This window comes from Eumetopias jubatus, unplaced genomic scaffold, assembly GCF_037043125.1.
Source record: "Eumetopias jubatus isolate StellerSeaLion01/CBP00866 unplaced genomic scaffold, mEumJub1_p1.0 scaffold_6, whole genome shotgun sequence".
Classification (NCBI taxonomy): domain Eukaryota; kingdom Metazoa; phylum Chordata; class Mammalia; order Carnivora; family Otariidae; genus Eumetopias; species Eumetopias jubatus.
In genome coordinates this window covers 61,156,665-61,300,843 of record NW_028274812.1, presented here as the reverse complement: position 1 = coordinate 61,300,843, position 144,179 = coordinate 61,156,665, and the positions used below count along the sequence as shown (strand labels likewise).

At 39.6% G+C, this 144,179-nt stretch overlaps 2 protein-coding genes across 3 annotated transcripts; one reads left to right on the top strand and one right to left on the bottom strand.

The window, feature by feature from the left end:
* Positions 1-8,733: 8,733 nt before the first annotated feature.
* Positions 8,734-10,065, top strand: POU3F2 (POU class 3 homeobox 2). The gene has a single exon (XM_028104279.2). It carries the CDS (start codon positions 8,734-8,736, stop codon positions 10,063-10,065), a length of 1,332 nt encoding a protein of 443 aa, XP_027960080.1.
* Positions 10,066-42,518: 32,453 nt separating this feature from the next.
* Positions 42,519-121,875, bottom strand: FBXL4 (F-box and leucine rich repeat protein 4). Of its 2 annotated transcripts, none has more exons than XM_028104184.2 (9): positions 121,752-121,875; positions 105,662-105,778; positions 104,424-105,007; positions 95,353-95,698; positions 86,860-87,104; positions 79,644-79,857; positions 57,803-57,874; positions 54,402-54,714; positions 42,519-43,030 (listed from the first exon to the last, which is right to left on the bottom strand). In XM_028104184.2, the coding sequence occupies exons 3-9, from the start codon at positions 104,933-104,935 to the stop codon at positions 42,867-42,869; spliced, it is 1,866 nt and encodes a 621-aa protein (XP_027959985.1). In that variant the 5' UTR covers positions 104,936-105,007; positions 105,662-105,778; positions 121,752-121,875; the 3' UTR covers positions 42,519-42,866. The 2 variants fall into 2 exon arrangements, with proteins under 2 accessions (XP_027959985.1, XP_087880039.1); XM_088023913.1 differs by lacking the exon at positions 121,752-121,875 and adding an exon at positions 112,593-112,688.
* Positions 121,876-144,179: the final 22,304 nt, after the last annotated feature.

Below are 144,179 nucleotides of genomic sequence, written 5' to 3'. Positions count from 1 at the left end.
AACCTTTAACTACTGCCTCTCCTCACCTTGCCCTGTTTTCCTGAAACCTGGAAATGAAAATGGAAATTGTTTGATATATGAGGAGACGTTATCTAATTAGGGCGTAAGAAATTTAATCTTTCCAGCATGCAGGTCATATAATTAATGTTAATTTAACGCTCAAATTCTCAGTCATTAATTTTTATTCTCTTAAATGCAGTTTGGCAGGGACCCCTGATCCATGGCAATGGATTTTACTGGATGTGAAAGCACACTTGGTCTTAGGAGTGACTCACCGCAGACCTTCCCATCCCAATAACAAGATCACATCATGTATGCATTATTAAGCCACATAATTGAACGGTCCATAGTTTGCATATCAGACTATTAAAATAATGTGTTTTGCTTTTCTCCGAACACGTATTGTTCAAGCCTCTGCGAGTATGTGGCGATTCTGATAATTATCACCAAATTACTGCAAATGTTCTCTTCATTAACATGATTTCTTTCAAGCATTTTTTAAAATGTGAATGTTATTATGAATTAAGGAACTTCTTACAAAGTTGTGTGAACTTTTTTTTTTTTAAGGGACTTGTCACTGGGAAGGAAAGGATATATTTTAAATGGAGGAGGGAGAAAAAAGCTCTTGACTATGCCTTTCAAATGGCTTCCTCTGGTCAAATAAAAGTTTCCTCTCTAGTTTTTCAGGCAGCTTCTAGGCAAGAGACAAACACAGAGAGAAGAGGGACAGAAAAAGAAATAAAAGAAAGAAGGAGAGAGAAGGGAGGGAGGAGGGAGAGAGAGAATTTAAAAGTCACAGGAGAGTAAGAGAATTAATTTTTTAAACTCCCTACTATCCTGTGCCCTTCTGGTATAGATAATTTGTCCCCACAAATAATAGCCTAACTTTTTACCTGACCTAGAGTAAACTAATATCTTCCATTTAAAAAAAAATTCTAAAGATAACATCTCACAATTACCTAAATACAGCTGTCTTCCCCTAGCTATTCTGAGCTATACTGTTGGGAGAAATTATAAGCCGTAAAGAGCCTTTATTGTAACCTTTCCTCCACACAGTTTTCAAAGTTGAATAGTAAGACATTAAAAAAAAAAAAAACCCCACACACACTACTGCAAAATAAAAGTCTTTTTTAAATGTGAAAATGTTCTCATCCACTCCCCCCCCCCTTCTAGTGAAATTTCCCTTTGACTGATTTTTAAACTTATGACAAACAGGTCTTTCTGCCTCTGGTATGGTCGCTCCTTCCCGCTACAGCGCCGTACCGCGCGCAGGTCGCTCTCCTCCGACGGCGCTCCCAGCGCCCAAACGCGGCCATCAGCCCCAGCCAAGAGGGGCTTTCACCCACTGGGAAAGTCCCACGAGTTTGAGGTTCTGAGGTTTTCCTAAATAAAAGACGTCACCTCGGGTGCAAGCGAGAGGTGAGGCGGGGGGAAGGAGTTGGGGGGGAAGAGAGAGAGAGAGAGTTGTGGCTGGTGCATTCCGCCCGCTCCAGCAGTAACCTGCTTGGCCGTTCCCTGCGGGGCTGAATACCCCCTCCCCTCGCTCGGTCCCCGGATCCTTCGGGCCCCTCTCCTGGAGCCTGCGGTCAGCTCTCCCGGGAAGGGGTGCCAGGCCCCGGGCGGCACTTTTATTTTGGCTGAGAGGAGAGAACGCTGCTCCCAGGCCCGCAGAAGGCGAACTGAGCCCTTCTGTTTGGATTTCCCTCCTTGCTATAGCAACCAGCAGCATCCGGACAAAAATGCGCCCTCCCTGGACAATGGCCCGGCCTCCCGCTTCTCGCCCTCGTCTTCCTCCACCGGATCGCAGCCAGAACCTGCCTAGGAGCTCAGTGGCTCAGTGGCAGGGAACGCCCCCACCCCCATCCCGCTCTGTTCCCTAGCAGTCCCTCCCGAGGTCAGGCCAGGGCGCGGGGACGCCGCAGCCCCTTCTCCCTACCAGGGCCGAGGCCGAGACGCAGAACCTCCTGGCAGAGATCGGGAGCTCCCACAGCGGAGTTCTCTGAGGGATTCTGTGAGTGTTTGGATGGTCCTGAGTAGCACAAACTCCAGCTTTTTTTCAGGGTTAAAAAACAATTATTAATATAATGCACAAAGCAAACTACTCCCTCCCTCCCCCACCCACCTGCACTCACTCACGTTCACGTAAATATAAGCATCCTAAACCAAGATCCTAGGCGTGATCTCTGACTTTCTTTCATTCTCCCAAGGTTAATTAGGTTCCCTTCCACGAACTGAGCTCTGCGCCTATTCATTATTCTCTCCCTCTGACCTGGGGCGTTAATATGATCAGGCCTGTGACTCGGCCGTGTCCTGTGTTCCTATTTTGCATTTAATGCTGGGACCCGGCTGCCCTAGATTACCATCGAAAACTCGAAGGAAAGACAGGAGGAGTGAGCTGTTCTCATTGCTCCAACCTGCCTAAAGCTTCCTCTTTCTGCGTCGTCTTCCGGACGATGCCACCCTTTACATCACCGGGACCCACATTCTGGAAAGCTGCCTTTAAAAAAAATAGTCATCCCTAACTTTGTTAAGTCCAGAGGTGCCTAAAATGACAGATTTAAAACTCAGAAACCTATGAGAAAGTCCTGGCCCACAGCTATTACCGCTGTGGTTAACTGCCCTTAAGAAAAACTTCGCTCCGGTGCATCATCCTTCCCTTGCTGGATGAGGTCCCCCGGGCACTAACAACACAATTGTCAAGTGCATTCGTACACTTTAGAAGGGATTTGCATTCCTGATCTGTGCAGCCAGAATAAAAAAACCGAAGCCCAACCTCAACCAAACGCCGCCTTGTTTCTCCCAGAGATCGAAACCCAGCCCTGGCGGTTGGACACCGCGCTAGTGAAATAGCTGAGGACGCCCTTCCCCTGCGCCGCAGCGCAGGTGTGGGTGGGTGCCCTCGCCCCTTGCCTTCCGCTTCTCAAATTACTCCAGAGCATAAGAAAGGGAACTGACTGCGGCAAGAGCTTCATTTTCAAATACTTAGAGCTAAGGAGGTTTGTGTTGAAATCCCTTTATCAAAGAGTTGTCATTCCGTCCTGGTAGGAACCATCCACCTGCTTTAAGGCAGGGGGGTTGGGGGATGGGATGCTTTAAGTGGGGGGGGGGGGAGTTGGCCACCCTCGGGCTCCATTGCTAGGAAGTCATCAGTTAGCCCTTTAAAAACAAAATTTCAGGAAGGGAACTAGGAGCCACCAATTGCCTCCTGTTCTGTTCCTGATATTCAATATAAACAAGCTGTATTAACTCCAAATAGAATTTATCTTGCACACTGATGGAATGTGTCCTTTATGCTTTCTCCCCTGTAAGGCCTCATATTCACCACTCAAAATTTAGCAGGCTTCCTTTGATAAATTACTCAAAGTAATCCCTGAAACAGCTAGACTGCCTGGGTGATGTGGTTTTAGAAGTCTTCAAACCGTGCCTGTCTATAAAATATTCACTTGCGGACTACAAAGGGGGGATCATTTTTAATGACAAGATTCAGAACTGGAAGTAAAGGGGGAAGAGATTAATATCCATGAACTCAAATAATTTCATTTCAAATACTGAACTTAGAATATTACATCTCACTGGTTTACACAGTAGTGAAGATAAAATAGAATCATCTGTATGTGAGGCATGGACAAACAGTTGCCAAGCATATGAAGAATGGAAGTTTCAACTTTCAGAAAACTTTTCCTTCTTCAAGACCATTTATGACATGGAGATAGATCCACATTCATGACATAGAGATAGATCCACAATACATGTATAGATAGTAATTTGTATAAATCTGTATGAGTTTTTTTTATTTGAGGAGACAGTGTGATGCTACATAATTAAAGATATTAATTTCTGTTGTTTTTTTAAGAAGTTAAATGTTTGTGTCTTTCATAAGAACTAGCAACTTGAAAATGCATTTTCCATGCTCCTTATAAATGCAACCCCAAGACTGCCATTCTTGAAGCTTTCAGGTTTTCATTAAAGCAGCCAGCTGCCTCTTTGTGTGGATTGGCTGTTTAGAGTTGCAGCTCTAAAGTGGGAGCCTCAGTTTTGACATTCTGTAGGCCCTTAGCAAAGAAGTTCCATTCAAATGTGGGGGAGCTATCCACCAAATCAAACATCATCTGGGGGCTAGCAGGAGAGTAGAATGGGCAGGAATGAATGACCGGGACATGGGAGGAGGAAAGGGGGGAGGAGAAGAGGTAGAGAAGAAGGGGGGGAAGAAGGAGGAGTGGGAAAAGAAGGGATTAAAACAATCCTCCTCCAAGGTGGATACACTATAAAGGAAACACCAGGAGACAATTTTACCCAAGTTTAAGCCAGTTGCCACCTCCTAAGAAATTTCCCTTTGTTTCCTGATTTCTATTATCATGGGACTACATAAATAAGAAATACATTAAGATCTATCAAATGAATACCATCTCATCCCTATTTTAATAACTGTGTCCTTTCAGCACAATGTATGGGAATGATTATGGTGGTTTTTCTGCCAAGTCCTGGTACATAGAAATAAATAAATGATAATTAACATATAGTGTGAGTGTGTTTAGTAGATGAATGAGTTAATAAATTATGTTCATGTTAGAGTGCATGGATTGATACCATTACTGTTATTCAGGTGAAGACTTTGGAGGCCATGGGTTAAGGTGCCAAGCCCTGCTCACTCTTTAGAGGAGTGTGACAATGTGGAGATAAAATGTGGGTCTCCCCGGTTTAGTTCGGATACGTTGAGTTGTTTCCTCTCTATGCAAGGCACCCAGACAGGAGGGAGAGTCCGCACCACTTCTTCAAATCAGTCCAGGTCAGGTTGCTGAAAGGGCGCAAGCTTTCCTGGGACCTAGGGGAAGGGCATGGGCTAGCGCCGTTGCCAGCATCTCTTCTTAAGGCGCCTTAAGCCTGTTGTCGCGGAAAGGGACCAGGGGACCCTGCAGCCGCCCCCAGGCAGCGAGGCCCGCCTGAACAGCCTGCTCAGCCATTGTCCTAGCGAGTGATCTCAGGGAGCTGTACTGGAGTGAGGGAGATATCAAGACACCTTGTCAGTTCAAAGCATTTTAGGGTTGTTTGAAATCCTCTCCACGTCAACGTAAGCAGCCTCTGTATTTGAACAGCTGCTTTGAACAGTGAAAGGGAATGAGCTGAATCAAAACCTGGAGGTGTCTCCCCGAGACACCTTCAACGTGCTTTTATGCGGGTTGGAGAAAGGCAGGCAGACCTGCAGACTCTGCCCTGGCGGGGTCAGCCTCAAAGAAAGGAACCCGAGACGGTGGGAGGGGGGAAGGAAGATGGAGAAGCCCCCATCTGGAGCTAAAACCCCCGAGAGTCCGGGTTCCCAGAGCCCCAGGGAGGAGTCGCGCCGGGGGGTGGGGGCAGACAGGAAGCTGAGGCTACTCAGGACCCGGCGTTCGCGCCAACCGGGCCTCCGGCGACAAGCAGGGAGGCGGGGGAAGCGCGGGGGGAGGTGGTACACGGAGCCCTAGTGCGCGCCCAGCCTTGCCCGCCCGGCGATTGGCCCGGCTCCGAGGTTGGGGGTGGGGTGCAGAGGCTAAGGCCCGGGGGTTGGGCACTGCTTTGTGTAGTCCCGGGGATTTATTGGGTGTATTAATCCGATAGAACTACCCGGCTTACCCTGTTGGGAACGTTTTGGAGCCAACGCCTGCCAGCGAAATGAGGTGGGGCGGGTGGGGTGGAATAGAGACCCGGAACCTCAACGTGGGATGGATCTCAGAGTGGTAATCGCCAGTGAAGTCCCGTCGCAGACAGGAAGTTTTGATGTACACGTGCAGCATGTTCTTGCCCGCATCCCCCCGCCCCCCGACCCAGCGCCCTTTGCCCGGGGTTGGAGTGGAGTGGGCAGAAGAAGAGGAAGGTGGGGATACTTTTAAACTGACTCGGAGCCCAGCCGCCTAGGTTCTCTCAGAGATGCGTCTGGAAACCCTTCTCTTCCCTCGAATGTATCACCCCAAGGGCTGCAAAGGGCTTTGTCCCTTGAGAAATGTGAAATCAAATCCAGAGAAAAGCAGACACCTGCCCTGGAAGGGGGAAAAGGGAGGGGGCGGTGAGCTGCTGAGTATCCTGACACGGCTCTTCCCGGCGGCTGCAGGATTCTTCCATCTGGGGACCTCTGAGTTCTCCGAGCAGAGGGGCGGGGGTGGGGTGGGGTGGGGCAGAGGGGAGAGGCAGGCCTGGACGGGACGCGGCTGGCACGCCGCCCGAGCGCTCCCAAAGCCCCAGGAGAGCCGCGCGCCCAGAGTGGGGAACTCCGGGCCGCCGTCGCGAGGAGGCGGTCCTGCCCGCCGCCCAGCCCCTCCGCTCCCAGTCGAGGAGCCTCAGGCGCCAGCCGCCGAGTCTGCGCGCTCCGAGGCTAGGACTTTTTCATTTTTCCCTAGCCGGGCAAAGTTACGGGATTCCTAGCAGCCCCCAAGCGCGCGGCCGGAGTGGCTCCGCGCTTGCGCTGGAACCGAGCGCCACTCCGTGTGTGTCCTCGCCTCGCCGCGCGGGTGCGCGCGTGGGGGGATGCAGGTCCGTCCGGTTGGCGGCCTGTGGGCTCGCCCCTCCCCTAACCATTTCTCTCTCTCCCACACACACACTCATAAACACAGGGCACGTGGAAATCCTCAGCCAAAGCGCCTTGCCCGGGCGGGTGCTCAACGTGGTGATTTATAAACAACTCAGCCACTCCCCGAAGAGCTCGTTCCTCGTTAGTCGTGATGAATTCTCTGGCCCGCTCCACTTTGCTGTCTAGATTAAGATGCTCGGAGGCCCCAAAGTGCTCCCCTTGAGCGTTGTTTTGGCTTCCTTCACAAACACAAGACCACCGGCAGCGCCAGCGCTACAACGCGCAGGGCCAAGGGTGAGAGGTGGGGACGCGATTCACTTTCCCTGGGGTTTTTTTTTTTTTCCTCTTCTTGGCAACAACTTTTGATTCTCTTCGCAGTATCCGCGCCCTTCACTTGGCCCTTCGTGGTGGTCCCGCTGCGCCAGCCTGGGTCCGCGCCTGGGTCTCTCCTACCCGGCTCACAGACACCTGCTCGGGGCGGCTAGGGAACTGACCGCGCAACGCGCTCGCGCTCGCGCTCGGTAGAGCGGCGCCGCCAGCGTACGGTCCCGCAGTCTTGCTCTGGAGTTCACGGCTGAAGGCTAAACGGGGAGCTTCGCTAGCAAGCACCTGAAAGCGGAGTTAGACCAGCCCCACCCGCTGGCGCCCGTAGAAGTTACTAATTAGAATGAATCCCCTAGCATCAGCCCTTCACACACCCTTCCTCCCTTTCGAAGCAGCTAACGGAAAAGTTGCATCGAAAAACGCCAGCCGCTCAGGGCAGCGCGCACGCAGCCCCGCGTCTCGGCTTCCCCGAGCGGCCCTCGGTGCCTCCACCGCACCCGGAGGCTGAGCACTTCTCGCCTGCACTCCTGTAGCCTTGCACAAGGCAAAGGTCCGCCCGCCCAGGCTCCTGGTTTTCTAAACCAAACCTGGGTGCGCGCCCCAGTGTGTGAATCTGACAGAGACTTTGTGAGTTTTGTTTTGTTTTCAGTCCAGGCCGCTGCGCTGTCAGAGCAGGCAGTTCCGCGCCTTTACAGGAGTTTCTCACTAGCGGACGAGCGTAGGCTGAGCCAGCCTCTCATGGGGTCCTCGCTCAGGGGCTGGGAGACAACTGGGCCTGGAACCTAAAGGGAAGAGAGCCTGCGCTAGCGGCGGGTTGGAGGGGAAGAAGAGGACCTTTATTTGGGGCAAAAGTGTCCGCATGCCTTGGAGCACGTGGACACTGAAATTCTAACCGTGGGGGGAAAGGAGACTTCAACAGAGGGACAAGTCTGGCTTCTGGCTCTAGGTTAAGAAAGCTGGTGTGTGTGTGTGTGTGTGTGTGTGTGTGTGTGTGTGTGTGTGTGTGTGTGTGTGTGTGTGTCCCAAGGTGAGTAAAAATGGGACTACCCCAGGCTCCGTGCGACTCAGCCTTTCTTTTTCTCTCCTTCACCCCCCACCCCAGCCCCAATAGGAAGAGAAGGTAGACCGACACACACACCCCCACCCCCCCACACCCAAGTCTTCCAAGTGGCTGTGGTCGAAAGAGGGCTGAGGCCGCCCCACCACCAACACCCCCGCCACGCCACAAACCCCCCGCCACTCCACCCCTCCGCGCCCAGCTTGTCTGCTAGGGAGACAGATGGGGGGCGGGGCCCATCCAAGAGGGGCGGAGGAGCCCCGGGGTTGGGGAGCTAGGGTGGTGAGAACTAAGAGAATCTGAATTGGGTGGAGAGGGGGGACTGGAGGAGGGCTGAGAGGACTCAGCGCCCGGGGGGAGGAGGAGGGGCACCTCTACGCCAATCAGTGGCGCCGGCCTGGGAGGTTGCTAGCGGTATCCACGTAAATCAAAGGGCGCGGAGCCAATGGGAGGGGGCGGAGGGGGCGGGGCCCAGGCGCGTGCCGCTGCGAGCTGGCGCTGCCAAGAGAGCGGGAGAGAGCTGGAGAGAGCAGGGAGAGGGGGGAGCGCGGAGCTAGTCAGAGAGTGAGCGAGAGCAAGAAGGAGGGAGAGGAGGAGAAAGAGAGCGAGGGCGGGCGGGAGGCGGCGGCGGCAGCAGCAGTAATAGCAGGAGCAGCAACAGAAGGCGTCGGAGCGGGCGTCGGAGCTGCCCGCTGGGGGAGAGAGAAAGGAGAGAGAAAGAGAGCGAGCGAGCAGAGGAGCCCGAGGCGAAAAAGTAACTGTCAAATGCGCGGCTCCTTTAACCGGAGCGCTCAGTCCGGCTCCGAGAGTCATGGCGACCGCAGCGTCTAACCACTACAGCCTGCTCACCTCCAGCGCCTCCATCGTGCACGCCGAACCGCCGGGCGGCATGCAGCAGGGCGCGGGGGGCTACCGCGAGGCTCAGAGCCTGGTGCAGGGCGACTACGGCGCGCTGCAGAGCAACGGGCACCCGCTCAGCCACGCTCACCAGTGGATCACCGCGCTGTCCCACGGCGGCGGCGGCGGGGGCGGTGGCGGCGGCGGCGGGGGCGGGGGCGGCGGCGGGGGCGGCGGCGACGGCTCCCCGTGGTCCACCAGCCCCCTGGGCCAGCCGGACATCAAGCCTTCGGTGGTGGTACAGCAGGGCGGCCGCGGCGACGAGCTGCACGGGCCAGGCGCCCTGCAGCAGCAGCACCAGCAGCAGCAACAGCAGCAGCAACAGCAGCAGCAGCAACAACAACAGCAGCAGCAACAGCCGCGGCCGCCGCATCTGGTGCACCACGCCGCCAACCATCACCCGGGGCCCGGGGCATGGCGGAGCGCCGCGGCTGCAGCGCACCTCCCGCCCTCCATGGGAGCGTCCAACGGCGGCTTGCTCTACTCGCAGCCCAGCTTCACGGTGAACGGCATGCTGGGCGCCGGCGGGCAGCCGGCGGGGCTGCACCACCATGGCCTGCGGGACGCGCACGACGAGCCGCACCACGCCGACCACCACCCTCACCCGCACTCGCACCCGCACCAGCAGCCGCCGCCGCCGCCGCCCCCGCAAGGCCCGCCGGGCCACCCCGGCGCGCACCACGACCCGCACTCCGACGAGGACACGCCGACCTCGGATGACCTGGAGCAGTTCGCCAAGCAGTTCAAGCAGCGCCGGATCAAACTGGGATTTACCCAAGCGGACGTGGGGCTGGCGCTGGGCACCCTGTACGGCAACGTGTTCTCGCAGACCACCATCTGCAGGTTTGAGGCCCTGCAGCTGAGCTTCAAGAACATGTGCAAGCTGAAGCCTTTGTTGAACAAGTGGTTGGAGGAGGCGGACTCGTCCTCGGGCAGCCCCACGAGCATAGACAAGATCGCAGCGCAGGGGCGCAAGAGGAAAAAGCGGACCTCCATCGAGGTGAGCGTCAAGGGGGCTCTGGAGAGCCATTTCCTCAAATGCCCCAAGCCCTCGGCCCAGGAGATCACCTCCCTCGCGGACAGCTTACAGCTGGAGAAGGAGGTGGTGAGAGTTTGGTTTTGTAACAGGAGACAGAAAGAGAAAAGGATGACCCCTCCCGGAGGGACTCTGCCGGGCGCCGAGGATGTGTACGGGGGGAGTAGGGACACGCCACCACACCACGGGGTGCAGACGCCCGTCCAGTGAACTCGAGCGGGGGGGAGGGGCAGAGCGCGGGGGCTCCCCCTCCTCTACGGTCCACGGCCCTTTCCCGGCCCCCTTGTTCCCTCTCTAACTTCTGATGTTCTTTTATTTTAATTATTATTTCCCCGTCCCTTAAAAAGAAAAAAAATAATAAGGAAAGCAACTAAGGCACTGGACTATCCTTTAAACGGTAGCAGGTGTAATGATGTGTTTTGACCTTTACAGGCTAGTACCCAGGCAATGGAGTGGAGTGTCTCAGAGAGAGAGTGAGGAGAGAGTGTGTAATAGAGAAAGAGAGATGGCAAGCACTGAGTTAAATACCTGGCAAAACTAAATAAATTACCAAAAAGAAAAAAAAATCCACCAAACCGTGATAAACACAAAACAGCTTCCTGATGCTCGGAGTTGGCACATGCCGCTGTGTTGGTTTAATGTGGATCCTCATCAGGAAAGAGGGAAAAATACACATGTTCTTTAATGTAGTCAAAATTTCACCACATAAATTTGCACTGCAAGAAAATTGAAGTTTACATGAACAAATTCATGAACGTATTTTTCTTTCTCCCACCGTTGATTTTGAAATTGCCGGGTTTTGTTTTGTTTTGTTTTGTTTTGTTTTATCAGCAGAGAGTTGAAGCCAGCTCTTGGCTACTCTCCATTTCCAACGTTCTCTTGTTGCCCCTTGTTCTTCTTACTGTTTGTGAACTTTGGTTACCTTCGGTCCCCCCGACCCCAACATTGGTGTAACATCTATTTGCTTCTTTTACCAAAGCAAAAATGATTGGCTTCGTACAAAATAAATCATTCTCTGCTTTCAGGAAACGTGCATGGTCTACCCGCTTTATCCAAGGCAAGAATCTGGTTTGGAATACAAAAATGAGTCAAGCATTGGTTTTTGTTACCAGCCACAAAGTAAACTTCATTTTCAGGCAGTGTTTCTGGGGGAGGTTGTGGAGGGGAGAAAAAGAAAAATCGATAGTGAGTGACTGATTGCTTCATTTTATCAGGCGGGCCCATTGTGAAAGAGCTCAGAGGAAATGTGGAGGTTAAATATATTTCCAGAGTTGTCCAACAGAAAGTGGCACTTTGAAGAGAACTAGGGAAATATATATCTTCAGAAACCCCTGTATAGTTCTCTGCCTTCAGTATTAATAACTTGATTATGAGGAATTATTTGTGCTGACAGCAGCAGTTAAACTTTGTTCCTCTAATAGCTTTTTTTTTAACATAAAGAAAATAATCTGGGAACTTAATGGTGTATGCATAGACTGTTTCTTACCACGCAAATACCCACATGCATACAGAGAATATCTCCACTCTAGACTGGTTTTGTCTTCACTAGCTCATTTGTTTATCAAATCGTATTTAAGGTCCCACACCCTCTTCTCTTATAATTTATTATGGAAAATACCAGTTTGACCTGGACAGCTTTTTCCCCCTCTTTCACTAAGGAAGCCAAATGAACTGGGAAAAAATGCTATTTTCTATCCTTCCTTTTCTCCCTTTGTTAATAGTTTTAAGTGTGTTTTTACCTTATCTTGATGGAAAATGGTTAACTCCCATAACAAAAGACTCTACTGGGAAGTGTAGGTGAAAAAACTTCTAACTGTATTGAAAATAAATACCATTAAACTGTGATCAGTTAAAATATTTAAAAATAATCAGCACAAAAGGGCGCTCAAAGGGAAAATACTTTTTATTAATCTTAAAAGTTTGGGGCTTTTTTTCTGGTTAAGTATTAGACAAATTTTTATTTTAAAAAATTAAATTCTCAATACCATAAAATTATGGTTCAGCATCAGATTAGCGTTGCACTCAGTAGTTAAGGTTTTAGGAAATATACTTTATATTGTCTTTTCAAACACCTGTGATGGTTTCATTTTCAATGTTTTTGCAAGATATATGATGACTTATAATGGGCATATTTATTTGCCTGTATTTCATTTCCCCCAACGAATGTCACAAGGAGATGGGCACGGAGCTGCTGCTTCGGGGTGCATCACGCTGCTTGTTCCTGAGGTGTGGGGACTGGCCTTTAGTGAAGCAATCCAGAGCAGGGCAAATAGCCAATGGTAAAGGGAGGAAATGAATTTTCAGATTCTTATTACCAAGTGGATAAGGTCAGATGTTGGAGTTCAGGGGACGTGTCTATAGCTCCTCTAACTCTCATAGGTTTACTAAGATGAAAGTTACCACTGAACCTTACCACTATGTATATATGTTTAATATCTGTCTTTTGAAATGCAGAAATAGTTTAAATGTTTCTTTGTCTATTTTTCTTTTTTTTAATGCTACCCAGGGAAATATTTTCATATCATTTTTAAGTGGCCTGCCTCAATGTATATTTATTTCTTTTAAAGCAAAAAGGTTCTGGAAACTGTTTTTCTGTAGCTTTAAATGAGTAGATGAGCAAAATCTATATGGGATGTAATTTTTTTGTTCAGTCTCTTTAAGAATATTTTGTTTTGGTACATTTGGTTGTGCTTGTGGGGAAAATAAAAACGCAGAGATCCTTATATATTTATGTTAAAGTAATATTTTATTATCTACATAAAACAGAAATGCACAATACCTTCATAGTTTGTTCTAATTATTGAAATATCTTTATTTTATTTTTAAAGATAGTGCCAAGTTTTAAGGGGGGAGAAAACCCTAGACCTTATACTGACTGAGTTGAGTTGTGTGTAAAATACTTCCCTTCCTTTATACTTCATAAAGTTTTGGAATAAATTTTATGCGCATACTGCCAGGTTTCATGTTTATAACTTTCAGAGCTTTTTTTTTTTTTTAAGAGAGACTACTGTTCTGATTCTAATTCACTTTTCTTTGCAAAAAACTATCAGTTCCAGACCTTTCAGTCACTACACCTATAGCATTAAATTGAAATGGTCATTGGGTTTGAGCTTCCATTTGTTTGCCATTTCATGGTCTGACAAAGAGATGTTTGTCGCCTTTAAATAAATGCAGATATCCCTACATCTTCTTTCTAGGTTACCTTTACCTTAACTGATTGTGCTTTTTTTTTTTTTAAGAGCATCAGTGGAACTAGGTGGACTTTAATCTTTACCCACATGTCCTCACATAATTTGGGATCTAAAAAAGCAAAGCTTAGTTAAGGGTGTTATTCTTTTTAATAATTAACAAATATCTTTCAACTAAGAGTAACTGACAATATGCAAGATGTGTGTTTACCAAGTGATTATTGGTAGGTCCCATGTATTATTCCTGTTAGGTTTACAGGGAAAAAAATGGATTTTGCAATGGTTTATACAATAGTGTGTGTTTCTCTTCAGGCAAGCAAACAGGCTCTCACACAGGGCAAGAAAAAAAAAGGAAAGAATGTATGGAAGACACTCAAGGCTGTGATGCTAATCACAGACTGTTTCAGATATTCTTAGAGGGAACATTATACTCACCAAAATCAGTGTAAGGTTAGTGCAACATCCAAGCAGTGTTGAGTTAGTTTACAAGTTTGCTGTTGTATTTAAAGTCCTCCTTGGAACACTGGTTTAAGTATAAATGTCCATTTTGAAAGGCAGTTTCTGGGCTTATTACATCTGATCATCTTTTCTAACTCCTAGTCAATATTACACAGGTCCCAAACAGATTCAGCCAAATGATCTTATCAATAGTCTGAACAAGAAGTGACAGAAAGAAGAAGTGTTTTGTGACCGCAGACATGCTGATGGGTAAAATGTTTAAGCTGGGTATAGATTTGAGTTCTGGGTCAATATCCTCCTCCATTGTAGGCAGAAAACAAGCAGCATCTGCCCTCTGCAGGGCATTTTAGTGGACCTTGAGAAGGTGGTTTTTGTTCTTAGCCACAGGGGCTACTGACTGGAAACCATCACGTGTTAAACGGACACGCCATGGTTTTGACCCATGCTTGCTGTTCAGATTCTAAAGCTACTCAGGCAGTTTCAGTGCCGGTTTGGGGAATGTATGACATGCTAAAGTGAAAAACTCCATCACTGCCCCTGGGAGAAATTTGTGGGGAAGTCATCCCTAAGATGTTGGCCAGCCACAATAACAAACCTTTCCCCCAAAGACAATAATGCAGAATGCGGCCATCCTGCAAAAGCTCCTGTTGTTTCCTCAAAATATGTCACTTTTTAAAATTTATGGTATAAGATGGGGGAGAAACGATCATGTGGGAGAGTTACGTGAAGGTCAGATAGAGGGAATGGCCACAGATATTATGCTTGGCACTTGTAGACATTCTCGGTTCCCATGAAGTTACCTCCTGTATATTTGAGATGGCAGCCACAAAAGCACTCTTCTTCACCTCCTGCTCCTACCAGTGTAAGCCACACACTGGTTGGCAAGATTTTCTGATGAAATGGCTTTAATAAAGGCACTCATCTCTTTTACCTTCTTATTTCTCCAAGAGCAGCTAATAAAGAGATGCAACAGCAACAATGGGGGGAAATGGCATGTGAGTGCTTTGGTACCTGTGCATGTATGTCTCTATGCTGCCTTCTTTTGCCTTTCACTTGCCTTACTGTGGAAACAGCTTGGGTAATGCTGGGTTGCTGGGTGAGAGAAATTATCATTTTGTCACTGGCTTCTGTGATTTGTCTTTGTTGATTTTTCAATCAGTTTATAGAACTGTGTTCTAGATTCTATTGAATTCCTAGACAAGTTAAAGAATGAGATAAAGAACAGAGCTTTTAACCGAAAAAGAAAGACGGATGGTGAAGGGAGGGTCAAAGGTAAAAGTGTTTCTTTGGATCTGCTTGTATATTTCAGTGAGGTAAAAGGGACAGTGTCTATTTAAAATGAAAAATGCATCTTGGAGGTACTAGCAATGAATCTTGACAATAGGACTAAATGGGATGTTCAGCTAAATTTTATACCAACGTTATCCCTATTGAGGAAAGTTTACTTTTTTCAGTGACGCATAATATCTTAACAGGGGGCAGATGGTGGTAGGAGAGGACCAGGGCTCCTGGTACCTATTCTCACCACTTGATTCAGTACAGGAAATAATGCAAAAGTGGCAGGGGCATGCCACTTAGCTGGAAAATCAAGGAATAAACTTACCCACCTTGGTAGAACTTGGGCCAGAGTTATTTCAATGCTTCCTTATCTAGAGGTGGGTACAGGAGTGCCAGAAAATGGCTTTTTAGTTTTCTTAAAGGCTTCGCTTGGTTATGGAGATAAACAATCAGAATATTTTCACATTGTTCTTATGTTTTGTGGGAAGCTAGGAAATTTGTTTCCTTCTTTATTTTTTAAGGAAAAAAAAGTTAATTAACTTTACCACGTAGTACTTTCCCTTTACCTTAATAACAACTCTGCTTGGCTTAGCTGTTAGAGGTTTTAGAAACAATATCATATCCCATCAAAACAACCCTGGCCTCTTATTGTTAGAATTCTGGTTGTTGATAACATGAAGATGTATTTCTTTAAAAAAAAAATGTCTGAAATGTTATTTAATACACCAGTAAAAGTGCATCTATATCTTAAAGTTTATTCCTTTCACGTCTTTCTGAGTTTTTATAGCTCTTTGTCTGGGATTTGGGGGGAGGGGGGCAAAAACTTCCATATGCGATTCGTCCGTGAAGAGCCTGGGCTCTGCAGTGGGCTGTAGCTGGCGGCAAAGAGCTCTCTGCTCTCCGAATGGGGAGCTGTCATCTAGCAAAAGAAGGAAATAAATGCCCCACAAAGACTCACTTGTCACTGATTTTAGAAAGACAGGGGAGCACTAGGACCCCATCTGAGCAATATGGAGGGGATTTTGATTGTTATAAATTGTATAGGATTAACTCTCGGTGTGCAGAACGACAGCAGTACGAAACCTCGCTGTGGAGTACATTTGAATCTGCATCCTTTTTGATTTGGGGCATCTATTTTTCCTCCCACCAGTGTTTCCTCTGGGTTTGTTGTTTAAAGGCGGGGCGGGGGGGAGCCACACACACAAAAATATGGCCAGAGTTTGGCAGGAGAGTGGAAAGAAAGAAAAAGTTTCTTGCGGGGGTTTGTAACACAAATTAGCCGTTGTAAATCACTGGGCTTTAAGGTTCAGGCAAATGCTCGTGCAAAGGGTTGGGAGTTCTTTCCCTCTTCCTGTTCAGAAATCTCTATTCCGTCCGAAGAATTTTTACGTTCCACAGCACACGATTCTGGAGACAATGATTTGACATCAATAACTTTTTGTTTGTTTGCTCCCTTAACAAAATATTCCTTCAAAGTTGTTACAGCGCCTGGCCAAGGCTGGCGAGGGTGCTGCGGGGCCGGCTGCTACTGGGCGCTCGGACGCAGAGGAGGCGCCCCAGACCCGCCGTGAACCCTCACCTCGGGGAAGGCCAGGCCGCTGAAAAGAAGGCCCACACTGCCCAGCTTGTGGGCGGAGGGAGGAGAGGGGCCCGTGGAGCCGGGCGGTCCCTGTCTCCAACCCCGGGCCTCGCTCCGGGACACTGAACAGCCCCACAGTGTCTGCTAGGAACCCGGGGACTCTGCGGCTCCAGCGGTTCCGACGTCCGAATCTTTACGGGGAGGGTCGCCAGCCCCGACGTCGCGGGCTAGTCCATCACTCTCACTCTCCAGGGACACCCTGGGGGGGGGGCAGTCAACGATTGGTGGGTTCGCCCACCCGAGGCTGAGGATAGAGGTTGTGGCTAGGGGGAGGAGGGCAGAAGCCTTGGGTACAGCTGCCGCCCCTGGGAAAGTTGGTTACAGTCGCAGCGAGTCGGCGGGTCCTCTCTGGGGGCGCGTGAGGCCGGGGCAGAGATGCGCTGGGGCGCAGAGGTGACTGAGGGTCCAGGGTCCAGGGGCGAGTGAATCTCCGAGCTTTCTGCCTGCGCGGCTTTTCCGCTTGAGTCTGCCAAGTTGGGCCCAGGACTTCGCTTCCTGCGTGAGGGAGGCAAGCGTGGGAGAAGGTGACCCGAGAGAAGAGGGCGGAGGAGCCCACTGCAGGAAAACTGGGGAGAAGAGAGGGAAGTAAAGTAATTTGGCCTTTTCTGGTGTATTTGTTTGTTTGGGGGCGACTGGGAGAGGGGCAAGGAGTGGAGCAAGGGAGCCGAGAGCGGGCAAGCGAAGTTCTGAAGCACGTTCCCTTCAGCCCACACCTCTCAAACTTCTGGCTGCTCCTGACCTCAGCTCCGGGCCTCCAGTGAGGAAGAGCCTGCCCACCAAGTGCTGAAGCCAGGAAGAAAGCGAACCTCTAAACCCCTCGGAAACCGACCGCTCCCTGCTGGGGCCTAAAATCGCTTTTTTATCTACACAGGAGGAATATCAGCTCCCCAGCGAAGGGAACCGGGGAGCCCCACTGGGTACCCCAGCCTCCCAAGTCAGAGATGAGGGCAGCGAGCGGGGAGGGGCCGCGCCCCACGACCGGAGGCCTGGGGTCCTGCAGTCTGGGTTTTTACAGCACGGGCGAACGACCGCCACCTCACCGCTCCCCCCCCCCCCCCGCCCTTAGCCCTCCAAGGCGCCTGGGAGGAGTCGCCTAGTGGGAGGAAATCACTCAATTCTTAAAATCCCCGTAGTCGGGCCCTAGGAGTTCTAAAACGGCCTTTTGCCTCTGGAGGAGATGAGGCCTGTTGGGGAACAGGGGCTCTGGGGGGTTGGGGGAGCGGCGGGGCCCTGGGGGCGGGCAGCTGTCTGAGGAGGGGTGGGAAGGCCGCCAGGGACGGAAGCAGGGGCTCCGGCCGGGCGCAGGTCGGTGTTGGCGCCTGGCCCGGCCTCTGCCCGGCGCGCGGGGCCTCCTGCTCGCTCCCGCCGCGCCAGTCCGCGGCCACTCACCGGGCCCCGCGGCCAGCCCGGGCGGGGAAGCACGCAAACAAGGATGCTTCTATTTACTCGCCTCTGCCTGTGGATTTCTAAGACATTCAGCAGGCACAATCATTAAACTAATTTGTATTTGATTGTTTGGGCGGACGGAGGGTAGTTTTATTGCGCTAAGCATTCAAGCAGGCACGCATCGCTGATTACCAGTATACATTAAATAAAGTTGTTTGTACACATTGTCTTACCACATATAGGCAGAGGCTTATTATTCTAATTACTCTAATTAGTGCATTGAAATGTTTTCTACTTGATTTGAGGAGACAGTGATTAGTTCTATTACTTCTTTTAACTCGTATTTTATGGAAAACTGTTGGTGCATGTTCAAATTACTTTATTTGCCCCTGGAATATAACGCTGACCCAAACGCAGTGAACTGCACGGCCCTTGCGGGGCCCCAACTTTGATGTGGGCCTCAGCTTGGAAGACGCGTTTGTTCTTTATTATTTCCCTCCCACCCGCGCGGCCGCGTCTCCAAGGCCCGCCGCCCCCGCCCCAGCCTGAGCCCCAGATGCGCGCCCCGCACTGGCCGAGTCCAAGCAGACGGGGATCCGAAACCCGCTTCTACGCCGCCTCGCTGGCCTCCTGCCCCGCTAGTTGCCTGGGTGCGATTACTTTTAAAAGACGCCCTTAAGCATATTTTCCGTGAATCTGTTTCTTGAGCTTTAATGTTACTATTAATTGATAAGATCAGCTCATCAAACATACTATTTCGATAGGGAATTGTAATTAAAACCTTAATCCTGTTTGAGACTTTTTTTCTTTTAAATTCCTTTTTCTTATGGAAGGGGTGCAAAGTTCACTATAAAAGTATTATAACAGGGAGATTAATTCGTTATCTAAATAACAATCTTTGCTATTGATCCAACGTACTTTCCTCCACCTTTTGTGTTGGTCGAGGAGACCCTTAGAAAAGAGACTATGACAAAGCAGAAGATTTGGACCGAGTTCCGCAGACTCGGATCGACTTGGCAAAACAAGGGGTCCGCGGCCCTCCTCCCTTAAACACAATCTGAAGAAGCTTCCGAGGTGGAGGTGGGTCTCGGCCCGCCCGGCGACACCGCGGGGAAGCGCCGCTCCAGAGCCGCGGGACGGGGAGCCGGGCCTCCTCCGCGCTCCTCTCCCTTGGCAAAAGGAGATCTGCTCAGTTTCTAGGTAAATATTCCACCGGTTCTGCTTTTACTGTTAATATTTAAACTCGGATTATCCCGTCTCGAAATGCGCGTTCCTAACCTTTGCCGGTGGCTGGGATGTAATAAACCCAGGCGGGGCCGGGCGGTTCAGCCTCTCCGGGTCTCGGCCGCAGCCTCCCGCCCCCCGCCCCCACCCCGCCCCGCCAGCCCCCGCCCTCCGCCCCTCGCCGCCCGCCGCCCGCGGCGAAAGCCGCGCGGGAATGAAATCAGCGCCTCCCGGCAGCTGACGGCTGAGCATCCAGGACGCTCGCAGGCTGAGGGAGGCCGCCCTTTATCCCGGCTGAAGAGTCCTCGGGGGCTGCAGGCGGAGTTGGGCAACCCCGCAGCGCCCTGGGAGGAGAGAGAGCCCCGGTTCCCGGTGGCGGCAGCCCCCAAATAGGGGTGGGGGGGCGAGGAAGTTGGGCGGGGTAGCCGGTTTGTTTGTGGGGAGCAGATCCACTCCTAATCTATCTCCCTCGTCACACGCCCCTTTAAAAGAGGTCGTGGCCCCAGTTTGAGAAGAAGCCCAAGAATTTCTGAAGCGAAGAGGAGCGTCTGCGTTCCTTATCCGTCAGCTCAGTGGTCTGAGATTGTCTTCTTTTCTAAGAGCTTTCCCCCATTCACACCCTCCTTCTTTCCTTCCAACAAAGTCTTCTTCCACCACGCACAGACTTGTTATGTAACAAAGTCTCCCCGGCGAGTTTAACTGGAGAATAAAGGACACCCCAGCCCCACCCCTCCTTTCCTCTCCCTTCCCTCCTTCCTCCCTCTTTTCTTCCCCCAGTGCATCTGTTCTCCAGGACTTCAGTCCTCGCACCTTGCACAACACGGCCGCAGGCCTTAGCCGAGTAGAACTTTGGCGCCCCACAGTGGAATCAGCTCGGAATTACTCTCGATTTTACAGCCTCCTGATCTGCTCAAATGTTTTGTTTCAGATCCAATTGTCTTCCCCTCCTCTTCCTCTCCCTCCTTGCTCTACATTCTTTCCCTCAACTCCCAGCCAAATACTTATGAAGGTGCCTTTATACATATGACTCATACAAAGGTTTCTAAACATCCGGTTCTAGGTAGTTCCTGAGTAGGGATTTGAAACACTTCATCTGGAAAGATCATACATTTTATAACAGAAAGCCTCCCCCCCAAAAGATAAGAAAGAATTGCTCCCCAACCCTTGGCCCAGATATGTCTGGACTTTGGCAAGTCTTCAGTTTCTCAGAGAAGCCCTGGCCCTTTAGGAGCATCAAGACCAGAATACCAGGTTAGAAGCAATGGTTAATAATAAATAGGATACTTCGTCAGGAAAAAGGGTGCTCAGTAAATGCTATTTTAATTCAGCCCAGGTTACACCTGTGGCTTCTTTCTATACAGTAGGTTTGTTCAGTCTTAGGTTTCAAAAAGTGAGTTTCTAGCTAGCTGTTGCTTGAACAGAGACCTATCCATGGAAGAGCTTTCCAGAATAGGGACCCCCCACCCCAAAGAAATACCTACTAAAAGCATCAATTCAGCATATGGAGCTGAATTTTGCTTCCTTCAGAGCCCAGGGGATTAGTCCTTCTCCCACACGATAGGCCATTCTCACCACGAACGGTGATTTCTCCCTCTGCTTTTATCCCAAGTATCAGGATGAGAAGGGAGAAGGGAACAAGGACCCCCGACAGCTCGCAGCAGTGCTCATGGAGCTGGAAATGGGCCTGCAGTCAGAACACCTGCGTTCGTGGACCCGCTCTGCACTTACGTGTGAGCAACCAAGGAGAAGTCAGTAGACACCTCCAAATCTCAGTTGTTCTCTTTTGCAGAATGTGGATAATACCACTTCTTTCTTTCCAACAGGATTTAAGTAAGGCTCAAATGAAATAATGTACCCAAAAGCCTATAAAGTGCAAGACCAATATGAAGTTCCGTTGTCACCAGCTCCCCTGTAGGCCTCTGCTGTGACTGTCCAGCAAAAGATGCTTTTAGCTTAAAAATAATGACGCAGCCTTGTGTCTATCAGCATGGAGAAAGAAAAAAAAATGCAGGAGTACCCATCTGAATTGCATTATCGAGGAAAGGACCCAGTGATTCTGATTAGCTTTAAATCGGGCTACGACGGCACCGGGTTTTTGTTGTTGTTGTATTTAGGATGTTCAGGCTCGGGCTTGTGGTGAAAGCCATCATTAGGCCTCCAGTGCCCCACAACAGTAATCCCAGCGCTTGTAGCTCCGCTGTGATGCCAGGACCAGCCCAGTACTCCAGCAAACCACTGCCCCCCTCCCCGTTTTTGTTTTTTGTTTTTTGTTTTTTAACATCTTACAACCTCTTGACATTTATAGCGTCCTTCTCTGGGTGTCATTTATAGCAGCCTGCATTAGTCAAGAAGAGAAGACTGGGACCATATACTTAAAACCGGTCACACATACACATAAAGCAGCCACAGCAACTAGAGCACCAACCACCAGCACGTTCTCTTGAATAGATACAGGCCTCCCACCTGTGGAGAGTTCCAGTGGTCGCGGGCCACATCCAGTCACTGAACTTGGAAAATAAAGACAGTTTGGATCCGAAAGGCTCTCTGCTATACCCGGGAGTTCCCCGGAGGGGCGCTGTGGCGGAAGCCGGTCCTGCACTCTGGGGTACCCTTCGCCACTCAGACGATCCCAGCCCACAGGAAGCGTCCTTCCACCGCCCCGAAGTTCCTTCCGCCGCCGGTCCGGGGTCCCTCGACCACTTAGGCGTAGGAGGAGTGGCCCCGGCCAGTCCCTCACTTTGCCCGCGTCCGGAGGCCTTCTTGGGGCGCCCAGCCGGCCCGGGGTAGAGGGAGAGGTTCTGGGCGTTTTCCCGCCCGCGCGGAAGCCTCGGGCCCGGGTGTCCCTGCGGGGGGCAAGGGGGGGGGTCCCTGAGCTGGCGACCCGAAGGCGCGGGAGCGCTCCGGGCGTCCGAAGTACCGGCGGAGCAAGGGTTTCGCCCCGGGCCGCTTCTGGGCTGCCGCCCGCCTTTTCTTCTTGTTGACAACGCGGCGCAGCCGGGGCGTGCCAGGGCCAAGTTTTACACTGTCTCTCAGGAGTTGTGGGGAAGCAGGAGGAGGTCGCTGGCCTGCGGGGTGACCATCGGGTCTCCCCCGGGACCCGGCAAAGACACCTCGCGAAGACGAGGACGTGGCCCGGCCGGGAAACGACCTGCGCCTTACGTCCTCCGCCCTGTGGCCCCAGCAGTGCTCCCAGGGCTCTCCCCTCGATGGTTACCTTCTGAACGCCTGGAGGCCCCTGAGGCGTCCCCTGTCCCGGCTCACGGGGGTGGGGAGAGAGAGGCGGCCGAGGCTGCCCAAGGCCCCGGAGGGCAGCGGGCTTTGCCGGCGAAGAAGGGAAGTGAGGCGGCACCAAGACGACCCGGATCCTGCCTATCCGGCCTGAGCCAAAGACTGAACCCTGGGTGCACCTTCACCTGGTTGTCGGAAGAGCCAAACCACTAGCCCAAGAACAGCAGGACTTCTTCCAAATGCGTGGAGTCCCTGAGCCAAGATGTGTTCTGGCACTGCTCCCTGCAACAAGGCGTTGATCATGCAGGCACATGAAAACACACGCATTTCCAAAAGGATAGACCCATGTTCAATCCACTACGATTCTTAGAATAATCGAAGTTGGAGGGGAAAGGTAATTTAGCAATCTTTTTTTTTTCTTTTCTTTTTCTTTTCTTTCTTTCTTTTTTTTTTTTTTTTTTTTTTTTTTGAGAGAGGGTGCTTTGGCAGAAAGAAGAAGGAAGTGGAGTGGGCACTCTAGGTAAGGAGGCGGCCGGCACAGGGCGAGGCCGGGGAAGCAGGAAAAGGCAGAGGGTGCGCAGGTTTGGTCGGCGGGGCCTGAGAACAGGAGCCCGCGCCACCGCGAGCAGGCTGCTAAAGGGGCCTGCGTACAGAGTTAATTGGTAGAGGATCTTGAAGAAGTTTTAATTAGATTCAAAAGGCAATTAAGAGCCATTGTAGAGGAGTGATCCGATGAAAATAATGCTTCAGAAAGGAAGAGAGTTGGCGCGGTGCATCAGATAGATGGGAGAGGATGAAAAGCAGAGAGGTTAGCGAGGGGGCTGCGGGGGGTAGTCCGGACTCCAAGTTGTCGCGGAAGGCGGAGACCGACAGGCAGATGATGGGGCTGACATGGCTGTGGGCACTGAAAGGAGAGAGAAAGAAATTGCCAGCCCATGATTACATTCTTGGGGAATCAGATGGACAAGAAGAGAGAGCCGGGAACAAAGAAATTGTGTTCAGTTTGAGATGTACTACTTTCGCTAGTCTCTCTCTCTCTCTCCTCTCTCTCCTCTCTCTCTCTCTCTCACACACACACACAGTATCACAAAGTCATCAGGGTAGCAGGTTTTTCAGCAACACTTATCTATTTGTTGAACCTACCTCTAAGGCTAAGCTGGTTAAACAAACTTAATTTCAATAAAGGACATTTTTATTAAGCACCTATCAGATGCGAAACCCTTTCCTAAATGACGTCTCTGTAACTGAGCTGGAAAGAATAGGAAGGGAGAGAAAACGAACATATATCAGAGGTCACAAATTTTTCATACACAGAAGGTGCCAAGCATATGGAGAAACCTTTATAGACCGGGTTCCTGTAACTTCCCGGAGCAAGGCCTGTGAAAGCCATGTCGCTTCCTTTTTTTCATGTATTTTCTATCACATATTTTCATCCAAATCTTAACTTGCTTCCACGGGAGTTAAAGAAAGAAGTCTTCTTTTGAAAAAATTTAGTTACACGTGAAATGTTCCTTATTTAAAATGTCAAGTGTCTAAATCAGTGAGGGGTTAGATTGGGGGATACTATCTTTGTTTATATTTAATGCTACTTTACAATAAAAGTGCTCAAACCTCTCTCCAAGATTTCCTAGCCTTCAAAAAACTAGGAATGGTATACTGGATCACTATGAGTTCGGAAGAAAGGAAGGCAATTTGAATAGAGGGCACCCTTGAATGTGGTGTAAAGTCACTGAGAGGGCCTGCTTTAAAAGACAGAGTGTGAACTGACTTCATATAATTTCTTTTACTCTTTCGTATACCATAGACAGTCAACCTACATTGCTTTTACTTTCCACTTCCCGTGTAAATCAAGCTCACCAGATGTCCTTGATTTTTTTCCTTGGACGCTCCATTTCTCAGAAAAGAACTTTTCACCTGAAAGTGTTTGTTATTAATGAATATTTGGGGGAATCCTAGGAAAAAAATGAGAAACTATTTTCTGCCATATTTGTCAGAATAAGATTTAATCCTAATTTGTTAAGGGAATTAAAGTTTCTAGAGTCCTTCCCCAAGCATTTCTTCAGACGTAAACGTTCTACCCCCAGCCCACACCACCCTCTGAAACATACTGCAAAATGCATCCTGTAAAAATCTCTCAGGGGCAATGAAGTGGACAGGTTCTGAATTAGAGGATGTGCGTGTCGAGTAGAAGAGCTGCCCGTGCTGCCTGCCTTTCTTCTCTGTCTGTCATCAGCACAGCTAATTTGGAAAGAAGAGAAAGAGCTACTTTAAAATAGTACAGCATGGGGGCTGAGTTATCAGAGTTATCTGTATAGTAAAGCAACGTTTTAGAAACCAATTAAACAAGTATTTCTGAGTCTCAGGTGGCGTAGATTTGAATGGCATCTTAATCAGATGATATAGAATTCTCTTCATAATTTTGCAGTATTTTATGTAGAAAGATCAAAGAAATGTATCACAAATACCCGTATACCTACCGCACTCTTTGAGAAAGTGAACATTGTCAGTACGTTACTTACTCCTCAGATATGGCTCCCTCGTAGCTTCCCTCTCTTCTCCACCAGAGGTAACTACTATCCTGAATTTAGTGTTTTCCACCCATTAATTTCTTTATATTTTTATGCATATATATTTTATTCTTTTTAAGATTTTATTTTTAAGTAATCTCTATACCCAGTGTGGGGCTCAAACTCATGACCTCAAGATCAAGAGTCATGTGCTCCACCAACTGAGCCAACCACATGCCCCAACATATATTTTTATTCTTAAAGAGTTTTTCATGTTTTAAAATTTTATATAAATGATTTAAAACTTTTGAATAAACCACTTTGTAGAAAAAATGTTAAAGATCTCAAATGCAAAAGACGGGCATCTTTGGATGCACTGCTATCCTTTTCAGACTTACATAATGCAATATATTGGTTCAAAGGCCTGTAGGGCTATTCTAAACCAGTTATGCTTTCAAAAATTGAAGCTCTATAGGACATTGTAAAAGGCAGAATGGATAGCAATTACAATATTTATGTTTTGCCTTTTTCAATAAGCAAAACCTATATATTTTACAAATAATCAGCTTAGTTGTATATATAAGCCAAATACTACCATATGTGTGTACTTAGAAATACTTGTATATCTAATACTTGCCACCTCAGAAATATTTATTTCCCAATGGAAGCATTATTTTTTCACTTTGAGTACTTTTATAAGTATCAAATGGTTCAAGAAGGATTCCACTTACATGTATCAAGAGAATTTGGATGTGAAAAGGTAGTTTTTTTCTCCAATTATGAATAAAAATGACAGGTTGTTTCCAGAGATAGTCCCAACACTAGCCCCCATCCCGCACACCTTCTGCCATGAGGTTTTGCCATTCTCTCATCGCATGGTGGAGTTAGACCACCTACCGCAAGTCCTATCTAAGCTGGGCTGGCCCTGGCTTTGATTAAGAAAATGTGGCCATGGAATCGACTCTACATGGCTTGCAAAACCAAGATTTAAGAGTCCATGTCACTTCTATTTTTGAACTCTTGGAACCCCCGAGGGGACAGGAGAGATGAGGCACTTCAGCCAACAACCTGGCTGAACCCAAGCCCAGCCAGTCAGCTAGCTGAATGCAGCCACAGGTGACTACAGGCAAGAACAGAAGGATTGGCCAAACAATCCAGAGCCATGAGAAATAATAAATCATTATTGTTTCAAGTGCTACATTTTGAGGGAACTACAATGAAGCAATAAATAATTGAAAGAAAGAGTAATATGAGAATGGGCTTGTGCTATAGGTCTAGCATATTTGCACTGTAAGGTGAAGTCACAAAAAAATGCTCACAAAAGGAAGTCTTACCAGTTCTGCATCTTAGTGCAACTAAATATCTAAAAATTCTTAGGGTGCCGTTTCTGCCCAACTCACAGTCCTCTGAGGCGTGTCAATTGTGAGCAAAAGAGACTTTACCCTAGATGAAAATTTTCAAATAACCAGTCCAAATGGCACTGCACGTATGGCCAAGTGTGTGGGGAACCCTGAACTCCTCTGCTGGTGTCAGTAGGATTTATAATTGCTGCAAGGAGTTTATAAACTGAGTACACAAATCCATACCAATTTCCAGGACAACAGAAGCATCTGAATTTTATGTGTAAACTGACTCAGACTTAGTTGGAGGAGAATCCAAAGGTAAGAAGAGTAATACAAGAAAACAATTTAGCAGAGTTTAAGACGAGCAGATGTGATCTGACAGAAGAAGTGGGCTGATACTTTATAGAGGGAACAACCGGAAAAGGCAAAGGAAACTTGCCCTTTAGAGGAAATGGGTGGGAGGAGTGGTCTCTTGAAAGAATATTTTTTTCAGAATGCTAGTATTTGGCTATTAGAACTCTTCCATTTGCAAGTCATTGAAACTAAATAAAGCAGGCTTAACCACCCCCACAAAAAAAATACAATAAAACAAAACAAAAAGAAAACAAGGAATTTATTAGATCATGCAACATAAAACTTCTGAAATGACTTGACGCGGAGGGACAAATGACATCAGCAGGTCTGAGTCGGGCTCTCTACATCTCCTGGCAGGTGAACTCACTCTGGTGACCAAACCTGCTGGCTTGATGATCAAAGTTAGGTTTGTATTCTGTACTACAAAGAGCCTAATCTTGAAGACGCCAAGAATTAGTCTTATTACTCATTCTTTTAAAACAGGCAGTGTGTGGTGTGCGCACTTGCGGGCGCGTGCGTGTTAAAAGAGCTGCAATGCTCTGATTGGTTAGTCCAGAGTTCACATGCCAACTTCTAAAACTAAGGAACCAACTCAATCTAAACCATATATCCCTAGTCTGAGAGGGGTGTTTTCCCAAAGAAAGTCAGGGTGGTGGTGCAAGAAAGGTTAAAATGTAGCATGAACAGGAAAAATAGGAATGAAGAAAAATAAAGTGTCTACTATAATCAATGTACTTTTAATACAGTAATGCTTATATTTTAAACATCTCTAGGCTAAGACCTAAAAGTAAGGGTACTTGCAGAACTCTTTTCTATCTTGACTTAGCTACTTAAAAAAATGGGTTATATCATTATTTAAGTGAGTTACAAAAGTGAATGTTATCAGTCTCTTAACCTACAGTTTCCCTATTTCTTACTGTAGAGGTAATAGATTTTTCTAGGAAGCTACTCTTAGAAGATTAAAAGATTTCATCTAAAAATATGTTCTTATTTGAAATTCCACAACATTCTTAACGAAAAAATATTATCTGCATAATTACATTAAATGGCTTCTGGAATACATTACCACTAATGATGCTAATAGAGTTAGTCCAGATGCAAACTATAAAAACATCCATTATCTTTTGTCCTTGAAGGAACTTCAAAAATTGCTTTTTTTCTTGTAGCAAGTCTACTAATGCTATAGTCTAATTTCTTGTATGTTGTTTTGTAAACTGTTCTACAGACTCTCGATATCTCACAGAAGCTTCTGAAATGATTCAGAAAATATAGCCCATAATTTTTTACTTTTTTTCTGTCGTTCAATTTCATATGTAATTGATTTAAAGAATGTAGTAGCCAACATATTTAAATCTGATTCTTATTTGTCTTCTTAGTTTGTATTCAGCCTACAGATATTAGGTAGGACCATACACAACAAAAACATTTTCTACTATTTTATAAGAAAAAAATTAAGTTACCATTATTGGTAATACATAAAGTTGAAAATAGATTTCATTGTGCACCAGTGTTAACTTATAGAATTTACAAAAAAAAATGTCTGTGGGGATAAAGTAACCGAAATATTCTGGGTCTTAAGTTCATAAAAAAGTAAAAGTCATACAAAAATGATGCTTATGTAAAAAATACTTATTTGTGAGATAGGCAAGTGCATAGTGATAGAAAAACCTATACATTTAAAGCTCAGTGAATGACTAGATCTCTCCAATAAAGTATATATATTACAAACTGCTGCTAGCTTTAAATGATCATATGACATGGTCATTACTATGTATACAATGCTTTGAATCCAGTTAATAAAATGTCTTTATTTTCTCCTGTATAATTAGTAGGTCACAAGCTCTTTTGGCCTTGTTGGGAAGTGTACTAGTCAGAGTCCTACGGAGAAATGGAACCAACAGGATATGTATATATGTATGTATATATGTATAAATATTTATACAATAGTAAAAGGAGTTGGCTCATGGAATTATTGAGGTTGGCAAATCCAAAATCTGCAGGGAATGCTGACAAGGTAAGAGACCCAAGAGAACCAGTGTTCTAGTCTGAGTCCAAAGACAGTTTGCTGTAGAACCAGGAAAAGCTAATGTTGCAGAGAAAGCCCAAAGGCAGCATGCTGGAGAAATTCTCTCTTGCTTGGGGGAGGCCAAGATTTTTGTTCTATTCAGGCCTTCAACTGACTAGATAAGGCCCACTTCCATTATAGAGGGCATTTGGCTTTACTCGAAGTCCACTAATTTAAATGTTAATCTCATCCAAACACAAAGAATACACCCAGAATGTTTGATCAAATATCTGGGCACCTGGTGGTGCCAAGTTGACACATAAAATTAGCCATCACACGTGTACCCCTTCTAACCTTGGCATCCATACACATGTTCTGAAACTGTACTTAATCTCCAAATAAAAAAATAAGGTCACAATTCCACCTAACATGATACAATTATCCTGCATTCAACCAAAAACCCACTAACGTTTTCCCCAGAAGAAAACGCGTAGTCCTTAGATGATGTTTACTTTTCTTGATATCTTGTAATATAAATGCTATGATGTAAAATTAACAATACTTAGATACTATGATATAAAGTCAATACATCTTATATTAAATGATAAGGAGATGAGAGAGAGACAAAAACAGTTACTCTCTATAAATATGCACGCAAACATATTCATAATGAAAGAGCAAGTACTCATGACAGTTACAGTCCTTACTTCTGTAACTGGTCGTGTGGTCATAGACGGTATTCATGACTACCTCCCTCCACTACCCATTGGTATTCCCTTAGCCTTTAGCAAGCACCTCTGCTGGTCTTGGTTATTCAGGTGGTGAGGTGACTCAAACCTTCATTCCTGACAGTGTTCTGGCACATAGGGCATTTCTAGGCACCAGACCAGGCACTAAGTAACAATTAGGGAAATCTAGACCAGGGAGGGGAAAATGTCCAAATAAGTGGACTGCTTTAATGTGGTCTAATCGTTTCTTTTTTTAAAAAGATTTTATTTATTTGAGAGAGAGAGAGAGTGTGTACACAAGTGGGGGGAGGGGCAGAAGGGGAGGGAGAGGGAGAGAGAATCTCTCAAGTAGACTCCACATTGAGTGTGGAGCCCGATGCAGGGCTGGATCTCATGACGCCGGGGTCATGACCTGAGCTGAAATCAAGTTGGATGCTTAACCGACTGAGCCACCCAAGCGCCCCTGGTCTAATCTTATTTTACTAAAAATGTTGTAAACATTGCAACAGCTATTTTTTTTCTTCAGTTTTCAAAGTGCTTTGGGCTGATTGTCTCAATAATCTCAGTTCTCTCCCAGTCAGGCTTTTATCTTTATTTTTATTTATTTTATTTATTTTATTTATTTTAAAGTAAGTTCTATGCCCAGTGTGGGGCTAGAACTCAAAACCCTGAGATCAAGAGTCACACACTCTGTGGACTGAGCCAGCCAGGCACCCTAGTCAGGCATATTTTTATGGCATAAATTCTTCCACCAATAGATATGTTGGTTTTAGAGGGCATGTATCAGAGGATGCTGAGAAATAAATTCTCTCTTTAGTTTGTTTTTTAATCAAGAAGATTTCGAGTCTTCCGAGGAAAGTGTGAATGCTATTACACATTCATTTATCTATCCCATATATGTATCACATGAAGATAAGTGCTCAGTTTTATGAGAGTGTAAATCTGGGGCCTTTCACCAGCATCGAATTCATAGTTGGAGTTTCCTATTTCAATTAAGTAATTAAAACTTGCTGAAGTGAAATATCATCTTTAAATTGCCATAATTCAAAATAAAGTATCACACATAATTAAAAAATAGACTAGAAAAAGATGGAAAGAAGAGACTTTGCAAAAGGGATGATAAATCTAAAAGTAATAAATTAAAATGACTTTCAAAATAGATGGGAAATTAAGAGAAAATAAAACTGCCTTTAAAAACATTGCCTATTTTATAAAACTTGGGTCTTAATAGTCTTGCCTTAAACTGGAGACAGGCCAAGCTGTGTATAATCCCCAAAATTTGGGGATTCAACCAATACTTACTGAGTCCCTACTCTGTGCCAGGTATTAGTCTCATTCCCAGGACACAGAGCAGTGAACAAAACAAGGCCCTTGTTCTTATTGAGATAAAAATTATAGAGGGGTGGATACCAATCGACACATAGTCTGTCAAATAGTCATAGGTGTTCCAAACAAAAATGTAGGGTACAAAGCCTAGTGACTGATGGGTGGGGGAGAATATGCTGCTCTATCAGATTGTCAAATAAGGGGCTCTGTGCGCAGGCAGTATCGGAGCGGAGCCCGGAGGAAAGCGAGCTCCGGAGCGGGGAAGAGGCTCAGGGAAGAGCCTTGCAGCAAGGAGCAGGTGCAAAGGCGAGGGCGGCAGTTGCGGAGAGAAGAGCGTAAAGGATAAGGGTTTGGGTTTTTATTCTGGAGAGTTTTAAGCAGAGAAATGACATATGTGAGTATGTTTTAAAAGCAGTTTGTGGGGGCACCTGGGTGGCTCAGTCGTTAAGCGTCTGCCTTCGGGTCCTGGGATCGAGCCCCGCATCGGGCTCCCTGCTCCGCCGGAAGCCTGCTTCTCCCTCTCCCACTCCCCCTGCTTGTGTTCCCTCTCTCGCCGTCTCTCTCTGTCAAATAAATAAAATCTTAAAAAAAAATAAAAATAAAAGCAGTTTGTGAACGTGGAGATGAGATTGTGAGGAAACAAGGGGAGAAGCAGGGAGACTGGATGTCACCAGTTAACAGTAGTTGTAATTTTGTAGTATTTCAATCTGAGGCAGATCTACCCTGTGGATTTGGAGAATCTAATACTAATCAAAGCACGTTCACTTCAAAGGAATATTAAGACATTTGGTTTCCACGTTTCTAAAATTTACATATGAACATAATTCCATCACTTACAGAGGTCCAATATACTAAGCATGGTTTTTTAAAAAAGATAAATTTACGAAGACAAAATACAACCACCAAATAAGGAATGTGTAATTGAGAAGCATGGTATTAACTATTTTAAATTATTATAGCATATAGTATCCCAGCATATGGGGGCTTATCAATATCATTATTATTATTATCAATATAATTTATAGAGTCTGTACTGCTTAGACTACTTTGGACACCTGGAGTGTTTGTTAGAAATGTGGTTTTCTGGGTTCTGTCTAGGCTTGTTATCTCCAGGGGCTTGGGGGCTGGAAATTTACATTTTAAACAAGCACCCAGATGATTCTTACATATAATGATGTTTAAACTGGCAAATCTCAGAGTAATGGAAGAATATCAGTTTGAATATTAAGATTAAAAACAAGGAGAGTGGGGGGCCTGGGTGGCTCAGTTGGTTAAGCGACTGCCTTCGGCTCAGGTCATGATCCCGGAGTCCCAGGATCGAGTCCCGCATCGGGCTCCCTGCTCAGCAGGGAGTCTGCTTCTCCCTCTGACCCTCTTCCCTCTCGTGCTCTCTATCTCTCATTCTCTCTCTCTCAAATAAATAAATAAAATCTTAAAAAAAAAAAAACAAGGAGAGTTGTCCTTTGCTACTTCATCTCAAATCCTTTTTTTAATAGGGTAGGATATGAATAGAAGAAAATTAAGATTCTATTGCTCTGCCATAATTCTAGGAAAAACGAGTTAAACTATAATAAAAATTGCAGAAGGATATGCTTTGTTAATTAGATGACAATAAAAAAACATTAGAATGAGAGCTTTATAGTAAGAATGACCTCAGGAAGCTTGTGGAACAACTTTCTTATTTTACACATGAGGAAATTGAGAGGCAGAAGAGTTAAATAACAGCCACAAAGTAGCACAGTCCAGACTGTGGATTCCTCAGGACTCCTGCTTTCTTTCCATTGTTTCCATGACTACACCATCAATTAGCTAGGGCCACTTCAATGAGTTTATCATATTTTTTATTTCCTACAGAATTAGGGGATAGTGATATTTGGGGAAATCTTTTCATTTTCCAAAGGATGAAATACAAAGAATGAGGATCCTTCTAAAAATTCTGAACCTAAACCAATGTATCATACCTTCCTTTTTTAAAAAATTATTTCCTTTTATACTATTTTGACATACTTTGGCTACTTATAGTGAGCTCAATTATTTGTGGGAAATTGTGGTACCTGGGGTATTATTGTTCAGAATTAGTTGTTTCCAATACCTTTGGCTATGACTTATCATGGCTCCCTGGAAGAAGAGTGGTCTTGTTGCCTGATGACTGGGCTTGGCCACATGCCTTGCTTTGGCCAACAGAATGTGAGCAGATGTAATGCTTAGTATATCCAGCTGGACACTATGAGATGTGTTTCACATCGCTGCCAGTTCTCTTCCATCAATGCCCTTTGCCACTAGAAGGGCATATCCCGGTTAGGGTCTTCTCTTTCAGTCTGGGTCCTGGATGGAGCCGCCCTGCGCCTGAACCACGTCTTGGAGGACAGCTATGGCAACCAACCCACGGTAGCTAACGTGTCACATGAGTGAGAAATAGATGTTATTGGAAGCCACTGATACTTTTGAGGTTGTTATTCACTGTAGCCTGATAAAGGCTAGTACATATATGCTTCCAAATCTGGACCAACAATCCGGTTCCTGAGGCAGAAAGATATCAAAAGTAAAAATTCTGAGGTTCCAAGAATCTCTGTGATAAAAAAGTGTACATATCTTATCGATGTGCCTGCATATACATTAGTGATAGAATGTTTTTATGCAGTTTAGAGTTCAGTATGTGATAGGTACATATTTGAGTTATGGTCATTTGTGTTTGGAAAATAGGTGTAATGAATCTCCATGACAATTTCATAATGTAAAATTGCACCAACATGCAGAAAGGAAATGTCATAATTTATCTGGGGATATAATTTTCAAAGTCCATGGAAATATGGGGGAATGTTTTTTTAAAAATTATAATCCCACAAACACACAATGCTCTATCAATTTACATGACTGATGTCAGATTTACATCAGTAAAAATAATTTGCTTCTCATAATTTTGCAAAGTTTTTCTTCTTAGTATTCTTAATTCTTCTCCTAGTAACCATTTGATAATAGCTTAGGAACATTTATTTTAACTTTATTCTTTCAATGTAGTCAGTGGCAAGGAAGAATTTCATTGATTTTGAAGGACCGCTTGACCACAGATAATACCACCTCTGCGGGAAAACCAGCGATAGCTTCTGATGCCTGTTTTTCATCTGGCAGCAGTGAGCTGTGGCCGGTTCACAACAACTCAAAAGAACAGTGTGTGCATCTCATCCCAACTCAGCATTGAGTGACTTCACCTTGAAAGCTTGAAATCAGTCACAATGGGAGTATTTATATGACAAAAATTGGAAAGCACTACAGATCAGGGCTTTTCTCCCCCACCAGAGAGTCGGTGGTTAAACATTTATCAAAAGGCTTAAAAAGTCACCTTCTTTAACATTTGGTACTTTAATGTTCAGAACATCAAAAAAATAGATGGCCTAGTTTGATTTCTGAGGGAGGATTTACAGCTACTGAGTTAAAACCGAAGCTAGTGGCTGGTGACAGAGGTTTAGGACTGTCGGTGCCAAGGAATCAGGCCTAATGATGCTCCGGGAATGCCCTTGCACTCAGACTCTGGGCCATGGTCAAAATGGTGAACCGAGAGTAGGACATGACCCCTGACTTTGGTGAGGAGTGTCTATAGAAAGGGGATCAGAAGATATTTTGAAAGACAGAAGCAGAACAGTTGTCGAATCGTCTAATATTTTTTCTCTTTTCTGTGTAGCTACACATGGTCAGACACACTGCTGACAGATGCTAAGGAAACATATGCTGGAAACACACATTTTCAGATCTTGCCATTTTACGAATATTTCTGATTATAAGGACTTATGAATATTTATTTTAGGTTTTACTGGGTGGAATTATTTTTAGGACTTTTAAGCAAAGGAAACAGGGCTTCAACACTATCAATTCTTTATTTGGGGTATCTGTCAGCAAAAACATCTCAAATAAAAACAATGGTGTGCCGGAATCTGTGTTGGTATTAGTACTTCTCGAGCTTTTGTGGTTGTAATCTTAGCAGCAATTTACAAATATTCTATAGAAAGCACTGCAGAAGCATAACTTCTCACTAAAAAAAAATTAACAAAATTAAACACATACTTACTTGAGACTGAAATGTGTATGTGTTTATTTTTTTTTCTAAGATTTTATTTATTTGAGATAGTGAGAGAGAGAGAGATCACAAGTGGGGGGGGTGGGGAAGGTAGAGGGAGAGGCAGAAGCAGGCTCCCCACTGAGCAGGGAGCCCGATGCGGGGCTCCATCCCAGGACCCTGGGACCATGACCTGAACCGAAGGCAGACGCTTAACCGACTGAGCCACCCAGGCGCCCCTGTAGTGAATTTTTTTTTTTAAGATTTTATTTATTTTGAGAGAGAGAAAGCACGCAAGTCAGGGGAGGGGCAGAGAGAGAGAGGGAGAGAGAATGTCAAGCCGACACCCCATTGAGCACGGAGCTTCATGCTGGGCTCCCTCCCACAACCCTGAGATCATGACCTGAGCTGGAATCAAGAGTGGGGCACTTAACCGACTGGGCCACCCAGGCGCCCCTGTGGTGAATACTTTTTATAAGACACCATATAATACTGCTTAGTAGCACTTTCTTTTTATTTTATTTTATTTTATTATTTTATGTTAGGAACCATTCATTACATCATTAGCTTTTGATGTAGTGTTCCATGATTCATTGTTTGCTTAGTAGCACTTTCTTAAACTGTGCCCTGAGAAACTATAGTTTCCAAGAAATGTTGACAGAAAAGTATTCCACAGAAAAGTGGGAAACACCACAAGCCTTACCTCATCTCACCTTCCAGTAGATATTAAAGGTTCTGAAGTAAAGAAAGGTCCAGTAGTAAAGAAATCTCCCTAACTGTGCTGAATCCATGGTACCCCATGCTTAGCTCACCATTGATTTTTTTTTCTTGGCACATAACCACTTTTTAAAATTGCTCTGTGATTATTTATATGCATTCTGTAAACCTGGTCCCCCCCACCCTAATATGTGCCTAGCACAAAGATCTCCACATATATTTGTTGTCCATATACATTATCAATTAAGTAGATGGATGAATGGGTCTTATCTTGTGTTATTCTTTCTATTCTAGCTCACCAAAAATAGTTTGGGCACAACAAGAACTATAGAACCTGAGAACTAATTAGTAATGAAGGGATTGGCTTTTACAGAAACCAAATGCCACAGTACATGATACCTTATAAGTAAACTCTGTGTCAAACTCTGGTTTAAGTAACAAACCAAACAAACTTTGAGTAAATAAATCTGAATTGGGGGAATTACTGAGAAAGGAGAGAAAAGTAAATAACAGCGTGAATGCAGTCTGCAGTTTAATTGAAGACCCGTGTAATTTTAGAGTTTAAAAGGAGCTGATGTCATTTCATAACATGAGGATGGATTGTGAGCGGTTAGCACATAGATGATGGTTCATCTACCAGGCTTATTCTCGTCTAATTTCATAGAGGCTGTGACACAAACCTATTTACCCAAATCTTCCATTATATTCAGCAGTGTCCTGAAATGATCAATTTTGAAAGTGAGCTAATGAGATACTCAAGTTATCGTATTATTCTGAAGTACAGGATAATACAAACAATAAAAATCATTAGACATTGAATAGCATTTTTATACAAATAAAATTTAAAACATCTCCGTTATTGTCTGCACAGATTCTCATTTGTAACAGAAAGAGCTGTTTTATCTTTGGTGTAATCTACTCAATTTATCTGATCATATGACTGCTTTGCTTTTAAATTTTTCCTTAAAAATTTTATAGCTAAGATTGCACCAATTTACTTCGCCAAATACACTGATAAAAATCTTCCTTCCTCTGAAAATGTTAATTTCAACATAATTACCTTTTCCCTTTCAAAATGTAATAAACCATTAATAGTATTCCTATGTACAAAAATTTAAGCCCAAAATTCAGACCTATAGGCAAAAATCTTAAATACACTTTCTGCTGTACCAAAGGAAAAATCTTGGCTTCTATCCACATTTATAAAATATATATAGTAAATCATGATCTCTGATTAATTTATCTTTTACCTTTTGACTGGTTGCTATTGCTGTCAATCATCATCTCATTTGCTTATTGACATTAATGTACTGCTAGAGAACGAGGCTGCAAGGATAAAAATCACAGCTGCTAGAATAGTTTTTTAGCAATAGCTAACATTCTGTTAAGGGTCACTGACAAAATTTTCAGAATAGCTGAAAAGAAAAGTTCTTCTGAAGTATTAATTTAGTATTAAATGTGCTAAGAGAGGAGGAAACTAGATATAACACTGAAAAACGTGTGATAAATGGCTTTGAAGATGAAAGTTACTGTGTCAGAAATAGGTGTCCTTTAATACCGTAAAGTAAAAAATGAAAAGTCAAATATTCATTATTAATTTACATGATAACCAAATGAAATTTATATTTGGTTTTATATCTCTGTTAGTATTACTATACTTGTAAATATGAGTTTCCAGTCTTTAGTTAATTTCTGGGAAACACCAAAAAAAAAAAAAAACCACTTCTTTAAAGAAATCACTTTTTCTTTGCTACATACTGGCCCCAAATTAATCAACCCACAAGAAAGGAAGAAGAATATTAGCTGTCTAAATGTTTTTCCATATTTTGTGTATTTTTAGGGTCTTATTTCAGGGCAGTTTAAATTAAGAGGTTCCTTTACTTAATGCTCACAGATTTAGAGATGTATTTTAATGTTACTAGTCACTGGGAAGATAATTTATCTTACCAAAATGCTAATAAATATTTAAAAACTTAAGCCAGTTGACAATATTAATAATGATGGGCCATTTGGCTTCAAATTTTAATGGATAGTCTACATATTTTCTCGTGTTAAGGGAACCCTTATACACTGCTGGTGGGAATGTAAGTTGGTACAGCCATTATGAAAAAAATATGGAGGTTTCTCAAAAACTTAAAAATATGATCAGCAATCATATGATCATATGATCCAGCATATGATCCAGCAATCCCACTGCTGGGTATATATCCCAAGAAAATGAAATCAGGATCTCAAAGAGATATCTGCACTCCCACAATCATTTCCATATTATTCATAATAGCCAAGCTATGGAAACAACGTAAATATCTGTCAACAGATGAATGGATAAAGAAAATGTGGGATGTGTGTCTTTATATATATATGATAGATGATATATATATATGATATATGATTTATATCATAACATATATAACACACACATAATATGGAATAGTATTCAGCCTTGAAAAGAAGGAAATACTGCCATTTGCAACAACATGGAAGCACCTGGAGGACACTCTGCTGAGTAAAACAAACCAGACACAGAAAGATAAATACTGCATGATCTCACTTATGTGTGGGATCTAAAATAAACAAATTCATAGAAGTAGAGTATAATGGTTACCAGGGACTGGGGGAAGGGGAAATGGTACAAGGTTTTGGTTATGCAAGATGAATAGGTTCTGAAGATCTAATGTACAAAATGTGAATATGGTTGACAATACTTACTGTGTACTTGAAATGTGCTCAATTGTCACCACCAAAAAAAAAAAAAAAAGGTGGTAACTATCTAAAGAGAGACATTATTTAGCTTGACTATGGTAATGACTTCACAATGTATATCAAATAATCACACTGTACACCTTCAATATATACAACTCTTAGTTGCCAAATATACCTTAATAAAAAAGAAAAAATCCAAAATTCTCTCGTTACGGTAAAAATTTTTGTTTTTTCTAAGTCAATAAAAACTGTTCTTCATATTAAAATCTAAATGGTAAAGTGAGAAAGATAAAGGCTGAGAACAGGTTTGAGTGGTGTATAAAATTAGGAATGGGCAAACCTGAGCTTAGTAATGATTTGGGAATATCCAAGAACAAGGGTCAAAGATTTGGTCCACTAGCCAAATTCAGACCGCACTTGAAAATGGCTTTAACATTTTCTCATGGTAAAAACAAAAATTAATCAAAGGAAGAAGGGTATTTTTTGACACATGAAAATTACATGAAACAAAACTTCCAGTGTCCATAAGCAAATAGAGTTTTATTGGAATGAGGCCACATTTGTGTGCTACGGTTGCTTCCACACCCCAGTGGAAGGGGTGAGTGGCCACGGCGGAGACCTACGGTGCTCTCAGTGTACACATTACAAATGGCAGGGATGCAGTTATAACTCTCCGCATTCTGAATGCCACATATATTGCCATATCGCAATGTTTTCTTATTACCAGTGGACACCCATGATGCCAGAACAAAAAGGAAAAGGAAAAAAAGAAATGTGGACTCCAAGTTTCCTGTGTTTAAGGCACAGGTGCAGTATGGATAATTTGGTTACCACAGTAGATGGCAAAGCGTTGTGTTTAACATGGAATGACACTGTAGCTGTTCTGGAAGAATACTATACATACAATGGAATTATCAGATGAAGTACTCATCACAGTGGCCAGAAAAATCAGGAATTTTGAAACAATCTCATTACTCATTACAGAATTTCTTTCAATAAAAAAAATGAAAATAAAGCTGCAGCCAAAGTAAGCTTCTGAGTGGTTCATTCATTAGCCCTGCAAGGAAAGCCTTTTACCAATGGTGAGTTAATTAAATTGTTTTTGATTCATCAGCTACAGAGAAGTGTCCAAAGTAAACTTGCTTAAACTATTTAATTAGGCTTTTGGCAAGAACAGTGGCTTGAAGAATTGAGAACATTGGGAACAGCATCAACAGTCAGTAAAAAAATGAGGCACATGATTCGGAGTGGTTTTCCCTGGCTCTTGCTGAGTCAACAGATGTTACTGCTACGGCGTCATTCTTCTTGTTTATCGGATACGTCAGTGCTGAGGTTGAAGTGACTGGAGAGTGAGTTTCTATGAATAGTCTGCGTGGAGCAACTACAGACAAGAGTATTTTCTCAGAAGTTAAGAAAATAGGACTTCGGGGCAACCTGAGGTAGAATCTGCTAAGATGTGTCATATTTGATGGTCAAAATATGTGGGGAGCAAAAAAAGGCTTAGTTGGTCAAATTTAGAAAATTTGTGAAAATGTAAAGTGTTCAAAACATATACAAATAACTGGTTATTTACTGTTATTATTTATGGCAGCTATTTGTGGAATACATGTGACTTGACCTTGTGTTAATGACCTTGCCCTCAGCAGTGAATGTCACTGAACCATCCTCAGCTGTCATCTGTCAGCTACAGAAGCTGAATATCCTGATCTGTCCTACCACACTGCAGTCTGTTGACTTAACAGTGGTAGTTTTATCCTGAGTTTTTGAGTTCAGAGCGGTTATTGCAATTTTTCTGGACCAGAAGAAATACCCTGAACCACTAGTACAGAACACTGAATGGCTTTGGACTGTAGCTTTTGTTGCAGACTTGATCCTATTTTGTAATGAATTCGAGCTAAAACTGAAACACGGCAAAACAACAGGAACGGTTATTCCCACTGTAGGTGGGATTCAGGAAAAGGCTTCTCCAGATTTAAAGAGCACTCTGGGGAGTAGTGCTTTTCAAAAGGTGGCCCTCAGACCAGCAGCATCAGTGACTGCTCATTAAAATGCAAATTCTACTGAATCAGAAGCTCTGGAGGTAAAGCCAGCAAAACAGTGTTCATATGTGAAACATACACTAAAGTAATTTTGATGACAACTAATGTAATCTGAATCACAAAGTAACCCCAAGCAGCTTTATATATTTCCTGTGCTATCAAAAGTTAAGACATGAAGCAGACTCTCCATTTTCACACGGAACTGCAGCATACATTTTCTGAGCTGAAACCACAGGTCCAGCAGTGGGTTTTTTTGGACCCTGATGCAAATATAAAGGAAATTTCCATTTTTCAAATCCATTCAATTGTGCAATTGAGCTCCACCCAACCTTCAACTGGAAGTGATTAATCTGCAAGGTAATAGCATGCTAAAAGGAAAATACCAAGAGAAGAAATAATCTAATAGAATTCTATCAATGCCTTCCAAGGGATAAATATGCCCAGTGAAAATATTCTCATGGATTAACATATGTACTTGGCAATACTTATCTGTATGAAAAGATATTCTCAAAGACAAAATATGTAAAATCATACTAGAGAGCAACATTAACAGATGAATACTTAAAATCAATTTTGATGACAGGAAATAGTAACTTTGAATCCCCACTAAGTGAAATATTATCCTCCCCAAGAGTATTTCATTCCTCCTGTTGGTAGAAAACCGTATCACAAAAAAATGGTTCTCAATTACTACGTTTTGAATTCTGGCAATAAAAATTTTGTGGAAATTCATGTCTCTATCATTTTATAATACCCATACGATTTTGCCTCAGAGTCCATTACAGGAAATATGTGCGGACCCATGCACCACTAGGGATCACCCTAGACACTTACAACACGGGTTGAAAGCACTGTCCCTAAAGCCAGATGTCCGAGGCTGTATAATGGCGCTGCCACTAGCAGTGATGTGGACATGCATACATTCTTCCATCTTTCTTTGCCTCAGTTTCCTCAACCGTAAGTGGGAGTGAGTAATGGTATCTATCTTACAGCATTGTGGTGAAGATGCAGTGGCTTAGGAAACACAGAGCACACAGAGCGTCTGGCACAAAGTAAGCACTAACTCCATGCCAGTTGCTAATTCAAGATAAAAGTACTACTTCACCCAGTTGGTAATTTATAAATCTCATCCTCCTAAAAGTTTCACCAGATAAAACATTTAAAATGTCTACATATATTTGTGAGTGAAAAGAAAATCCGAGTGCTTGAAGGTAACAAGGTAGGTCAACCCAGCCCTTTCCCAACGCCCCTTGTTTCCACCATGAAACGGAAGATAGAATGGGTCATACACATGACAGCAATCCTCATACCGATGGTTTCTTACATGGAGGAGACTGTATTACGATTTTAATATTTCAAATGTCACAATATTACATTCTTTATATTCTATAAAAGAATAAGCACAGTACTACTAGTAGTAATAATTTATAACCGTTATATTTTTAAAGTTTGACATATTATATGGCCTAACTCAGTAATATATTCTTACTCATTCAATAAATATTTATTGAATGCCTAATATTTGTCATATGTATAAATTCACTAGCTTAACTACTTTGAGGGGGAAAATGCTTTCATATATATATTGTTGAGAATACCCTCAAAAATTGCCTAGAGTCATATATTAATCATGTTAATTTTTTTAGCTGAATGTGTTTCTTCTTAAATGACTACAAGAAATTCTAGAGTAATGCTGTCTGATATAACCACTAGCTTCAGGAGACTACTGAACACTGGAGATATGGCTAACACAACTGAGGTACTGAATTTTTAATTACATTTCAGTTAACTACAATTAAATAAAATAGCCACACATGGTTAGTGGCTGCCATATTGGACAGCAGAGTTCTACAGGATTATTCTAGGATGTGCAGAAGTTGGAATTTAACATTTTGCTCTATGTGGGAAAATAAATTTTGTTACACCATATACTTAGTATTAGTTTGCTACTCAAAACAGCCTTGTCTTTTCATGCCACAGAATATTGTTTACTTTTTTAGCAGCAGAATTAAATCAATTCACTATTTAACAAAACAATGTTGTTTGTTTTTCCTCCACTGTAACAGATTTCTAATTATTTAAGGTGCTAGGGCACAGAAAAAAAAAATATATATACACATAAATGAAATCCACATATATTTCATAAGTCTTAAACCTCTCCCTATGGCAAATTTTTAAGGCATCTGCTTAACAGTTGAAAAGCTATTTTCTTTAGCAGTTTACCTCTGTTCTTGATCATGCTCGTATTTTAGGTATGATCCACTAGTAAAATAGATAAGTATGTCAGAGTAAAAATGGAAAAACTAAAATTTTCAAGTCAAAGAGTTAATGAATCAGCTTAAAAAATAACCACAGCATGATTAGTTTCTCCAACTAACTCTGGAAATTCTGTATATACCCAAACAAAACACTGGCCAGGTCATAAGGCTTATTAATAAGACATCCTTACATGGAGGTGTGAAAAATTAATTTTATTTTTAAATATCACGATACTTTCTGGTTCAACATGTTCCTTTAAAAATGTTAAAAGGTTTCCATATTACTCTTTTATTACACATGTAATTACTGACTGAAGAATAATATTACTGATTAACATAAGGCAAAAATAATGCGAGCCACTCACATACTCTTCAAGGAAAGTGCTTGCAATATTTTATGAAAACACTTGTTTACATTTTTACTTGATTTAATGGACAATTTCATATTTTTCTTCAAAATCTACAAATGCCTTAATGGAACATTAAGACATTCCCACCATTGTAAGAACTAAACAAAACCAACCCTAAAATAAAACCCTACAAAAGCACATTGATTTTATTACAGAACACATATTAAGTCACTGCGTAAAGCTCTTTTTTATGAACACTTTTGGAAAGCTCACATTAAGTTCCAGCACAGCTCTATTATCAATCTGTGAACAGAAGGACACATCAAGCAAGGAAAGATCTTTACAAGATTCCAGAAGTTTTCTTAAGGATGCTGGACTTACCATTCTTGTTCCTGTTAAAGCAAAACAAAACACCGTAAATCTCATATTTATATAATGTCCTGATAAAAAGTCCCTTTACTATTTATTGTTTAAAATGCACTTAAAATAAATTGCCTTTTAAAAGGAAAAAGCATTTCTTTAAACTGAAGACATACTGCAATAATCCTGTAAAAAAATACAAACTGAATTTTCCTAGCCAATTTGGCATCTAGGACCTGGATTTTGTCAATACTCTACCCACTATCTTCATTTCTACCTCCAACTCCTTCTGGTCAGCTCCTCCAGACCTTCCTATTTCTGTCACCCAAGTTTTTCTCAACCCGTGGGTCAAATCAGACAGCAATGCTTATAGTGATCCCCCCTCATATTCCATGCAATGCAATTACTGAGCAACCACCCTTGGAGAAACTTCTGTGTCAGGCACTAGAGATGCAAAGGTGAGTAAGACATGTGTCTGCCGTAAGGAGCTCACTGACCAAAGTTGCAAACAAGTAACTACAATACAATTGGTAAGTTTGACAGTAAGTGGTGGGTACAAAATGGCATGACTGGAAGTCAGACCATGGATGCTGGATACTGTGTAGCCCACGTTAAATGTGAAGACACTACAGGACGTTCAGATAGAAGCTCAATTACATACATTATGAAAAGCACTTGCTACCTAGTATTTGATATAAATACCAAATATCATTAGGCTTTAGGACATCATCTGTTGTAAAACAAACCTTGCTTTAACTACAGGTTTTCTAGGGAGAAAAAAAAAAATCACAATCCTATCACGTATACACTCCTACTGTTAGGGGGACCGAAGTATCTGCAAAGTTAACCTAATGCCTTTTTCCCTGAGAAATCCTTTTGACTCCCTTCCCTGCCACGGGCCCCAGAGGTAGCAGCTATACTGCCACATTGACTTTGGCTGCCCCCCAGATTCTCCTGGGAATTCAGAATGGGGATTCAGTACAACCTTCAGTGTCCATAAATCTCTCTCGAACTAAAGACACGAAAAACTGATTGGGGCTGTTAGATTTAGCCATGTGTACCTAGAGAGACAGAGATGGCCAGCATGACAAGAAAAGAACAAGGCAAAGCCAAAGGGAGAAGCATACATAAGAGTATCTGTGAGTTTACAGGGGCAGAGGGGGGAGGCGGCTGGTGCCTGAGCATGAAGGACAGGAAAAGAAAGAAAAAAGAAAAAACAGCTTTCTTGCCTTTTGATGGTTTTCTAGTCTCTCCTGAGGTCTGACCATAGCTAGCTCCTACCTATGGATCTCAGAGAGACACCTCTATCTTCATCATCATTTTCTTTCCCCTATATATACGTTAGCTTGAGTGGTTTCTGTTACACAAGCTCAGAGAACCTCAGCTGAGACACCCAGCTATGTGGTGTTTTTCACCTATGCATTTTCTATTTGGTCATTAGAGTATGAGTTTCCTGATAAATTAGAAGTTCCTGAAAGCCTAAGAGAATGTCAGGGAAGGCAGTCGGGAGATTGAAAATTGACCTAGGCTAGGGCGCCCTGTCTTATGCTTGCAGACGCCATGTGCTTTTGTTTTTTTATCCACTTATGACACAGCTATGTTCTCAAGCTCGCTCCTTCAGGGCTGGGGCAGCATCTACCTTGTTCAGTGACCCAGCTCCAGTGTTGGCAACAATGCCTGACACAGTATATGTTCAATAAGTGTGTAATAAATGAAAGAATGAAGGCTGGTGTTCAATTTCCCAATACCATCACCCGGGTTTAGACCCTTATTAGATGGACTACCGCAGCTAATCTCCCTGATTTTGATCTCCTCCAATTCACCTACCACTTGTTTCTAGATTAATATCCCTAAAAAGCTCTAAATATATCACTCATCCCCTGAGTTAAAACCTGATAATAGCTCTTCCTTGTTTAATTCTGTGCAGATTCCTCATCCCAGTGTTCAAAACTCTCCATGAAAGCCTCCATTATACTAATGTTCTAAGTCAAATTAGATTGTCTATCCTCTGAAGATACTCTGTATTTTTAACTCTGATGCTTTTGTTTCATGCTATTCATTCTGCTTAAAATGCTCTCCTCCCCCTATTTCCTATTCACTTTTCAAGGATACTTTTCAAATACCTATTAACCTTTTTAATTAAACTTTTTCTTATTTTTCTAATCATATGTACTCTCTTTTCTTTGAGCCCCAAAATGGACTTGCTTCTGGCTTGCATTTAAGTTCTTTATATCCTGTTTTACTTTTTTTCTTTTTTTGGTCACGTTATAAACTCTCTGAAGGTAGGGACTGTACCTTGCTCAGCTTTGTACTGATCAGTAAGCATTTTCGGTATGAAGAAGGTATGCCACCTAACGTTCATACATGCCAATCACAGAATGACAAAATAATCACTGTCAGCTTGGGGTTTAACTAAGAATTTTTTTTTTTCTTTTAGTGGATTCAAACACTTAAGGATAAAAGGAAACCATAAAACAACAATAAAAATGAAAATATAGCATTAGTGGTTTAGGAGCATAGACTGATTCAAATTCAAATTTCCTTACTAGCCATGAGATCCTGGGCAAATCACACAATTTGTTTCAGCCTGTTTCCACTTCTGTGGCTATAATATACCTCATAGAGTTGTTGTGAGGGTTAAATCGGTTAATATAGGCTCACAACAGTATAAAGCACACAGTAACATTGCTGCTAACATTATTATTATCAATATTTGTACTGTGTTCTTCATATTTGAAATAAGATGTTCTAATAAATACATAGGCATGTATGGCCCTGTTTCACCTCTTAATTTGTCTTGGCCTAATAATGATACTACCTTGCTCTTCTTTTCTGAGTGTAGCTGACACACAATGTTACATTAACGTCAGGTATACAAGGTAGTGATTCAACAAGTTTATACGTTACGCTACATTCACCACAACCGTAGCTCCCAACTGTTGCCATGCAATGCTACAATAGCAATGACTAGATCCTTCTATGGTGCCTTTTAGTCCCATGACTTACTCATTCCATAACCGGAAGCCTGTGTCTCCCACTCCCCTTCACACATTCTGCCCATCCCTCCACCACCCTTTCCTCTGGCAACCATTAGTTTGTTCTCTATAGGTCCGATTCTTTTTGTTTGTTTATTCATTTGTTGCTGTTGTTGTTTTAAGATTTCACTTATGAGTGAAATAATGTTATTTATCTTTCTCAGTGTGACATGTCACTTAGCATAATACCCTCCATGTTGTCATAAGTGGCACAATCGCATCCTTTTTTATGGCTGTGTAATATTCCATTGCATATCTATGTACCATATTTTCCTCATCCATTTTTACTGATAGACACTTAGGTTGCTTCCATGTCTTGGCTACTATAAATAATGCTACAATGAACATAGGGGTGCATATATCTTTTCGAATTTGTGGTGGTTTTTTTTTAATAAACACCCAATAGTGGAATTACTGGAACATACAGTAATTTTATTTTTAATTTTCTGAGCCACTTCCATACTGTTTTCCCCAGTGGTTGTACCAATTTACATTCCCACCACGAGGGTTCCTTTATCTCCACATCCTCACCAACATTTATTTCTCGTGTTTTTTATTTTAGCCATTCTAGTAAGTGTAAGGTGGTATCTCATTGTGGTTTTGATTTGCATTTCCCTGATGATTAGTGATGTTGAACACTTTTCATGTGTCTGTTGGCTATCTGCATGTCTGAACACTTTTCATGTGTCTGTTGGCTATCTGCATGTCTTCTTCGAAAAAATGTCTATTCAGGTCCCCTACCCTTTTTTTAATCATATTGTTTCCTTGGTATTTTTAAGTTCTTTATGTAGTTTGGATATTAAGCCCTTACAGGATATATTTGAAAGTATCTTCTCCCATTCAGTAGGTTGTCTTTTTGCTTTGTTGATGGCTTATTTTGCTGTGCAAAAGCTTTTTATCTTGATCTAGTCCCAATAGTTTATTTTTGTTTTTGTTTCCCTTGCCTTAGGAGACATATCTAGAAAAATCTTGCTACAGCTGATGTTAGAGAAATTCCTGCCTGTGGTCTCTTCTAGGATTTTTGTGATTTCAGGTTTCACATTTAGGTCTTTTTTTTTACTTTAAATTTTTTTATTGTTATGTTAATCACCATACATTACATCATTAGTTTTTGATGTAGTGTTCCAGGATTCATTGTTTATGCATAACACCCAGTGCTCCACGCAGAATGTGCCCTCTTTAATACCCATCACCAGGCTAACCCATCCCCCCACCCCCCTCCCCTCTAGAACCCTCAGTTTGTTTCTCAGAGTCCATCGTCTCTCATGGTCTTTAATCCATTTGGGTTTATTTTTGTGTAGGGTATTAAAAGGTGGTCTGGTTTTATTATTTCACATGTAGCTGTCCAGTTTTCCCAGCACCATTTGTTGAAGAGACTGTCTTTTCCCATTGTATAATCTTGCCTCTTTTGTTATAAATTAATTGACTATATAGTCGTGTGTTTATTTCTGGGCTCTCTATTCTGTTCCATTGATCTATGTGTTTATTTTTGTGCCAGTAACATACTGTTTTGATTACCACAGCTTTGTAGTATATCTTGAAATCTAGAATTTTGATACCTCCAGCTTTGTTCTTTCTCAAGATTGCTTTAGCTATTTGAGGGTTTTTGTGATTCCATACAAATTTTAATACTATTTGTTCTAGTTTTGTGAAAAATGCCGTTTGTATTTTGAAGGGGATTGCACTGAATCTGTAGATTGACTTGGGAAATATGGACATTGTAATTATACTAATTCTTCCAATTCATGAGCATGGAGTATCTTTCCATTTATTTGTGTCATCTTCAATTTCTTTCATCAGTGCTTTATAGTTTTCAAGTACAGTTTTTTCACCATTTTTGTTAAGTTTATTCCTAGGTGTTTTATTCGTTTTGGTGCAACTGTCAATGGTGTTGTTTCTTAATTTGTCTTTCTGCTACTTCATTATTGGTATATGGAAATGCTACTCATTTCTGGGTACTAATTTTATATCCTACAACTTTACTGAATTCATGTATTACTTCTAATAGTTTTTTGGTGGAATCTTTAGGATTTTCTATGTATAGGATCATGTCATCTGCAAATAGTGAGGGTTTAACTTCTTCACTAATATCAGTTCCTGTTATTTCTTATCTGATTGCTATGCCCAGGACTTCCAGTACTATGTTGAATAAACGTGGTGAGAGTGGACATCCTGGTCTTCTTCCTGGTCTCAGAGGAAAATCTCCAGTTTTTTAATTATTGAGTATGATGTTGGCTGTGGGTTTTTCATATTGGCTTTTATTACACTGAGGTATGGTCCCCTCTTAATTATTACTATTATGTTGAGGTAAGTTCATTCCACTTTGTTGTTTTTATCATAAATGGATGTTGAATTTTGTCAAATGCTTTTTCTGCATCTACTGAGATAATCAGATGATTTTTATCCATTTCTTCTAGGTGGTTCAGTTTGTTGGCATATAAGTTTTCACGGTATTCTCTTATAATCTTTTTATTTCTGTTGTGTCAGTTGTTACTTCTCTTTATTTCTGATTTTATTTCTCTTCTATTTTTGATAAGTCTGGCTATGGGTTCATTGATTTATCTCAAAGAATCAGCTCTTGGTTTCAGTTTTTTTTTTTTTTTTTTAGTTTCTATATCATTTATTTCTGCTCTGACCTTTCTTCTATTTCTTCTACTCACCTTGGGCTTTGTTTTCTAGTTCCTTTAGGTGTAAGGTTAGATTATTTGAGATTTCTCTTGTTTCTTGAAGTAGGCCTGTATCACTAAAATTTCCCTTAGAACTGCTTTTGCTGCATCCCAAAGATTTTGGACCATTAGGTTTTCATTTTCATTTATCTCCATTTTTTTTTATTTCTTTTGATTGCTTCAGTGACCCATTCATTGGTTGTTTAGTATCACGCTGTTTAGTCTTCAGGTGACTGCATCTTTTCTGTTTTTTTTTTCTTGTGATTTATTTCTAGTTTCATACCGTTGTGATTGGAAAAGATGGAAAAGATGTATGGTATGACTTTAATCTTCTCAAATTTATTGAGGCTTGTTTTGTGGCCTAATATGTGATCTGTTCTGGAGAATGTTCCATGTGCAATAAATATATATATTGTTTTTTTCAGATGGAATGTTCTCTATATATCTGTTATGTCCAGCTAGTCCAATGTGTCATTCAAAGACATTATTTCCTTGTTGATTTTCTGCCTGGATGATCTATCCATTGATATAAGTGGAATGTTAAAGGCTGCTACTATTACTGTATTACCACCAATTTCTCTCTTTATGTCCACTGATATTTGCTCTATGTATTTAGGTGCTCCAGTGTTGGGTGCATAGATATTTACAAGTGTTACATCTTCTTGTTGGATCGATCCCTTTCTCATTATGTGATGCCCTGTCTCTTGTTATAGTCGTTGTTTTAAAGTCTGTCTTGTCTGATATAAGTATTGCTACCCTTTCCTTTTTTTTTTTTTTTTTCCACTTCCATTTGCATGGTGAATGTTTCTCCATCCCATCACTTTCAGTGTATGTGTCTTTAGGTCTGAGGTGAGTCTGTTGTAGTCAGCATAAAGATGAGTCTGGTTTTTTTTTGTTTGTTTGTTTTTTGTTTTTTACCCATTCTCCCTCCATTGGAGGTTTTGGCCATTTATGTTTACATTTAAAGTAATTATTGATAGGCATGCACTTATTGCCATATTATTATTTGTTTTCTGGTTGTTTTTGTAGTTCTTCTCTGTTCCTTTCTTCCTTTGCTCTCTTTCCTTATGATTGATGAGTTTCTACAGTGTTATGTTTGGTTTTCTTTCTCTTTATTTTTTGTGTATCTATTATAGGTTTGGATTTGTGGTTACCATGAGGTTCATGTATAGCATCCTAAGTATATAGCAGTCTATATTAATTTCATGATCTTTAAGTTCACATTCTAAAAACAAAACAGAAAAATAAAAAAAAACCTTTTTCTTTTTCCTCCTTCTGTTTTATGAATATGTTGTCCTATTTTACAACTTTTTACTCATAACTTTCTTATGTCTAATTATGGCCATTTCTTTTCCACCAAAGAAGTCCCTTTAACATTTCTTGAAAATCTGGCTTAGTGGTAATAAACTCCTTTATTTTTTTGTTTGTCTGGGAAACTCTATCTCTCCTTCAAATACGAATGACAACCTTTCTGAGTATTCTTGGTTATAGGTGTCTTCCTTGCAGCACTTTGAATGTATCATGTCATACCCTTCTGGCCTGCAAAGTTTCTGCTGAATTAATCAGCTGATAGTCTTGTAGGTTTTCCCTTGTAGGCAACTTTTTGTCTCTCTTTTGCTTTTAAGATTCTCTCCTTATTATTAACCTTTGACATTTTAATTATTATGTGTTGTAGTGTGGACCTCCTTGGATTCATCTTGTTTGGAACTCTATTCGATGTGGATGTCTGCTTCCTTCCCTAGGTTAGGGAAGTTTTCAGCTATTATTTCTTCAAATAAGTTTTTTACCCCTTTCTCTCTCTTCTTCTGGGACCCCTATAAGCAAATGTTTTTTGCTTGATGTGGTCCAAGAGATCTCTTAATCTATCCTCATTTTTAAAAAAATTCTTTTCTCTTTTCAATGTCCATTTTGGGTGCTTTCCATTACCCTGTCTTCCAGATCTCTGATAAATTCTTCTGCATCTGCTAATCTATTGATTCCCTCTAGCGTGTTTTTTACTTCAGTTATTGGATTCTTCAACCCTGACTGGTTGTTTATATTTTGTATCTCTTTATTGAAGGTCTCACTGGGTTTTTCCACTCTTCTTTCCAGCCTAGTTATCTTTATGATTATTACTTTACATTCTTTTTCAGGCCTACTGTTTATTCCTGTTTCACTTAGTTCTTTTCCTGAGTTTTTTTTTTTTTCCTCTTTCTTTTGGAACATATTCCTCTGTCTCCCTATTTTGCTTGACTTTCTGTGTTTGTTTCTACAGATTAGGCTGAAGAGCTGCTTCTCCTAAATTTGAAGGAATGGTCTTGTGTTTGGTCATTCCCTATGTAGACTGTGCTTCACTTTTGCTGGCTGGCTGGAGCTGCAGCTGGCATAGGCTGGGGGGTCCTGGTACTTTCCACATAGTGAGTGCTCTGTCAGGATAGTTAAACTTAAGTGGATGCAGACCAGGGTGCCCAAAGGTTCTATGCACTGAGGGCACCCTAGCAGGACAGCTGAAGCTGAAATGGGTGCAAGCCAGGGTGTCCCAGGGTGCTCTATGCAGGGGGTGCCCTGGCTAAGTGCCTGAAACTGATGCGGTGTGCGGGTCAGGAGGTCCCTGAGCTCTCTGCACAGAGGGTACCCTAGCAGGATAGCTGAAACTAAAGTGGGTGCAAGCCAGGGGGATGTGGGGCTCCACACATAGAGGGCACCTTGGAAGGAGAGCTGAAGCAGAAATGGATATAAACTAGGGGTGTTCCTGGATTCTTCACACACAGGGTGCTCTGAATGGTGGCTGTAGTTGAGATGGAGTGTAGGCTGGGAGGTCCTGTGGCATTCCACGGAGGGGGCATCTTGGCAGGACAACTAAAACTAAAATGTGGTCCCTGGGCCCTCCACACAAAACATGCTCTGGCAGGACAGCTGAAACTGAATTGGGTGCAAGTTGGGTTGTCTCATGGTGTTCCATGAGGCAGGTGCCCCGGTGGGTGGTTGGAGCTGAGGCTGGCAAGGGTGGAAGTGTTCCGGGGTGCTCCACATAGGGGGCGTCCTGGGATGAAATCAATGCAGGCATGGGCCTAGAGTACCCAGGGTGCTCCACACAGGAAGCACCCTGGCAGGGTGGCTGGATCTGAAGCAGACGTCAGCCAAAATGGTCTGAAGTACTCTGCCCTGGTGGTGTCCTAGAAGTCATCTGAAGCCAAAGCAGCGTGGGCCTGGCGTGTTTTGGAGTGTTTTGCACCTGAGTCACCTTGGTGTGAAGGTTGGGGCCGTAGTGAGAACTAACCAGGGGTGTCCTGGTGTGCACCACTTTGTGACCACCTTGGTAGGACAGCTGGGGCTGGTGTGGACTAAGGGCCCAGGGCTCACTGAGGCACCAGGCCAGTTAGGGTGCCCAGACTATGCAGTGGTCTGTGCTTTCAAGGTGGAGGGGGAGTGCGGACCATGTCCATCAGCCCTGCCCACTCTGAGAGCATCCTAGCAGCGCCCCCTCCCCACTGTTTGGTGGAGTTCTAGCGCCAACTCTTTTATATACTAGTTGTTCTTTTAGACCACAGCTTTCTAGAGAAAGAAAATAATAATAAAAATAAAAATAAATGAGAAAAGAAAAAAACATAAAAATGAAAACAAAAACAGAAACAAACAAGACAAAAAAAAAAAGAAAAAAAAAAACACACAGCTTATTTTCTATGCCCCAGCACCACCGCCCCCAAGGTGTGGGCTTGTGGACCCTGGTCTCACTGAGGTCGCCAGTTCACTGTGATGACCAGAATCACTGGTGTCCAGATTCTGCTGGGGTCTAGGCTTTTAAGGTGGGGTTAGAACATAAACCGTGTTGTTCTCCAGTCCCTCCGACCCAGAGAGTAAGCCCTCAGCTCCAGCGCAGTTTGACAGGGTTCGTGTTGTCTCTTTTATATGCCAGTTGCTCTTCTACACTGAGGCTTTCTCTGTCCAAGGACAGAGAGACCTGTTCCCGTCCCTCAGTACTCCCCCTCCCCACTGCTGTTGGCATTGTTGGGGGGGCAGGGGAGGGTTCCTTCTGTTACTGTGTTTCAGTTGTTCTTGCTGTTCTATCTCTGGCCTTGCAGAAGCTGTTCAGTCAACCCTCAGTTCTTCAGGATGAACTGTTCTATAAATAGGTATTAACTGCTGTGTTCCATGGAGGTAAGTTGAGGGTCTTCCTATGTTGCCATCTTGGACTGGAGCTGTCCATATATCCTTGCTCTTATGTTTAGGAAAGTCACAAATGTCTTCAAAAAGAAGCCATTATACTTCTTACCTATTTTTCTTTTATGTCTCTGTCAAGTAATTCATACATTTGTTGGCCACAGTTAGGCCACCTGACCACCAAACCCATTGTTCACCACAATTGTGCTTTTGTTTTAGATCAGTGTTACCGACTCTTTGCGGTTCTGTAGCATCTCTTTCAGATGCTGGCTACTCTTCATCTCTACTGTATGAGGTTTTGAGGGGGAGAGTTGTAATACAGGTATTAACCAACAATACCACCAATCCTCTGAAGCGAAGCCTAGTGCAATTAGTGATCTAGTTTTAAAGGCCCTGGCCACCTTTCCTCATTCGTTCTCATTTTCTTGAACTTCCCCAAATATTTCTCTTATAAAAGGTCTAGACTAATTCAAGGTGGAAGGTGGGTAGGATGGAAAAGAAATAAGCAAGAAAAGCAGTTGTGATGGGATGGAAAGGCAGTACTCACTATGCTGGGGCCCCAAACCTGGCATTGAACCACCTTCTGCCATATGCTAATTGCTGGGCTCCAGTCCTCCTTCTATGAAAGACAATGATATCCAATTCCCTGAGCTATGAAGAATGAAGAAAATACAACATAGATGAAGTAGCTAGCCCAAAGTATACATGCAACAGGCAAGAATTCCTCCCTCAGTTTTTAGGCAAGAATTTCTGCCTAAAAGGAGCTTGAACAAGTAACATGCAACCATATAAGCAACAACCACAAATGTATCATAAATCTGGACTGTGCATTTTCAAGGAAACCACAAACTCAGATGCTGAAAATCTTCAGGCTTTCCTGTTGTTGAATGTTTAATTAACAGGAAAGGATATAATTAGCACTTTATGAGCTAACCTACTAACACTCATAGATTAACAGAGAACACAGTCCAAGTGTTATGTGAGTTCACAAAGTACCAACCGTATGGGCAGTTATAACTCTGGTGTTGCCAGCAACACCTCACAGGGCTCCCAGTTGATGGACTGCAGTATGGACACAAGGAATCCCAGAACTGGGAAGGATTTTCAATAGATCTGCCTTGGGGTAGAACTATTCCTAAAATCCAGAATTATCAGGGATGAAGATTTGGCAATATTCCTTAATCACGAGTTTAACATCAAGAAGCTTTATGTATATATGTGTGTGTGTGTGTGTGTGTGTGTAATTCATTATACAAATGGATTTCTTTTCTGTCTTTAATAAAAATGGAGAACATAGCTCATATAAATTCTCACTCTTCTTACTAGACCAAGAATTAGTGTTTATTTATAAGAGCTTTCTGATAGGTTCAACTACAAAATTCTGTTATTATCCTTATTATTCTCTGTGTCAATTGGCCTATCTTGCACTTCCTCAAACCAAGCAGTCTTATCAGGACAAAATTTTATTGTATCCAAGAAGTGTTTTTTTTTTTTCCTTGCAACAAGTCTGAGATTCGCTTCCACATCAAGGCTTTAAAACAAATTTATATACTGGGCCTTACCTAGTATGTCCAGTTGCCGTAACCTGGTACAATTACATGCCAGTTCTTCAATGTCCGTGTCACACACAGACCTGTTAGCTGTGAGGAAGAGTTTTTGCAAGTTGGGGAGCTGGCGTGCCAGTCTGGCGAAACACCCGGTACCACTCTGCAGTGTAGGGCACCAGCCAAGGTCGAGTTCCTCCAGTAGCGGGCAGCCAGAAGCCAGTTCCGCAATCCCGTTCTCAGTAATATTCTTGCATCTCCACAGATCCAGAGTGCGGAGTTTTTTACACTTGGCTCCTATCATGCTGGCTATCACATCATAGTCTTCAATCTGGAAATCAAATCATTCCAGTCACTTACATATTACACTCAGAAATACAAACTGTGTAGAACAAGTTAAAAAGTTCCTTTTATTTAAGTTAAAACATTCTTAATCATCTCCTATTGTTTGATTCCACGTAAACAGACCCACATTCTTGTTAATACAAATCTACCCACTTGTCTTACGGATCTGCCACTGTTTCATAAAACCGCAAGAATAATCACTTACTTAAAAATGCATTTAACAGAACTCCAGACAGAGGACTTCGTGAATTAAATCCCAAAGCAGTATGAAATCCTCAGTCCCTCATAAAGAATGTGAGGATTCTGTGTTGTTCTTGTATGCCTTCCATTTTGACCTTCCTCTGCTACTTGTTGACAGGGCCTAGTTTCTTCTATTTTATATATAATTCATCAACTTTGGTGGGTATAGAAGATCTCCCTGACAAAGATGTGCACTTCACCGGGCTCTAAAATAGTATGTGAATATGCTGAGAGTACTAATAATGATACTGGTCTGGAGTGAAATGAGGCACTTGGGGACTGAATATACAACACGAAAATAACTTAGATCATGATATGTTAGTGCCAGTTACTGCACTGTCCACAGTTTACTTCCTGATCACAGGATAATCCCCCACCAGACAAGAATTAAACATTTCAGTTCATGGGCTTTGAAATGCTTTCATAATGTTTCTTTGAACAGCTTTCTTTTAAGAGTTTCATTGGTTTTATAATCAGGTGCCAAAATGATCACCAGAAGTCAAAAGGAAACGAAAGAGCTAACACTTCCAATCATTATTTCCTTTTGTTCATTTGTTTCTTCGTATTTTCAACTACTGTGTGCCAGCACCACTCCAGAGGCTAGGAGCAACAGTGAACCAAAACACAAAGACTTTGTTCACATTTTTGGAAAAGACATACAAATGAGCAAAATAAATTTAGAGAGTGATAAGTGGTATGAAAATAATAAAACAGGGTGCTCAGAGTGTCAGGTGTTGTGGAACTGGGGGGAAGGAGGGAGGGAGGGAGGGAGGGAGTGGTGATTGCTGGGATTTCCAGGAATGAACCTGGTGCATTCAAGGAACAGAAATAGGACTGGATGTGGCCCAAGGGGAGTGAGGAGCCTCAAGGGGTGTAAGGAGAGAGGCGGTGAGGGCCAGGCCATGAAATCAATGGAGGGTTTAAAACAAATATGATCTACATTAAAACAAAAACCCCTCTGGTTTCTGTCTGGAGGATGGTCTATGGTGGGTAAGAATAGAGAGAGGAAGCCCATCGAAGAGGCCTGCATGAGCTTGGTGTAGAGAGACAAAGGCTTGGATCAAGTTTGCAGCAGTGGAACTGGAGAAATGGACAGATTTGGGGCTATATTTTGAGTCAGAACTAAGGCCTCATGGTTTAGATGTAGTCGTGATGATTTCTAAGGTTCTGGTCTTCAGGAACTGTGTGTGGGAGAATCACGCAGGAGACCATGAGAAACAGATCTGGGGGGAATATAACTACTTAAGTGAGTATACCCCAACTATACAAACCTGTAGCTTTGAAAATTAGTGCAGCCAATTAACTTCTTTACAAAGAAGTACTGTTAAAAACTTTCACAAACCCATGATTCTGATTGCTATTATTTTGATAGTCAAAACTAAAATCAAGGGGCGCCTGGGTGGCTCAGGCGGTTAAGCGTCTGCCTTCGGCTCAGGTCATGATCCCGGGGTCCTGGGATCGAGACCCGCAATGGGCTCCCCGCTCTGCGGGAAGCCTGCTTCTCCCTCTCCCACTCCCCCTAGCTTGTGTTCCCTCTCTTGCTGTCTCTCTCTGTCAAATAAATAAATAAAATCTTTAAAAAAAAAAACAACTAAAATCAAATGAATCATCCTGCCCTCTGGTCAACTGACAGAAAAGCAACTGAAATAAACATGGTATTAAAGTGTCAACAAAGATCTGTCTGTGTTACTGTTCCAGTGAACCCTGAATCTGCTGTGAAATGTGAGCAGTATTTCTATGACAGGTGCGGAATGTTCTGGCCACAACGTTCGTAACGGGATCAGCAATATTAGTATGTTTGAACTTCAGTGTCAAGTCCTTAAAACTTAATTTCCTGGCAAACAAATATCAATAGCAACCACATTTTACTGATAACTACATACTTTAATTTAAAAATAGCCTACTGGGGTGCCTAGGTGGTGCAGTCGGTTAAGCGTCTGACTCTTGGTTTCACCTCAGGTCATGATCTCAGGGTCGTGGGATCAAGCCCCATGTCGGGCTCCACGCTGAGCATGGAGTCTGCTAAAGTTGTTTCTCCCTCTCCCTCTGCCTTTCCCAGCATTGCTGGCTCTCTCCCTCTCCCTCTCAAACAAATAAATAAATCTCTAAAAAATAAAACAAATAGATAAAAATAGCCTATTTATCTTAATGCTTAAGAAAAGTCATGCTTAAGTAGCATTTTCTACAGTATTTCATATATTAATAGAAGTACTATGGAACCATCGGTTTCGTAGTCAGGTAAAGCTGGAAAACACTGGCTTACACAAGGCACAGTTTCTTTGTTGCAGGACATACCACTGAAAACTCCAGGAGGAAGATAGAGTAGCATCATTTCCTAATTTTGACCAGGAATCCCTACGTCACTGTCCCCCAATACACATCCTTCCTTAATTGAGTATCTTTTAGGACTAATATTCCATGGGTCAACTTGAAAATGCTGACCTAAGATACAGGAAATAATTTCACAACTTAAAAACTACAATTAGCTTTGTGACAACCTTACAGCACTACTGGCATGTGGGTATGACTGATCTCTTATTTTGTAAAGAAATCCAGAGCAGTAAATAGCTTGTCTGAAATAACATCTGGCTTGAGGCAGAACCAAACTCTTTGCCACGCACACTTCCTTCCTTGCTCTCACAGATAAATAATGTCGATGTTTCAAAGACATTCTCTCCAATTTAAGAAAAATGTTTGAAAGCGGGGGACACAGTAGTTCACCGTAAACCTGAAGAGCTGCGGGTGAGTGTGGAGTGGGCAGGTCAGGCTAACATTCCCCCACGGGAAGAAAAAGAGAACAAGCGATGGAGCAGAAAGAATTTTCAAATACTTACCATTACACAACTGCCCAAACTCAGGTGCTGAAGCTCTGAACAGAAGTTCAAAACACTGAGCAGCGCTGTTTGCTGCCATCGGGGACCACATTGGCGGCAAATATGGAAAGTGAAAGAGAAGAGGTCAATTAGACATTAGAGGCTGTCACTGCTTTTCCTGAAAGAGAGCTCAAAACCCAGGTTACAGACACCACAAATGCCATTTAATGAGTCCCCAGGTGCTCCCACCATTGATTGGCTTGAAGTCAAGGTAATCATTACTAGTTTCCATGTGAGTCGCTGCTTGGTATTCAGTTTTGCATGCCCTACCGATACCTATGTTCCCTGTGACCTCTCAGCCCATCTCCCAAAGGTATGCAATTTGAAAGTCTGGTTAAGACTGAACAATAAGAAAAGCTAAACAGCCCCTCCCTCAAAAAAAAAAAAGAAAGGAAAAAAAAAAAAAGCCAAAACCCAGAGAGGGCTGGTGACACTCTAAAGAACAGCGGCAGCTCTGACATTCACTGATCAGCTGCCGCCTGATGGAGCTGCCAATAGAGTCACCCTAAATCAGGATCGAGCTGGTGACTTTAATGTCAAAGGATTCTCTCTGCTGACAACGATACCAACAACCATTGAGCACCTGTCACTAGCAACATGCTGACTGGAACATATATAATGTGCACTTTCTAGTCATGTTCCTGCCATTTAAGTCCATCTATTCTGTGCAATGAAAATGGTCTCACCACTAAAGAAACCCAAAGGATGCTGGACTGCTACATAATCATGGGACCTAAAAATCTCTCTAGTCCTAATTGCCTTTGATGAAATGCCTGCCATGAAACATTGTAAGAAACAAACAATGCAAAGCATTTAAATTTCATTAGAAATTTAATTTTTTTTGATTCCATAAATTGAGAAAAAAAACCTACTCAAATTTATGTGGCAAAATTTCTTTCTAAACATTTTAACTCAATCCTATCTAATTAAATGACAATGAGACTGGACCACCTCTGTTTAATTTGTTCCAAGTGTTCAGAAACTGAAAAATGTCAGTTGGGGAAAGGATGAAGAATGTGTCAATGACAATACAAAACATGAGTTCAAACCCAGATAAGATTCTCATTGAGAAAATAATGAACTATTTCAGATAAAATAAACTTAGATAAGGCAAAAATAAAATAATAGGCCCAGAACAAAACTAGACTTAAGGTTAACTGTTTCACTGTTGGGTATTTCTTTAAATTTAAGCAAAAAAATAAAAGTTTATATTGGTTTTATGATTTTATGCTTAAGTTTCAACACCACTTATCACATTTATAAGACAATCCCATGTAGCTCTCAGAATGTTGGCATTAAGAAGAGACCTATGAGGATTATTTAATTTTCAGATTCTCTATAATACTCAGCTATTTTAACTTATTAATAGATGGGAAAACAACATTAGGTTTGTTTTATTAAAATGCCAGATCCTTATGACAAAGTTGTTTGATAAGATTTTCCCATGAGCAAGATCAGAACATATTAGAGAATTTTTACAGATAAATCCACATATTTTTGTGGATTACGAATCATAAAAAAAAATACACATACTTCACTGAAGGAACTTGCTGGTAATTTATTTTTAAACTATTTACAATGGTAAATATCAAGTATACAGACAAGTACAGAATCCAATATAATGAATACCCATGTAGCTGCAACTCAGATTTATTAAATCTTAACATTTTGCTTTCTTTGCTTACTCTTCTCTATTTGTGAATCCCTCCAACCATTCACATACTTCCTTAGAGGTAACCTTTATCATGACTTGGTGTTTAAAAACCTGCTTAAAAATTATACAATTTTATTATAAATTACAGATCTATAAATAGAATATTGTTCTACATGGTTTCTATACAAAGGATATTATATAAATATACATAGACTTTTGCATCTTCCTCAGACGTGTTTGTGAGGAATTTGGTCATGTTGATACAGCTTTAGTTCACTGAGTTTTTAACTGCTGTATACTATTCCATTATGCAAATATATTACAAAATACACTGTCATTTGATGAATATTTAGTTGGTTTATAAGTTTTACCATAACAAAGAATGTTAAAATAACCATTCTTATATGTGCTTCCTTGTACATTTTATTGAAGAGTATTTCTCTAGCGCACATACCAGAGGAAGAATGTCTAGATTTTTAGTATGCTTTGACTGTATTCGATTTTGCAAAATAGCTTTCCCGAGCACCTGCATCCATTCATGCTCCCACCAGCAATGCAAGAGTGCTGGGTCCCCATGTCTTTGCCAACAGAGTCTTTTCATCCTTTTTAACGTCTGCTATCTGATGAGCATGGAATGGTATACTATGCATTAGTGTGATTACTAGTCAGGTTGAAGATCTTTCTGTATGTTTATGGGCCACTCATATTTCTTGCCCCATAAATTGCTTAATCATATCCTTTGCTGATTTTTTCCATTAGGTAATTTCTTCTTTCTTGACTTGTAGGAATTTTTTTTCTATGCTGGATACCAATCTTTGTTAGCTGTAGCCATTACAAATACCTTCTCTAAATGTGAGATTTGTCCTCTGCTTTGTTTATAGAAGCTTCTGAGACATGAAATTTAAAATCTCATATAGTCACATCAATCTTTTTCCTTTATGTTTGTATTCTGCTGTCATTTCTAAAAAGTCCCTCTTTATCCAAGGAAGAATATTCTTCTTTTTAAATGACAGCATTAAAGTTTTTCTTTACACTTAGGTTTTTAACCCAACTGTAATGGATTTTTATACATGGCAGGATATCAAATTTCATTTTTTTCCTTAAGAATAACCACTTTTCCCGGTTCAACTTATTGAAGATTCTACCATATTTACCTATTTGCGGTGTCTTCTGTTATATTTCAAGTTCCGTATATGTATGAATCTACTCCTGGGTCATTTTGTTCCTCTTGTCTATTTGCCTCTCCCTGCATCAACACTTCAGTCTTAATTATGATACCCTGTAATAAGTCTATAAAGGTGGTAAGGCAAACACCTTTTCCTCATTCTTCAAAATTCTTAACTGTTCCTGGTCCTTTGCTCTTTCATATGAATTTTTGAATCACCTTAAAGATTTTAGTTTACCTTTTTAAAAGTAATACAGAAAGATTAGTTTTTCTTTCTTCCCCCGTGGTCATTACAGTTGATCCTTAAAGAAAATCAGAGTTAGGGGTGCTGACTTCTATACAGTAAAAAACCCATGAGTATAATTTTTGACTTCCTCAAGTCTTAACTATTACTAGCCTACAGTTACCTGGAAGCCTTACCAAAAACTTAAGTCAGTTAAACACACATTTTGTATGCTGTATTATATATTGTATTTTTACAATAAAGCAAGCTAGATACAGGAAAATGTTATTAACAAAATCACAAGGAAGAGAAAATGCATGTAGAGTACTATATTTATTGAAAAATACAGTACCATATTTATTGAAAAACACATAGAACTGTATTTATTGAAAAACATCAGCTCATAAGTCGACCCAAGTTCTTCAAGGGTCAACTGTATTTAATTTATTGGCATTTTTATCAATTTCTGTGTCATAACTGTTGACTTTATCTGATACCTTCTCACTGAATTTTTCTTCTTGTTGAAGAATATTAATAGTTCTTTTAGTGAGTGTGAGTGTAGTTATGAACATGGCAGGTACTGCTATAAATTATACATATTAATCCACACGACAACCCTATTGTTTATGTTTAGTCCTCACAACAACCCTACACACTCATTTACTCATTTAATAAATATTTATTGAATGTCTACTCTGTGTTAGGCACTGTATAGACACTTGGGATATATCAGTAAACACAGTAGATAATAAACCTATAAGGTAGATATTATTATTTCCATTTATTTATTTATTTATACAGATTTTATTTATTTGAGAGAAAGAGAGAGAGAGCAAGCACGAGCAGGGGAAGAGGGACAAGCAGAGTCCCCGCTGAGCAGGGAGCCCAACTCGAGGTTTGATCCCAGGACCCTGAGATCATGACCGGAGCCAAAGTCAGATGCTTAACTGACTGAGCCACCCAGGCGCTCCTATTCCCATTTATTTATAGATAAGGAACTTACAGACAAGGAATGTGAGTCACAGAAAGTTAAATACCTTATTTAGTCTTTATATTTTCCTTCAATCTTGAATGAAAATTTAGCCAGGTTTAAAATTTTAGGATGACAGTTACTTTATTTCATCACTTTGAAAGTGTTACTACATTACCTATTAGCCTCTATTATTTTGATAAGGAGTCTACTGTCAGTCTAATTGTCTTCCTCTGTAGGTAATATGTCTTTTCTCTCCAGTAGCTCTTATTCCTTTATCTCATATTCTGCAATTTCATCACAATGTACCTAAAGATTTATTTTCACTTACGCTGTTTGGTTTCCTGAGTGAACATCTGATTCAAAGACTTGCATCTTTCATTATGAAAGATGAAGATTGTTAACAATTTTCTCTTCAAATACTGCTTCTCTGTCATTTGTTCCTTTTTTTTTTTTTCCTTCTGGAACACCTACTAATGAACACTGGAGTCTCCCAAGACCAGTGCCTATAGCAGTTTAAAAAATATGTCCACAAACTATTCTATACTTCTTCCTTCCAGGGATGGAGCTTAGTTCTTCTCCTTTAAAAGGGGGCTGGACTCAGTGACTTACTTCCAACAAAAAGAACATAGCAGAAGTGATGGTATGTTAGGTTTTTGTGATGGTTAATTTACATTAATCAACTTGACTGGGCCACAAGGTACCCAGATATTTGGTTAAAAATTATTCTGGGCATTTCTGAGAGGGCGGTTTTGGATGAGATTAATATTCAAATCAGTAGACCAAAAGCAGTTCACTCGTAATGTGGGTGGGCCTATCATCAAAGATCTAAATAGAACAAAAGGCTGACTCTCCTCAAAGTTAAGAAAATTCTTTTTTTTTTAAAGACTTTATTTATTTATTTGACAGAGAGACAGCGAGAGAGGGAATACAAGCAGGGGGAGTGGGAGAGGGAGAAGCAGGCTTCCCACTGAGCAGAGAGCCCAATGCGGGGCTCAATCCACGACCTGAGCTGAAGGCAGACGCTTAACGACTGAGCCACCCAGGCGCCCCAGTTAAGAGAATTCTTCCTGATGGCCTTCAACCTGGGGCATCAGCTTATTCCTGACTTCAGACTGACACTGAAACATCAACTCTTCCTGGGTCTCAAGTTTGCCAGCTTTCAGGCTGGAAACATTGGTTCTCCTGGTTTTCAGGCCATTGGACTTGGACTGAACTATACCACTGGCTCTCCTGGGTCTCCAGCTTGCTGACTCACCCTGTGGGCCTTCTGACTTGGCAGCCTCCATAATTATCCCTCTCCCGCTGCTCACTCGGGAAAAGCCAGCTGCCATGTCATAAGGATACTCAGAAAGCCTAAGGAGAAGCCCATGTAGAGAGCAACAGAGGACTCTGGCCAACAACTAACAAGGAAGTCTGCTGATGGCCATGTGTATAAGTCTGGAAGCTGGTCCTCCAGCTGCAGTCAAGCTCTAAGACTGCAACCTTGTTAGAGACCCTGGGCCAAAACTCTTCAGCCAAATAGCTCCCAGATTCCCGACCTACAAAAGCTGTGCGACAACATGAATGTCAGCTATTTTAAGTCACTCAGTTTGGGGGTAATCTATGTACAATAACAAATAAATAACATAGTGACTGGCATATAGAATAGACACAATATATATTTATTAAATCAATGAATAGGATTACTATGAGGATTAACTGAGGGGTGTGTGTGTGTGTGTATTTTATACTACGAACTACATGTAGTGGTGCCTGGCATTCAAACCTTTTACAAGTTTAAGTGCATTCCTCAGACCTCTTCTTCTAATTTAGTAATTCTATCTTTGTGTCCAATATAGAATTTAATCAATTTTTATTACAATAACTATTGTTTCTTTCCTAGATTTCCAACTAGTTCTTTTCCACAACTACTTGTTCTTGCTGTTTCAGTGTGTGTTCCATAATTTCTTGTTTCATTTTAAAAGATGCTTTCATTTACTTCTTTGAACTCCCATTCCCTGACCTCACTCTTTTTATTCTTCCATGGCTAATGGTCTTCCTGACTGCCCCCATCCAGAACCAGGACTTCTACTGAAAGTGCAGTGGGCCTGCTCTGCAGCGGTCCTGGGGATACTGCAGAATCAGGAGAGGCTTGGCTCAGTTCTGATCACAAGGTCCAGCCGATGCCAGGTCACTAGATACTTTTTGGTATATGTGCCCAGACCCAAATCCCTCCTTTCTCTAAGATTTCCATCCAATCCCTGGGGTGGCTTGGACAGCCATCTAACATGGTCACTTAGCTCTGACTACTCCCATGTTGGGACAGTAAGATTTTCTTGATAAAGTCTGAGATGAATTCCTGTTAAATCAGTTCTTCTAATTAAAATTAAGAGTAAGGCAAAAAAATTATTGCAAAGAGCACCATATTAACCTGTCTGGACTGTTCCTCAGAGGAGCCGTATCTATTGCTTACTGTCCAGCTTAAAGATTGTAACTTTGAGGCACAGACAACACACTTTTGAATTAAAATTCTCATAATTATATATCTAGAAAACATTTTATGTAAGGGTAGATGCATTCTGGAGGAATTTCAAGCCACAGAAGAGGAATTCATGGCATACTGTACCTACTCATGCAAATATTTTACAATAACTTACATAGACTGCACATTAAACTGGGAATTAAAAATTCATTTAATAGTAGAGAGAACTATTATTTTCATTCCCGCCTTAAAGAAGGAACACAGAATAAAAGAGATTCATGTCAAATGATATCACACAACTTCGCTAAATAAGAGATGGGAGATGAAACGCTGAGACCGCCATACAAGGGAATGGAGGTGATGGCTACGGGAGACAAGGATGACCTTGGGAGAGATGCTGCGAGGAATGCAACTAGGAGTCAAACAGAGATACATGAAAGGGCTGACAGGTAGCACTGAGGTGAACAGGTACAAGTTTACAGTTTCATGACTTTCTCCAGCAGAGCTCATGAGAAGCCAGAGACTGTGGGAGTACCCAGGTTTAGAGAAGACAACAACAGTTTACAATCTCTCTAAGTCCAATTAACCAATTTCCTCCTAGAATATCTTTAGGATATTCTTCCTCTATGCTGTTAGTGTTCAGAATTAAAGTACTGCTAGTGATGCTGAAGCAAAGAGGAGACACTAAAGAGAAATGAACTCTTTGTTTCCAGATATAAAAGGGCCTGATTTGGTGGGGAACCACAGACTCAATGATTTAGAGGAGTTGACAAACTATTGCCCACAGGCCAAATCCAGCCTACTGCCTGCTTTTGTAAATGAAGTTTTATTGGAACAAAGGCACACCCAATCAGTTCTGTATTGTCTATAGCTGTTTTTACACTATAACAGCAGGGTTGAGTAGTTGTGACAGAGATCATATGGCCTACAAGACCTAACGTATTTACTATCGGGGCCTTCACGAAAAAAGTCTGCCCATCCCTACCTACTTAAGAGAACAATTCTACCATAATGAGTACTTGTGCCAATTCTACATGTCTAGAACACACAAATGGATGGATTAAACCTACATTATCAAACGTGCTATGCAAAAGGAATTCAGAAATAAAAAGTGAAAAATTATATGACTCTCTTATTTAAGATTTAAGATATTATTAGGTCTCAAGTCCACAAATTCTGCTGGTTAGTTCTGTAAAATTCAATAGAAGCAGAAGAGTAGCTCTATAAAATTAAAATAGAATTTAAATAGTTATCAGCTTTAATAATGCAAGACAGAAGATTCATTTTCAATTGAGTTTGTAATTTTTAAACCAAGGTCCAACCTTATTTAAATCACCATGGAAAGGAATTCACTAAGGAGTGACTAGATCCATGTTAATTTCTCCTACAGAATTACCAAAACATCTCCTAGGTGAATGCTGGCCTCTGGTAGTACAATATATGCTCCTAAAGAAAGAATCCTTTTGCATTCCACCTAAAATCTGCCTACTAACCTGTTCAACAGCTTCAAAATCCAATGATAACTATACGTAACAGAGAATTATTAATGCCTCTCCTTGTTATAAGGACATTTATTAAGAGGTAAAAGGAGGGCGCCTGGGTGGCTCAGATGGTTAAGCGTCTACCTTCGGCTCAGGTCATGATCCCAGGGTCCTGGGATCGAGTCCTGCATCGGGCTCCCTGCTCCTTGGGAGCCTGCTTCTCCCTCTGCCTCTCTTTCTCTCTCTCTGTCTCTCATGAATAAATAAATAAAATCTTAAAAAAAAAAGAGGTAAAAGAAGGAAATTCAAATTTTCATTCACAGTTTTTTTAAGAAATGCTACCCATAAACTACATAACCTTCCATCCTCCAGACTTCTAAAGTGCTAAGCAAAAATACTTAATAAGATGATAACTGATGTTTATTATACTCACATATAAGTTTTAGACAGTCCAGATTTATGGCTTAAAAGAATCATATTTATGCATACCATGTACATTTTATAATACAGTAAGACATTGTTTAATCAGTGTGTGCAGTACTGTGGTCACCTTTTATATTAATACAGGTTTATAGTTATTTTAACTAGTTTATGACCTTTGTTGGTCAGCTAAAATTAGTTGTTTATTTTTAATAAAGAATGCAATCCTTAAATACAACATTCTTAATAAAGGAAGGTAGGATTTCAAATCAGTATTCTCTACTCTAAAAAATGATTCTTAGAAAACATTCTAAAGGAACATTATAAGTTTATATATTACAGCCATATATTAGCTAAAATATAGACTAGTGACATCACCTGATCACAAATGTACTTTCACTTATCATTATATTTCAAATACATCAGAATAATATCTATAACTAAAGAGATGGGATTTTCAAAAGTATATCCACAATGTGAAAATTCATAAATTTACATAACAAACAGCACCAAAGAAATCCCAAGAACACAATCAATCAGCAGAATTTAAAATACATCTATATGTATGGGGGCACCTGGCTGGTTCAGCTGATAGAACATGTGACTCTTGATCTCTGGGTAATGAGTTCGAGCCCCACGCTGGGCATGGAGATTACTTAAAAAAAAAAATACACATATATGTATGAATCACTCTTTCTCTAATTTTAATTTTTTTTTTTTTTTGCCCCAGTGCTCCAATCTCAATAAATTTGAGGAAGGGGAATATAGAATAAAAGAAGAATTTTGTGGGATGCCTGGGTGGCTCAGTCTGTTAAGCGTCTGCCATCAGCTCGGGTCATGATCCCAGTGTCCTGGGATCAAGTCCCACATCAGGCTCCTTGCTCAGTGAGGAGTCTGCTTCTCCCTCTACCTGCCGCTCACCCTGCTTGTGCTCTCTCTCTCTCTCTCTGACAAATAAATAAATAAATAAATCTTAAAAAAAAAAAAGAAGTATTTTGAGAACTGTTTAAAGCACTTGCAACTAACTATATGTAGAAACAACCATCATTCTAGAATATTTCAATTCAATTACTTTACAGAGATTTGCTATGAACCATCTACTACAAAGTGTTATCTTTTATACAGTTTAGATATACAATATGGTATAGGTTATATAATCTGATAATCACAACTGAATATCAGAATATGGTTCCAATAATTTGTTAAATTCCCAAAGTGCAAGTGTGTGACAGAACAAAATCTTAGACTAAATCACACATGTTGACCCTGCCCTCGAGCCTCATTCAGAAGATATTTTTACCACTGTAGTGGATCTTTTCTATAATCAGTTGACTACAGCTTTGCTCACTGATGACTAAACTGACCAATTTCCATTATCAACCCATCATGGGTGATGGCAGAGATCTGCAGTCACAAAGTCATGGCAGTTCCCACACCAGCTGGACTTGACAATAGCCTTACTGACTACATAAAAAAAGAATGTTTCAGTCAGAGGGGTAAGGGTTGGACTGTCAAAGAAGCACATAAGAAGAGCCTGAGGCATATGCTGGTTGACACTGTTTGTTTAAAGAGAGCACATTAGTCCAAAGACTTTATCTATCTTCTTTCCTGTTAAGATGAAAGTGTCCACCTGTTCTGTGCTGATGCCTTTAATCATTTAAGTCACATAACTAACTCTCAGTGTTCTCACTCTGAACTCACCAAATAAGTCTAATAACTATAATTTGGTTTCCCCTGTGATATGCCAACAGTGAGAGAATGTGCTAATCAGCTACCTCTAACGAATGACATCCTTGCCAGGTAGGTTGCTTACACCTGACTTACTGGTGGATGATAATGAGTCTGATCCCCAAGAGATGACGCTGACCCCACATCCCACCTCACTGAACTGACAAGTCAGGCTTCTTGGCCCTAAATGAACCCTGACCCTGAACGAACCACAGACACATACACTCAACCCCAACGGAAGCCTCATATTCCCACTGGAACTTCTTTAAAGCCTATCACGATAAAAAGAAGTATAGACATATCCTTGCCTGGAGACATATAGGAAAGACTTCAAAAGCTGTTAACTTTTAGTATATGATAGTAAGTTAAATATATTAAAAGTTATTAAAATTCTTAACTCTTAATTCTGTTTAAGAACAGGGGTGCCTGGGTGGCTCAGTCGGTTAAGCATCTGTCTTTGGCTTGGGTCGTGATCTCGGGGTCCTGGGATCGAGCCCTGCGTTGGGCTCCCTGCTCAGCGGGGACTTTGTCCATCTTCCTCTGCCCCTCACCCCCGCTCATGCTCTCTCTCTCTCTCTCAAATAAATATTTTTTAAAACTCTGTTTAAGAACAAAGTATTAATATCTTTTCATTTTATGTGTTATCTAGCCAAATTAATCTGTCTGAAGTGGACTGCATTTAAATGGCAGTTAGCCAATGACCGCCTGCATTAGTCAATGTAGGTGACCAAAGTAGGTTTTTCCTGTATCAATTTCTCCTCTTGTTCTCGGTTACCACTCTGGCTCTGTTAAGTGAGTGGCCATCCCTTTCATTTGAGTCTGTTAGCTGCACTGACTCCATCAAAGGAAAGGCCATCCCTGCTTCTACTCACTAGTATAAAATAATGTGTTCTTTAACTCAAATAAGAATGCAGTGAGACCACCATTATCTCTGTTTCAGAAAGCAAATTCATGACATTAACTCAAATCATACTGTTTTCAAAAGACAGTTTATGTATCCTTTGTGGGACAGCTGAGGCACAGGGTGGTATGCATTTTTACTTATATATCTCCTCGCTGCCAAATAAACTGGCACAGAAAAAAGAAAATATGAGGAGAGTGCTGATATCCAACAGAAGTAAAGATCGACTACTTTTGTTGTCTTCTAGTTGATGAAGATGAAGGCAGCGGGGTCCTTGAAACTGTCGTCTCTGCCCTGGTAGGCCAAGTAAACAGCTGCTGAACCATACTTGCGGATTACTGTCATATACTAGTCCCCCACAATACCTATAATCAGTTTTTTCACTTCTTCAGATTCTTTCAATTTATGCTCTATCATTCTTGAAGTGAGGCAATCAAAATTGGATGCAGGTGTTCCATTTATAACTCCAACTTTTAAAAAACACACTTGGTTTTCTTGTCTGCTGCTAAGCAACAGAATGACATTCTTACTGAGCTACTATCATGCCCCATCTCCCACCCATTCCAGATTTATATATATATATATTTTTACAAACAAAGAAAAAGTAAACAGGCTCAAACTTCTAACACTAATGCGGATTGTTTTAGTAAATGCACAGGACTGCTCTTAAAGACACTTTATATGCAAAGTTATTGTTATGCCATCCTCTACAAGTTGTATTAGTTGGGTTATATCTGCTATAACAATATCCCAGAGACTAGGTGGTTTAAACAACAGAAATTTATTTTTGCACACAATTCTGGAGGCTAGAAGTCTGAAATCAAGGTGGCAGCAGAGTTAGTTTCTGCCTCATTTCTTGGCTTGAAACTGGCCGTATTCTTCCCCTGTCTTCACATGCCCTTCCTTCTGTGTGTGTATCTGTGTCCTAATCTCTTCTTCTTTTTTTTAAGATTTTTATTTATTTTTGACACAGAGAGAGTGTACAAGCAGGGGAAGCAGCAGGCAGAGGGAGAGGGAGAAGCAGGCTCCCCACTCAGCAGGGAGCCCGACATGGGGCTCAATCCCAGGACCCTAGGATCACCTGAGCCAAAGGCAGACACTTAACAGTCTGAGCCACCTAGGCGACCCCTAATCTCCTCTTCTTATAGGGACACAAGTCATACTGGATCAGGGCCCACCCTGATGACCTCATTTAACCCTAATTACCTCTTGAAAGACCCTTTCTCCAAATACAGTCACATTATGAGCTACTGGGGATAGGACTTCAACACATGAATTTGGGGGAGACACAATTCAGCTCATAACACAAGTATTTAAGAGTCGGCTGCAGATATATGCCCCTTTAGAAGCAAAGAACTGTATCTTCCACTTATTTCCAAATGGTTCAGGAAAAAAAAATTATGCATATGGTAGGGGAATGTATTTTTTATTCCACTTTTCTTTAAGTCTAAAATCATTTCAAAATAAAAGGTTTCCTTTTAAGTATTTAAAAGTCTATTTAATGAGTTAAATTTTTACAGCCCTCCTCTCATGAAAATACATCATCATGTATGATGGAAGAAATGCTTGTAATCAGTGCTTATCATACATAGTAAGAATCTTGTGAACAGAGAAGAAAAGGACCAATCGGACTGAAACAAAGTCCTTCCTATCATTATATCTCTAACTCTATTATAATTACCTCTTCGTCATGAATGGCAGAAGATCCTAGTTCAACAAGGTTCTTTCCTGTCTGCTCTAAGTTCCCATCTTTTGCCTAAAATGTTGTCTATACAACCTAAAAGATCCACCAAATTCATTAAAAAGAAAGTTACTCTATTTACCAACCCATTTCACTAGTTACTCTGGGATCATGTAGTAAACAAGGCCCAAGTCCTGGCTCAAGGGCCATTTCTTCTCAAAAAGGTTGCCCAACATGGACTCCTCTCCGACTAAGCACAAGCTGGTGACATTCTTAGTATGCATCTGGGCTTACTGCACACCAGTCCACTTTGCCTCTCTTTATCGCAATACTATCTTGTTCTTTACAAGGCATATGTTTACTGCTTTGTGTCCACTGAAATTCAACAAATGTATACTACTAACTCTGCAAATAGCTTATTCAGTGATTTTTTTTTTGGTTGAGTTATAAGAAGACATTTGTTATTTCTCTGATGAAACAATTTTTCATCTCAAGCCTAAACATCTAAAAAATGAAAGAAGAGCTCATGAAATAAATGAACAAAACAAGTTGAACTATATTTCACTATCTTTTAGAGCTAAGAATTCTGAACAGATACAGTTCAAATATTTTCTTACAAGTTTTTCAAGTTCAGATCTAACCATCCATCTGCTTAATACATGTGTTTATCTGATAATGAAAAAAAATGAATTGATAAGAGCTAACTATTATTCATGCAACACAAGTTTACTGAATACCTACTACATATACGCATTATAGTGAACACCAGACACTGTTCTATGTACTACTCGTGAAGAAGTATACAGTCAAACATGGTCCTTCCAATTATGGAGTTCGCAAATTAGGAATGAACATTCCTTTCACCAGAAATAAATCGAAAGGGTGAAAGAGATAATTCAGCCTAAATCTCCCTTAGCACATGATGGGAAAGATACTCCTATTTAGGAAGATCTATAAGAATACTTCCCAGAGGTGGAAATATTTGTGTAGGATCATGCTGAGTAAATCTGCCCTACCATTTTCACATTTACACAAGTTCATCTGATTTATAAAGTGTGTGGTTCTTTTAAACATATAACCTAATTTGGTCTTCTCAATAGCCTATGTGATAGGGTAAGCTTGTTGTTTTTTTTTTTTTTAATAGACAAATAAACGTTTAGCTTAGTACAAGTGACTTCCCCAAGCACATAAATCTTTTAAGTGGAAAAACCAAGATAAGGACTAAGTTATATGACTTAGGTCCATGATACAGACTAAACAACAAACATCTTCCCAGTTTTTAAATTATCAAATAGTGTGTGAATCAGATACCTGAACCCTACTGCTAAGCAAAAGTTTTAATCACAGCTAAAGTCTCAACAAGATCCTACTGCTGCTTTCTCTCACTGTAAGTACCAGCTACAGTATTAGCCAAAGCAGTGGAGCTGGGCAGAAAAAAAAATTTTTTTTTTATTTGATAAATTTGATGTGTGGCACTCTGTAAATTTAAGGTGTATAGCATGATACTTTAATACCTTTATATACTGTAATATGATTGCGATTGAAGCAATCAATAAATTATATCATTACAGTGTAATATTATTGTCTATATTCCTTACACTGTGCATTAGGTCTCTTTGGCTTATTTATTACACGGTACACATTTGTACCCTTAAATACTATTCATCTTATCCTCCCCCTACCCCTTATCCCCTGGAAGCCACCAATTTACTTTGTTTTTTTTCTTTTTATAGGTTTGACTTTTTAAATGAACTAGGCCAGATAAAAAGCTGGGTTCAAAAACTGGTGACAATGACAACTAGGACTTATTTTAAAGTTGCTCTCATTTTAGTTTATTACCAAAGCAGCAATCAGGCAGTACAAAGGATATGCACCAGGATACAACCCCAGCTCCCAACAAGGTTACGCATGAGGCTCGGTGGTCAATGCAGCAGCCCTAATGGTAAAATCTGTCAGGGAGAGAGAAGCCCACTGCCCTGTGCTCACTGCCTGTTTCACCACTGGCTCAGGAAGGGGCCCCATCAGCATGCCTGGATCTACCTACCAGCATAAAAGGCAATTCTCACGCTATTATGCTTTCATTCTCCCAGGTTCTCAGTCTTCTTGAGTAATCAGACCTGCAACACGCCTGGCTATGCCTAACCACTGAAGAACATACCACTAGACATCAACAGCATATCATTTTACATGCCAATATTATTTGTGGGATTATCTATCCCAATGCTACTCTCCATTACAGTATAATATTGAGAATTGGCCTATATAAACTATTTGCTTAAAGCAGTTTATTACATATTGATTCCACAAACTATTACTTAAATGTAATTTGAATATATATAAGTTAAATAACTTATTTATAAGTGCAGAACAACTAAGACTTCAAAGTAAGTTTGTTCATAATAAAAATAAAACATCGGGGTGCACATACCCCTTCGGATCCCTACATTTGTATCTTTGGGGTAAATACCCAGTAGTACAATGGCTGGATCATAGGGTAGCTCTATTTTCAACTTTTTGAGGAACCTCCATACTGTTTTCCAGAGTGGCTGCACCAGCTGGCATTCCCACCAACAGTGTAGGAGGGTTCCCCCTTCTCCGCATCCCCGCCAACATCTGTCGTTTCCTGACTTGTTAATTTTAGCCATTCTGACTGGTGTGAGGTGATATCTCATTGAGGTTTTGATTTGGATTTCCCTGATGCCGAGCGATGTTGAGCACTAGCAGCACTGTCCACAATAGCCAAACTGTGGAAAGAGCCAAGATGTCCATCGACAGATGAATGGATAAAGAAGATGTGGTATATATACACAATGGAATATTATGCAGCCATCAAAAGGAATGAGATCTTGCCATTTGCAATGACGTGGATGGAACTGGAGGGTGTTATGCTGAGTGAAATAAGTCAATCAGAGAAAGACATGTATCATATGACCTCACTGATATGAGGAATTCTTAATCTCAGGAAACAAACTGAGGGTTGCTGGAGTGGGGGTGGGGTGGGAGGGATGGGGTGGCTGGGTGATAGACATTGGGGAGGGTATGTGCTATGGTGAGCGCTGTGAATTGTGCAAGACTGTTGAATCACAGATCTGTACCTCTGAAACAAATAATGCAATATATGTTAAGAAAAAAAAAAGAAGAAGATAGCAGGAGGGGAAGAATGAAAGGGGGGAAATCGGAGGGGAGCCGAACCATGGGAGACGATGGACTCTGAAAAACAAACTGAGGGTTCTAGAGGGGAGGGGGGTAAGGGGATGGGTTAGCCTGGTGATGGGTATTAAAGAGGGCACGTTCTGCGTGGAGCCACTGGGTGTTATGCACAAACAATGAATCATGGAACAGTACATCAAAAACTAATGATGTAATGTATGGTGATTAACATAACAATAAAAAAATTTAAAGAAAAAAACCATAATAAAAATAAAAGACAAAACTTCCACTTCCCTGTAGTAGTTTCAACTAGAAAATATTTATATAATATAACTTAGTAGTTCATATATTACACTGGATTGTGATGTTGTGTGTGCTAGTTACAACGTCATACTTCCTTACCAGTTGCAAACTAGAAAAGGAATAGGTAGTAAGGAAAAATCTCTGGTTTAAATAGAGACAGCCAAGTTATTAGAATAACCACCATTCTATGCTTTTATATATCTTATAATTTTAATTATAACACTAAGACCACCAAAGCCAGGTTCAAAACCTGACTCTAACTTATTGCTCTGTGCCCCTAGGAAAGTTACTAATCTTTGGGACCTCCATTTGATCATATGTAAGATGAGAGTGACACCACTTTCACTGGACTAGTGTAAAGAATTAAATTAAATGCAAAATGTCTAGGACAGCAAACACAATATATTCAGGAAGCTTTCCCAAACTTTGGGACTAAAACCCAGGTCTCCAATATCGCCTAAAGCTTTGTTCACTATGCACACAGACTTACTTAAGTCTTATAAAATGGCACAGATGTATTATGTTTATTAGTGGAAATTATATATAGACACATAAAGTGTAACTCTACTAAATCATAAATCTAACCTCTGTGAAGTTAAATGCTATAACAGACTCAACATTTTATAATATTCATTTTTGCTTATTTTAGAACTTTGTAGAATTTAGAAAAATGGGTAAAAGTGGCACTGGATAATTTGTATTCCTTGTTTAAAAAAAAAAACTCTCCCAAGAAGTTCAAATTTGTATATTCTTTTTCTTCTACATATTTCCTTAGAGCAAACAGAGGCGTTTAAGATTTAACTGCTGTTCCTTCTTTTCAAAACAGTTTATAACATCAGAATGTACTGCCAATGATTACATGGAAGGCTTAGAGAGAAGCCAGGCCCCTAGATCGTGTCTTCTTATTCTGTTTGCTCTTCCTCCACCAACACCACTGAGTGCAGGATAGGAAATGTACATGCATGGAAGAAAGAAGGGGTGACGTAATGCTTTGCTTAAGCGAAGAGGGAAGTGTTTGCAGATTGGTATGTATACCAGTGTTACAGCTTCTGCTTGTTAATAGAGACCAGCTGATCATGCTGCCTTCTCCCTTTATTCCTGTGAGCTGCTTAGTACCCACGTCAGTGTCTGAGATAGAGCCCAAGGATGAGAGGACGGTAGAAGTGAGTACAGGTAAAGAGCACTGAATATAGACTTGAGAAGCAATGAACGTAAATACTGCCTGTGTTTTTCCCAATTTTGGATTTTCCCTTTTATATAACTGAAATGGCATTATTTTTTATTTTATTGTATGTCAACTGTAAATCATTAAAATTTAATTTTATGAACTTTTTTACATATTCGATGTCAGAAAAATTATATAAAACAAAGTTATAGATTATTTTTATAATATTTTAGCAGATGTACTAATAAAAATAAACTTTAAGAGGTAGTAACATAGGGTACAATACATATTTTATTTAATGGATTCATAGAATAATTTTACATCTATATTGAAGTAACTGAAACAAGCTGGAGCTGATGCTATCTAGACTTAGATACATATGTATAGATCTCCACTCTCGAAATAGGAATCAAACTTTTTAAAAAATATACTCTTATGTGGAATTTAAGAAACAAAACAAAGGAAAAAAGAGACAAAAAACCACTCTTAAATAAAAAGAACAACTAGGTGGTTGCCAGAGGGATGGTGAACGGGAGGGTGGGTAAAAGGGGATCAACAGTACACTTAACACAATGAGTACTAACATACAGAATTGTTGAATCATTATATTGTATACCTGAAATTAATAAAAAATAAAAGAAAATGATTTCAGAAATATATAGTCATATTCTATCAGTTTCTTAAGGTAAATTAAAGAAAACTGGATCGTTTAATGATTTCCTAACATCTAGATCATGTTAATACAGAACATTTCAAAAGCATCCCATGGGATATTTCTTTTTAAGATTTTATTTATTTATTTGAGAGAGAGAGAGCACAAGCAGGCGGAGGGGCAGAAAGAGAGGGAGAAGCAGGCTCCCCGCTGAGCAGGGAGCCCAATGCGGGACTCGATCCCAGGACTCTGGGATCATGACCTGAGCGGAAGGCAGAAGCTCAACAGACTGAGCCACCCAGGCACCAACCATGGGATATTTTTTTAAAAAATCATCACAGATGTAAGATACCTAGCAGGTTAATATAATTTCTTGGTTCTTACCCTATTTTTCTTCCCGATGATTTATTCAATAATTAACTGCTATATTTCTTCTTAAAGTTAAATTTAACCAGAAAATTTTTGAAGGAGGCATTATCTTGCTCAAAGGATCTCAGAGTTTATAGTACATAGACCAATGAAGTAGTAAAAATACCAATAAAAAAAAGATATGGTATAATTTAAGAATGGACAGACCTACCCAAGAAAAGATAGCTGACGATTTTATACTCACAAATGGTTAAGTCATTTCACGACAGAATGAAAACAGGGGCTAATATTATCTTTAAACTGGCATTCAGGGACAATAGCCCTTTCATATTACAAAGAAATCTGGGAATTTGAGACTATGTGACTCACCCTAGATCATTAAGCTTGTCACTGGGCCAGAACTAGAATCAGTCTCCTTTCTAACATACTAGGTCACCAGTTAAACTCTAGCTAAACATTTTGCCCCAAATTGAAAATAATTGTATTAAACAGAAGCTCTTATACTCACATACTCAGGCTTCCATAGATTAGAAAAAAAAACCATGTCTGTAAAAAGGTATATACTCTGATCTACCAATAAAAAAGGCTATATACCGAGATGGTTTTATAGGTAAATTCTATAACAGGTAATTTCCATCTATTCAAGTTATGCCAGATCAAAGAGAAAAACAGGAGCTTCCCAAATCATTTTGCTATGCAGTCACAATCCTAGCCCCAAACCTGATAAAATAGCATGAAAAGGAAAACCACAACTCAATCTCACTTATTATAGACACTGTTATAGACACTGCATGTACATTAAAGCATTTAAGCCTCACAACAACTCTTTGTGATGCATACTATTATTATCTCCATTTGGGTCAAGAAACTTCCTCAAGGTAACAATTCATAAGTGATAAGGCTAGAATTCAAATTCAGGCAATTCAGCTCCAAAATATTAGGAAACTAACCTAGTTTTCTATTAAATTAAAAACATGGAGGGATGCAAGGACTATTCAACATAAGTCATTATACTCTTAAGTAAAATAATAAAAAAGATGAATGCAGTAATGGAGGCTTAAAAATAATATAATTTTTAATAAAATATTCTTAATCAAACAAGAATGATAAAAACTACTTAGCAGAAAGCAACATCAAACAACATATAAAATTAGTAAGCTGCATTAGAAGCTGTCTGTTTAATTCGATACTAAAGTTCCAGTGCCTAAAACAGTGCCTGGCACATAATAGGTAGTCAAATATTTGTTGTATAGATATTTTTGAAATGAAATAATAACATATCCCCACTATATTAAAAATAAGACTGGTGTATCTGTTATGATTCTATTATTCCACACTACTTATTAAGTTCTATCTAATGAAGCAACACTTCAAATACTGAAAAAGAAAGAAAAAGTGTATTAATTTTTTGAGGTTATATAATTGTATCATTAGAAAATCCAAAAAACATAAGTAAAAAGTTATTAGAACAATTATGAGCATTCAACAAGCTGAGCAGATACAAGATATATATAGAAAAAACAATAAACTCTAAACTAACAATAGTCAATCAAAATTAAATAGAAGAAACAGTATCTGAGACTATAAAAGGCAAAAGATAAATCTTCTAACCAGGATATAAGACCTAAGTGAAGAAAACTATAACATGCTCTTGGATGTAAAACAAGGCCTACATGAATGATAGGAAGCCTTATTAAAGAGCAAAATGAAATATAATGTACTTCTAATAAAATCCTTGCTGAAAGATACAACCAGAAGAAGAATATACAAGGATTAACAAAAATTTTTAAAAAGAATAGAGATGAGATTTTCCCTACCATAGAGTAAAACATACTACAAAACTGCCATGATGATATTATTAGCACTAACATTTATTTATTGAGAGTTTACTATGTTCTAGGTACCTTCTAGGCACTTTACATGTAATTTGCACTTTACATGTAATTTAATTCTCACAATGACCCTGAGATATGTATTTTTATTCTCTCCATTTTAGAGAAAAGAAAACTGAAATACCAGAGGTTAAATACAAAAATTCAAGATAGTCAAGGGTTCACTATAGCGGGAAAGCATCTGGTATACCATTTTGGAAAAGTAATTTGGTTATCTTATTCATTCACTTAATAAATATTTATCAAATGACCAATCTTACCAAGTACCATTCTAGACATTGGAAATATGGCAATGAAAAAGATGTACAAGGCTCCTACCTTCATGACATTTATATCCCAGTATAAGGAGACAGATATCAGGAAGAAAACAAAATCACTTCAGATGCTAAGAAGGAAATAAAACTGTATGATATGAAAGAAACAAACCAGAAAGTGGGGGGGCTACCTTTTTATCAATGTCCAAAAAGTGATCTCTGAAGAAAAAAAATACTTGAACACTGAGCTAAGAAAAGGGCAGCCACATAATAAGCTGGAAGAATATTCTAGACAGGCAGAAAAGCAAGAGCCATGAGCTGGGACCAGGTCAGAATGTTCAAGTAACAGAAAGGTCAACATGACTGGAGTAGAGGAAAGGAGTATATGACAATAAGTGGGTGTTTACTACAGGGGCCCAGGCACATCCTCTTTGATCCAGCAATACCACTTACAGGACTCTATCCTACAGCAATAACAGCATGTATATCAAAACTCTGCACAAAAGAATGTTATTGCTAGATAATTTGTAAAAGGAAAACAACTGGAAAAACCTGAAGGCTGATCACTTGGGGAATGGATGAATAGATTATGGTATAACCTATACTACACAGTTAATGAAAAGAGTCAAATGCTCTATGTAGTGATCTGGAAAGAAGTCCTAGAGATACTATGTGAAAAAAAGCAAGTAGATCAATATAAATGACAAGATTCCATTTTTCATTAATGAGACTCCTAAACTATGGTATGGAAAAAAAATTTTTTTAAGATTTTATTTATTTATTTGAGAGGGAGAGAGAGGGAGAGAGAGAGAGCGCAAGAGCAGGGAGAGGAAGAAGCAGACTCCCCGATGAGCAGGGAGACTGGCTCAGGGTTCGATTTCAGGACACTGGGATCATGACCTGAGCCTAAGGCAGATGTTTAACCAACTGAGCCACCCAGGCGCCCCATGGTACTGAGAACTTTAACTTCTAAGTCTAGCCCTGGATAAATTCCACTTTGCTTCCTCCTCATTCTACCTCCTTCTCTAATTCATTCCCTGCCAGCATTTCAGCTCCCCTCAACCCATTGCTTATTTTTTTACCTAGAAACATGAACAACCTTACAAAAATTTTAAAACACAGAGAAGAACGTTTTCCTATAATTATACAAACAATACAATAGACTAAATAATTTTGAAACGACTGAATCAGCTCTATTAATTTTAGAATAGTCAAGTGGCATCAAAATCTATTTAAAAATCAGAAAGCATATTATCATGAGCAATTACAGGCAACTAAATATTCAGCTGGCTATCACACTAGCAAAGATGTAAATGATGATTATTCTTACCTCTACTTTTGTTCTATAGAGAACAAGTCGTCTAAGACCGCATAACTTGGCAATGTGGTTGAAAGCTTGAGGTGGTAGTTTATCACAGGATGAGAGATTTAAGTCCTGTAGATTTGGACACATCTCAGAAATAATCTCCAAGCAAGTTTCATTAAGAAAGTGGCTGCAAGATAATTCAAGGCGCACTAATTCAGATCCACAAACCTTCAGAAACCTGTAAAAACAATGTTCCGTGTGAATTTTGTAAAACTAAAAGATACTTTTGCAAGTACATTGGAATTACCTCAACTCTTAGTAGATACCTTCAGAAGAATGGATTTCTATTACAGAAAATGTAAAACTTGTTTCCCTTAAATTCTCATTTACTACTTACCAAAATAGGCATGATTAGGCTAAAATAATTCAACCTGATATGATAAGATGTATTCATATCATATAAAAAGTCAGCTAACGCGAAGTGAAAAATTAAGAAAGTAGAGAATGTATTTTCTCCTATCTAAAATTCACATCTGAATTGGTAGAGCCCAAAAACCAAAAACATAACATAACTCTTAGAAGTATTTCCCCCTAAACAATACCCATACAGTACTGGATAATTTATTTTGAATGTGGCACACAAGGTGAAAGCTTTAATTAAATGACCTCAAAATAAATCAGACTAGCCTCCTCTCAACTAAGGAAATGTCTGAACTGGTTTAACTGTCCTATTGTAATGTTCCTTAAAACTGTTACTATTTACTAGACTGATGTTGAAATTATTACAAGATATTCAATTACAGCTTCACATAAATACACAGAAATAATTCAACATGGCAGACATAAAACTCTGTATCAGAGTGGTAATAACAATATTTATTGTAGTTGCATTACAGATGGGGGAGGACAGTCCTGTCTATAATCATCATCTGAAAATCATATAAAAGTAAATGTGAGTCTAGGAATATTTGAATCCATGAAACTTCATCAACTAAGCAAACTGAACCCTTAAGTGCACCAATTACCCCTGTCCAGGTCTCTTGACATTTTCTTGCCTAACACAGTGCCACGGTGCATCAGTAACATACTGTTAGTTTATTTATGCCACGTCTTTTTTCCTGAATGGATTAATTAGCTTCCAAATAGACATATAAAGGAAAATTAACTAAATCAATCCCTTATGAAAATAAAAGAAGTAACACTGGACTTCTAAGTCAAACGATTAATTTCTTGCCCTGTTCCACTTCCTGGCATGTGACCTTGGAAAAGGCATTTACCCAAGTCTCAGCACTTTCTCAGCTGTAAAAGGCAGACTAGAATTACATAACAGCACTCACCAAACTGCCTCATGGTTTTGAACATCAAACAATATGTGAAAGCAGTTGGTAAAGGTCAAAGCACCCCACAAACATGAAAATACAAGTTGAATCTTGGCCAACTCACATTCAAACAACAATAAAAAATTCAATTGCTACAAATTTATTTTAAATGTTGAAAATAACTATTGCCCACATATCTTATTTATACCTGAACACCCATTTATTCTTACTCCATTGCAATATGTGTTTTGCTCTCCCTAAATTTGCCCTTTCCTTTTAAATGCCAAACTCAATGCCCTTTCTTTTCAGTGCTTGAATTACTTGACTTATTGTGGCATTTCACACAACTGCCCACCCCTTCCTTAAAATTCCCTGACACTCCTCAAGCTACTCCCTCTCCCAGATTTCTTCCAACATGTCTCACTACTGTTACCTTTGCTAAATTGAATTAGCTAAACTGCGGTTTACACCAAGCATGTTCACTTATTCATTCAACAAATATTTACTGAGCTCCTATTATGATCCAGGCATTACTCTAGGCCCTGGGGAGTTAGCAGTGGACAAAACAAATTCCTGGCTCTCATGGAGCTTACTGATATTTTAGTAGGAGAGGTAGGCTATAAACAAGTAAATGAGTAAAACAAATAGTATTAGAAAGTGAAAAGTGTGGAGGAGGAAATAAAAGCAGGGAAGGGCAATAGGAAGTATCAAGGGTAGGTAGGGTTGTCAGAGATGCCTCACCAAGAAGATGAGTCAAGACCCAAGACCCAAAGGAAGTACGGCAGTAAGCAAAGCAGGTATCTGGGAGAGAACATTCCAGGCCGAGGGAAGGGCAAGCACAACGGCTCTGGGGCAGGATACCACGTAGAGTGAGGAAGCGTAAAGAGACTAATGTAGGAGGTACAAAGTGAGGGAGAGATGAGGAGCAGGTCAGAGAGGTTAAGAGGCAGTTCATATAATGTGTGTCCCATAAACACTTCGGCTTTGAGGGAGATGGCATTCTCAATCATGAGAGGGCTTTGAGCATAAGAGTGACACAAGCTCCTTGTGTCTCAGCAGGATCACTCTGGTTTCTGTGTACAGCATAGACTGAAGGGGAAGAGGAGTAAAAATAAGGGGACAGTCAAGACACCACTAAAATACTCAGGAAAGAGAAGATGGTGCACTGGATCCAGATGGTAGCACTGAATGTGGTGCTCAATATTCAGATTCTGGATCTATTTCAAAAGTGGGCAATGTATACTAAATTATGACACACCTTCTCTACACTGAACTGAACTCAGGCTCATCTATTCCTAAACCACTACATTTTTTTCCCTCTTAACTACAATGTCCTTCCCTACTAATTTGTAGGGAAGATTGAGATTTATAAGTTGCCTCAAATCCTTTGGCAACCGAAACAGATTTTTGGCATACCCAATCCTTAGCACAATGTCAGGCATGGAAAAAACATTTGATGAGAGTTTACTGAATGTATCTTCCAATTAAGAAAATTCACTTGAAGAATTTAAGTTTCCTCTACTCCAGAACAGACTAAGTTCTATGGGCTCAGGGTATTTTTCCCTTACTAGGGTTAAACTATTCCCAAGAAATATGATGAAATTAACAATTTTACCTAACTTTGAGTATAAATAGTAGTTACAAGTAGTTCTTCATATTTTTGTAAGCTAGCAACCTAGAAATGGATGTAGGGTTTCAAGAACTAAAAACTATTCTATTTTGATTTGATACTTGCAACACTTTGACATCTCTTTTCTCCTTACCTCATTATTGAACTTTTCTCCTCTAAAGAATTTAGAGAGAAGCCAGTCAGCAGAAAGCTGTTAACAGACTAGAAAAGTTCCCAAATTGATTTAATGAATGACAGAATTTGAAAGCACAATAAAGATAATGATCATGCCTACAGTACATTTTGGACTTTCCCTCTCTTTTTCTATATTGCATATTTTTACTCTGAGCAGATTATTTAGTTAATATCCCCATACTGTGTCTTCCTAAACTTATAGGATCTATACTACCTACTTCTTCATGATCTCTGCAGTTCAAGAAGGCAGACGTAGTAGCAGACTCAATTAATTAGCCGAACACAACTCTTGTTTCTTTCCTTAATGCTCCTCATGTAAGTTTTATGTTACTGCATAATTACATACATGTTTTTGTCTTGGTCATCTATGTATTCGTCTCAATTGTGATACTGGTCACCTAAAAGGAGAACTACAGCTTCTTTATTTCCTACAGCCTCTTCATTCCATGATATGAATTCTCATAAAGTATTTCCTGATATTGAGGGTATTATGAGAAGACCTAAACTAGGTCTCTTGCTATGGGAAAAGAAAGAAATGGCTTATCCTTATGTGGTGAAGTAATTTGTCCAGAGTAATATAGGCACATAAGAAGTAATTTACTACATGGTAACTTGCACCCTAAAATGATAAAATCATATGAATAAATCATTTAATCTGAGTTTACTCATCAAAATAAAAGGCACCAATCCTCAGAACTTGCCTGATGTATAAAGGTAAGGGGGGAAAAAAAGGGAAGGGGAGAATGAGACGTAAATGTCTATGGCTTCTGATTCCTAACGGTACATTTTATTAGCTGATTCTGAGTTTTCTGAAACAGCATATTTAAGATAAATCTTTAATCCCTTATAATTTGGAACATTTTTTAATACATCTGATCCAAAATAAAGCCATTAAAAACAAAACTCCTTGTTGGCAGGAGAAAGAAAGTCTTAAAATTGCCTTAAATCTCTGGGAATTGACATTCTAAAAGAGGTAACTGTATAAAGCATAGGTAAGCAATTGAATAAACAAACAAACAAATAAGCAATAAGCTCTTTATCCCATAAAATTGTAGCTCTGTGTCAAAACACCTAATAAAATTCTTGAATCTAAAAAGCATCCAAGAATGTTTTCTGAATGAAACAATTAGAGGAGTCAGGGATAAAAATCTCTACATAACTGAGGTGGAGATCAAGGTGATTAATTTGGGCAACTATCCAAAGAAAAATAGTAGTGGAAAAAATAAACCTAAGGCTTTTTGAGCATCAGAGTGATACGATTAAGCCTCAAAGCACAAACAGGTGGGGTGGGGGTGGGGGCAAAGAAATATCAAAGACTAGGGAACTCTATTATAAAAGAAAAGTGGAATTATAAAAGATGTGGTTCTAATGAGTAATGATATGCATGAGCAGTACTTGAAGTTGCAAATCACAAAGCTGGAGATAGAATAGGATTTTGATAACTGATTAAATCTTTTAAGTTCTTGTTATTCCAATTCAACCTACTTTCCTACTCTTTTGAATAATATCAATTCCTAAAAAGTTCTTTGAAATCCAGTTAAACAGTTCCAACCTGTGAGGAAAGGTTTTTCGGCAACAAAAATAAACCGTATCAAACTTTTCCCAAAGACTTGCTCAACAGCAGCTCATCATCACTGGTCTCTAGTTTAAAAATGTACTTTTTTCTTTAAAGTATTATAAATAAGTCTTCTTCACAGTAATGAGCATAAATAGACCATACTTATTCATAGATTATTCATTAATAATCAAGCCATGAATATGTATTGTTTATTCTGGGAATGCTGCCTACAAGCCATAATGACTATCAATTCCTCAGTCAAGTCAAGGAGGCCCACAGCAATCAGTAGGCAAGACTCCAGTATCTCCCACCCAAAAAGAGAATTCTCTCTTCCTGGTATTTAAACATTTTATTTTCTTCATGGGAACAAGGACTATGCTTAAAGGAATGTTATCAAGATTTATAGTTTTAGTGGCTGAAATACTACTGTAAAATATGGAAAACTTAAATTTATGTATGTACCGTTGTGATTATTCAAACAGCCCCCCAGCAACTAACATGGCTGAATTGAAAATAGAAGAGAAATTGCTGGTGAGAAAGTAGACTAGAGCTTTAATCTTGCAAAAGAAGATCTTTATCCATTATGATTCTAAAATTTAAAAAGTAGCATTACTAAACTTTCTTCTCACAACTTATGCCTCTGCTCATGCACCAGAATGAGTGAAACAAAGGGAGTTTTAAAACAGTGATTTAATACTACTGTTCCATTTTACTCATTATATCATGGTCATATGCAACGTTTTGCCGAAGAAGCTGGACTTCAGCTGTTCACTACCAATGTTTTAAGGTCTACACTCATTAGTTACCATCCGGTTATTTTATTAATAAAAATACAGGAAGGATGTTTACATGTTTATATCTTTATTCTTCCTATAGCCTGACGTAGGAACTATGTTAAACGTTTCTTTACACAGTCAACACTCACTATAATTTCTTAAACACTAAGGATGAAAACAAACAATAAATTCCTAGTAGTGGGAAACACTGAAGAAAGAGCTCTGAGAGGAATTAAAATAACCTGCAAGATCCTTATAATGTAAAATAATGCTTACTGACACCAGTCATTCTATCTATGAGTTAGTCAGTCTTGATTTATGAGCCACAATGCATGCTCTAAACACCCACAGTCATCATTAGCTTCAATCCTTCTTGGTCCTATTAGCAGGGAAGAAAATTTTCAGATGAAGGGTGGGCAGGGGGGAGGAAGCAAGTTTCACTGGATAGCTGTCAAATGTCCAGCAATTTTTAAAATGTGGATTCTATAAAAATTCACCAAAATCAAACTGCCAAAAAAGAAATGCCTATTTTTTTTACTTTAGATATCTCCTAAGCAAATTTACATAACAGAAAATATTTTGTACACACAGCAAGTTATAAAAAAAATCTTTATACTCTCTGACCCACAATACCATAATGTTTTATGTAAGATCTCCTTTCCCTGGCTCTATTTTTGGCGGGAAAGAAAGGAACTCAGTGCATCCAGGGTTTCAACATGTGCTATAAGCCATTACTGCTTGTGTTTATTTTTTTACTTTGTTGCATAAACTATCAATATTGGCACTATGAACAGTTACTCTCCCAAACATTATTATTTCATCCGAATTTTATGGCATCAAATATTTATTTCTGGAACTGCATCTTTATTTTTATAGTCTAGTCAAGGGAAAACAAGGCTCAATATACAAATTTCTAATTCATAAACCACTGTTCAAGAATGTATCCACTGATACATGTGTGAAGAAAAAGCTGTTGTTCATTTTTAACTTCTAAAAACCGAACAGAAGATTATCCATTAATCAAAAATAACAGGTAATTTCCCCAGTTTCTACTCCTCCATTATTTAACTTAATGAAATGATGGGATTATACTGTAACGTACAATGAGAATAACCCTCATCAAGGTTAAGAGAAAAACACCTGTTTGTATCATAAGCAAAATTAATATGGCATTACTAAATGAATATGCACTTGTGCAAGCTTTCAAAATGTTTAACAGGTGACATTTAATAGTAAGAAAACGAAATGCTTAAATAGAAAGGAGCAGAAACACCTGGGCAGGTCTGCAAGTGTGGTCGCCTACTTAGCATGCAATTGCATTTTCAACATAATTAGTTTAAATGAGCTTCTAAATTTGGGTGATGTATTGCACATGTAATTAAGATTTAATTAAAAATGTTCTATAATAAATTGTTTTCCATTTCTGACAAATCACATTAGAGAGGTGGATTTTGATTTGGAAATAGTTTTTAAAATGTGTTAATCATCTGTGTTGAAAATATGAGAAAAAAAAGGAGGTATGCCGAAAGTTACTTGGGATTTACAAAATTGGAGGGAAAGGGCAGAGTTTTGTTTCATATTGTTGTGAAGTTTAGCTGAAGAGGATGGTGAAACTCACTCATTTTGATAAGTAGAAGCATTCTGAACGTGACGAGACACAAAATGGGTTTCTTTTTTATTTCTGTAAAGTATACAGTAGATACTTTCAAACTGTTCCTATGGAAACGACTCAACAGTAAGTACTGCGTGCCGGTAAATGAGCGCAGCGAGGCTTGGTACTAACCTGCTAAATCCTGCCACAGAGATGAAGCCCCTATTGCCAGTCCAAGATAAATTAAGCCACTGAACAAGGGTGCAGCGAGGCTGCAGAAATTCCAGAGAGATATCATTTAGTTTTGCCCAGTACGGCTGCAGATTGAGATGGATGTATTGTAGAGGATCACAGCAATGCTGGTTCAGTAGTTTGCAAGTCTGGGCTAATCTACACAGGTCTGGTAGTGTAAGATGATTCAGAATCAGCTGAATGAGCTACATCAAACAGATTGAAAAACAGTATCACTTAAGTATATTGTCCAGTCTAATACAGAACAATAGTGTCACGTATTTCATAACAATATTTTCACATATGACATCAAGACTCCACAGCATTACTCAAATCAGAAGAAACCATACTTACATAAGACAATATATATTACATTTCAAAATTGTTTCAAGTATACTCGGCTCATGTCGACTACTCATTTTTTTTCACAGTACAAACATCTATTTTGGTAATCTGTTGAATAATAGTTTCTCCTAGACTCAACATTTACTGAACATCTACTACACCTCAAACATGGTGAAAGATGAAGAGTTGCCATCTTCAGAGTTTTGCAGAGTCCAGTGGGAACTGGTAAGTACAATGACATGTTTTAATAGCTTTGAAAGACAGGAGCAGGGGCTGCTCTGGAAGATACAGGCCTAACCTCAAAGGGAGAGTGTAATTGTACCAGGAAGGCTCAGCTTTAAAGGGTGAGAGGCAAACTAAGTGAAAGACTAGTTAGTGGTTAAGGACTGGGTTACGAGGAGCCTCACAGAGGAGCGTGAATTTATTCCGAAAGCAATAAGGAGTCCTGAAGGGCTTTACACTGCAGAATGACATGGTCAGATTTGCATTTGGAAAGCTCATGGCAAGGGGTACTCCTCAAGGCAGGGAGGCAGGGAGGAAAACCAGCCCAGGAGCTGCTACAGAATTCCTGGAGGAAAGAGAAAACAAGGGCCTACTGGCAGTGATGATGTAGCAAACATATACAAAAAGTATTAAAGAGGAGGAATCCAAAAGATTTTTTTAATCTCTAATTAAAATAGTTTCCTTGAACTAGCCCAAGATTTTTTTTTCCTTGACTATGAGCAGTTTGGGGCTTCTAAACTAATTTTTCTAGAACTACTGTTAAATAGCCTGTTCTGGACCAAGAAACAAAGAAAAAAAAAAGATCAAATATTTGCTAAATGGTAAAAATCTTTAGATGAGAGAGAATATTGAGTTTCTTGCTTAATGCAGCATATTTGTCTAGCTACACTTTTTGTTTTGCAAATATACCCTTTAACCTTAAATGATGTTCTTCAATTTATTTGACTACGTAAGCCCAATATTCACTTCAGGACAGAATTTCACTGTTTTAGGCCAAAAACTTACAAAATAGTGACAACGTGATTTTTAAAATAAGCTTAAAGGGTACATAAAATATGAGCATTGCTGACTAATACATAGATTGTGTTCAGTAAGGCTTGGGGTATTTTTGCTCTTTATTTTTAAGACTGATCTGGACTTTAAAAAATATTAAAGGTGTCTGACATAAAAAATTGGGAACGATAAGGAAATTAAAAATTATCCTAAAATCCCATCATCCCAATAACATGTAAACTGCTGACATGTAAAATATTATACAAACAACAAAAGAAAATTGGGGTAAAACATTAGAAAACTCAAACACTGAAGAAAGGTAGAAAATGAATAGTTTCTATCATCAAATCTAACGAACCCTCTCCCTACTGGTAAGCCCTTACGTTTTTCTGATCTCTTCCAATAAATATGTACAAAATTCCATTTTGGATTTGCACTAAAAGAATGATACTATATACACTGTTCTTATACCTTGCTTTTCTCATTTAATGATGTATCTTATAGGCACCTCTTTATCTGCACATAGAAATCCACCCCATTCCTTTTTTATAGATGTGGCATACTGTCCAACTGATTTCTCACTGACATAATTCCTGTTTTAATACTGCAATAATGTTGTGTGTGTGCATGTATGTATATCTTGGCAAACTCTGCCAACATACCTAAGGGTAAATTTCATGCTTTTAAGTTTTGACATAAGCACAAAACTGCCCTTCAGAGTGTTTGCATCGATTTACTACAGTGTAAAAAAGTACCCATTCAGGGGCACCTGGGTGGCTCAGTTGGTTGGGTGACCCACTCTTGGTTTTGGCATAGGTCATGATCTCATGGGTTGTAGGATCGAGCCCTGCATCAGGCTCTGTGCTCAGAGGGGAGTCTGCTTGAGATTCTTTCCCTCTGCCCTTCCTCTCACAAATACTCTCTCTTTCAAATAATTTTTTTAAAAAGATTTTATTTGACACAGACAGAGAAAGAGAGGACAAGCAGGGGGAGCAGGAAAGGGAGAAGCAGGCCCCCTGCTGAGCAGGGAGCCTGATGCGGGGCTTGATCCCAGGACCCTGAGATCACGACCTGAGCCGAAGGCAGATGTTTGAGCCACCCAGGTGCCCCAATAATTTTTTTAAAGTACCCATTCACTTATGTCCTAGACAGCACTGTTATCAATAAATTTCATCATTCTGAAAGCAGAAAAAGAAACAAAAACAAAAACAGTATGGCACTGTTGTTTTGTATTGCTGTTCTTCTTTTAACTACAGAAATGTAACCCTTTGCCAAGGGAGTTGCCAGTATTTCTGTTCTGTTGGTCTGTTTCTGGACTCTATTCTGTTCCATTTATTTACCCATTATTTCTCTCGTATCAATAGACCTCTGAGTCAAATGAGTTTTGTTCTGATTTATTTAGAGTTTATGCATCGGAATGCACTGGATTGTTTGGCTGCAAATGAGAATCTATCTTCATTGTTGATGCACAAATATCATTCCCATAGCTTCAGAATATGCTTTATTATCTGGTGGGACTAGTGCTCCCTCTATCACTCTTCTTTTCCAGAATTTTCCTGAGTATTTTCATGTTTTTTCAGGTAAACTTTCCAATTAAAAAACAATTAAAAAATTCTGTATTTTAATTGGGACTTCACTGAATACACAGATTAAGGAAAGCTGACACCTTTACTTTATTGTGTCTTCTTAGGCAAGGGCATGGTACGATTTATCATTTAATGATCTTTCATGTTCCTAGAGTTCCTAAAGCTATTGATTTTTGTCTATTAACTTTGTGACCTGCCAACTTATTGTTCCTAATAGTTTGTCTATTTTCCTAAGAATTCTAGTACATAATCATATCATCTGCAAATGATGATGATTTTATAGCCTCCTTTCCAAAAATTATGCCTTTTCCTTCTCATATTTCCAGCATTGGCTAGTGTTTCTAGAATAATGTTAAGTAACACTGTTGTCTTGTTCCTGGCTTTAATTTAAATGTGAGCCACAAATGTGGCACATATGTAATTTTTAAAGTAAATACCTTTTTTTAAAAAAGTCAAAAGACTGCAGTTAATAATACTGTATTGTACACCTGAAAGTTACTAAGAGTAAATCTTAAGCATTTTCAACACAAACATAAAAAAAAAAAAAAAAAAGCTATACGAGGTGATGTATGTGTCACTTATCTCGATCTTGGAAATCATTCTGCAATGTATATGTATATGAAATCATCAGGGGCGCCTGGGTGGCTCAGTGGGTTAAGTGTCTGCCTTCGGCTCAGGTCATGATCCCAGCGTCCTGGGATCAAGCCCCTCATCGGGCTCCCTGCTGAGTGGGGAGCCTGCTTCTCCCTCTCCCTCTGCCTGCCTGTCTGCCTACTTATGATCTCTCTCTAATAAATAAATAAAATCTTTAAAAAAAAAGAAATCATGTTGTACACTTTAAATATATACAATTATATTTTTCAATTATTCCTTAATGAAGTTAAAAATAAAGGCAAAAGAACAATGATATTAATTTTAATATACTTTATTCAATAATATATTAAAAATGATTTCAACTTGCAATCAACATAAAACTACTGAGATATTTTTTCTTTTTTTTGTATGAAGTCTTTGAAATCCTGTACTTTATACTTTCAACACATTTTAATTCAGACTAGCCATATTTCAAGTGCTCAATAGTACATGTGGCTAGTGGCTACCACATTGGAGAAAGAATTTCTAGTGTTTGATAACTAAATGTGATGTTAGCTTTTGGCTAATAATATTTGGTAGTAAACAATAACTATCAAGAAGCTTAACAAGGTACATGTATTTTTTTAATGGCGATGGATAACAGATTTGGATATCTATCCAGCTGTCATTTGTCAACCAATTTTATGTATCCACTAAGATGGCATAGGATTTTTCTCCTTTTGACCTAGTACTGTGGTATAATAATTCTCTAATACCAAAAACAATTCTCTAATAGCAAAACACCCTTGAATTCCAGGAATGCGTCCTGAATGATTTTGTTGTATTATCTTTTAAAATAATTATATTTACTCTACTGTATTTGTTTACAGAAGTAAAACTGGACTGTAGTCTTTTTATGTGCTACCATGTTACCCTGGCTTCAAAGCTTTCCTTTTTCTTTAAGCCATGGAAGAGTTTAAATAATATAGGATTTATCTGTTTCTTAAATGTTTGAAAGAACCTATGAGAGCCATCTGGGCTTGGCAACAGTAGGATCTTAAATATTTGTAGAATGAATTAAAAATCTGTTGTTTTAACTATAGTATTAAAAATCATATCAGGGAATTTTTAAGCAGTTAGTGCAAGAAGGCATTCAAAATTAAATATATCCCTGTATCAGAGGATCAATAATTCACTTTTTCCAGATGATTTGTAATTTAAATAACACCCAGCAATTTCTGGCATCGTTCCAAACAAAAGACACCAATGTTAAAAGATGTGTATTTTGTGTGAAAACATTCTATGATACTTAATATTACATTTTAAGCAAATGTCAAAATAGAAAAAGAATAGCGAAAAGTCAGAGACCATGACATTGACATGTGAAAAAGCACTTTTGGATTTTGATTAAATGAGAGATGACAGTTTCAGGCCTACAAGACAATATCCATTAATCATTACATATTTAGTATCTATTACAACGTGTTTTTATATTTGGGGTATCCTAGCATGAAGTACCATTTGATACTACAGCGAGTGTAGGATGTGATGGTGGGGAGGACTCCCCAAACAGAATTGATCTACCTGCCCTCAAAACCCACTCTACTCATAACACAATTATCTTCAACTATGAAAACACTGTCATTTGACACATTTCTATACGGGTTTTTTTTTTTCCACTTTAAATAATTTGGATTATCTTAAAATAATTTGGGTAACTTTTTTTAAGTTTCTCTTTTTTAGTCACTGAGAGATCATTCAGTGTTCTCTCTCTCTGCATGGTGCTTGGCTTTCGTCAGGCCTAGGCCGCATCCTCACACTACAGACTCTGTCTCCCAGTTTCTTCCCCATGCCTCTGTGGTACTGGTCAAACCCCTTACCTGTACTGGAAGCCTTCCCTCTCTGCGTTCCTTCAGCACAGAAACATGCTGAAATCTCTCCCAGCCTGCATCACAGATAGAAGTCTTCCTACTCTGCCGCTCCCTCTACCATTCACTTGTCTTTTCTCCTTTTAGAAGTTAGAACAGATAATTCCTATAATTCATACTCTCCCTCATTTTGATATGCCTTTTTTGAGTGCCACACAAAGGGGTGAAGTGTTAGGCAAGATGACAAAGTAGTATTCATTACTGGTGAACAGTCTTCTCCATGTTACAGCCCATAAAGAGAATATATTCACAGAAATATTTTTCTGCTTATACTCAAAGTAAACAGTTTTTGTCTCTGCTTCTCTCACCCTCCTTCATGCCTTAACCAAATATGGCAAGGTCTTCTCATTCTTCACCTATGTTCATGGCTCCACTAAACCGTTAAGTGTAAAGGATTATTAAAGATCTCCCAGCAACCAAAACCTGTGGGTACTTGTAATTTAGCTCTCTGCAGCAATGTGGCTATGTCCTTTTTTATGTTTTCTATGCCTATTGCTTTGCTTTTAAGACTCTCATCTTCATCTCAAGTGCCTTTTCTGACGGGTCTTCCTCTATGGGACTCCTAGATGTTAATATTCCCAGAATTCTGCTCTTGGCCCTTGATTCACACTCAATAGACTTTCCCGTTAATTTTATCTACCAGGTGCCCCTCACCTCTTTCAAGTAGACTCACTCAAATATAAACTCAGACCTTCCTCTTGCATTTCACACTGAAATACTAACTGCCTACTGTCCTCAACCAGTTGAGATGCTTTGGTGAATCACAGGCACCTCAAAGTCAGCACATCCTTCCTACCTTCACCCACTGTTTTATGATTAATGGCATGTCCATCCACCTAGTCATTTCGATCAGAAACCTGAAAGTCTCTCTGATGGTCTGCTTCATCTAGAGATGAACATTTACTTGTTCCTTTCAATTTCTACCCTCTGAGCTCTGAGAATATTTCTCTTACTCATCTCCTTTCCAAATCTTCCAATATCCAGGCTTCATCATTTCTTGCCTCAATTACAGCAGTAATTTCCTAACTGGTATCCCTGACTCCCACCCTGACCTCCTCTTGGTCTACTCTTCATTTGCCAGCAGAGTAATCTAAGACAGAAATCTCATTTTCTTATTCTCATTTTTTAGATAAATTAAATAAAACCTTCAGTGTTTCCCCACTGACTACAGAAAAGGTTCACAATCTTTTTAATACCACGACACATACGAAAGACAAAATTTACATGAAGGCCAAAAACCTGGGCAATTATTCTTTTGTACGCATATACAAAAATGCCTGCATATTATGGGTCATTCCTGGAATGTTAGCTATTCCACACCTTTCTCTCCCACTCAAAAAAGCATTATGAAGAATACAAGAGAGTACAAGAAAGTGAGTGTGAAACTATTATAGGTATATCATCTCTAATTTTTTACCACAAGGTATTTATATAAAGTCTCAAGTATCTAGGACTTTGCCCTGATTAATTTTGCTGGGTACTGAAGAAACACAGCACCCTGAGGAACACTGGCTGAAGGGATAAAACGCAAATCTCTCAGTAAACCCACAAGCCCTCTCGGATGCAGGCTGCGCACTGCCAATGCCAGGATGTCCCAGTCACTGTCATCTCCACGAACGGGGTGCTGCAGAGTTAGGCACCGAGGCTGTTCTGAGCCTCCACCCAGCTTCATCTCTTACAGCCTCTGCTATCCAATCCTCTCCCAGTCACCCTCTCCCAGTCACCCTGGAAGACCAGAGTTCCCAAACAGGTCACACAGTTTCACTTCCTCTCACCTCTGTACATTCTCTTCCTTCTGCCTGAAGTTCCCCTCAGTTAGTCATCTGAATGTTCTGTGTCAGCCTTTTCTCAGGTCTGGATAAAATTCAAAAACTGCTCAAAATATATCTGTTGAATTTAAATCTCTATTTTGTAGTTTTAGGAAATGCGTCAGAATCAAAGAAGTGATTTCCTTTCCTCCTGATGAACTGCTCCCACTGTCAAGAGGACAGATGCTCCTTGAAGCCCTGGGGAACAACGCTGTCAGGATCATATCCTCCTCTTTCCCCAACTCAACTCTTCCTTCGACTTTCCTCAGTCCTCCCAACCAAGAGCCAGAAGGTCCCATCCAATCTGTGAAGCTTTCTTTCTATAACACAAGACCTGACCGAGATGGCTGGGTGGGACCCTGGTCCCATGGCTTACTGACTAAATTACCTTGAATCCTTAACTTCATCTTTATGTGCCAACTTGAGCTACTTCACAGGATGTATGACAGCATTTTAACTGCAAAATGTTGTACGGGCATTGTGGTGACCGTTAGGCCTTCAAGAGGCCATCTTACTGTTCTCTGCAAGTTAAGCTACTTGTGTTATTACAATGAAACCTAAAATACCCAACAAGTTGGAAGGGGATAGTCTAAACTGGCTGAAATTTGTTTATAAATTTTTCTTGAAAAGATTTGGTTATATTATTCTTAACCCCACATAGCAGTGGTCAGTCTTACTAATACTCTAATGCAAGACAAAAGTGGTAAGATTACTTAACATAATTTTGTCTTGTTTTTTCAGAATCGAAATACAGTCAACCCTTGCACAACAGCAAGGGTTAAGGGCGTCATCCCCCTCCACAGTTGAAAATCCATGTATAACTTCTGACTCCCCAAAAAGTCAACTATTAAGAGCCTACTGTTGACTTAAGCCTTACAGCTAACTTAAACAGTCGAGTATCACATTTTGTATATTATATGTACTATGTACTATATATTCTTTCAATGACATAAGCTAGAGGAGAGAAAATGTTAAGAAAATCCTAAGGAAAATGCATTTACAGTATTACACTGTAAAAAAAAATAAGTCTATGTATAAGTGGACCCACACAGTTCAAACCCGTGTTGTTCAAACGTTAACTACACATAATACATGAGATTATGTACACTTTACCAACGCTTCTATTTCTCTGATACCTAGCAAAATAAACATTAATACCCAAACATTTAAAAATTAGAGTGTTATGTCCAATACTGCTACTGATTATCTTTGGCTTACCTCATAAGGCAGTTTATCAAAATATCCATTATTTGGCCCTTCCCTGAGGGCAGTACTACTAAACTTTTTGTTAAGACTGTCCATTCCACAACCATCCGTTTCTTCATAGTCGTCATCTTCTAGATCATTCATGTCAATAAGTGAAGTCTTGAGAGAAAGCACTGGCTTGTCCTTCGTACCATGTAACACGACTGCATCTAATTCAGTGTAATAATCCAGAAGAGAACTATTTACTTCCAGCCGTATGAGGTTTGTGGGAAAATTTATCTGCTTAATACAAGGTTTAAATTGGCGAGCCTGGGAAGCATTCACCTTCGTCGGTCTCTCTGACCAAAGAATCTCCCATCTGCCAAAGAAAGAGATTTACCTATAATACACTTTAGAATGAGATTTACTGTTACCTTAATGTTATGGCCCCATGCCCAACATGTTACAGCGTGATGCACAAAGATATTAAATAAGGTGAACAGAATCAAACACAAGTATTATTTCCAGTACATAAATAAATACACTAAATGTCATAGACCTTGAAATATTTGTACTACTTAAATTATTCTTATAATTTCCTAGAAAGTCCTTTCTGGCAAATTTCACATTGGTCAGTTAGAAACTGGCACAGCTGGAGCTACATGAGGAACACCATTCGGTCCTACAGAAAAAGGAAACCCAAAGTCAGAATAAGGCGTACAGGATGAATAAAGCTCTGCTGTGTGCATGTCCTAAACCAACTGTGGAAACTACACTGAGCATCTTGTCACACCAGGGTCTCCTTTTCCAACTTTTCCATTTCTGTTACTGGCATCATACAAACTCAAAACTTTCGTTATCTCTGATTTTCTTTTATCTGGTCATTAAGTTTTGTCAAATTTTTCATGAAACTGTCGCTTTTATATGCTCTTCCTCTGAATTCCTATTATTCTCCTCTTTTAGTCATCTGTGTATGTTCCATATCTAGCAAGTATCTAACACATACCAGGTAAATAACATTTTCTCCTACTCCTCCAAAATGAACCCCCACCCCTTTCCAGCCAGATTAATCATTACCTTCTGGATAATAAACTCATTTCTACCTTTGTGTCTTTGCTCACATTGTCTCCCCACAACGAAATGTCCAACCTGCAATTATATGCCCATCTATTCTTCAAGGTCCAACTCACCTGCCATCTCTTCATATAAGTCTCCTTATAAAACTATTTTCCAAAATTATTTAAAGATTTTCCATAATGTAGCATCATTAGATATATAATATTCTCACATATGTGTTATAAGTAACCATTTCTAATACTCTTTCCAAATATATCAGAGAAAATTAGAACCACAGACAAAAAATACTTCAATAAACATCTTTCCATTTCTAGTTATTTAGTTAGAATTTTTTAAATACAGATTTTATGTCAAAAACTAAGCATTTTTAAGTCTCTCAATACATACTACACACTGCTTTCAAAGAAGCTTATGCCAACAGCATATAAGAATGACTACTGAGGGGCATCTGCCTGGGTGGCGCAGTCGATTAAGCCTACGACTCTTGATTTCGGCTCAGGTCATGATCTCAGGGTCATGAGACTGAGCCCCGTGTCCAGCTTCACCCTCAGCATGGAGTCTGCTTGAGATATTCTCTCTCCCTCTGCCCCTCCCCCGCCCCCTGCAGCAGGCACGCACGCTCTCTCCCTCTCTCTAAAATAACAAATTCATAAATCTTTTTTAAAAAAAGAATGACTAAAGTTTTATTTATTTTTAAAAATAATCTGTAATTTCATGGTAAGCCCAATCTCCATAGAACATAATTTATAATTCACTGATTACTAATCACACTTAAAATGTTTTCATAAACTGATGAATCATATGAGGTTTTTTCTAATATACTGTCAGTTCATTTCCTTGGCCCAGTGACCTATTAAGATTTAAGTAAAAACTGATTACAGCAAGGCATTTAGGAAACTGAGATAGACAAAAGAGTGAGGCAAAACTATAGAAGTCATCAACATGCAGGTACCCTAGCGGCCTTTAGGCCAAGATAGCAGCAAGAAGGGCATAGAGCACCAACTTGGAAGCATAAGGCAGAAGCTCATGAGGATTATAGTAAACGTATCACTAACCATTATAATAGGAACTTTTGCAGTTACTAGACCCTTTATAATCACCTCATATTTGCTACTCTTGCTGATTCTGTCCTGAAAATTAGGAATAAAACCCATCAAACATAAAGAGCCTATGAGACAATTAGGAATAAAACCCATCAAACATAAAAAGCCTATGAGACAACACGAAAGTCAGAATGGAGAGATCAGTCCCACTCTCTAACCAACCTTGGGAGACTAGGGAAAAGTTCTTACTAAGGAGTACAGCAAGTTGTGGCAGGTTCAAAGAGTGAAGGAAAGCAGGCTGGGCATCTTGCTTTTCCTGTAACAAGGCAGTAAAGCCCACCTGGAATGCCAGGCTAGACCTAAGTACCCCTAGAGCTTAACTGCAAAAATCTTGAAGGTTCCTAACAAAAGAATTGATTTGAACACTCTAATGTAAACCTACACAGTTAAACAGAGCTAGCCATACATGTACAAGGTACTGAAGTATGAGTCATTTAAAACCATGTTGGTGGGAAAATGCATTCCTAATTTTGGACAGTATATTTCCAAGAATCATGAGGCAAATGGTTTTACTATTTATAAACAGTAAACTCTTACTGTATGTTGCCACAGTAAAATGACATCAGACAATGTTAGAGGAACGTCTAGTGTCTAGGAAACAGGGACTGCACAGGACCCTGTGAAATAACTGCCTGTACTGGGTCACAACACATGTGGTCTAACCCTATCTATTTTATGATTTAGCTTCAGTGAGGAGTTTTTCTGAGACTTAACAGAAACACTGAAAATGTGATGTAGAAATCACCTCTGCCAGGTCCTTTGCAAAAAATAAATACACAACTAACACATGTTCTTCATGTACAGTTTGAACTGCATTATAATGCAAATTACATTATAAATCTACAAACATAAGTTTAAAGAAAAGCTCTGACTAGAGCAGAAATATTCTATTTTAATAAGGTATTAATCCACTAAAGTCCTCCCTACTTACCTTGCAGAATGGACAAAGTTAGACGTTGCTTTAAATTGACTTCCTTAACCTTTCTTGTATATTTAAACATATCAGGATTAATGCTATTTTAGCAACATTTTTGCTTCTTCTATGTAGCATGAATATTATATATTTACTTACACATATATCTTAAGTTGTAAATATGATGGCATACTTAAAGAAAAACATCAATATCATCAGTTTTTAGAAATATTTTAAAATGTCTAAATATAAAAAACTTACATGTATCTAAATTAGTTATTCATATTTTACTTTTTCTTGATAACCTAAAAAGTAACAAAAATTATTTTATAGGTCTGTGGCCATCTGAATTAAACTACATTAACTATAAGACCAGTACAAATTGATCCTGAGGGGTCTGCATTAAAGTGAATTTTTATTTAAAATTTCCTAATAGAACTAGAATATATTATTTCACAGTTAGAAAGAGAAAGGTATCTATTTTATCCAACAAGAGAACATGCCAATATTATTTTATTCTGGAAAACTAAAGCCAGAATCTTAAAACCTAGTCAGTGAAAACAAGCAAGCAAATACAAACAAATGTACATGTGCACACATGTTGGCGCACGCGCACACACATGCGCGCGCACACACGCGCACACACGCACACACACACTTTCTGTGAGACAGCTCCAACTCTTTTAATCCTCTTGACCCAGGGCAGTGTTAAGGAGAGTAAACTGCTTTAAGTCATGCCCTCTGTGGTCTGTACATTTATCTGTTTACTATATGTGCTCACACACTGTATATATGTATGGGACAAGTCTGACCAACTCCAACGTCCTATGTAAGTATTTAAATCTACAGTATCACATATGAAAAATCAGCTTGGAGTTCCATTCTGGCTGTGCTTAGAGCCCTTAATTCTGAAATGGTAACCAACAGTATTCTCTTCATCAGCCCACTTATTTCCCTTTCTGTTGATTATACTGAATGCTTACTATGTGTCCAGTTCTTAGAAACAAATCCCTCTCTGTGATGTTGATCTGTTGCTTCCCCATTGAGAAAGTCTCTCTAGGGCACCCCAGAAGCAACTGGGAAACAGAGAAAGAGAGATGTTCACCAATGGAAACCAGAGAAACAAGTTTTCCAGCATATTTAGGTTGGACCCTGGCACATGGATGCAAAAAGCTTTCCTAGAACCAAAATTTCTCCTGGTTAGTAAGCATATCTAGCAGCCAGCACAAAGAAAGTTCTCTTGCCAACACTGTTCCATTCCATCAACTGAAAGTAAAGGGATAGAAGAGGAACACCAACAAGAATAAAAGAAAACTATTTAGATAGTGTACCTACTCACTCCTTGCCTCCCAGCCCATCCCTGATTGGAACTAACTAGCATGTGCTTTAACAAAATCATGCTTCTTGGCCTACAAAGTCAGGACCAGACAATGACCAATTCGTGAAACTGTTGCTTAAGCAACTTCCTTTGGCAGCAAATTCTCTCTGTGACAGCCACTGTCTTTCTCCCTTTCTTAACTTCAGTATTATGTAAGTGTTTTTATTTTATTTTTTTAAAGATTATTTATTTATTTATTTGACAGAGAGAGAGAGAGAGAGAGAGACAGCAAGAGAGGGAACACAAGCAGGGGGAGTGGGAGAGGGAGAAGCAGGCTTCCCGCAGAGCAGGGAGCCCAATGTGGGGCTCGATCCCAGGACCCTGGGACCATGACCTGAGCCGAAGGCAGATGCTTAATGACTAAGCCATCCAGGCGTCCCTAATTAAGTGTTTTTAATGCTCAGAAAAACCCACTAAATTTTATCCCCAAATAACTTTATTGCAATCGGTTTCTTTAACATGACCTCAATTTGTCATTTTCTTTCTCCTCTTTTCCTGTCTCTTTTTTCCAATGTGTAACCCTGTGCTAGCCTATCTTCTGACTCTTACACAAGCATCCATTAAGATCTTATCCTCAGGACTGGGACACTGGATACCACCTGTTTTCTTTTCTCTGAATCGGGCACTAGACAAGAAGTAAGAAGACCTTGAGATCTTACAGAACTACCTGTAACTTGTCTACTTCACTTGCTCAACAACAAAAAAAATGCAACCAGAAAAAAAGGGGAAAGATTGCTTTTTAAATTTTGAATGTTCTGGGACTACAAGTCCATTTCCTGCAAACAAATTCCTGAGCCACTCCAACTCACTCTCTTGCTTGCTAACTCTTAAGGTGGGCATAAAACCACGTGCTCAATTAAAATAATAGGCAGTACAGTCCAGGGGTTCCCAAACAAGAGCATGTGATAGAGATTTCCATGACTAAATGTGAAAAATAAGGAATGTATTGTTATATATAAAAATATGCACACATACACATGTAAAATCGCCAGCCATTCTTCAAGATTCTGATCATGCCAATTTCCCAGTATAAACTGAGGTTTCTTGTATAAAGTGATGGTGATGATAAATGATGTTAGTATTTCACGGGTTTGTCTTTTTAGGTGTACTTATTTAGCAAAGTAAATAATGTGACAACCTGTATCAGTTCTCTAATGTTTATTATCATTATTATGATGTTTCCTAGTTTATGATAGCCAACGTTCCCTACCTGTACTCCACTTAGACCTCCTGGGCAGTTCTGTGGGCCCACTCTCCACACCTCCCAGCTTTGCTGCTAAGGGCTTCCCCCTGCAGCCTTCTTCAGAGAACCACTTGGGCTCCTAGAGCCTCTTTATCCAGACGGTAGCACGTGCCTGGAAGATTTCCATTCCCCTTCCCACTCTCCTCACCCACAGTCCAAGACAGATGGGTGCAGGATCGTAAGAGCCCGGTTCCCTGACAACTTTTCCTCCAGGCTGACTGCGACTTCTTAGGAAAGTGCATCCTTGCCTGACTTCTTCCCTTCCCCACAGTGCTCTCTCCACTCTCTTAGTGCCTCCTCCAGGAGCCCTTCCATTGCACATCATCTGCGTAACAACAGTCTTCTCAAGGTCTGCTTCTGGGACGTTGGGTCCAAGAGCCTGTGATTCCCAAAGTCTGGAAACCACTAGTCTAGATCTTGAGAATGGCACTTCCACGCCTGTGGTCCTTCGCTTGCTTGTTCTCCACACTTTTTCACTTCTTTAAACACCAAGACCTCACCTCATGACTTCACCTTTGCAGCATGCTGTTCTCTCTCCACCTTTCCCATCCAAACTAAAGCTTCACTCAACTTTTGGGTCTCAGTAAAGTCACTTCCTCAGGGAAGACCTCTCTGAGCCCCAAAGACTAGGTTTGCCCTCCACCACCACACGTTCCCTGTGATCTCACGTTCTTCTTCCAGGCTGGCCTGTAAAACACTCAAAGAACAAGAGCCATGTTCATCTGGTTCTTTGTTTTGTTCCCAGCAGTGAACTGGCAGAGAGGGTGTTCAATGTTTCCGACTGTTTAAAGAAATTCACCAAAATGTTAACAGTTACTGAATCTGGGGAGAGTTGTGAGGTATTTTTTTTTCTTCCCTGTGTATTTTCTTTCTTGATATCTTAAAACAAGTTTTTTTAAACAATGAAACATCTACTGATTTCATAATCAGTAAAATTTAAAAGGTCCTTTTTTTATCCTACAATAATATGTATTGGTTAGATCCTTTTTCTCTTAAAATTTAATGGTATTTTCTGTGGAATAAAGCTAAAAGTCAGTTAAGCAAATTAGAGATACATTTGTAAATAAAGGTGCCACTTTAATCACAACCATATACTACAACTCTCAGCTAGGAACCCAAGAGCATGATTCATATTCGAAATCAGTTATGCACACATTATGGTTTAGATTAAAGATATTACATGTTTCATAGATCTCACTCCCAAATTTATCTAGGTTTTCAGGGAAAAAGTACATAACCTTGTAGGAAAGAGACAAAGAATGACAGAATCCAAAAAAAACAATTCTCACATAAAGGATCCTGCCCAAGGTACTTTTTCTCTCAGAAAAAAATTAAACAAATCTGTATATTAAAGGATGCTAGTTTTCTTTTATAAAAAATAGATTCATTAATAATATTATTCATGATGAATTATCAAGGTCATTCTGAAAAGAACAAAGATCATCGCGGCAGTATCCAGCTTGAGCTGAGCTGTACTCTGCATTTGTTTCCTGACACTGGGGAGGAGTTTTGAGGGGACAAGGGCCCTCAAGGAAGCAGTGTGTCAGGTGGCTAAGTGATCCTTGTCCCCACTCCTTCTCCAGTGGCAGCTGGGGACTGACAGTTTAATAGGTGCCCAAAAACTGCTCTGGGGTTAGAATAAGCTCAAAAGGGCAGGGCTTTTTGTCTACTTGGTTCATTGTTCACTGCTATATCCCCAGTATCCAAATCAATGCTTAGCACATGGAAGACACACATATATTTAATGAATGAATTAGCAAAGTGATAGAAAGATCACTGATATCAACAAGTAATAGAAAAATGAGAAAATAATATGATTAGATAGTTCAAGGAGAAGGAAACATAAATGGCTCTCAAACATGAAAGCCTATACAACCTCAGAGACAATAAAAGTATTTTAACTTAAGGTTTACATGAGATAACATTTTCACCTACCAAAATGACAAAAATATTAAAATTTATTAACACACTCTGTAGCTCACATGAGGCTTGGACAAAACATGTATGCATATACAATGCTAGCAGGAATATAAATAAGCAGAGCCTCTTTGAAGAGAAATTTGGCACTATCTATCAAAACTGCAAATGCATAAACCCCTTGGCCTGGCAATTCTTTTGGGATCTTAACCCACAGACATACTTGCACATATGTAAAATGATTTATGACAAGGTTATTCATTGCATTAATGTTCATAATAGCAAAAGCATGGAAAAACTAAGTACCCATCAAAAGGTGATTGGTCAGTAAGTTGGAATACATATACACTGTGCATTACTTGCAACCACAGAAAAGAATGAGGAACCTCTTTTTGTACTTATATGAAAAGATACAGTATATACTACTAAACGAAACAAGGTATAGGGCGACGTGAATAGTAGTACACTTATTTTTTGTGTATAAAGAAAATAAAAATACATTTGTATTTGTTTATATCTGCATAAAGAAACTGAAAAGAAATAAGTGGATAAAAGTGATTTCTTTGAAGATGGGTGGGTCTTAGGCACATGGAGAACAGAGTATATGCAAGACTGCATTATGTACTTTTTAGATTATTGAACTATGTGAATACATTACCAGGTCAATAATTATATTTTTTAAAAAAGAGGAGGCTGAACTACAAAAAGAGAGAGAGAGACAGTGGCACTACTATGCAAATTGATGTAAGTAAATAGGCTTTTAGAAAGAATGCACGAATTTCTCAAAGCAACATTTGTTTTTAAAAGAATATGCTTGTTACAAAGACATTCCCCTAACATTAAAGCTAATCCCCTAAGTACCCCTCCTAAAGTATCACTATAGATCTACTTTGAGTTACTCACTGTGTGTAAAAGCAGTAACGTGACGCTTGTTTGAAAATATGTTACAGGTCATATCTCCTACTAACTTCTCAGATTGGCCCACATCCCAATTAACTGAAATCACGCTTTTTGTTTATAGTAATTTGTGATGCACAAATCTCACGATCTATGAATATTACGGTATAAGGTGTTACATGTATAATGAATGTATTACAGCTTTAAATATGTGATTTTTCTCTCCCTATCAGAAAACTAAAGAAAATTTTAAAAATCCAATTTGTTCAAATTACTTAGAATAAGAAAAGACCTCCAATATTAAAACAAACATAACCTTGGGCGCCTGGGTGGCTCAGTTGGTTAAGCAACTGCCTTCAGCTCAGGTCATGATCCTGGAGTCCCGGGATCGAGTCCCACATCAGGCTCCCTGCTCTGCGGGGAGTCTGCTTCTCCCTCTGACCCTCTTCCCTCTCGTGCTCTCTATCTCTCATTCTCTCTCTCTCAAATAAATAATAAAATAAAATCTTTAAAAAAAAAAAAAAACAAACATAACCTTTCAGCCATATAATTTGGTCATTAAAAAATGAGCCTTACCTTACTTCAGCTGGTGGAATTGGTGAATAGGGATTTGCCGAACAAGCCAGAATTCTAATGACTGCTCCAGGATGATAGGTTTCCAGAACATGAACGGCGGTCGGATACACCTGTTGTTCAAAACTAAGTTCCACGTAGTCTTGGCTTTGAAAATTAGGCGGTGTCCTCTTGAATGGCAAAGAAGCGCTAGGACACTGATCCCACCATATTCCATAAGTTCGAAATACAGCTGTCTGAGTGAAGTCACCAGAACTTGGAAATACATTTGGTACACCTGCCAAATTCCACATGGTATAGGACATACTGTTTTCACTTCCATAATGGGAACTGAAATCCACTACTTCTTTGGCATACTGGACCACCTCTGCATTGAGAGGGGAAGTCTGGCTGTTTGATTCTATAGTTCTACGGCTGTTCATCATTTCTCCTCTTGTAGCTGTCCTGGCTTGGCGCCGAAGGCATATATAATAAAACATGGTCAGAACTGTTAACATGGGAAAGACTGGTGACATCTAGGTGTGAATTATGAAGCTTTAAAAGGTCAGGTGTCCTCAGTAAGACGCATGAACTCTTTGAAGGATGTTCTAAAAAAATGAATGGCTTAGTAAAGTAAAAATAATTCAAATATACAGAAAAATGCATGGATAAGGTAATAATTAGGCTTTCCCCCCAATGTAATTTCCCAGAATGAAACTGAAAAACCAAAATTCACTGTAAGTGTAAATCTCTGGTATAACTTATCGAATGAATTTTTAAGAAACCTATATATTGATAATGTACACAATTTTAAGCTATATGGGAAGCAAAACTGATACTATAAGGCAATGGAAAGTACATGATCCAAAAAACCCTATTTTATACAAAATTATAACTATCTTTCAAAAAATACTAAAGTCCTTGAACTTCTAAAATGAAAATTATTTAAAATATCTAGCAAACCACTAAAACACTGCTTTAAATCCAAAAGAACTTTAAGGCATTTTATAATTTCACATTTTAACAAATGATTCCCTATTGTTAATTATTACTCACCTCCAAACATGCTAAGTACAGATTTCACATTATGGGAATATAGTTTTGTGGAGCTGATAGTTAATCCAGACCAACTAAATTAACTGCCTTACACATCACAGATCACCAGACAGTGTTTAATTTATAACTCTTAGCAGTATTTGTTAGGGCAGGCCATGGCTGACTGGCATCTGGTTTGCTGCCAGATACTCTTAGAAATCACTCACCCCAGAGAGAATGGTCACAGGATACACACAGGAAATGCAAAAGTTGGCATTCATCCATGTGGCCTGAAAATTGCATGCTGATTTCAGGTTCAAATGTTGAAATGTGACATTCTTTACCTATGTAAGACAACAGTTTTAGAAGATCTTTTTATTTCCAACTTAGGAAGTCAAGTATCTCAAAAAGATTATAGATCATCTTTTAGATAAACAGACAAACATAGATAAATAGCTACCTATTAAGTAGAACTTTCAAACTGAACAGGTCACGTATTTCTGTTTTGTGGACAAATCTAAATAATATAATTTTAAAATTTCAATACAGAATGTAATAAAAATGTAATAATGACCCCTTTTTATATAAACAACACAAACCTATAGCTATGGGTCCAAGTATGTGGGTAGACATATATTATGGGGACCACACAGTATTTTTTATCTCGTTTTATTTTTATTTTTTAAAAAAATTTCTAAATATAGTTGACACTCAATTTTACATTAGGTTCAGGTGTACAACATAGTGATTTAACATCTCTACATGTTATGCTGTGCTCACCACAAGCGTAGCTACCATCTGTCACCATACAACACCATTACAGTATCATTGACTGTACTCCCTGTGCTGTGCCTTTTATTCCCACGACTTATTCATTCTATAACTAGAGGCCTGTATCTCTCACTCCTCACCCATTTTGCCTATTCCCCACCCCCTTTTCCTCTGGCAACTATCAGTGTTCTCTGTATTTATAGGTTTGATTCTTTTTTATTCATTTTGTTTTTTAGATTCCACATATAATGAAATCATAAGGTATTTGTCTTTCTCTAATTTCAATTAGCATAATGGCCTCTAGGTCCATCCATGTTGTCGCCACACGTAGCAAGATCTCATCCTTTTTTATGACCATATAATATTCCTCTGTGTGTGTGTGTGTGTGTGTGTGTGTGTGTGTGTGTGTGTGTGTTTACATCTTTATCTATTCATCTATACACTTAGGTTGCTTCCATATCTTGGCTACTGTAAATAATGCTGCAAAGAACATAGAGGAGGGTATCTTTTTGTGTTAGTGTTTCTGTTTTCTTTGGGTAAATACCCAGTAGTGGAATTATTGGATCATATGGTATTTCTATTTTTAATTTTTTGAGGAACCTCCATACTGTTTTCGACAGTGGCTGCACCAATTAGATTTCCACCACCAGTGCACGGGGTTTCTTTTTCCCCACATCCTCACCAACACTTGTTATTTCTTGTCTTTTTGATTTTAGCCATTCTGACAGGTGTCAGGTGATATCTCATTGTGGTTTTGATTTGCATTTCTCTGATGATTAGTGATGTTGAGCATCTTTTCATGTGTCTATTGGCCATCTGTATGTCTTCTTCAGAAAAATGTCTATTCATGTCCTCTGCCCATTTTTTATCAGACTGTTTCTTGAAGGCAGGATCTAGCCAAAGATCTTCATTTCTCAAAGTATTCAGTACATGGTAGGCACAAAATATCTGACATGTTGACAGAAAGGTGATGAACAAACAAAAAATACTACAAAAGTCCAAAATAATTTAAGATTATACAACAGCATTCTTGTGCCTCTTAATCCCAGCCAGATTCAAACACACTGAAAGGCTTGACAAAATATAACCAGTAAAACAGTAAATAAAGAACTGAGCTTGAAACAAGCGAGGAAAATCCACAGTTGTGGGAAACAGACGAAAGAGAGCAGGAGCTGAAGCTAATACAACTCCTAGAACCAGGTACAGGCCTTAATCGTTATAAGGGGACTTTCTAATACCCATAGAGAGAGGTTATTTCAAGCCACAGGTCATATGTGGAAAGATCTTCATAAAGCCAAAAATAAGGAAAGATCATCCTATCTGTTAAAATCAGAAATATGAAAACTCACTAGCTAGGAAGCCTAAGGAGACATGACCTCAATTTGGGTAATGGGGAAAAGTTGCCAAGGGAAATCAGAACCCTATTAGGTGTACATTATGCATAGAGCAAGGGCCTAAATTCACACTACTTTCATGAGTTAGAATCTCTACCCCATACCCAAGCCAAAAAAATTTAAAAAGATAAAGTAGCTCTGAACTGGTAAACTTTAGAACCTGGTAGGGGCAGATGTGAAACCTCTTTGAAGAGATACTTCCATGACACATGACACAGGACAGACTATAAACCCTTGCGAAAGATACATCACAGTAAAGACAGACTCCAAGAGAAAATGAACCACAATGAAGTTCAGTCAGTAGGCAGGCTCACTAAATGGAGGAACTTGCACCCCAAGAACAAGAAATAATAGAAAAATCTGAACAAGACATTTTTCTAGAGAGTAATAAAACATGTATTAAAATAACTAAGGTGTTTCTGCAGCACACATTCCTAGAGCTGATGTACCATGAATCAACAAATCAGATTCACCTCAGGAAATATAACACCAAGTGCTAAAGTATAGGTCATGTTATTAATGTGGGAAAATATTCCATTGCATATATGAACCACATCTTCATTATCCATTCGTCTGTTGAAGGGCATCTCAGCTCCGTCCACAGTTTGGCTATTGCGAACATGGCTGGTATGAACACTGGGATGCATATGGCCCTTCTTTTCATTACATCTGTTTCTTTGGGGTAAATAGCTAGGAGTGCTCAGCCATCAGAAAGGATGAGTACCTAACTTTTACATCAACATGGATGGGACTGGGGGAGATTATGCTGAGTGAAATAAGTCAAGCAGAGAAAGTCAATTATCATATGGTTTCACTTATTTGAAGAACATAAGGAATAGCAGGGAGGACATTAGGAGAAGGAAGGGAAACATGAAGGGGGAGGAATCGGAGGGAGAGACGAACCATGAGAGACTATGGACTCTGAGAAACAAACAGGGTTTTAGAGAGGAGGGCGTGGGGGGATGGGTTAGCCTGGTGATGGGTATTAAGGAGGGCATGTACTGCATGGAGCACTGGGTGTTATACGAAAACAATGGATCGTGGATCACCGCGTCAAAAACTAATGATGTACTGTATGGTGACTAACATAACATAATAAAATAAAATTTAAAATAAATAAATAAATGCGGGAAAAAATAATTATCTAGTCTATCACTTCTTTATTCAAATATTTCACCTACCACAATATAAATCTGTTGCAAAATAAAAAATACAACTGCACAAATCTCAAATCTTTAATGCCAAAATTTAAAATGATATAGCTCTTTTACCATATACACTTTATTTCAAAATAGGCCCCCAGGTATATTAACAGGGGTAATTGCCCAAAGAATTTACTTGGTCCTTCTCTTTCTTAAAAGAATAAAATAAATTGCAAAGATGAAATTTAGGAAATAAAGAACAATTTATAAGTATCCAACTCAACTGACAGACAATTAGAAGACTCTGCATGTTTTATTCCTGGAAACCTTCAAAAAAAGGACAGAATTCCATCTGCCAAAGTGGACAGATGAGTTTGGCTATATAATCTTTTTTTTTTTAAGATTTATTTATTTATTTGAGAGAGACAGAGGCCAGAGGGGCGTGGCACGCAGGGGAGTGGCAGAGGGAGAGGGAGAAAGTCTCAAGCCGACTCTGAGTAAAGCGCAGAACTGGAAACAAGCGACAATCCCACGACCCTGAGATCATGACCAGAACTGACCAGAAGAGAAACCAAGAATTGGAAGTTCAACTGACTGCACCACCGAGGTGCCCCTGGCTGTATAATCTTTGGACATCACTTCTCACTCCACAATCTATACAAACTGCCTCAAATAAGCTTCTTTCACTTTCTTTATAAAACTGCTTTTACCAGAAAGTAAAAATTTTATAAAACCAAGGAAATATCTGCAACATAAGATACAATCATTCACCTGAACTTTCATGATCATTCTTGCCATAAAGATCGAGACAAACCGTGAAAGTCAATTCTATTTCACACACCAAGCCACAAACTTCCTGTTTCCCAGCTAGCTTTTACTATTATAGATTATGGGATAATATCAAAAGCAGCAAGAATGCCATATGAGCAATATCATCTTTAAGCTGCATTAAAGTTAAATTTTACACTGAAGCAACATATGTAAAAGTGAGTTATAAACTGTAAATGTATGTATTATATATTCAAACTTCTGAACAGGAGAAGAGAAATGTAAATGGATGCTTTATTTTTCCAACTATGAATAACAATAATCGTTATTTTTGTAAGATAAAGCTAAAAATGACAAGTTTCTGAAAGAAGGAAAAGCAGTGTACATACAGTACACTGAAAAAGCAAATATATTTACTCTTTTCCAGCAATACTATTCAGAAAAACATAATAAAATTAAAACCTGTTTTTGAAAATAAACAAGGCATAGAAATAAAAAAGGAAGTGTGCAACCAATTGTTAACACCCTTTATTGATTATAAACTGCTTTCCAATCAACTGATGACACTATAAAAGTGTTTGGGGGGGTGCAGAAGAACATATGGAGAAGAAAGGATAGCTCCCTTTACTTTTTCCTGGGAAATGAAGCTGAAAAAGGGAATAGAGCCATAGTCTCAGGACTCATGTGGCCAGCAACGGCCAATGCTGAAGTCCAAATTGTCCATGTACTGTCTGGACTTTTGCCAAGGCATGGAGGCAATTTGTGATAACCAATGAACATCCCAATGAGCAATGAACCAAATGCAAAAGATACAATAACTCTATTTTATGAGGAGAATGGGATTCAAAGACAAAATGACTTTTCCCACCTGGTGCAAATAAATAAATATTAGTCTGGTACACTAAAGTGGTCCAAAAGGGTGATTATAAAATATACCTTTTGAGAGACATTTCTCTTCCAGTTCATTCAAAATGCTACTTTAATTTTTAAAACTCTCACAGCATATAAAAACATTATTTTCCATTTAACAAAAAGTCACAATTAAAAATAGGGTCACCATCATTTTATTAGTTGTTTAATCCAATTACTTATCAACAATGGCTATGAGGGGAGAAATTCTCCACAACACACGGAACTTTTATACTAGCACAATCAAGGAATACAGAACAACAGCCATTTTAACTTCTATCCTGAGACTTTCATACTCCTTGGGAAACAACTTGCTTTACACGACATGATTTTATTATAGTACAACTTTATTTTCAACTACATCTTTCATATTATAAAATGCTTAACAAAGTTAAATAATACAATTACAGAGAAAGCAGTAACAGTGGAAAAGAGAAATTAAGAGGTATAGACAAGGGAGAACATATGTTTTCTACTGAGATTTGAAGTGAGATGGGGAGTCGATGAGGCGGAGAGAAGCAGGATGGCAGGAACCGCAGAGAAGACGGCTCCTGCTCTGGCACCGCAAAGAGGAAGGCAAAGGACTTTCCATAAAATAAACAAAAGGAGGCCATCAAAATGAACTTGAACCAGGACCACGCCAAAGCCAGGTTCACAGTGGGATGAAAGAACCTAGAAACAAGCTTAAAAGCCCAAGAGGATTCTCAACTTAAAGTGAAAAGATAGAGAAGCAAAAAGGACAGGCGACGAGGCACAGCCAGATACTGAAGGCAAGTGACAACGCAGTCCTGCCGCAGAACGGCCCACAGACACAAGCCGAGGAAGTGATGGGGAAAGACGACGGTCTAGGCAGCTCCGCAGCATCACACCAAAATGTAACAGAGTGCATAATGTGGTAAGAAATCAAGATAAAAAGGCCAAACCTGGTAATGTTATCATTTCTGAATCCTGCCAAAACTGATCGAGAGATGCTATTTTGAGGAAGGGACTTTTCTGGACAAGTCTAGAAATCCAGACATCGGTGAATGGAGGAAAATATCAATCAAGAAGAGGGGAATCATATTCGAATTCAGCAGCAGCTGCCCCTCACAACCAGCCCTCTTTCCTGGCCTGCCCCCTCTACGCTTCTAGACCACCGCAGGCTCTTCTATCTCCTTCTGCCTGTCTGATAACCTCTCCTCCCCGGGCCTTCTTCCTCTTCATTCTCAAATATATAGAGGTACCATTAAGAGAAGGCCGTCTTTTAATAAAATGACACCCAAGAATGTTCCACCTACCTTGGCATGTCTTCTCCCGCCATCCCTTCCATTTCCACACGCCCCACCTTTGCTGTAGAACATCTGCCTCACCCCCAGCCACACTCGTGCTTGCACACCTCAACATCCTCAAGTCTTCCACTGAGGCTGGGCTGCTCTGGAATGCCCTGTTCTTCCCCACTTGGCAGCCTCTTATTCATCCTTTAAGGTCACGTACAGACTTGGTCTACCACTCACTTTTTCTCTGCTCTTACATTTTTGTGTGCCACTTCTTATGTGGTGAGATTTTCTTCTACCCCAACAGACTATGAATTCCTCAAGTTCAGAGAAGGTGATTTAATCATAACTACACCCTTAGGGCTTAGCACATGCCAAGATATGCTCAATAAGCATTTGTTCTGGTTTCTTTTTGAAGATGGGCAGAGAAGATGGCGGGACAGAATTAAAATAAACACAGAAATGAAACCAGGGACTCTTCAAGATAAGAACATGAGACCGAAAAATGAAGCAAAAAAAGTTCCATATCTTGATACAGAGCAAAAGAGGGGGAAAATGGATAATAAAAACCGAAACACAATAGGTAAGAATCAAATGTATGACCTTCTTTGAAGCCATCCAATAAGGAATAGTATACATATTGAAATTTTACTGTTCAAAGAGAATGTAAAAAATAGTAACCTCTGTTAGCACAAAAGCAGCCCCTGAACACATAAAAGAGACTTGACCTTGGCTACAAAGAAACTCTGATTGAAATTAAAGAAAGATCCATGAAAGAGATGATTGGAGAGGTAAAAGGGAACTATTTTCTCAAATACAATGAATTTTTTTAACACTCCAAATCTCTGTTAAGACCATAGAATGATTAAGAAGAACTGAAAAACTATGAGTAGAAAAGAAGTTCTTAGAAAAAGTGATAACCTGGGGCGCCTGGGTGGCTCAGCCGTTAAGCGTGTGCCTTCAGCTTAGGTCATGATCCGGGGTCCTGGGATCGAGCCCCGCTTCAGGCTCCCTGCTCAGCAGGAAGCCTGCTTCTCCCTCTCCCACTCCGCCTGCTTGTGTTCCCTCTCTCGCTGTGTCTCTCTCTGTCAAATAAATAAATAAATAAAATCTTAAAAAAAAATAAAATAAAATAATGTACCAGTGTCAGTAAGGAGACTACTGGGAATGGAATATTACTTTACATGCCTCTCTTCCCCTAAGTAAATTCTCCTCCAGTTAAAACACTTTTATTCAGATTACAGTTTTTATTCAACAAGGCCCCAATATAGAATAAACATGTAAAGTTCCTAACTCAGCCAAGTGTATGGACAGGGAACACAGAGCTTCCTACCTAGCTTCAAAGCTTCTTGAAAATCCAGGCAAATAGAGCAAAAGAGAGCAGGGGAACCACTCAGGAAGAAAAAACCTAAAGGCCGAGGAAAAATCCTGAAAACCAAAAGGACAAACAATACTTCTTTCTCTTCCAGGAGTCAAAGTAGGACTTAAAATACAAAAAGTATGGCAACAGCGGGCATTTCAAAACTTTTGCTGAGTTAATGAACAAATGGTGAGGACCATGTAAAAAGTGCATAAGAAGTCAAATCAGGAATAAACTTGTCAGAACACAAGGGAGAAGATTTAGAATCAATTTAACCTAGAAATTATGATAATTATGATAATGGTTAGTTATCTTTCCTTTCTTTCCAAAACTTTCTTTAACAAGCATATCTCAACTTATGAAATATTTCATGACCATTCTTTAGTAGAGAGAGAAAGGAATCGAGGAGTCAATGTTTTCTTTTTGTTTTAAAAAGCAGAGCTGTAGGGATAGATGTCTGGTGATTTAATACAATGGACCTGAAAACCCTCTTCCTGCGCAAAGTGCTATCTCACAAACGGACAGGAAGGACATGTTTCTAATAACAAAGGTCTGATATAGAAAGTACCTTAGATAAGCTGCCACCAATGGCATATTCTCTATATTTCACCTTCTCTTGTTAATGATGGGTAAGAATAAACCATATGAATGGGAAGGACTGTGAATTTAGAATAACTCTAAACATTTGGCAGATACACAGTATCTATTTAACTAAAATCTAAAATATTAAGGACATCTGGCTAAGGGCAATTTTAATGGACTCACTGAAGAGAGAAAACAAATCTCTCTAGCTACTAAAACCATAAAGTATATTGAATTTACTTTGTTCAGATACTAACTATACATTTTTGTACAGTAAAATAAAGAGCTTTTACCTAATAGAAATATATTGAATTTACACTTAGCCTTCCTAACAAAAATCCAACTACAAGATCATAGGTATGTCACTGCTAACCATTGATGCTAAAAGAGCAATTAACTAAAATGGTATAATACTGTTAAATTAACTTTGGTGTGTAATTTACATTCCAAAAAAAAATGTACCCCATTTTAAGTGTGTAGCTTAATGAGTTTTGACAAAGACATATACCAATGTAACCACCTCCAGAATCTAAATATGGAATATTTCCATCAGCCCAAAAGGTTCATTGCTGCTCCCTCCCAATCACCCTTCTACTTCCTGCACCAGATAAAAATAACCTGCTTCTTATCACTACAAATGAGATTGTCCTTTATTCTAGAGTTACACATAAGTGAAATAATATGGTCATACTCTTTTGTGTCTAGGGTATTCTGCACAGCCTATCTTTAGATTTATCCCTGTTGTTATGTGTATCACTAGTTTGTTCCTTTTTATTACTGAATCATATCCATTATATGGACATATCCACTCACCTGTTGATAAACATTTGGGTTGTTTCTTGTGCCAAAGTGTTTCTAAAATGGCTGCCAACATTTTACATTTACACCAGCAATATATGAGACGTCTAGTTGTTCCACATCCTCATCAGTAGTCAATGTTGTCAGTCTTGAACCATTCCAGGGGGCGGGTGGTAAATATCTTGTTTTAATTTGCATTTCTCAATTGACTAGTAATGATGTAGAGCATTTTTTCATGTCTTTATTTGCTATTTGTATCTTCTTTAGTGAAATGTCTATTTTACCCATTTTTTTAGAATCAGGTTTTTTTGTTTTCCTATTATTTAGTTGTAAGAGTTCTTTGTACAGTCTAGATATAAGCTTTTTATCAGATATACGTTTTGCAAACTTTTCTCCCAGTCAGTGCCGGACTTTTCATCTATTTGACAGTATCTTTTAAAGAGAAAACTTTCCAATTTTTATTAAGTCCAATTTATCATTTTTTTTCCTTTTATGGCAAATTTTTGTGTATCCTAGCGAACATTTTACTTAAGAGCAATGTCAAGTATAATTTCAAAAGGGTAAACTCTGGGACAGATAACATTTAATACCTTAAACCTGGGAACAGTTAATTACAGATTATTGAAATTTCAAGATGATACCAAACTGGATGCTGCAAACACTTCCAGTGGGAATGCAAAATGGTATAGCCACTTTGGAAAACTTTGGCAGTTTATTATAAAGCTCAACATACCCTTACCAAACCATCTAGCAATCCCACTCCTACATTATTTATCCAATTGCACTGAAAACCTATTTGCAAACAAAAACCTGTACACAAATGTTTATATATTTATTCACAATCACTCCAACCTGGAAACATGAATGATGTCCTTCAACAGGTGAAAGGATAAACAACCATACATCCATACGATGAAATAGTACTTAGTAATAAAACAGAATGAACCACTGATTCAGCAAATAGCACAGATGAATCTGAAAATGATTTTGTAAGTGAAAGAAGCTATACCCAAAAGGCTATATGTTATAGAACTTCATTTATAGGATACTCTGAAAAAAGCAAATTACAGGGAAGGCAAATAGATCAGTGATTGCCAGGAAGTTAGAGGAAAAGACGGGTTGACTCCAATGACTACAACAGGCCCACACAAAGGAATTCCTTGGGTGATAGAACTGTTCTGTATGCTTTTTGATTTCAGTCTTTGTTTTGGACCAAAACAAAGTCAAGTTGGAGATTTAATATCCTCATACTGGCTTATTTATAGGGGTCCTACTTTATTAGTCTGTTCTTGACCAGCACACTCTGAAAGAAAGTTATGTATTAGTTGACATGTCCTGCCCACTCATTGTGTCTAGGACAAAGCCCAATCACAGAGGCCTTTCCATTCACCTGCCTTTAGGGAACTACCCCTCTGGAAGAGAGAACAGTGACCTTCATGACTTCACAGAGATTCCCAACCAGGAACAAATCAGCCAACATAGATCTGCATTTATATGTAGGAGTAGAATTACCTATCTTAAAGACAAGGAAACAAGTTGGGCAATTAGAGCAAATGGTCTCCAGTAAAAGTTAGTAAACAATAGGAAAGTAGTTTTAAAATCATAATTGTTATCTTTAGTGTGAATTAATAGAGTATAGGATTCACAAAACAAGGAGAAACTATTTTTAAAAAATTTTAAGGTCTTTGAAATTAAAAACATGGTGGCCAAATTAAAAATTTTAATGAAAAAAATGATGAGTAACTTAGAACACAGATGCAAGAAACCTAATGCCTATATAAAATGAATGCAAGAGACTGAAGCTGATAGAAATTCAAGGAAATGCTAGAAGATAATGTAATATTTCAGGAATTCTAAAGAAAAAAACTGACTCAAACTCTTATTCACATAGAAAAACAAAAAACACAATGAAAAATATTTCTGGACATACAAATATACTTTCCATAAGTCTTCTTAAAAAAATCTTCAAGAAAATATTCCAGTCAAAAACCAAAGAAAGTATTTTCGAAAGGGAAAGATGTAATATTCAAGTTACTAGTGACCTTACAGTCAAATTTAAATCTTTACAGATACAGTACTGGTGAAGATGAAAAGGATGGTTGGGGGAAAAAAACACAAGTAATGTTAAAAAAAAAATCAAATCAATAAAACTAAGCATGTAGGGAAGGCAAGGAGTTACAGCCTCACGTTATTGAATGGAGGTATAAGGGAACAGTTATAGATGATTTTAGAATTTCTGAACTTGTAAGAGAGAGAAAAAAAGGTAAATATGAATAGATTAAATTATCCTATTAAAAGATAAAGTCTTTTGCACAAGGGATCTTTGTAATGGAACTGTTCTGTATTTTGACTATGGTGGTGGTCACAAGATCTACATAATATTTGCAGAGAATTAAATGCAAACACACACAAGTGCATGTAAAAGTCATGAAATCTGGATAAGGTCTGTAGATTGTACCAATGTCAATTTCCTGGGTGTAATACTGTCCTATAGTTATGCAAGATGTTACCACAGGAGGAAACTAGGTGAAGTATACATAGGATTTCTCTATATTATTTCTTATAATTGCATATGAATCCATAATTTTCTTTTTTTTTTTTTTTCCAGAGGGAGTAGAGGGGCTGAGGGAGAGGGAGAGAGAGAATCTTAAACTGGCTCCACACTCAGCACAGAGCCCAATGTGGGGCTGGATGTCATGACCCTGAGATCAGGACCTGAGCCAAAATCCTGAAATCAAGGGTCAAACACTTAACCAACTAAGCCATCCAGGCGCCCCTCTATAATTATCTTTCTAAAAAAAGTTTAAAAATGCAAAAAAATAAACTTTTGAATTAGGAGGAGGGAAAACTAGAGAGAGAAATAAAAGTCCAGCTATATGATGTTTGATGTTTAAAAGAGGCAAGTAAAGCAAAATGATGTGGAATGACTAAAATTAAACATGTGAGCAATAAAGATCTGGTACACACAAAACTGACAGAGATGACAATAGTAATATCAGGCAGTGTTGACTCCAAGGCAAAAATCATTAAACAAGGCAAAAAGAATATTTTATACTTTGTAAGATTAAAATCCAAACAATTACACATAGGATGAATTCAACCAAATTGATAGTCACAGTAGGAAACCAACATATTTTGCTCAATTTTGAGGGAAAAAATAATATAGTATAATAAATGTGTCAGTAAAAACAACAGGGAAAGGATGGCTTATCAAAAAAAAAATGTTTTAGAAAAATGTCCAGATACTTAGAAAAATAAATTTGGAATATTATCATAGCAACCATTTTTTAATCCAAATTTATGATACAAAATTCCAATTAGGGGAATTTGTACAAAGTATTTTAATAATCTTGGGGTGGAAACTTAGAGGTCATAAAGGAAGAGAATAATAGAACTGACAACTTAAGTATTATAAAAATTTCTGTAAAGCAAAAGTTCCCAGAAAAAGCATTAGAATAGACTATGAAAAAAAAAAAAAACTATTAAACGGTGTACCAAGTCACTAGTAGCCACAACATGTAAAGAGCTATTACAAATCAATAAGAAAAAGAGAAACACTTCAACAGAAAACTAAGTAGATGATGAACATGTAAGTTACAAAAGAATGCAAATGACCAATAATTTACAGATATTTAACTCCATCAATAAACAAAGAAATGCAAAATTAAAACAGTAAAAACATACCATTTTTCATCCATAAAACTACTAAAATGTTAAAAATGATTGTATCACCTGGATACAATTCTTCACAGGTCTCTCATGTTTCTGCATGTCTTATAAGCCGGAGCACTGATGGCCTTTGTTCCAGACTATCTTTTCAGGGAGGTCTATATAGCAAACATCCATGGTAGATAAAGAGAGGTTTCCCTTTGGAGAAGAGGGCAGGTTTGTTTATTATCCAGTATAATAAATACAATGCTTCTCTCTAGCACAAAGGTTAAGCAAGTTTACTTGCAGCCCATTATGGAAGACTCAGGGTTCCTGTCCTGTAATGTAATCTGTGTGTGCTAGAGTCATCTCTTCATTATCACATCACCCAGTAGAAACTGGGGTTCAAGGAAGCAGCACAAGAAAATGATGATACTCTGGCTACCACTGTTGCTGTGCTTTGAGTCTCTGGCCCGGGAGTCTCATGTCTTTTGCCAGTATCCATCAAACTGCTGGCTTGCAAGTAGGGTAAAATCTCAAGACCTGTAACAATCCATGGCAATGATATGGAAGCAGCAGCATTCTTATAAAGTGTATAAATTTACTCTTCCAACACCTTTTGAAGAGCAATATGGCACAATCTATCATAATTTAAAATGTATATAGCCTTTGACCCAGCAATTGCTTGTCTAAGCATTTACACCAAGGAAATAAACAAATGTGCTAAAATATATATACAAAATGAATAATAGAAATAAATTTCTATTCTGTAACAGAAATAAATTTGAAATTGCTTAAATTTCTATTCTGTAATAGAAATAAATTTGAAATAGCTTAAATATCAACAGGGAATCAGTTAAATAAATTTTAGGTTATTCCTACATTGAAATACCAGAAAGTCTTTCAAAAGATAATGTTATATGCACTGACAGAAAGATGTTCAATTATTACTAAATGGAAGTTATAGAAAATTATATATAGTACACTGCCATTTATGAAACAAATGTAGACTTATACACATGTATTTTTTGTGTCTGGAAGGAGAACAAATGATTAATGATGATCTCTGGGAAATGGGGTTATTGAATAGGTGGGCACACAACACTTTCACTTTCTCCTTTGGCTACTTCTGTATTACTTGACTTTTTTTTTTTTGAAGAATGTATATATTCATTTTATAATCTAATAAAGTTTCTAAGCATCTGTTATGGCAGCACTTGAAAATTCATTACATTTAAGATGTCCAGTTGGGACGGTAAAGTACAAATGGACAAGGGGCTGTCCTGGGTGTCATTTCTATGGGCACTTATCCCTCAGAGCTGCTGAAACCAGGTACAGAAAGTCCTGAGTCATAGCTGAGAAGAGACACACTACACTTACTAATAACACAATCCAAAGTTAAAAGATATGCAGATTTTGAACAGCTGCTTTTTTATGTACAACTCTGAGGAGCAACTCTATGTGGCAAGTTCTGAGGTACCAAAAGAAGGGATTTATTTAGCAATGGTTAATGATTCAACATACCATGAAATAGGTTAGGTAAAAAAATAGTAATTTCAAGCACAGACAAGAAATTTTAGAGGGGCAGGGGAGGGGTTGGTAAGGTGACTTAGTCAGTTAAGCATCCAACTCTTGATTTCGGCTCAGGTCATGATCTCAAGGTCTTGGGATGGAGCCCCTGCTCTGCGGGTTGGGCTCTGCGCTCAATGCAGAGTCTGCTTGAATCTTGAATCTTCTCTCTCCCTCTCCCTCTGCCCCTCCCTGCTGCTCATACTCTCTCCAAATAAATAAAATCTTTTAAAATAAATAAAAAAAATAGAAGGGAGGGAAGGAAGTCAATTTAACCCCATTAAGTGTTGTCATTACAAAAATACTTAGTGGTCTATGATATGCCAGACACTGAATCACTAGACATTAAACACATTATAAAGCTAGAGTAAGAAAAGCAGCATGGTATCAGCACAAGAAGCCAGAAATCACTGAACAGCAGTTGAGAAAACGTCTTTAGAATACGCAAGAATTAGGACCTTGGATAAATAGAGTATTTATCAGTAGGGAAAACAGAATCCAACAAAAGAGGCAAGTAAAGCAAAATGATGTGGAGTGACTAACTTAAACATATGAGCAATAAAGATCCCATCCCATTGATGAGATCAATGGCTAACAATTTTGGATGGGGGGAAGTGCCTTATTTCCTTTCTCACACCAAAATATACTTGAGGTAGGTTAAAGATTTTTGGATGAAGTCTAAGATCATTAAAAGTACTAGAAGAAAACAGGTGGATATATATATTTACAGTTCATGTGGCAAAAAGTCCAAGAGGACACCAAAGTTAGCACCATGAAGTTAAGACAGAATGTTGATCACAGGAAAATTATGATGATGAGGCAGAGACTAAGACAGCAAAGAACAAAGGGGCAGTTTTTGCTAACTGACCATATCTGAAAGTAAAAGACAGCAGTTAACATTTTAAGATGTCATGTACACAGTACTATAACTGCATTACTTGATCACAGCATTATAAAGAAGAAATTAACCATTTTACATTGAGATGACCTCTCTGATTTTCAAGTCAGTAACAGAAGAGAAGCGCAGTAAATTGCAGGGTTCAGAAAAGCCAAAATTTGAGACAGTTTAAAAAGTTGATACTCAAAAAAGAGGTATGGAAAGAAGAATCCAATGCAATGAGCAATTAGAGAGAGCCTACCATAGGGTGATGGACATTGCTACTAGGAAAACAAGAACGCTGTCTCTTTCCCCCAATAACTTAGTATCTAATGAAGAACTGTAGGATAGTTGATGTATTAAGAAAAATCTCCCTTTACTTAACCAACAGGTATAATATGTAGTACAGAACTACAGAGGCATTAAGTGAGCTTTTTAAGGACAGAATGTGCCTGAAACCAAGGACTACACGCCAGGAAGCAGTAAAGGCAGCTTGTGTCCTCAAATTGGAACAAGATCACCACACCTGGTGTTGAATCCTCCAGGGCACAACGCCAAACATGGGATCTCGTCAGTGCTACTACCGGACCACAGGTTTATATCACCTTTCTATTTATTCTATTTATTCTATTATTCGTATATTTCAACTAGTGACTGCATCCCGAGGCTACGTGGCAGTAAGCATTTGGGAACCATCAAGGCAATCCAAAACCACTCCCACTGTAAGCATGTTGACAAGGAGGCCAAGTGGATGGTCACCATCAACACTACACTCTAAGGACACCCCTAAACATAGAAACAAAGTTGCTGCCGGTATCTTGTGGCAATCCTGAAGATATGGGCCTGGTTAGTCAAAAACCATCCATGCCAGAGGGAAACCAAGGCAACACGCACAGGAGCAACACAGGCGGGCAGGTGGCCGACGCGGTACTGCAGGGTCTGCACGGCCCGCTGATACGGCGGTGTAAACAACCCTGGGCAGGGTGGATGCCGGGACGACGCCTCACGCCGTGCAGAGTGGGGCAGAGAAGCACTACCCAAGGCACGTAAGCCGCTCACAGGTGCCCAGCAAGTTCCGGAAAAGCGGCACAGGCTTGGGGGGGGGCGGGAGGCAACCGGTGGGGGACCTCTGCCCCGCGCCCGGGTTCCCCGGAGCACGGCGCTCCGCCCTAGCCCGGCCCCGCCCCAGCGCTGAAGGAGGAAGACGGAGACCCGCAGGAGGAAAAAGTATAGGTAAGGGCCGTACCCTGCAGGGTCCGGGAGAGGTGCACGCCGCGGGGGTCACCAGCAACCCAGGCGGCACCGGGAGACGCGGGCGCGGACGCGGCTCCCAGAGTCCCGCGCTCCGGCGCGGCGGCGGCGAGGCCGGCCCAGCGCGACCCGGAAGGAAGACGCAAAGACCGCGAGGAGGGGCGGGGCCGAGCCAGAGGGGAGGCGGGGCGCCGTTTCCGCTGGAACCTTGCGCGGCGTCTGGACCGCCCTCTCCTAGGCCGAGGGGAGGAGATTCCTGCGGACTTCCCAGCCCGAGTCGTGCCCTATAAATCGCTCAGTTACTACCCAGCGGGCAGTGGTTGAAACCCACTGTGGGAGTAATCCGTTCCTCGCACCAGCCTGCCATCTGTAGTGTAGTCCTGCTAGGGCTTTTGCAGTCCAGAGTTGTGGGTCAGGTAATGCATAGGGATTATGGGTAGTAAGGTCTTCAGAGCTGAAGTGGAAAATAAATTATAGGTGCTCTAGAGGCATAATTCACCAAGTTTGCAAGTCTCTTCTGCCTCAGATACAAATCCGTCCTGCAAGCTCATTTCTCTCACATGTGGAAACCGTGACCATGATCTCTCAGGAACGAGATGGTCTCACGTCTCCCTTACTCAGTTACTTTTGTTTATTTTCAGTAGATACAGTATCAACTTTTTAAAGTTTGCATTATACTGATCTCGTTACAAGATTTCTACTGAGATGAAAAAACATTGACTAATGAAGAGATGATAACATATTACTTGCTATCTATTTGCCCCTAAAGAGCCAAAATAATAAAGATATTTATTTATAAATTATATATATGAACTGAACTGATATGTGCAATAAAAATTGTATGCAAAACTGGACATTTTTAAAAAGAATATATGATGTGCAGTATAAATTGCATGCAAAACTGGACATTTTAAAAAGGACTTGAAGCTTAATCCCCAATTTCCCTTGAGTGTGGGCAGCTTAGTGACTTGCTTCCAAAGAATATGGAAGGGAGGAAAAAGCAGCTTTATTGTGGAGAAACCTGGTAAACACTACCTTGGCCAGTTGAAAGATAACACCATCAGTGATAAACCAAGTTAATAGCATGCACCCTGATATGGTGTAATGAGAAAGGCACTTCATCTTCATAATTTTCTTCCTCAAGACCCATAAACCCAGTCTGACCTTGAGGCAACATTAGAAAACCCAGAAAAACCTACAAAATACCTGAACAAACTATCTAGTTAATGGAAAAAATATAACAAAACAAACGAAGAAAAACTGAGAAACTGTCACAGACCCGATGGGGACTTGGGTGATAGGACCAATAAATGTAACATGGTATTTTGAATGGGATCCTAGAACGTGAAATGGATGTTAGTGGGAAAACTAGTGAAATTGGAATGGAATTTAGTGAACAGTAATGTGCTAATGTTGGTTTCTTAGTTGTAGCAAGTGTACTATTATAATATACGATGCTAACAAATAAGGGGCAAATGGATGAGTGGTATGTAGAACTTCTGTACCACCATTGCGACTTTTCTGCAAATCTCGTCTGTTCTAAAATCAAAAGTGAACTACAAATAATTTATTAATGAGTAAATAAATGCTCTTTTATGATTGCCAGTGAGACTTAATTGAGTTGATGCCTTTAGGGCACTCAGACCCAGTCTAACTAAAAAAGTTTCTCATTTCTAATTTTTGAAATAAATAATTTTGAAAAAATTTTTCATTAAGGTATAAAATATATTCAGGAAAGGACACAAAATATGAATGTAGAGTTTGGCGAAAAGTGAACACACCCACGTATTCACCACTCAGATAAAGAATAGGTAATTACTAGCACTCAGAACCCCCCCCCACTTGTTTTCTTAAAACTCTATCCTTCACTCCTCCCCAAAGGTAACCATTTTCCTGACTTCTAATACCAGAGTGGTTCTTGCCTTTTTTTTTCTTTTCTTGTCTTTATGTAGTTGGATTCATACGTTACGGTCTGGCTCCTTTCTCTCAACATTAGGTCTGTGAGAGCGATTCATGTTGTTGAGTGTAGTGGTAGTTTCTTGAGTTTCTATTGTATAAATACACCATAACTTATTTATTCTATGTCCTGGTAGACATTGAGCTGTTTTTTTGTTTTGATTATTACAAACAATGCTGTTATGAACATTCTTATTCATATCTTTTGTTGCATATCTTTAGCATGCCTCCCATACATTTTCTCCTCCTTGGTGTAGAAGAGATATAGTGGTTGGTGCTATTATTTGTTTTGTTGAGTGTTTTGGTTTAGTTTTGTTTTTAAAGGCACTTAAAGTGCTGCTTGGAAAGTATGTAAGCTTTTATTTAAGGAAAGGGAAATACTAGGGCAAAGTTTCATTTCTGTGACTAGATGGAATTTTGGTCATCATTGCTCAATCTACCCTCCCTCCAACGTTCTCGTCTCAAGCGCCATAACATTGCCATGCTTCATTTACTGAGCAGAAGAGCCAAGTGGGGCCAAGGAACAGGGCGATACTTATCAGTTAGTGATGGCACTGATTTAATGGGTGAACTAATGCCTACTTATTAAATGGAATGTTGTTTGGAGCTGAATAGCATCCCACGCCATAACAGCACTATTACAAATAAAGAAAGTCCCAACAAAGCTTAATTGTGCATAAAGAACCAGCTCAGCAAGCTGGTTATGATCCATTCTGTGTTTGCTTCAAAAGTTACAATGTTCTACTCAGATGGGGAGGCGGGCAAAGAAGCAGCAGGTTCAAAACTCTTCTTTGTCTCTAACTCTTAAAACACTCACCATCATACCATCCACTGTTTTCAAGTGATTTGTCTTTATCTTAAAATGAAATGTGTACCAATTATAAACTTCCACAGTGAGGAGTATGCATGACAAGAAGACACTATATCAGACGCAGAAATAGTATATATTCCGCACACTGCAGAGAGGACCAAAAATGTCTTCACCTTGAGCTCCCTTAGGTTTTCTATCATTGGTTACCCAGTAAAGTCTTCTGTCAAGTCAAGATCTCTCAGAAAATGCAACTCTATACATTTTCCACTAACTCAGCCAAAATAATTTGCCTCTTGGTGAAATCTTAACTAGTTAGTTGAAAAGTGGCTTTCCATCAATAATATTAGTCCAAGGTTTTTAATATGCCGGTGGCCAAAGAGCATGAATAATAGCCAATAGGAGTGATCTTTTGGTGTAATTTTTTTAACCTCTTAGATTCTGTGACAAGTTTTATTTTAATATTAATCTACCACAATATTCATCTAGAAACAGTCATAGCCCTACGAAAAAAAAACTAAAAGAATTTTAAGCAAGAAGTCCGCCCAAAAGTCATGTAATTACTGATGAGGAAGCTAAGGCTCAGAGAGATTTACTTCTCCAAATCATACTGTCAGACTCTCAATGACACATGGTTCTCTGACTTTACATCCAGAGGGTTCTTTTTTAACAATGCCACATTACCTTATGATTTAACAGAAACTTAACTAGTCCTATTACCATAACCTTGAAGTACCCTGAATACAGTAGAAGAAAACCGAACTTGGGAGTAGGAAGACCTGTCTGTCCAGCTCTGCTATGTAAGTAACTCTGTGATCTTGGATAAGTTACAACTTCTCTGAGCTTGTTCTCACTTCTATGAAATGTGCCTAACTCACAGGCACCAGAGGGATTTAAAAGAGATCATATATGTGAAAGCACTTTGTGAGCTATAAAGTAGAATGCAAATGTATGAATATTATTAATATTTATTAAAACATGTGAAAGATAAGAAATTAAATCTTTCCAGCACAAAATGTCAGAATAGAACTTTCACATTCATTCTAGTCTAATCCCTTCACTTGTCACCAGAGGAGAGAAAGCCTAGAAAGGCTGGGTAATTTATCCAAGACTTATGGCAAGTTGCTGACAAACCAGGACTTGAATTAGGTCTCCCAACTTGCAGTTTCAATGAACTTCTCATATGTTTGATAAGTGAACACTAACTACAAATCAGCAAGATGATTTAAAATAATCTAATAAAATTTTAGACCGAATTTACACAGGTCTAGAAGGGATATCTTGAAATACCTTTTTAAAGTATTTTTAAAAAATAAAAACTTCTCTAACTCATAAAACTGTCTGTGCTGTTTTGCCTTGTATTATTCCTTTTCCTGTAGCCTGGATCATTTACTTATTCCTTTTTCTATAGCTTGGATCATAACTAAGCATTAATAAAACATTGTTGATGGTTGAGGCCTGGGTGGCTCTGTCAGTTAAGCAGCTGCCTTTGACTCAGGTCATCATCCCAGGGTCGGTCCTGGGATCCAGCCCTGAGTTGGGTGCCCCGCTCGGTAGGGAGTCTGCTTCTCCCTCTCTCTCTGCCCCTCCCCCTGCTTGTGCTCTCTCTCTCTCTCTCTCTCTCTCTCTCTCTCTCTCTCAAATAAATAAATAAATATTTAAAAAAAGAAAAACATTGTCAGTGGTTGAGAATAATGTAGGAGAAAGACCGCCTAGATACAGAGAACAAAAACAGATCTCTTCCTGAAGTAACTTCCTGCCTGTGGTTCCATGAGGATGGAAAACACAACCACGAAAATGACACTCATGGGCAGGGTCTCAGGTAAGGCCAGTTGCTACAATCTCTGTTCTTCTGACTTTTTCTTTTTTTAAGTGAAGATGCTTTTGGAAGAGTTGCTGTGTAATGTGTTAGACAGAACCCTGTGGTCTATTCACAGAGTGACATGGCAATCAATAGAAAAAAAAGCAAAGATTTTCTGTCCATACAGGTAAAACAAATACCGGGGAGTTTCAATATTAATGTTCCATATAATTCAGTCTTCAATGGAAGATTTGAGGGGACTGGATTATCCCGATAAACACTCATTATTCACCTATTTATTTGTGCCCTTACACAACTGTGAATGTCCCTTCCCCACTGGAATATAATCTGTGTATTTAAAACAAAAAATTGAAAATACCATTTTCTGGGTAACCCAAATCCTTTGGAATACAAACAAGTGCATCCTATTTTTGTTATTGAGCCATAAATATGTTCCCAATCTAGTTAATGTGAGTAATAAAATGTCTACAGTAAATACAAATGACTCAAGAATAATATATTAAGCATAATTTAAAATGAAATCTTTACAACTTTTGAAACTTTATTATAAAGCATCCCCCAAACCCAGAACCCTTTGCTGATGGACTTCTTTCATCCAGCAATCCTGCATCTCTCATGGATATTATGTGAAAGAACAAAGATAATCTGGCAGAAATCTCCCTAAAAGTACAGTTAGAAGTATCATTCTTTGAGGTGCGCCTGGGTGGCTCAGTTGGTTAAGTGGCTGCCTTCGGCTCAGGTCATGAACCCGGGGTCCTGCGATCATGCCCTGCTCAGTGGGGAGTCTCCTTTCCCTCTGCCTCTCCTCCCCACCCCTGCTCATGCTCTCTCTCTCTCTCTCTCACTCTCTCTCAAATAAATAAATAGAATCTTTAAAAAATATATAAATACCAGTCTGTGAGATACTCTGTTTGGGGTTTTTTGGTTCGATTCCTCGGTGCTTTATTGGGAAAAATTCCTCTATTTCAAAGTCATTTAAAAAGAAACACAGAAAACAAATTTACTAATAGACTTGACTCCCCCCCCCCCAACCCCGGTTATAAATTGGTAGAAAGTTTCCAGAATTTTGAGGAGAAATTGACTTTTCTTTAATACGTTTCTCAAAATGTTACTGAAGATAAAGCTCCCTATTATATACTATTCTCTAGCTATTTTTCTTCTTGCTTATCTTTTCAGCCTTTAATGGTGAGAGATTTGATAGCTTTCGAGTAGAGGTCTTTTACTCCAGATCAAATGACTCATAAAGCAAGTCACTAAGAGAAGAGGGCGAGAAGCCAGGATGGCCTGCTGGCAGCGTCCCCCCTCCCACCCGCCTCCTGGCCTCTTGCCCCCGATAATGCCTCTGGCTGCCAGGACAGCCCAAACAACTTGGCGATGGGCCAGACAAGATTTAACAATGGTCAGTTGGGATCGATCTGTTATGGAACTGGGCACTTTATTTACTATTTACTAAGTAGATTGTTATTCGTATAGTGTAGGACTATTTTATAGGAGAAGATGCCTTGAGCTAATTTCATATTTCTATGTCCTATTTCCCTAATAATGAATATTTTTCCGTAGCCTTTAATGCAGCTGGAAAACGAGCTTAATGCAATCACTCAGAAGCACCTCCTCAGAGAACCAACACAAGTATTTGAGACTCAGAAGAGTGGGTCTTTGAGCTACTTTCTTTGAAAGTCATATTTTGAGGATGGGAGGAGCCACTTTAATATTTCTATGGTCAATATTAGTATTTTACTCTTCCACTAATAATTGATGTTCATTTACACTGAGAGTTGGAGTTCACATACAAATTGTGTTTGGTGTTTTTTTTCTATTCCAATTTTGTCTGTGCCTCCAACTACAGACAGGAATCTAGGCAGGCATTCTTTTACATGGAATACCTGACTAATACAATTTAGGTAAAAATGGTAGAAGTCCTATAGGCCAATACTTCTAAAACTTTAATGGAATATTATTCAGCCACGAGAAAGGAAGGTATTCTTTCATTTGTGACAACATGAAAGGACCTTGAGCACATTATGCTTAGTGAGATAAGTCAGGCTGAGAAAGCAAGTACTGTATAATCTCACTTATATGTGGAATTTTAAAAAGTTAAACCTGTAAAAAGAAAGAAAAGAGTAAAATATTGGTTACCAGGGGATGGGGTGGGAAGGATTAAAATGCTGTTGTTTAAGGGTACAAACTTGTAACAGGTAGGAAATAAACCACAGAGAGCTAATGCACAGTATCATGAATATAGATAATAGTGTTATACCATAATTATGTAATGGGATAAATATTGCTACATTGGCCATCATATTATAATATATAAATGTGTCAAAGCAACACATTGTACACCTTAACCTCACACAATGTTACATATCCAATGTATTCAATTTAAAAAAACCCTTTAATGTGCATGTGAACCTCCTGGGAATCATGTTAAAATATGATTCTCATTGTGGGTGGAACCTGAGTTCTGAACTTATCACAAGCTCCTAGATGATCCAGATGTTACTGAACCTTGCACTCCATTTTCAGTAGAAAGCTTTAGGCCATTTCCCTTGCAGAGTATTATATCTAAACTGTGAAGACTTACCATGAACAGGTACTAATGTTACAAAGCGATACCTCAACTTCAACTGGAGACTCGAATACAGTAAATTGATAGAATCTTGTTAAACATTTGTGTTGACTCCTATAGATGGTTTTGGATTTCCTTGGGAGTAGGGACAGGTAATCCATATTCTCTTTCGGTTTTACTGAAAAGGCAGGTACAAGAGAAAAATCTATGAAGTGTTGGCATAAGTGGGCATCTCTTTAGTCTTAGAAGACTGTGGCAAGCCCATCTTGCAAGGTAATTGAGAAAGCCAGAAGCCAATATCAGAATAGTTTGGGAGATAAAATTCTGGCATATGCCAACACTGCATGAGCTTGACCAATTTAACTTTCTATATGTCAAAGTTCCCCACCAGGAACATCACGTCTCCAGCTGCTGTTCTGCTCCATCCTGCCTTTGTTTTCACCCAGCTCAAGTGCAGCAGAGAAATGAGGGCATAAGAGAAACATCAGATTTGTTATTCACAGCAACAGCTCCAAGCCCAGACAGCTCCAAAGTAAATCTGAGCAAGGTCTTGCTGTGACTTTGTGACCAAAGACTTAATGTTCTCATACCATTAGTGGGCTCTGGCACTTTATCAAACCTGTGATATTGACTAACTACCAGTAATTGCTGATTTATGGGCAAAGTTTTCTCAGCCTTGTTTTCTTCAGGACTCTAATATACCTTCATCTTCTGGAAACGTGTTGAATCAGTCAGTTCACGTTCTCTATGAGATTTGCCTTTGACATATCTAAATAGAGAACATCTTGTCCTTTTACCTGTTGCTGTTGAGATGACTTTGTAGGACTTTACTTGCCTTAAGTTTACCTCTTAAGAAAAAATCCACACTTCTGTGCATTCAGGGAGGGCAATTAATAGAATAGAGCATGTGGGAAATCAATTTTGTCATTCTACAACTTTTTAAAGCTCTTTACTTAAGCAGGATAAGATAATGATATAACTAGAAGGATTTCTAAAAGAGCATCTAGTCCCAGATAACAAATGGGTTTCACTTCCAGTGTCATAGGACAGAAGAATGAGGGCAGATGTGCCTTTTACTTTCTAATCCAGAATTAGTATCAACCCTAACTTCTGTTCCATGCTTCCCTTCTTTGGTTCTCTCTTTTTTTTTTTTCCTTTTCTATCTTTCTTTCTTCATTATCTGGCACTCTCCACCTAGATACAAGTACCAACCAAACCTCAAAATTAGATCCATGGAGGAATTAGCGTCATATCAAGAGCCTAAGACAATTCTATCAATTTCACCTCCCCTTCAAACTTCTATTATTCATTCCACTATTAACCAGCACTTGGGGCTCCCCATCAACCACTTCCACGGCAGCCTTTGTCCTTTAAAATTTCCAAAGGAGTCCATGTTACTATGGGTGCTTTGTGCCTGAAGGATCATGTTACAGAAACCCTTGAACCATACTATAAAATGTTTATGACCATGCCACAGCTCACAATAGTTGGACACATAGATAAATCTCTGGTTTCCAGTTAATTCATTTTCCAGAATCAAAACCTCCCATCAGCTGCCTCCTTCATCTCTTTCTCCACTTGCTCATTCATTGCATACAGCACTGGGAGGGAGGCAGAGGTTGGTAAAACCAACTGAGACCTTATAATATCTTGGAAGTGTCCAAGTATAGAAATATATTTTGTCCTGTTTATTTCTAGCTTCAGGAGAGTGCTAATTGCAGCCAAGACATCTAGAGTTGATTTAAATTTCTCTCTGGCAGTGTGACCTTGGCTGAGTTACTTCACCTTTTTGATATTTTGTCAAGTGTGGATAATGGCATCTCCTCTTAAATGAGGTTAATCAAAGAAGATACGCAAGAGAACTTTGCTCTCTCCACAGCAAAGGTTCTAGTCTATATAAATCAAGGAATTATTAAGATACTGATATTTTCAGGCTAAGTTAAGTGTGATTGAATTATACACCATTAAATGTGCATGTGATTTCTTTATTGGTAGGCTGATTCTTAGTATGTTAATGAAGACCTATGTATAGTTTTCTTGATTAACTCATGGCTCAGGACTTGTTACTTCAAACACCAAACAAGATTCAGTTTTTTGAGGCATTGCATCCAGTATCTCAATTATTCATCTTAGGAATTAGTGTAAAATTAGCACAGATCCCTGTTCATATGGAAATAGATGGGTATGTTAAATGGAATGCTGTAGCTGGAAAAAATCTTGCATAATGAAAGGATTAATATTAATATCTTTGAATGGAAGATGTATACCGTATTATTAGTAAGAAATAATTCATTCATGTGTACTTGTCATCTAAACAATTATTTTATGTAGTTTATCTCACTTCGAAAGTACAAGCTATTCAATGTATTGAGGAAATATTTTGAAATGGAAATATGCAAACACATTTTTAACTTAAAGTAAAAGCTATGTTGAAACACTGAAATTTCTTCCTTGCTCCTTCTTCTCGTATTTTCTATCACTTCCCATTTTCAAATTTTCACATCAGTCACTGTAGGGTTTATTAATTCTTAATCAGAACGAGATAATTAAGTACACTTCCACTAACTATACAGATAAAATACTAGGTGTATGTGATAGTTTGCCATCACTAAAATCCCTTAGTTCTTTCAGGTAAGTCTCTCAGAGCATTTTCTGAGTTTATCTACAGAAGTAAACCCAAATAGTGGCAACAATAATTTATGGACATGCTGAAGGAAATGAGATACCAATGTACATCACGTGTGTGTGTGTGTGTGTGTGTGTGTGTGTGTATATACACTTATGTATAAATGTACACACACTCACACACCCTGGACTCAAGTTGAGGCCTTTAATCAGTGTTAAGTTTCTGAAGTTTTTCACTATTATAATATAGCCTATTCTAATATTTTGCCATTCCTTTTCATTTAGAAATTAACTCAACAATCTTATATTGAGGATCTATTAGGTGAAAGGCACTTTGTTAAATGTTGTGGGGGAAATAAAAACTAACAAGGACCTCACTATCTAGGTGTACAAATATCCATGTGTACAAATATCTTAATCACAAGAGGACAGCTTAAAAGCATTATAAACAAAATTCTGTGTGAGCATAAAGTCGGAAAAAATTGTCATTACGCACGGCTGCTTAAAGGAGTTGGCATGTTTAACTGAGCTAAAAAGATAGAAATTCAAGGGATTTCCATGCAAAGGCAACAACAAGAAAAAAAGCCTGCAGGGGGAATAAAAAAGGCAGGAAGTGGTTTGGGATTGGTGATGGGAGAGAGTTGCAAAGAGTATCAATGTATCTCCCATTTCTTTGCTACCCAGGGTACTTTGTGATAATCTTACCTCCTTTTCATCAATGCTGTGAAAAATTGTTTTTGAATACAGATTGATATGTGAAGAAATTCTAAAGCAGAAAGTGATTTCCCAGGGAGAACATACACAATAATTTCACTGTTCTGAATTGCCAAAGACAAATGAGGATGGCATTAACTAACATTGTAAACATTCATGGGGGCCTAAGGTGTACCCAAAAGGAAAAAAGAGTCATCTGATAATACAATGTTAGCAACCATGTGACAGGCCCAGTGCACAGACAAGATGGCTGGCAAAGCCTAAGAGGTCACCGGGTGAGAGTCTGTCAGCTGAGATGCAGGTCCAGGCAACAAGAATCACTTCATACTCCAGTTCAAGTCCCGTGGTAAAGGGGCCTGGGAGTTTGGGATGGCATCGAGCAAATAATCCTGAAATGGATGGGTTGGTTTCTTCAACCATTTCTAACTCAAAATTCTGGAAAGAGAACCCCCAAACATACTATTTATTTAGTTATTTGTCCAAAGGGCCTATTCCGCTTACTATGACTGTAGAACAAATTAGTTTAGAACTTCATGTAGAAAAATAACTATTATGTTCACAGATTCTGTGGGTCAGGTTTTTGACAACATAGTGGTGTCAGCTTGCCTCTGCTCTCTACTCTCCGGGCCTCAGCTGGAAAGCTTGAAAGTGGAGGACTGGATCATCCGAAGGCTCATTCTCTCACATACCTTGCAGTTAACACTGGCTGTTGGCTGGAGAGTTCCTCTCCACCTGTGCTTCTCATTGAGGTCTCTCTGCATAAAAGCTTGTTTGACTTCATCACAATATGGCGGCAGAGTTCAAAGGGCAAGCATCCTAAGGGACAGAGCCACATGTGGCCACATGTCCTTTCTGTGCCCTCGCTTTGCAAGTCATATAGCATTACTCTGTCCTATTTTACCTGTGGAAGTAGTTTCAAGTTCCTGCCCAAATTCAAGGTAAGAAAACAGAGACATCACCTCTTGAGAGGTAGAATGGCAAGGTTCTGAAGAGCATGTCAAACTAGAAATACGGCTATAGCCATATTTGGAAAATACAATCTGCCACAGGACCCTAGAGAGCTCATAGAACAAATACTGTTGCCCCCCTCTCTTTCCCTCTCCTATACCTTTTGTAACTGTTGTGGTTTCTTAAATGAAGAGAGAGGCAGAGGATTAACAAGAAGTCTGGACTCTGATTAGGAGAATTATTAATAAAGTTTATTATGGGTTTTCAAAATTCAAACTCAATATAGATTAATATTCCTGGAGCATGGGAAGGATAAAAATATTTGAAGAGGTGGCTTGGGATAAATCATTGAGAACTTTAAATGCCACGCTGAGAATTTAGGTTTTATGCTGGACTTGGGACTTTGTTTTGTGGCAGTGGAGAAATGGCTGCACAGTTTTGATCAGGTGAGTGACATAATCATTTAGGAAAATGACTCATTCTTAAAAGCCCTAGGCAGGATGGCAAGACATGAGAAACTGAGAGAAAACAGAAGTTCTTTCTTTTTTTTTATTCAAGTATTATTAGTTTCAGGTGTATAATATAGTGACTCAACAATTTTATACATTACTCAGTGCTTTTTGTAATAAGTGTACTCTTAATCCCCATCACGTTTCACCCATCCCTCCACCCACCTCCCCTCTGGCAACCATCAGTTTGTTCTCTATATTTAAGTGTCTGGTTTTTTGGTCTCTTTTTTTCTTTATCCATTTGTTTTATTTCTTAAATTCCACATATGAGTGAAATCATATGGTATCTGTCTTCCTCTGACTGTCTTATTCCACTTAGCATTATACTCTCTAGATCCATCCATATTGTTGCAAAAGGCAAGATTTCATTCTTTTTTATGGCTGAGTAATATTCCATTTTGTATATATACCACATCTTCTTTATCCAGGCATCTGTGGATGGACACTTGGTTTGCTTCCATATCTTGGCTAAATAATGCTGCAATAAACATAGGAGTGCATATATCTTTTCAAATTTGTGTTTTTGTTTCCTTTGGGTAAATACCCAGTAGTGGCATTACTGGAACATATGGTAATTCTCTTACTGATTTTCTGAGGAACGTCCATACTGTTTTCCATGGTGGCTGCGTAAAATTTGTGATTTTAGCCATTCTGATAGGTGTGAGGTGATATCTCATTGTGGTTTTGATTTGCACTTTCCTGGTGATGAGTGATGTTGAGTATCTTTTCATGTATCTCTTTGCCATCGGTATGTCTTCTTTGGAAAAACTGAACAGCTACATGCAAAAGAATGAAACTGGACCACTTTCTTACACCATACACAAAAAAATACCTCAAAATGGATTAAAGACCTAAATGTGAGACCTGAAACCATAAAAATTCCTAGAAGAAAACATAAGCAATAATTTATTCAACATTGGCCATAGGAACATTTTTCTAGATATGTGTCCTCTGGCAAGGGAAACAAAAGCAAAATTAAACTGTTGGGACTACACCAAAATAAAACAGAATTTCTCTTTACTGATCTCCTCTTAACAGAAATGCCTCGTTATTCCTAGTTCTCAATGTTGTCTCCAAAATCCATGGACTGATTTGCAGGACACCCTAGATGCTGAGCCAGTAAGACACATCCTAACCCTCCTTTGTACTCCTACTCCTTCCTGATGAGTTGCTTGCTTACCAAGAGTCAGGATGTTTGTTTCCAAATCTGTCTATGAGCTTTAGTTGCAATTACATAATTTAAGAAAATATTTTAAGACGAAAGTAATGATAAGTGTAAAAGCAAAGACGGTTGTTGTTTCTGTGAAAACCAAACTACCTGCTTTGGGAAAGACTAAAAAAGGGTCTAATAATTGCTGTAGGATTAAGGGTGGATGGAGCAAAGATAAAAGATTGGGGGAAAAAATGAAAATCTGGAAAGATTCTATAGTCAGTCTTGTATTTTCAGAGTAGACAACATAGTGTGGCACAGTGGTTAAGGGCCCATAGAGCTAAAATTAATGAAACCAGTTCCAATTCTACCATTTGCTATCTGTGTGACTTTGGGTAATTTACTTAACCTTATTTACTTAACATAAATGTGCCTCAGTTTCCTTATCTATAAAATAGAGTTACTAATAGTACCTACCTCATAGTTTGTATGAGGATTAATAGAGTTAAAATTAATAAAGTGCATAAAAGAGTGTCTGCTACATAGAAAGTATTAAAGAAGGCTATTATTATTTATTCATTATTATTATACACTGTGGATATAGTTTTTAAAAAAAGAACAATGCAGGGGCTCCTGGGTGGCTCAGTTGGTTAAGCGTCTGCCTTCAGCTCAGGTCATTGTCCCAGGATCCTGGATCGAGCCCTGTGTCGGACTCCCTGCTCAGTGGGGAGTCTGCTTCTCCCTCTGTCCCTCTCCCTGCTCCTGCTCTCTCTCTCTCATAAATAAATAAAACATATTTAAAAAACAAAAAAATAAAAGAAGGACAATGCAGAACACCAATAAATGGATCAATTCAGGAAAATGCTATGGCTACATTAAAAGATGAGTGCATGAATACACATTCATATGTTCACAAGGTATACGTGTATCATTATTTTTATAATTCCCTGCTGAGACAGACTTATAAACAACACTGACAAGCCGTTGGTTCCAATGATCTGAGATAAGAGATCTTTCTCTGTCTGGAGGGCTCTTGCCAGGTGGGTGATGTTAGGAGTTTATGGCAGGAGCAGGGAGAATGGAGAGTAAGGAGCAGAGGTAAGAGACTTGGTAGAAAGAGACTCTATAGAACTTGAAAATTGCTTGCACACCAAAGGAGAGCAAGGACTCTGATCGCAAAGCTTGATCCTGAGTACTTAAAAAGAAGTTCATCAGACGAGAGAACTTGATTTGGGAAGGGAATAATGAAAATACTTTATTTAAATATAATTGGTTTTTAAACTTTGATATTCCCCAGGATTTGGTCCTGGGCCCTCTACATTTCTTCCCCAAATTCTCTGTCTATGTAAACTCATCTCATGGCTTTGATTAGCATATTCTAATCATGTCATAATTCATAATCCAGCTCAAATCTCCCTGCTGAACTTTAGTATATATAGCAGGGTCCCAAATACAGCTCTTCTCGAATGTTCCACAGAACACTCATTGAACATTCAATGCATGCCAAGCAATTTATCATCTTCCCACTAACACCTGTTCCTTTTCCAAATTACCTTAACTAATGATACCATCATTTACCCAATCATTCAGGCAATGGGTGATCAAGAAACCAATCTAAATGTCGCCTCTTACCTTACCCTTACATTTAATTGGTCTCTAAAACTTGCTGTTTTACCTTGTAAATATTATTTTAATCTGTCCCTTCTGCCTCCTAACTCATTTCCTTGCCTTCATAACTGGTTTCTCTGCCTTCATGCTTTCTCCCTTCTACCCCATTGCTACCAGAGTTATATTTGTAAAATGCAATATGATCATATTGCACAAATGGTTAAGACTCTTCAGTGGCTTTTCATGGTCTATAGGATCTAGCCCAAAATTCTATAGATGGTACACAGCATATATGTCATATTGTGATCTGTTCTCTGCTTCTTTCTCCAGATTCATCTCTACCCCTTGTACTCCATGATCAGTCATATGGATTTATCATGAAAATAATCCCCCTCCCAGAATTTACCCTTCAAAAACTTGGCATAATGAAATTTTTTAGACAGAAGATTTTAACCTGATCTGCAAAGACCATCGCTACTGGCTTCAAGAAACAGAAAAGAAACTATTGCAATCAAAACTTTCTGAATTCTTTTTAAGAAAATTTACCTAATATTAAGCGTCTGACTCTTGATCTCAGCTAAGGTCTTGATCTCAGGGTCATGAGTTCAAGCCCTACATTGGGCTCCAGAAAGAAAAGAAAGTTTACCTAGTATAATTCCACAGGGAAAAAAAATCCTCCAAAGGGTATGTTTTCAATCTACATTTTATTCTTAATATTTGTTTTTTAAATTTATAAATATTTGCTTCTAGTTAACAACTATATTTTGTATTTTCCTATGATTAACATTGGTATTTTTATAGTATGAATAGGACCAGAACTCTGATTTGTGACATTTTATCTATAAGATGGAAAGAATTTGTCTAAGAATGACTGGACTTATAACAATCATATAAGAACCAATTATGCTGTCAGAAGTGCCCTATACACAAAGTTAGAAATGAAAAAGAGAACAAAGAAGTTATTAAAAGAACACCAAGAAAATACTTTGCACAGCTCTATAATAATGAAACCTAAAAGAAATGAACAGTAGTCTAAGAAAATATAAATTTCCAAAATTGGCCCTTGAAGAGGTAGTAAATCTAAATAAATCAATTTTCATGGAAAAAAATAAAGTTGTCACAGAACTACTACTTAAAAATGTGCAGGACCCAGATGGTTTTACAGATGAATTATTTCAAACTTTCCAGGAACAAATTGTTTCTATGTTATATAAACTGGTCCAGAACATAGATAAAGAAAGAAACTGTTTCTCTTCCTTATATGAAGTTAGCATCCATTTAACAAGGAGAACACAAACTTCAGACCAATCGCCCTTGAAAGAACTGACACAAAACTCCCAAGTAAAAGATAAACCCATTTACTTTAAATGATAAAGAATGACCCAGCAAAGTTAATTTCAAAAATGCAAGGATAGTTCAATAGTGGGAAATGTATTAATAGATCAAAAGGAAAATCATATTATTATTGTGTACTGCAAAAAAAAGAAAAAAGAGGAGGCATTTATTTTTATAAACTTGAACTAGGAAAATGCACAGATACTTTATGGTTGGCATAACTATCATCTGCTCTTAAAATGGTATGAAATAATGAAACGAGATGCCCTGAGATGTCACGAGGTAGCAAAAACTCCACATATTCTGTGCAGTGAAGGAGCCTGTTTCAATCCAATTCTGAGTACTCCCTCCTCCCAGAAATGGAGACTGAAAGGCCAAGTCCCTGGCACAGCGCTGCCCTGGAGAAGAATGGGTATAGATAGAGGACGGGGGGTTAGCACAGGAAGCCACGGCCGGCACTTTAAAGAGCATGCTGTCAGGGAGAAATACACCCGACGGAGCAAATGCCAATGAAAAAGCTGTTCCTTCTCTGGAAGGGACATTACAGCTCTGGTGTGGAGAGGTGATCCTTTCATGTAGGTGAGAGAGAATCCAAACGGTGGGGAACAGAAAAAAGTCATTGATTCAACTCAACAGAAGAGGAGCAGGCAAACTGGGGCAGGACCAAAACCATGACCGTAGCCACACCCGGAACCACACTGAGTATGTGCTATAGTTTGGGGTATTTCCTTCTAATTAGGTGCATCCTACAGATTGGAAGGTAAAGAGAGAGAGAGATGTGCAGACCAGGTTACATAGGGCCGTGAAGACCTCAGGGCCTGCAGGCACACTGCCACTTTCTAAGGACGGTCTCCCGAACTGCTTTGTTTCGTTTGGTTTTGTCTTTCTTTCGAGCTTGGGGATGAGATGTGCGTCCTGCTTCAGGGGAAGCCCACCTGCCACTCTAGCCCGTGCCGATAGGGGAAGAGGTTGCTGTATGAAGCAAAGCAGCCTGATCGCGGAGCCTGCAGGCATTAAACGAATAGTAGATGATGAAAATTTTTTATAAGGCAAAGATTGAAATTTAAGTGAAAAAACGATGTTTGAAATCTAAGCACGTGATTACCTTTTAAAAATATACTTGCGGAGGGGGCGGCGCCTGGATGGCTCAGTCGGTTAAGTGGCTGACTCTCGATTTCGGCCCAGGCCATGATCTCGGGGTCCTGGGATCCAGACCCGTGGTGGGCTCCCTGCTCAGTGGGGAGTCTGCTTCTCCCTCTCCCTCTGCCACTCTCCCTACTGTCTCTCAAATAAATAAATAAATCTTAAAATATATATATACTCTGGTGGTTTGCACGCACAGGCAGCTATTTCAAGAGTCCCAAGACCACTGTCAGGCTGAATGATTCGTTGAAAGGACACACAGGACTCCAGAAAGCTTTTGTCCTCACGGCTGTGGTTTACTACAGTGAAAGATACAGATGAAGATGAGCATAGGGTAAGGTCTGAGAAACACCAGGACCAAGCTTCCAAGCGCCCCAAAAACTGCACAGGGACAGACCTAATACTCTCAGCAACAGTGTTTGACAGCACATACCAAGTGTTCCCAAATAAACAACTCAGTGAGTTTTGGTGTCCAGGGTTTTTACGGGAAGTCAGTCAGGTAGGCATGCATTGCTGCATGATCACAGCTCCTCAGAATCCACCTACCTGCCCAGACGAAAAACAGGTATTCATCACAAATCACATTTTATTTTTTTAAATAGTCTTTTTTTTTAGGGCTATTTTAGAATCACAGCAATATTGAGTAGAAGGTACAAATATTTCCCAAATACCTCCTGCCCCACACGTGCACAGCGTCCCCTAGCGTAGTGGTACCTTTGTGACAATGGATGCATCTATACTGCTGTGTCTTTAAAATCCCCAGGAGTCCGTAGTTTACACTAGGGTGTGTTCTTGGCGTTGTACATTCTATGGGTTTGGAAAAATTTGTAAATAACAAGTATTCACCATTATAGTATCATACAGAGTAGTTTCGCTGCCTTAAATATTTTCTGTGTCCAGCCTATTCATCCCTCTGATCCCCCAACCCCTGGAAACTGTTGATATATATACTGTCTCCAAAGTTCTGCCTTTTCCAGAATGTCATATAGTTGGAATCATTTGGATTTACCCTTTCCAGATTGGCTTCTTTCAGTTGATAATATGCATTTAACTTTCCTCCATACCTTTTCATGGCCTGTTCATTTCTTTTGAGCACTGAATAATACTCCAGTATCTGGATGTACCACAGTGTATTTATCCATTCACCTACTGAAGAACATCTTAGTAACTTCCAAGTTTTGTCAATAATGAACAAAGAAGTTATAAACATCCACATACAAGTTTTTCTGTGGAAATGTGTTCCTCTCCTTTGGGTAAATACCAAGGAACACAATTGCTGGATTGCATGGTAAGAAGATGTTAGTTTTCTAAGAAATTGCCAAACTGTCTTCAAAATGGCTGTTTTATTTTGCATTCCCACCAGCAATGAATGAGAGTTTCTGTAGCTCCAATTATGAAGCATACTTTTAGAGTAAGCTTATTTGGTCAAACAGCTTTAGACAGCCCAAGGCCTCAGGCACACAAAAACACTCTGATCAGGCAGAATATTCCAAGGTGTCAGAGGTTATCCCCTAGCAGTTAGCCCAGGGCCAGCCCTGAAGACAGGCTTTTCTCTGGAATGTGATGAGTATGAACAACTGGTCTGCTGAGTTAACTCTTTTCTGCCCCCACAGCCCAAGTCCTGAGCACCCAGCTGCTCTCAGTAAGTACCTGGTCTACACCTACACCCACCATGCATTAGTATGAGAAAGAAAAGAGCACCCTGACTTTCTCCCAGGCAGTCTTAAGTAACAGGAAATGCCCAGTAGCTGAAATGCTGACCCTTCTCTGCTCCGACTAGGTGTTTTCATCATTCCTGAGGTAACATCACTCCAACTCCCACTTGTCACCCTTACTTCTAGTTAGCTTTGTATCTTGCCTGGAGGGATGGGAAATGAAGCTCTCTACTATCCTCTAGGCTAGAAATGCAACCACTCTTCATCCACTTGGTCTGGGAAAGCTGGAAAGAAGCTTGCCTGGGCTTCATCAGGAATTGGTGAGTTGGAGTTCTTGTGAAAAGATCCATTTGGTTAGAAAAAAAGAAACTGCTCTCAATTCCTTCTTTGGAAGTAAGCAAAATATTAATCTTTAACTAGACTACTTTAGACACAATCCTTTGCAAGGCTGGGATTCGACCCTACAGAACAAAGAGTGTATTCTACATTGGCAATGCCCCACCTCCCTCATAACCAGAATATTTGAGTTCAGGACACAGAGGGTGAAGTTGATAATGATGACACTCTTAATGACACCCAAAGGCCCACTCTTGATATTTCAGGTTAGACAAAGCCAGACCAAGAAAAAAAAGTGCACGCCATTTTAAGGAAGTTGGGTTTATCCTGGAGTTAATGAGAAGTCATCGAAGGAATTTACGTGGGCCATTGCAGACTAAGGTTTATATTTTTAAAATATTGCTCTGAACACAGTGAGGATGGAGGGAGACAGGAATGGATGCCAATTTAGGAGGTTGCTGCATTAATTAAGGCCAACACTGAGTACTGAACAAAGACAGTAACCGTAGGAGGGGAGAGGAGTTTGGATGAGAGATATTCAGGGAGTAACACTGATGTGCAGGAAAGCATCTAGCACAGTGGCCACATTCTGTGTTAGATGAGAGAAAGACAGAGAATGCATTAGTACCAGGCTTCCAGTAGGGAATACATGGGAAGGTGTAACATCTGCATGGTAGACAACACATAGAAGGGGTTAATAACATCTTTATTAAGTTGACTTTTGGAGGAGGAATTTTAGAAAGATTATTCTGAAAGCAATAAGTCATAGGCCCCAGATATAGGGGAAATCAAAAAACCTGAGAAACCCTAATTAAGGTGTGACAGAATAGAAAAGGCATAAGCACTAGTGAACTTTCAAAAGAAAGATCCATAAGTTCCAACATTTGATTAATAGAATACAATATGAAGTATGAATATACATACATGAATATAGAGTATGAAGGGGGAAAAATGAGTTATACTTCCAACTTTTAATTCCTGGCAAAATATCAAAGTTACATGACTGGAGTCCCATGGATAAATAATATTATTAATTCCAATAAGAAACCTCAATTTGAATTTTATTGTATGGCTAAATTATTTCTCTCCATTTGGCACAAAAGTCTCATTATACTTACAACCATTATCCCCATTGGGAACAGAAGATTTCTTGCCCAGAATTGAGCTGATTGCCAAATTCCTGTTTGTGCTGATGTTTAAGTGCAATAGCTTTTGTTTCTAGGTTACTCTTGCTCCCTGATGAATGGGGATTTAGTTTGTGTAACCATTTAATGCACCAAGTTTTAAAGCCTGATTGTAACTTCTGGTTCGAGATGTTTGACCTTTTGTCCACATTTAAATATCTGAAAAACATTTGGAAACTTCAGCTGGGAGATCAAACAAAATTCTGTCACAAAGGTTCCTGACCTTTCTACATCTCTGAGAAAGGGAATTAAGACTTCAGGCTTTCTTAATACACATTTGAAACTAAGCTCATTGATTGAGAGCTTTCTGTTCTGGTTGTGGCTCCTTGGCTTCCCCCAGTGTCAGCGTGAAATCTGTCACTCTTTATCCGTTACATTCTCTTTTTTCCTCTGACCTCTATAAAGTTCAACTGACTTTCAGATGAATAAATACAAGTCCAGATTGTGTTCAGATATTAGTAGGTATTGCCAAAATGGTCGGAGTCTTAAACTGGGAAGCTAAGATGTCAATAATCCAAACACTGGCTGGCAGAGTGTTGACTTAAATTTGAGACCTCAGTATTGTTTTCGTTTGAGTAAAACCAAATATTTTCCACTGCTTCATTTATTCATTCAGTAACTCCTTTTTGGGGCATACTGTGTGCCAGGTACTTGGGAGGCGTCAGTGAATAAACCTAAGACCTTTCGCTCACAAAGCTTATACCTGAGTGGGGATATAAAATTATAAGCCTAATAAATAAGTAAGTATATGTACGGTATGTGAGTAGGTGATTAGTTCTCTGAGAACAAGAAAAGTGTAGAGCAGGCTAGGGAGGAATTAGGAGAGGAAGTGGGGTGGAGAAGTTGCCATATTAAATATAGAGATCAAGGGGGACTTTGTGGAGGAGGTGAGATAGGAGCATAAGCCTGAAGGAGGTGAGGGAAATAACCAGAAAGATATCTGGGAAAAGAGCATTCCAGGCAGAGGGAACAGGAAGAGCAAAGACCCTAAGGCAGGATGCTGCCCAACATGTTCCAGAAGCAGCAAGTAGGCTGGTTTTAGGGGGGTTAGCAGAGGATGTAGGCTGTTGCAAGCATAGGCATGGATAGGTACTCTGAAATACGTGACAACTTCAAGACCAAAACTGGCTTTCAATCTGACCGTAACTATGCAACCTTTTCTTTACTCTCCCATTCCCCAAATGAATTTTCTGCTTCTTAAGCTCATATTTGCACCACCCTTCCAAGCCGTTCCTGCCTACTTCTACCACTATGCCTTTGTACATTCCTCATGGCACCACATTTTGGACCTTTATCCTGGTAGCAAGATCCTCGCCTTTGCTAAGGTCTACCTCATGGTTCATCCACCCTCAGTGAGGTTTTCCTTAAATTCACTTACTCATTTTCTTTCATCCACTCAGTGCCACACATTTTATCCCTTGACTATTTGCTATCTTGTGTCATGCCTTTATTACATCATGCATGTAAGTCTTTTCCTAGAGTATAGGCTTCTTAAAATCTGAAATCATTTATCTTTATTTAAGTAGCCTTTGCAGTTAAATATAACTGGGTATGCAGACATGAGTAAGACTCTATCCCTATCCTGGAGGAGTTTAATCTTGAGAGAAAATGGCTGGCAAATCATTAACAGTGATACTCTAGGATCTATACACAGCTGTGATTCTGAGAATAACAGAGCACTCTGAGCAGAGAGGAAAAGAGGAACCAATATACATTAGATGCCACACATGATCTCATTTAATTCCTACAATAGTCTGGCAGACAAAGGTTATAAGCTTCATTTTAGAAGATAAGGAAATTGAGGTCCAGAGAGGTGAATTTTCTTGACCATGGTTACTCAGGTAGATATGATCTGTCCTGGGACAGGATTTAGGCCTTTGATTTTCATTTAACTACACAATTCTTCCACTTGCCTATTATCCTTTACCAGTCCAAAGAACACAGCAACTAAGAAATATGTTTTATACCAAATAAAATAGCGATTTCTTTCATTTTTCCTTATGTTGTCTTTCAAATATCAGAGGATGTCCATGGTAAACATACTTTTCTTTATTATATAAACTT

Excerpts from the sequence above, each read along its gene's own strand:
- FBXL4 (XM_028104184.2), bottom strand. The coding sequence starts at position 104,935 with ATGTCACCAGTCTTTCCCATGTTAACAGTTCTGACCATGTTTTATTAT. Across the intron at positions 95,699-104,423 it reads ATTCCACCAGCTGAAGTAAG|ATGGGAGATTCTTTGGTCAG; the intron begins GTAAGGCTCATT and ends TTTCTTTGGCAG. Across the intron at positions 87,105-95,352 it reads TTGATAAACTGCCTTATGAG|CTCATTCAGCTGATTCTGAA; the intron begins GTAAGCCAAAGA and ends TGTTTGATGTAG.
- POU3F2 (XM_028104279.2), top strand. The coding sequence starts at position 8,734 with ATGGCGACCGCAGCGTCTAACCACTACAGCCTGCTCACCTCCAGCGCC.